The sequence below is a fragment of the Filicampus tigris genome, chromosome 6 (genome assembly GCF_054856515.1).
Source record: "Filicampus tigris isolate MCC_2025a chromosome 6, RoL_Ftig_1.0, whole genome shotgun sequence".
NCBI lineage: Eukaryota > Metazoa > Chordata > Actinopteri > Syngnathiformes > Syngnathidae > Filicampus > Filicampus tigris.
Window position 1 is genome coordinate 6,904,609 of NC_141222.1, and position 128,963 is coordinate 7,033,571.

The 128,963-nt window shown below is 41.4% G+C and overlaps 7 protein-coding genes and 1 pseudogene across 16 annotated transcripts; 5 read left to right on the plus strand and 3 right to left on the minus strand.

The window, feature by feature from the left end:
- Positions 1 to 1,328: 1,328 nt before the first annotated feature.
- On the plus strand, positions 1,329 to 21,579 carry p4hb (prolyl 4-hydroxylase, beta polypeptide). Its single transcript, XM_086033479.1, has 11 exons — positions 1,329 to 1,669; positions 3,982 to 4,188; positions 8,627 to 8,760; positions 10,386 to 10,523; positions 15,366 to 15,470; positions 15,578 to 15,703; positions 15,803 to 16,003; positions 16,250 to 16,370; positions 16,911 to 17,092; positions 17,580 to 17,702; positions 20,229 to 21,579. Exons 1-11 carry the CDS (start codon positions 1,531 to 1,533, stop codon positions 20,298 to 20,300), a joined length of 1,548 nt encoding a protein of 515 aa, XP_085889605.1. The 5' UTR covers positions 1,329 to 1,530; the 3' UTR covers positions 20,301 to 21,579.
- A 2,725-nt stretch (positions 21,580 to 24,304) lies between these two features.
- Positions 24,305 to 26,200, plus strand: ppp1r27b (protein phosphatase 1, regulatory subunit 27b). The gene is made up of 3 exons (XM_086033939.1): positions 24,305 to 24,578; positions 25,440 to 25,590; positions 25,801 to 26,200. The coding sequence occupies exons 1-3, from the start codon at positions 24,365 to 24,367 to the stop codon at positions 25,922 to 25,924; spliced, it is 489 nt and encodes a 162-aa protein (XP_085890065.1). The 5' UTR covers positions 24,305 to 24,364; the 3' UTR covers positions 25,925 to 26,200.
- A 417-nt stretch (positions 26,201 to 26,617) lies between these two features.
- On the minus strand, positions 26,618 to 28,044 carry anapc11 (APC11 anaphase promoting complex subunit 11 homolog (yeast)). Of its 3 annotated transcripts, none has more exons than XM_086033684.1 (3): positions 27,877 to 28,044; positions 27,636 to 27,745; positions 26,618 to 26,884 (listed from the first exon to the last, which is right to left on the minus strand). In XM_086033684.1, exons 2-3 carry the CDS (start codon positions 27,742 to 27,744, stop codon positions 26,739 to 26,741), a joined length of 255 nt encoding a protein of 84 aa, XP_085889810.1. In that variant the 5' UTR covers position 27,745; positions 27,877 to 28,044; the 3' UTR covers positions 26,618 to 26,738. The 3 variants fall into 3 exon arrangements, with proteins under 3 accessions (XP_085889810.1, XP_085889812.1, XP_085889811.1); XM_086033686.1 differs by having other exon boundaries at positions 27,636 to 27,748; positions 27,868 to 28,042; XM_086033685.1 differs by having other exon boundaries at positions 27,868 to 28,041.
- A 1,144-nt stretch (positions 28,045 to 29,188) lies between these two features.
- Positions 29,189 to 41,251, plus strand: mgarpb (mitochondria localized glutamic acid rich protein b). 2 transcript variants are annotated; one of them, XM_086034339.1, is made up of 6 exons: positions 29,189 to 29,393; positions 32,539 to 32,636; positions 33,357 to 33,429; positions 36,149 to 36,466; positions 39,034 to 39,828; positions 40,135 to 41,251. In XM_086034339.1, exons 1-6 carry the CDS (start codon positions 29,312 to 29,314, stop codon positions 40,170 to 40,172), a joined length of 1,404 nt encoding a protein of 467 aa, XP_085890465.1. In that variant the 5' UTR covers positions 29,189 to 29,311; the 3' UTR covers positions 40,173 to 41,251. The 2 variants fall into 2 exon arrangements, with proteins under 2 accessions (XP_085890465.1, XP_085890466.1); XM_086034340.1 differs by having other exon boundaries at positions 29,193 to 29,384.
- A 6,035-nt stretch (positions 41,252 to 47,286) lies between these two features.
- Positions 47,287 to 76,190, plus strand: LOC147145588 (ETS-related transcription factor Elf-2-like). 4 transcript variants are annotated; one of them, XM_086032875.1, is made up of 12 exons: positions 47,287 to 47,593; positions 49,508 to 49,556; positions 51,816 to 51,975; positions 59,191 to 59,361; positions 59,473 to 59,713; positions 69,622 to 69,735; positions 69,958 to 70,197; positions 72,576 to 72,659; positions 72,736 to 72,928; positions 72,998 to 73,375; positions 73,544 to 73,718; positions 74,236 to 76,190. In XM_086032875.1, the coding sequence occupies exons 4-12, from the start codon at positions 59,287 to 59,289 to the stop codon at positions 74,764 to 74,766; spliced, it is 2,031 nt and encodes a 676-aa protein (XP_085889001.1). In that variant the 5' UTR covers positions 47,287 to 47,593; positions 49,508 to 49,556; positions 51,816 to 51,975; positions 59,191 to 59,286; the 3' UTR covers positions 74,767 to 76,190. The 4 variants fall into 4 exon arrangements, with proteins under 4 accessions (XP_085889001.1, XP_085888999.1, XP_085889003.1 ...); XM_086032873.1 differs by lacking the exons at positions 49,508 to 49,556; positions 51,816 to 51,975; XM_086032877.1 differs by lacking the exons at positions 47,287 to 47,593; positions 49,508 to 49,556; positions 51,816 to 51,975; positions 59,191 to 59,361 and adding an exon at positions 60,451 to 60,644 and having other exon boundaries at positions 59,568 to 59,713.
- A 492-nt stretch (positions 76,191 to 76,682) lies between these two features.
- On the minus strand, positions 76,683 to 91,254 carry noctb (nocturnin b). Of its 3 annotated transcripts, none has more exons than XM_086032879.1 (7): positions 91,193 to 91,254; positions 90,371 to 90,517; positions 85,332 to 85,493; positions 80,206 to 80,363; positions 79,961 to 80,126; positions 78,134 to 78,465; positions 76,683 to 77,495 (listed from the first exon to the last, which is right to left on the minus strand). In XM_086032879.1, the coding sequence occupies exons 3-7, from the start codon at positions 85,390 to 85,392 to the stop codon at positions 76,974 to 76,976; spliced, it is 1,239 nt and encodes a 412-aa protein (XP_085889005.1). In that variant the 5' UTR covers positions 85,393 to 85,493; positions 90,371 to 90,517; positions 91,193 to 91,254; the 3' UTR covers positions 76,683 to 76,973. The 3 variants fall into 3 exon arrangements, with proteins under 3 accessions (XP_085889005.1, XP_085889004.1, XP_085889006.1); XM_086032878.1 differs by lacking the exon at positions 91,193 to 91,254 and adding an exon at positions 90,677 to 90,867; XM_086032880.1 differs by lacking the exons at positions 85,332 to 85,493; positions 90,371 to 90,517; positions 91,193 to 91,254 and adding an exon at positions 81,778 to 83,188.
- LOC147145590 (uncharacterized) lies at positions 90,658 to 94,263 on the plus strand (annotated as a pseudogene).
- A 347-nt stretch (positions 94,264 to 94,610) lies between these two features.
- On the minus strand, positions 94,611 to 116,243 carry slc43a3a (solute carrier family 43 member 3a). Of its 2 annotated transcripts, XM_086034354.1 has the most exons (13): positions 116,076 to 116,243; positions 112,701 to 113,047; positions 109,614 to 109,743; positions 109,086 to 109,132; positions 106,644 to 106,720; positions 105,882 to 105,974; positions 104,534 to 104,673; positions 104,333 to 104,466; positions 103,751 to 103,894; positions 103,563 to 103,670; positions 97,411 to 97,597; positions 97,145 to 97,268; positions 94,611 to 96,026 (listed from the first exon to the last, which is right to left on the minus strand). In XM_086034354.1, exons 2-13 carry the CDS (start codon positions 112,888 to 112,890, stop codon positions 95,883 to 95,885), a joined length of 1,518 nt encoding a protein of 505 aa, XP_085890480.1. In that variant the 5' UTR covers positions 112,891 to 113,047; positions 116,076 to 116,243; the 3' UTR covers positions 94,611 to 95,882. The 2 variants fall into 2 exon arrangements, with proteins under 2 accessions (XP_085890480.1, XP_085890481.1); XM_086034355.1 differs by lacking the exons at positions 112,701 to 113,047; positions 116,076 to 116,243 and adding an exon at positions 111,754 to 111,794.
- Between the last annotated feature and the right edge of the window lie 12,720 nt (positions 116,244 to 128,963).

Here is a 128,963-nt window from a genome sequence, read left to right on the forward strand (position 1 = left end):
TTTTCCGTCCCTTCATGACATTTCAAATAATCCATGCACAAAATACAAAATTCAAAATGCCTTTTTTTTTTTTTTTTTTTTTTTTTAGTGACATTTGGATTTCACACCAAAATATGAATATGAGACAAAAATTGAGAATCCCAGCTTTTATTTCATGATAACTCTACACATATCTAAATATCGATATGTTTAAGAACTCAGGACAGTGCACCTTTTATTTGAAGCCACACACTTTTCAAGACAGCACAAGTATTGGAACAGAATTGAGACGTACGAAGCTTTTATTCATTAAATTTACTTAAAGGGAATAATAATAATAATGATAATAATTGGTGGTGTAACCCTTACTTGCAATAACTGCATGAAGCTTGTGATCCCTTGACTTCCCGAGTTGCATTCTTCATTTGAAATGCTTTTCCAGGCCTTTACTGGAGCCTTTTTAAGTGTTTGTTTGTTTGTTTGTTTGTTTGTTTCTGGGGGGTTCTACTTTTAGTCTTATCCTGTTTAATGTACACTTGCCTATAGGTCCCTTTTTTCCCCTTTTAACTATTTATGTCCTCATACTTTAAAATAAACATCAATCTGGATTTTGTAAGCACATTCTATTGTAATTTTTTTTTTTTTTTTGATGAAATGAAATTTGAATAACGTTGGAGGGAATGGCAATCTACTTTATATTGATACACTAAGTGTAAAATTGTGTATCTTCATTAAAACGTGAACTAAAGTGGTTTGGTCTGAGCTCTGAAACTCCAGAGTTGAAGTAGCACTGATGAAAAATTGTGGCCTCCTCCAGGCTCCAACATTTAAATTGCCCATCCCTGAAGTAGACCAATAATGAATAGTCTATTTATTAATCAATGTGCAAACCCGGACTCTTGTTTGCATTCGTTAGCAATACATAGAAATGGAAACTGGTTTCGCTTTGCTCATTGTGCGGATCAGAAACATATTCTACGTTTGATGCAAACACATGCAAGAGGGTGCAAGAGGTGTGTCTTGATATGACTGAACATATTGTACATTTAATTTAAGAAAGCTGCAAACACATGCAAGAGGGTGCAAGAGGTGTGTCTTGATATGACTGACGTTTCCCATTGTGCATAATGCGTCATGCATTAGTGGGTACATCTCATTTCTCAGATAGTCCAGTTATTCCCTCGAAGGGATGTCTAACTGGGAGGCGCTAACACGGAGGAGCGGGTAGTTGCAGATCGAGGACATTAATTTCAGTGAATTGAGACGTACGAAGCTTTCACTTCCAGGTGCGGACAGCTGCGGTCCAGTCACAATTCAACACGAACTGCTTAGGCCCTGATAAATACGCATGCGCACTACAGCTGACCCCTTTGGTTTCTGCTTGCACTGCCACGTTAGTAGCGGTAGACACAAAATTCCAAGATACTAATCCCAAACCCGAGCCAGAAACTAACCAACAAATTGGAAGACTCAACTTTTCAGTTCAACGTTGTCCTGCCGCTTCTCCCGTCCTCTTTTGTTTTCTGCGAAAGAACACCCTTGAAGGCAAAAATGCTCAAGTTGTTCATCTTGTGCACGTTAGCTGTAGCCAGTCGGGCTGAAATCGCCGAGGAAGACGACGTTTTGGTCCTGAAGAAGAGTAACTTCGAAGAGGCTCTCAAAGCACACCCCGACATCCTGGTAGAATTCTGTAAGTATGACAAACGCTACCAAAATCGCGCAAGCTAATATTGGGTTGCTTCATCACACTTGTCGTTTTGTCAGTTAGCGTGCTAGCAAACTAGCCAGTCGTAATTAGCTGTAAACTTAACCACGTTCGACAGGTTGTCCCGCAAGTGGCTAATTGGCTGACTCTGATTCATTGAACATTGCCGTTCGCCCATGCGTGCACTTTTGATTTCACGCACTGCCGGTGAACTTTTTGAAAATGTCAGGACTTTGTGAACAGACTCGCGAGGTAGAAAATAACGATGCCCAGTGTCGTGACACAAAAGCAACTATCTCATGCCGAGAATGGTCAAACCACTTAAAACATGTTACATACTGCCTATTACTACAATGAAAATATTTCATGGCCATTGATTTGCTTAAGTGAACCACTGAGTATGTTGTTTTATGCAATAAAAACGAGCATTGTTGGGGAACGAGTCGCACTTTATAGCGTTCAGGTTCATCCCGTTGTCCTGGAGTCAGATAGTTGACCCGCTACTAAACGACGTGACTTGTCGTGGACCAGTCACAACTGGACGCGGGTCAGGTCAGACAAGCCAATGGTCGAGGATGGGAAGGATGAAGCTTTAGACGCTCACGATGGGCGGGATCTCAGTGGAGGTGTAGAGCTAAGTTGACGTGTACTTAGCAAAAGTTCATGAGCGTGTTTTAACTGATTGCACTGCAAATAAAGATTTTAATGTGATGCAATGCTGGAATTTTTCTGTCACACATGGATGGTTTGTTTTTTCAATCAATGAAAGTGGCCTTTTACAAACTTGTATCACATCGTTGAGACATACAGTAGTAGTTATTATCCCACAGTCCACAGGGTTCTTAGTAACGTTTCTATGACATGCTATTGTCAAAATATAAACATAATCAAGAATTTCTTACACTTTATGCGCCATATTTTTTTTTACTTTTTTGAAAGAGCCAGTTTGGGACGGCCTGTATCCTGTATAATGCAAGTGAGCCAATCCCCCTTTACCTTCATGTAGCAGCTATGCCAATGGCAAATAGGAATTTTCATTTATATTTTTCTTAACTTGAAGCACTGTTTTTATAGAACACATTGCGAACTGCACAACAGGCCATGAAAGGCAAAACATAATTTAAAATATCTGTTAATTACATTAAGTTATTTGACATAACTTCACGTAACGCAACGTAATTTGCACAGACTGCAGGACGATGTGCTGTTGTCGCACTGCATGAAGTTATTTGGTGAAACAAATTCAATGCTTTGAAGATAAGATATTCTTGATTTATATAAATGAGAGATATTATGAAGGTTTTCTGGAGGTCAAAATGTGAACAACAATTTATCAGAATCAGCCGGCTAATTTAACCATAACCAATCATTTGTTTCATCCTTACTCTGTATCAAGAATTCCTGCTTTGTGAAACAATTTACAGTATTACCCAGCGTGTTGTCACCGTACCAGAATTCTGACTTTAATACTATACAGTACATGCATAAAGCACCTACCTCAGTTCTGGTACTAAAACAATATCATGGCCAAAATGTAAACTAATAAACTGGCAAAACAATTAGAAATTCTTTGTATTTTTTATCATTAAAGATAATAATGATCAGGATAATATTTAAGATACAGTTGATGAAATAAAAATTACATTTTGAGTATATTTAAACACTTGAACATTAGAACAAAAATGTTGGACATTTATCATTTTGTAGTTGTAATATTTTAACGGTTAAACGCAGTGTATTAGAAACGTTGTACATTAATAAATTTGTCTGGTTCTCAAGGGGTTCAAAGAGTATCTTGCTCACCTTGTCTATTTGATGTTAGCTTTGAATTTTGAGATCTGTTGCGTGTTTACTTAGACAATGTGAACATTTTTAAGAGGTGGATGAGGTAGGAAATGTGTTCTGTCATCAGTATTGGTGTGAAGGAAAATAATTCTACAAATGCAGTGAAACACTGAACAATGTATGGAAAGATATAGTTGTAGCCTTTTTAACCCTTTAGCAAATGGTAAAAATATGAGGAATTGATGCCTCCCTCCTAAAGTGTTTTTTTTTTTTTTAATAAAGGTTTTTACCACATGATGGTGGCAAAGCACTACTTTTGTCTAACTATAGCACAATTCACTTCAACATGGCTTATTTCCACAAGATGGTGCTAAAGTATTTTTAATACTCTAGTCCCCTCAGTCTTTTGCGTGCATGCGTGAACAGCCTCTATTATCAAACTTTTGTAGCCGCAGTTATGCAGGCTGTAGTTGTTCCAAATCTTAAATGTCTTGCTGTGTTGCATCCTTCAGATGCCCCATGGTGTGGTCACTGCAAGGCCCTGGCTCCAGAGTATGCCAAGGCCGCTGGCATGCTGAAGGCGGAGGGTTCCGAGATCCGTCTGGCTAAGGTTGACGCAACTGAAGAGACTGAACTGGCTCAAGAGTTTGGTGTCCGTGGATACCCCACCATCAAGTTCTTCAAGGGAGGAGACAAGGAATCCCCCAAAGAGTACTCAGGTAAACTCCTCCTGGATTAGTCTCTTCTGTGCTAATGACTGTTCAGACCCTTTCAGTCATGTTTTGAAGAACCTAAGCATATGGACACTTAACACAATGAATTTTCTGGCGTCGGGCAGAGTACGGAATACTGCTATTGGGATACAGGATCGATGACCGCTCACAAATCCAGAAAAATCCATGACTTTTTGCTTCATCACCTACTCGATCTGGGATTTTTTCCCATCCATTATCTCAGCTAGGGTTGTCACAATACTAAAATTCAAATCTCTTATCGATACAGAGGAAAATACTTAATACTATATACCATTTCGATACCGCGGCGAGAAAAACGTGCAAATACTTTAAAAAACCATTAAAAGAAATGTTTTTAAACATGAACAAGACTGGCTGGTTGGCCCTCCTGCCGCTACCTCACTCTCCATACTTGGCAGCAGCAAACTGTAGAACTGCAAGCAGGGTCCCCAACATTTCTTTTCTCTGGCAATTGACCAGACCTGAAATCTTTGGCTCTTTTCCGGTGTCAATTGTATATAGTGTTTTGTCAATTTATTGGCTTTATTTATTTATATTTAATATATTATTTATCCATCCACCCATTATCGATACCGCTTATCCTCACAAGGGTCGCGGGGCATGCTGGAGCCTATCCCAGCTGTCTTCGGGCAATAGGCGGGGGACACCCTGAATTGGTTGCCAGCCAATCGCAGGGCACACAGAGACAAACAAACATCCGCACTCACAATCACACCTTGGGGCAATTTAGACAGTCCAATCAACTTACCATGCATATTTTTGGAATCTGGGAGGAAACCGGAGTACCCGGAGAAAACCCACGCAGGCACGGAGAGAACATGCAAACTCCACACAGGGAGGCCGGAGCCGGGATCGAACCCACGACCTCTGAACTGTGAGGCCGACGTGCTAACCAGTCCAAATATGTCATGTCATCTTCTACACCGCTTATCCTGTTCAGGGTCGCGGGGAGGTGCTGGAGCCTATCCCATCTATCAATCTATCTATCTATCTATCTATCTATCTATCTATCTATCTATGAATGAGGTGGACGTGCTAACCAGTCGACCACCGTGCCGCCTATATTATTTATATCTATATTTATTCATACATGTATCACAACTTTTATTGTTTTTCTATTTATTGTATTGTTTGTAAAGTGCTTTGTTACAGCTCTAGCTGTTATGAATTGCGCTATATAAATAAAATTGTGTTGTATTATAATAACAGGAGAAAAAATGTTAAAAAAAAAATATATATATATATATATATATATATATATATATATCATCAGTACTGGCGAGGGTTAATTTGAAACATGGCATATGGTTGAAAATTTTCGATTTTTAAACAGGGAAATAAGTCTCCTTGCAAAAGAGGGCAGACACAGTTGTTGCATATTTCAGTGAAAAAATACACCAATTTTCGTTTAGTTAAATTGTCGGCACTCGCTCTCAACTTTTTTTATTCATTGCTGCTGAAAAGGTGAAATTGCATTTAGAATGTATTTTATGCACTTGTCAATGAGGCTCTGGGCCAGACATTATTATTTTTATGACAGAAGCTGCGGGCCGGATAAAATTTGAACGCGGGCTGCATTTGGACCCCCGGGCTGGACTTTGGACATGTCTGCTAAACCTGCATAAAATACCTCAATACGGGTGTACCGAAACGTAAATCTGCACTTGCTTCACAGAACAATTATGGACATACAACATTTGTAAACAGTTCTTGTTTATATTTTAAAATGCGGCATACATGCCCGATGCCAGTGAATTTATTTCATACTGCTAATCCCACCAAGTACAACATCTAAATGTCCCAGATGGGCCATCGATGGTGTCATGAGATTCATTTGTCAGCACCTTTACTTTACACGTGCACACACAGATTCTTGGTCTCGCTGAATTTTTTTTTTTTTTTTACTTTTTGTGGGCAGGAAAAGATACACCCAATGCCTGCAAGCTATGAACTGTCAGCAGTCACTCATTGCAAACCTTTTAAGGAGGCAAGCGAGGCGTTGTTCTAGCAGCTCGCTGTTCTTAAACGAACAAAGGCAGCGGCAATAAGGCATTTGAGTCTACTTAGCTCAAGGTGCCAGTAGAACACGTTTGAGCCACTTTGTAGTCTTTGGTGATATGTGCAGTTAGTCACGTCTACTATGTGGCCTGGGTGTTCTTCTGGAGGAGTTTTTCTTTTTTTTTTTTTTTTTTTTTTTTTTAAACTACCGCTCATGACTTCAGACCAATTTCTGGCAACGTGTTCAAAAGTATCACCACCTCGCCCTGTCCTCGTAGCGCAAATCTCTTTCTGGGTCAAATCTCTTGTTAGTTCAAAGAAGAGGGAATGCCTTCACACCAGACTTGCGGAGCCCTTTGCAGGGTTCCCCCAAACTTGCTAAGCCTGGTGGTAGACAAGCTGACCGGCTTCATAATGGGTACTTCATATTAGTCTGTGTAATGTATTTACATTAGTTATTGGTAGGCCTGTCACGATAACATTTTCCTGTCGATTATATTTACCCAGAAACAATCACAAACGATTGTATCTTTTATTTCAATTTTTTTTTCTTAAATGCCACTGATGTTCGAACCAAAATAAATACACATCCTTTTTAAGTGCAGTTATCTTTCAATTCTCAAGGATGTGGAACATTTGCATTGAAATAAAATATTGATAATTTTTTTTAAAAAAAAAGACTCGGGCTCTGCTAATTTTTGAAAAACATTTATAGATATTATCAATGTGTACAGTATCTGTAGTGGCAGAATACAATTGTCTTATTTCCTTCGTTTCCTCCTTCCTTCCAGAACAATTTATCTTAATTTTCCTATTTTTAAAATTCTGTTAGGAACGTTACAGCAGGACTGCGCGCGGGAGTGTTTACTGTATACTGTATTTAATATTAATGCTTCAAAGAATAAATCACTCACTGAGTTATTTGCTTAGCAGTGACCTGTCAATATTGCACTCATACATGCCCCACCACATTTTTAAAGAAATGCAGTTGACAGAATTTTAGCGTTTACTAGGGGTGGGCGATATGGGCAAAAAAAAAGTATTTTTTCCCCATAACTCTTAACGATAATTTGACGATATTCTACAAAAAATATTTTAAATCTGCACTTGCTTCACAGATCAATTGTGGATAGACAAGCATTTGTGAACATCTCTTTTAAATTGCCAAATACAGCTACTGCAAAACATAATGATATTCTATGACAATATTTAACAATAAAGAACAAAAAATTATGTATAGACTTACATTGAGTTTGGGGAATAGTTATGTCATTTAAATGTCTCTGCTGTTATTCCATAATGATGTGACATTTTGAGCTGCAGTAAGTACTGGTGTACCACTGCCAACTATTAGAGCAATAGGAATGAGGAAAGGGTGTCAACTACAGCAATCAAAATGAGAAAAATGTATTTGTGTGACGAAGTGTCACCAGCGACAGAAAAAAAAGACGTCATGACAACACCCATTCTCGTACATTGGCCAAGGTATTCAGAATAAAGTTGAATAACAAAACTGCAATTTACCGAAAAGTGCATTTTCCCACTATTTCATCGCTGTGACATGTATACTTGTGACTTTATTCATGGTTGGGTGTATGCTGGAGTCACACTAATATCACACAACATGCCACAGGAATACATGCTAGTTATGAATGAAGCGGACTAAAAGCGTGTAAACTGAATGTGAACCGGTCATCCAGGATGTCACGTTTGACTTGCTCGCAAAAGTTTTGTGTGTGTGTGTGCGTGAGTGCATGCATTTATATTTGTTGGTTCAACTCAGCAACTGTTTTCTAAGTGTGTGTGTTTAAGCTTTTGTTGAGCGTGCTTGTGCGGTCGCCAAGTTTTCCCCGTAATCCATATGGCTCGTGGTGCAACAGAGTTGCTTTTCACGGTGACCGTTTTGGCACATCTAACAATGTTGTTCCCACCGACGTCAGTCAACTCCAAACCATTTACAGACTACGGACGACGCGGACTTGCGCCTCACTAAGAAGCCCCGCTAGACACTCCTTCACGAAATGAGGAGGAAACAGCTCGGCTGCAGTGCGGACAGTGTCACGTGACCGGATTCGGCCCGCTGATTCGGCAAATGATTCCAATTTCCTCCTCCTCTGCCGTCAATGCACACTGATTTTTCAGCATTTCCTCATACTTTGCGCCCGTCGACTGACTCGAGTCAGAGGCAGTATTAGAACTCGATAATGTGAAGTTAATGTAAAGTTACACATCGTAAACGCAAGATTCACGATGATAACGATATATATCGCCCACCTCTAGCGTTTACTTAAGTTATTTACTGTTAAGGTACTCTACTTTTAATCAAGTATCACTTTGAGGTACTTTATACAGGACTGACTGGCACATTGTAATTTTGTGAACTTAATGTGGTTTCTTGTTTCAGCTGGAAGGCAAGCAGATGACTTTATCAACTGGCTAAAGAAGCGCACAGGTCCCGCTGTCGCCACCATGGCTGACGTCACTGCTGCACAGGCTCTGATAGCCGACCATGAGGTGGTGGTCATTGGATTCTTTAAGGTGAGAGAATATTTTGTGTGAATGGTTCACATTTTAGGGCTGGACGATTGATCGAAATTGAAATTGTCACTTATATTTTGTCTTCAGTCGATCTTTAAAACGTTATAATCGAAGAAAACCGATTCATGTGCAGAACGGCACGGTGCTTATACAAGTTCGATGTTGTGGAAGTACCCTGAATGCACCATCTGTCTTGCATAGCAGGCACCTGCCGTATGTGATTGAATGGCACCCTAGTTACTAGGGGTGTAACGGTACACGTGGGTGTATTAATACGTTTCGGTATGGCATGCTCGGTTCGGTCCATTTATCAGCGCGAGCTTACGCACGGGCACTATTGACTGTTGCATGCGGGAGAGGAGACTGGCGGCACAACAGTGAGAGCCAGAAAAGAGCCAGAGCTCGAAGGTTCCACCGCACACTGCGGTCTCCTGTTTGGGAACATTCTGGCTGTCCTGTTAAAATCACCGATGGGGAAAGGTACGTGGTTAAGTCCCAAAGTTGTGCCGACATTGCTACATTAGATGGGCGGCAGGTCTCACGGCATCATCCGACTGCAAATGTTTCTTGTACGAGGGAGCAAAAACGTCAAACTTAAATAGCGATATTTATCATATTGCAGCGTCTTCCAGGAACACGCCGTCAGACGTAGTTTAATGATCACGTTTTTATTAATCCAAGTACAACTGCTCGCGCTCTAGTTTCTCCGCTGCTCCACTCGCTTGCCGTACGATGCATTCATGAACCTCGGAAACATCACAACTCAGCAACACACAAATCCGTCCACGACACAGACAACCCAATTCGTTACAATATGCTGTTGAACATTCTGAGATTTCAATGCCTAAAATGTGTATACAATTTCATAAAGCCTTCTTAAAATTACATGTCAGATGACATGCAGCTCAGATGACAAGTCTGTATTTTTTTCATTATATAGTTTTAATATAGTTAGCAATAATTGTAACTGTTATTGTATGTATTTTTTTCATCACAAAAAGTGTATATCTGTACTCCAATGACAACTTGTCTTTAACTTGAATACTTAGATGTGTCATAGGCTGTTGCTGCTGAGTGCTTAAAATTAAGGTGTCTTAATAATTTACAAAATTAAGAGATCTTTTAGTCTCTTGTTAGTGTTAGTATTTTTTATTCTGTTGTAATTTCTTAGAATATCACCCGAATGGTTTGCTTTTATTCATTTTTTTAAAAAAAAAAGTACAGTTTACTTGTCATCTTTTCAAAATAAAAAAAAATATATATATTTGTTTTTGTACAGAAAATATACCAAACCAAAGTTTCCAAAAAAAACTAACCGAAACGTGATTTAGAGTTCCTACTAGTTACTGTAAAACCAAACACACAACAAAAATAATTACACACATGTAGATTTAAATACGAAACATGCTTCGTTTTTAAAACGTTACTAGCGCTAATGCTAACGTCAATGGCTTTAACCATTCAAATGCTAACGGGAAATTATCCAGCTCATCATCGTCCAACCCTAGTTCACATGCACTAGACCTGAGATGTTTCACACAAAGCATGCATCAAAGATGTGAGACTATCAACTTGCGTCCAAGTTATTTGAATATCTTTTTGTCAATATACAACTGTGACCATAGAATGTGGATTCTGCTGGGGCCAAGGCCTTCGAAAAAGCAGCGGAAGCAGTAGAAGACATTCCCTTTGGCATTACCTCAGATGATGCCGTTTTCACAAAGTTTGAGGTCTCCCAAGATGGTGTTGTTCTCTTCAAGAAGGTGAGAGCAATTTCTTTCTCCTGTAATGCACCATATTTTTCCGACCCTATAGTACACTTAGTCCTTTAATTTTCTAGAAAATCATCTTTGTGTCTTGTAATGCGGTGCAGCCTTTGTTTGCATGAATGGATTTTCAGTTGATCGTTTTTAATTCAAATGACTATCTATTACATTCGCGTTGTCATTCTCATCCGTATCCAAACGCTAGCAGGCATCTGTTTTCGTCATGCCAGAGCTAGGGCTACCTCCTGCTTCTGTGTCTAAGAATCATGGGGAAAAGTAGTCCTACTAGCTTAATGTGAGCAATTCTGGCGGTGCCTTTCCAATCTTACAATGTGGGACAACAAGACACAGAAGTAAACTAGTTAAATTCCTTCCTATTTACTTTAACGTTCATGATTGCGTTCTGATTTTCCTCCGCATCTGATTGCTACCAGCTGTCTGTTTTTTATTTTTATTTTTTTAAAGAAACTACTTTATTTTGAATTAGAGAGAGGCTGATAACCGATACCTCGAGCCGATATTCCTTTTCAGTGAAAAAAAAAAAATATTCGCATCAAAATCTAAAAAATGTAGTCTTAACTTTGTAACGTCTTTGAGCATTTTTATTGAACGTTTCAGGTTTGCATAATGTTTTTTTTATTTTATTTTTTTACTATAAGAAATTTTGACAGTATACATCTGTCATAAAAGTATAACAAATAGTTCAGGGACTACCCAGGATTGTCAGCATCTCTTAAAAACGATGGGAAACTTAAAACAATAGCTCCATGTAGTTTTCTACAGTAAATTTCAAAATGACAAATGTTAAAATTTCACATATCTTTGTTTTGATTTCCACAGTTTTAAATTGGTTTATCGGCCAGCAGAGTTTTAAAAAAAAAAAGGGCCGATGCCGACATTTGTCGTGCCGATAATCGGCTCGGCCAAGAAGCGGTCCGTCCCTATTTTGAATGGCTTATCCTAAACTTAAGCCATTCATTGCATAACAAGATAGAGTAAATGTCAAATGGCGTTTGTGTACAGAGACATAGACCTTTGACTGAACATGCTGGTACATGCAATCATAGAACATCTGGCATCAACGTTGTTTTGATTTACTGAAATAACTACTCCTTGTCACTCTGCTGATTGCACATGGGAAATAAAACATTCAAAAATAAAGGATTGTAGGAGTTCCCAAACTTTTGGGTAAGGGTTCATAAAGTGCACTAACAGGTACTGCAAACTGAGGAAAAAAATTTTTTTTTTAAATCTATGTCTGGATAGATATAAAACAAACTAAAAATAAATATGTACTGTAAATGCACAACTGAGCACTGCATACAGCATAGCGTTCTGTAGTTTGAAGTTCTCATCCGGCCATAGCAAGCTGGCAGGGCTTACATCACATGCACAAGCTTACATCCTTACATCAGCGTAGGCAAGAATGTCATTTCATATTTTGCTGGCAAACATACATCAGACAAATACAGTAGTCGTGGCTCTGAAGTACAAAACGCAGTGCAAAGATGTTCATTAGCCGACAAACGCCAGTGTCCTCAGCGAGGGTAAAGGCTTGGTCGTCAAGTGGTCCATGATGAACTCGCAAATCGTTTTAGCTCTCGTGTCATCTCTGGCAAAATGTTTGCACTTTTGTAATGCAGCAGCGATTGGAACAAGCTCCGGGTCTTCGTTAACCGGCTTGACTGGCAGTGACAATGCTTGAATTATCCCCCTCCCTTTTTTTGCCTTTTATCTTCTCCTGTCTCATGAAATGTTTGCAGAGCAGGTGCAACTGGCATGCAAAAAGTCTTCCTTTAAAACAGTGACGCAATCCCACGCGATGGATGCCGTGTGTGTTTTTGTGATCTGAATGCTTGTTTACGTCAGGCCATATTCATTTGAGGGAGCACTTGATTTGCTTACTGAAGTGCCACACGACCCACTTATGACTGACAGCGAGGGAGCTCAAAGGAGGAGAGTTTACGACGGGCCTATTCAATAGAAAAGAGCACACCGATAGCTAGGTACAGCTTTACTGGATGTAAATCTTCATTGTTGGAGTATTTTATTTTTTAATCTGAGCTTTTTATTGAATTTGATAATTAATCTACCCAATAATGATCGTGCATCTCTAATTTGAGTATTTTTCCTCTGACCCCATCAGAGGCAAAAATCCTGAATTAAATTTAAGTAGTTTAGTAATAGTTCACGGGTTTAAAAGTAATGCATCTTAAATGGGTCATTTGTGGCCGCCCGTGAGCCATACTTGTCAGTTGCAGTCGCTTTGATTTACAGGTTTGTAATGTGATGCTGTTGACCCTAGGGAGGGAATCCACTCTGTGCTGCTAATTTCAGACCATCAGTCTCTCCCACATTTCTCCTCACAATACTATCTTGCAACATCTGCTCTTGGCATGCCATAAGTATGTGAAGCCAATGATATTGAAAGGTTCTTTCTATCTGAAGCACATTGGCCATGAGCAGATGAATGTAAGCATAATTATGCGGGTAATGGTCTTGTTGAAGCAGAAATTGAGCATGAGTGGGCCAGCATGAAAACAAATGATTAAGAATTTCACTCGCCATTGGTTACACTCCAAGATCAGTCGTATTCCGACAATTAAGACGGTAACAACACAGCGCTGTAAAGTGTCTTGGTGTTGTCCTAAAACTTCTGTCAGAGCTGGGCATTTGACTAAAAATTCACGGTCCGTTTATCGCATACAGCCAGGGTACCCTTGCGCCGTCAGTCTATCTGCCTTTTTGTCCATCTGGAAAAAAAAGGTAATCGCCTATAGGCTGGACCGCCTATGATTTTATATGGGCTTCCCTTAGCGTTTCCGACTATCAACTTCAACAAACTACCCTCGCGCAACCCTCTGGCGATATTTGAAACGAAAAATGGACTCAATGCGTCTAATTTTAGTACCTTCCAGGAGCTTTTTGGAGCCTTATGTACCTTTAAGGAGGTCTGAAGCCTTGCCGCATTTAAAGGAGACTCATTTAGTCTGGCTGTCACATAGGGAAAATGTCCCTTCCGCTCGCCTGTTCCCTCACTCAAATCTGTCCTCCAAGCAACAAAAGCTCAATCTAACAATTCTATTGTTACCTCACCGCAAAAATAGACAATTACATAGAAAAATGGGCTTCCGACTGCTTAGTGAGACTTTTTTTTTTTTTTTTTTTTTTTTTTTTTTTTTGTAAGTTTCTCATTTATCGAATAAAGTCCCCATTAGTCTGGTGATGAAGCATCCGCTTGCGTCGATGCCCCTTGTTGCTCGATTGCCTGGTCCCGCTGAGACGCTGGCATGCATCTATTAAAACTAGCAGCAATCAAGCTAGCCAAACATGGCCACACGAGGCTAACGGTGATTCGTGACCCATGAACAAGTCAAGCGTGTGCCTGGCGCTTTTTCTTTCTTTTCTTTTTTTCTTCTTCCCCCTTGTCTTCACAGCATCGTGTTATGCCTGGTTGTTTCGGCGGTAAAAGTAATTTGGTCCTGAACAAAAAAATGAAATGCACTTTTGGGCCATTTTCGGTGACCGCGACTTCGAAATTCTTACTGGCCTGGTCAAGCCAGCGTCTGAAGGCAGGTAGTGGCCCGACACAGCGGGCCATATGTGAACCTTGTTCTACAACAGCATATTTTATGCAAAAATGTAAAAAATGCTTGGACTGTACATATCTGAGAGCTCTAACGGGTCTCTTATCAGACACTATAATCTTATATCATCTTAGTTGATGTGTCTCTTGAACTGGTTCAAGGTCCAAAACATCACTGGGAGCAGGATATCTTAACCTTTCATGACTGGACAGTAAGTCATGCTGTCACATTTTGGTTCTCATGTTTGGCCTATTGTACTTACTTTCTATGTATTAGTTCTCATTGTCATTGCCATGCCATACATGAGTTTTCACAATATTTTACAGTGACTGCTCCTCATTTGAGTTAGAGTACTTTTGGTTGTGCCTAATTAAACATTTCCAACTGGTAGAACAGGTTAGGTATTTTATTTTTGAAGGTCTTTTTTTTTTTTTTTTTTTTCAACCGAATTAATTTACTGCAGCACAGTCTTTGAAGTTCTCTGTTTGGCTCAATATAACAATCACTTGTGCCGCCAACGCATGTTCAGTTGTACCTGTATTTGACAACCTGTTTGACCTGAATGGTGGTAGATTAAAATGAGATATGCGCTTGTGTATGAGAAGAGCAAATACCAAAATAGTGATAGCTGAGTTGCCTCTGGGGCTGCATTTATCCCAAAAGTCTATTTCTCTGGTAGAATGGTAAATAACGGCGTATAGATACATATATAAATGGCTCAGAGCTGAGATGAAATAACTTGGTGTTTAATTTGATTATTAGTGACTCAGTGTCAGCCGCTCAAGGTGCTTTGCTCTAAACTGTCAGTGCAAGCCAATCCCTTCCTGTTGACGACCATGTGGTCGCGTGATGTCAAAATGGTGTTGTCACGTGAGCGCTTTGCCTGCAGTTAAGCAAGCTCTCCCAAAGGAGCAAATCTGTTAATAAGCATCTGGGAACTTTCACTTATCACAACAGGGTCTTAAATTTCACAGCCAATCACTGCCTGCAAGGCTGCCAGCATGGCATCACCCAAACGCCACTTTGCTCTTGTGTGCCCGTAAGAGCTGCTCGGCCAATTTGAGCGTAGCTATTCTTAACACGCAATAAAAATCTATTTACTCTTGTGGCCCTCTCGTTGCCCGGAAGATCAGGGCATTTGGAAGCAGTGTCTGGTAAATGTGTTCTTGGCGTTCCCCTGCAGACAAGATGGGAACACCGGGCCTTTGGATGATCTTTGTGACTGACTGTTTCTATCTGGTCTGTTTTCAAGTTTGATGAGGGGCGCAACACCTTTGATGGTGACCTTACTAAAGAAAGTATCCTGTCTTTCGTCAAAGCCAACCAGCTGCCGCTCGTCATTGAGTTCACCGAGCAGGTAATTAGTGGGGTCCTGAACGTCAATCAGTTCATTTTTAAATACTCCTGTCCAAAGTAACCAGCGGTGCAGCAAGCAGTCGGTTTCATATCTTTTATCATCCACAGACTGCCCCTAAAATCTTTGGGGGTGAGATCAAGTCCCACATACTGATGTTTCTGCCAAAAGCAGCCTCAGACTTCCAGGACAAAATGGACCAGTTTAAGAAAGCCGCAGAGTCATTTAAAGGGCAGGTAAGTCAAGTCTTCAAAATTCCCAATGTCCTTCATCCAGCCAAGTGTATGCATGTAAGCTTATTTTCCGCTGTCCAATCCCCCTCACCCCCCGTCCAGATCTTGTTCATTTTCATCGACAGCAGTCTGGATGACAACCAGCGCATCCTGGAGTTCTTTGGCCTGAAGAAAGAGGAGTGCCCCGCTATCCGCCTCATTACCCTGGAGGATGAGATGACAAAGTACAAGCCAGAGAGCAGCGCTATCACTGCAGAGGGCATCGTTGAATTCTGCACGCAATTTACAGAAGGAAAGCTGAAGGTAACATAACCGACAATGCTGTTTTGATATAATTTCCCTTTGAATAGTTGCAGACGGGAGATTCAGCATAAAGCACACGCACAATGACGAATTAAGTGTAAACCAAGGGGATAGAATTTAAGAACCCTCTAAATGATCACGGGGGCTGCTGAATCACTACCAAGATGGCTGAGCCAGGATAAGCCGTCTTTTACCGAAATATCCAAAGAGACATGGAGTGACTGTTGTACTGTCTCCTCCCCACAGCCTCACCTGATGAGCCAAGATATCCCCGAAGACTGGGACAAAAACCCCGTCAAGGTCCTGGTTGGCAAGAACTTTGAGGATGTTGCCTTTGATCCCAAGAAGAACGTCTTTGTGGAATTCTGTAAGATTTGTCTGTCTTGCTTGTTTACTACAAAAACATGAGTAAATTCTGGAACATGATCACCAAAGGGTTCACCTGTTGGAGGGGTATTATTGTCACAGTTGTAACTCAAGTCATAAATCGTGACCCTTTCTCTATATTCCTGCTAGGCCTTTTTCATATCCAAGAGTTAGATGGTCATGCTTCACACATACCATCTCATGGATGCTCCTGCTGTGTGAATTGTTACCCGACACTGATGCAGCAAAGATCCACATAAATATAGCTTCTGGACTATTAGTCAGTGATTCCCAGCCAAATGTGTGCTATTTTCGTTTTTTTTTTTTTTTAAATCAGCTGTTTAGCTTCTGACCAACAGGTGATGGGGTGTTGCTCTGCCACACAACAGACATTTCTCTCTGGCTGCATGTGACTTAACAGTAGTCAGTTTCTACCAATGGAGGCCATTTGTGTAAAATGGCGTCTTTTCAACATGCCTGTGTTCTAGTCTGTTGTTCACAGACACTTGGAAATGCTCATTTCATACGTATGTTGTTGCAGATGCCCCTTGGTGTGGCCACTGCAAGCAGCTGAATCCCATCTGGGAAAAGCTGGCAGAGAAGTACAAGGACAGCGATGACATCATTGTCGCCAAGATGGATTCCACGGCCAATGAGATTGAGGCCGTCAAAGTCCACAGTTTCCCTACTCTGAAATTCTTCCCTGCGGGAGAAGAACGCAAGGTATTTCACTCATTCTTATGGGAGAAATGAAAACATTTTGCAAGCTCTGTAGTGACCTTTCATCACACCCACTGAAATCTGGTGTATTGTGTAACTGCAAGCTCTATTGATGTAGGTGGTTCCTTGCATCCCAACTGTCATTTGTGCCTTTTGATTTAGCATCACTAACTGTTAGGAACACAAGACTGCTGACTCAAGCCTCTGCACATGGATCTTGGTTTAGTTCATTACTTTCCTGCTTGTGAGACATCCTGCACTGGCCTTAATCTTGAGTTGGCATTTTCACCTCTGCCCTCACTTTATCACTAAAGGAATGAAATGACTCCATCTCATATGAAGTCAGATAGCGGTAGCTGTTTTGTGACTCATTTATCCTTCTCACATGCAGCCCCACCAATCACATCTGAACAGATAATTGTCACAGTAATCTTTCACAGTTATGAGAATTGCTGTTATATGATACTTACTATACTTATCATATATACAGGTGATTGACTACAATGGGGAGAGAACACTGGAAGGCCTCACAAAGTTCCTGGAGAGCGGTGGTAAGGAAGGAGGTGCCCCCGCTGGAGATGACGACGACGACGATGATGACTTTGATGCTGAGGTGAGTGTCGCCGCTTGGTAGCATCGATAAATCTTAGACCAAAAGCACTCGGTAAGAATGTCCAATGCTGCAGAGTTGTTCACATCATGTAGAGTGCCTTGCAAAAGTACAGTGACTCCTTTTACCCTTGCCTTTTTTTTTAAGCGTTGTGTCCTGTGCGCAAAGATCCACATAAATATAGCCTTAGCACTAAAGCTAATGCGTCAAGCCAAATGCATGGAAATATTGGTACAGAACAAGACACGCCATCTAGTTGATGCACGCAAACACTTCTGATGTAGCAGAATTATCGTTAAAGCACAGTACAATGTCAATTTTTTATTTTTTTTATCGATTTGTTAATGTTGAGGGCTGTCAGTAAGTTCTAATATTTAAAAAAAAAAAAAAAAAATGCACTTGCCACGTCCTTTTGGATTATTTTGCTTTCTCTTTAAAAAAAAAAAAAGCGTAGTTTTCAATCAATCTATAGTAATATGATTAGCGAGGTCTGGAAAAAAAATCAGGATATGAAAATTTGTCCATATTGCACAACTCTACCTGGTATATGCACACCTTTTCTGAGAAGCACCTGTGGCTGCAACAGAAAGAAAGACGCTGCTAATGAAGCTCAAGGAACTCTCCAAACAAGTTGGGGACAAAGTTGGTCAAGTAAAAGTCAGGATTGTGATTTCCCAGGAGCACCATCAAATCAATTATAATCAATTGTGAATAATTAAAACATCACAACAATCCTGCCAAAAGAGGGCTGTCCACGAAAACTCGGCCGGGCATTAGTCAGTGGCAGCACAGAGATCAAAGGTAACACTTGGATTTTTGGGATATTTGATTTCTGCCACATCACCCTAGAATACGGGTATGTAATTTGTGGAGGGTCCTTAACAGAGAAGACAGAAACGTCTAGCGCTGTTATTGCATATACGTTTGTAATGACATTCAGCCGCAATCTTTTCACAGTTACCGGAATTTTCCTACGCATGAGCGGGCGCAAATGTCGTTATGATGCAAATTACAAGCGCGTAAACGGACTGTTTAGAGAATATCGAACACCCTGTCAAGTTTAACATGCTCACTTCAAGTAATGTTATTTCGCCAACCTTTACTTGCTTTGACAATGGTACGGTGTATTTGTTTGCTCAACTCAGTCAAGGTTTTCTGAGTGTATATGTTTACTGGGCTTTTCTTTATCTACAGCTCCTCTTAGATTTAATTTGATTTTGCTACGTCAATTTAAAAGTGTTTCTTGAAATCCTCGTCTTGAGCTGCCTGAAACATGAGCAACATTAGTCTTGACGCAAACGTCCTCTGTTGGATCATCTTTTATGATTTTTGGAGGCATAGGTGGTGTCATCCCCAAAAAGATTGAATGGGCTACTCAGGATTTTAGGTTGTAACATTAGAAGCGACCCACTTCGTTGCCTTCCAAATGGCTGTGCTTTAGAGTCAAATTTATCCTCACTAGACACGATCGTGGGTGTGCTGGTGCCTTTCCCAGCTGACTTTGGCTGGGAGGTGGGGTACAACCTGAACTAGTCACCAGCCAATCACAGGGCACAAATGGACAACCATTCACACACTCATTCGCACCTGTGGATGATTTAGTGGGAGGAAAATGGAGTACATGGAGAACATGCATGCAAACCACGCTGGAAGACCGGCGCCCATGTTGAGAAATTTAAACTTAAATATCGGCATTTAAAGTGGAAGTGCAAAAAGCATTTCAGTGATCCTGCCGAAGGTGTTAATGTGTGAGGATAATGAGCATTACAGGTGCTTTGTGACCAGAGTGAATGTTTACTTTTTTTTTTTTTTTTTTTAAGCACACCTTCTCAGAAGTCTAATAACAGTGCAACCCATCAACGTCCACAAATATATTCTACAGCTGTTATAGTTATTTACTGGGCTTTGCCTGTGTAGACCTAAGCCCGCGGTGGCACACGTGCAGTGCCCGCTAACATTAGCATCTTTGTTTGCCCAAGCAACTCTAAAGGCCCAACCGTCCCTCTTCAGCTGTCCTAAGGCCAGACTGGGCATGGCTATGCAAGTACGCGATGTCATGTCTCGGGACTCTAGACTAAAGCCTGGCTCACACAGCAACATTTTAATATTGTCTGCAGACTTCCAAACTTGCGTCATGACTGTTTTGATGTTGGATTCCTCCCTGTGCTTCCTCGTCACCTCGCTTTCTGATTCCCGTTTGTCCTCGGGGCAAACCACACGCGGCAATTCCAAATGTTGGAGATCAGAGCGGCCCAAACCTCTTCCTGAGTGGTCTGGAATAGTCTAAACATACCACACGCTGCAGGAATAGCTGTTAATATTCTTTTGTAACCATTACACTAATCAGAGCGTCCTTACCAACAGGTCAAGGCTAAGATCAGGCTCATTATCCCGCTGTGTGACCCAGGCTAAACTTTTCCACTGGTGTACCCAACTCTTCCTTCCCTTCATCATTAGAGTATCAATTTGAAGTTTCCGCAGATGGGTTATTAGATTAAATGTTCAACATGCGTGTCAACTGCTTTCCAGGATTTGGACGATTTGGATGAAGGTCAAGACGAGGACTCTGACGGCGAAGAACACGGACACACCGAGCTGTAAAGAGTTGTTGGAAGAGAGAGTCCTGCTCTGCCCCCTCCTACCAGTCACCTACACTACCTTCACTCTTTATATAGACTCCATCCCTCTCCTGAGACCATTATGTCCTACCTTGTCTAGCTGTCTGTCAGTCCACCAGCCGGCCCACTAGTTGGTCATTCTCTCTCGCTTCATGCTTTCTTTCACGGACAGGTCTTGTTCTATTTGGGGGAGGGGGACACACGGAACAACACGCCACCTCCATGAAGGTGCCGTGATGCCTCTGCAAAGCTCCATGCCAACTCTTGGCCTGTTTTTTTTATGTAAAACGTTGGCATTGAGATCCTCTTTACAAAAATATTTTTGCACCCCCACCACCACCACCAAAAAAAAATACACCTGAGCATCCACCGGGAGTCTGTGTGCACTCATGGTGTTTGATCTAAGGCTTTTGTAAGGATTGATCTCTCAGGGGACAAATGGCCTGCCTGTTATTTTTCACTAAAGGGATCCCTCACAGTGTAGCAAGAAGCCCCTAATCACATGTAGCTCAAACTATATTGGAACAATCTGCCTTCTATGTGTAAGTGGTGGCGGAGTCTACTTTCTTTCATCCTTGTCCCCCCCCCAAAAAAATAACTCTACTTTGCTTGGGGACTACTGACCATTTTCTAAACAGAACAAATGCTAACTTTTTATTTAGGGGTGGGGCAGAAAAACTGTTTTATTTAATTGCTTTAACTGAGTTTTGTTTTTTAATTTAGGACTTTTTTGTTTTTTATTGACCATTGTGCCCAGTTGTAGCCAGTTGGCCTTGTTGGGGCAGAGTTGGTACTTGGACACGCACTCAGGCCATGGAGGTTTTTCATTTGGGGGCCAGTTCTGAAAAGTCGCACTGTGTTCATGCCTCTTGCGAGATTCTTTTTGGTTACTAAAGCAGACAGATGTGCTACATTTAACGCTGGTCCGAGGCAAGAGTTTGTTCATCTGATAGGTGGCGAAAGCAGTTGCACAGCACCACCCCTCGCCCATACTGTACCCTCTATCACTCTTGGCTCTACTTATGTGTCGTATGAGTGTGGTGTTTGAGGGCTTTGAATGGCTAGTTTTGCCTAGTCAGGACGGTGACATTTGTGTGCGCGCATGCGTTTGTGTAAGTGTACTGTGGTAGGTGGCGGCATGAGTAGAGTGAGGTGATGCGATTGACACCTGTACAGCAGTGAGGGATACTGAAAGCATTCCATCATATCAAGATCGATGTGGAAAATGTGAAATGGTGGCCAATAAACAATGTTCAAAAACACCTTTGCTTGCAGTCATTGATTCAACTGTAACATGGCACATTTACCAAGATTCCTTCATGGACCAAAAATGGTGTTCTGCGTGTCCGAATTATAGTTCATTCAGTTTGTACATTATTGTGAATTAAGTAAAAAAAAATGTAAAAAGACTATGTACGGGTGAGTGGTGTAATTCGAGCCAGGGGGCAAGTAGTGCCACCCCTGTTTAGAAAACCAAAAATATGTGGTCACATGACCAACTTCTCTGAAGAGGCATCCATTTCGCTCATCCTGCAAAGGGATACACATGGCATGTTTTTTTTTTTTTTTTTTTTTGCTGTTTGAACAATTACAGAGAACTTTGAAAACTGTTGAAACATGTTTGAGTGGTTTAGTAAGCGACATCACCACCACCCACAGCTATTCAAACACCATATTACCAACATCTGCTAAATTTGTCACCGTAAAAAACGTTTTTTTACTGTTATGTATCAGTCACAGAACGTGCATGTTAGTATGAGTCTGGGGGTGAAGCGAATTTCTCTTTTCCACAAGATAACAAAATGGTCATGTAGAAAAGTTTAAACAACTTCATGACCCTACCAAATCTACTTTACCTCACCAGATGAAGTTATCTATATCCAGCTAGCATGGTGTACAAGTGGTTATAGTCCCTCTCACAATTCTTGTGCTTTTAATTTGAATTGTGGGTGCTTAGGCTTCCTCCACAGCATTCCAAAACCATGCATATTATACGACAAAAAAGACCAGAGAAATGTATAAAAATAAACATCTTGAGTTTTATTTGATTTGATTTTTTTTCAACTAGTATTGGAGTAATCCAAACTTAATTAAACATAGTCAAGTTATATTACTTTAGTATATGGCACTTGGATTACATCACCAACTACATTTTTAACAGGTAACTAGTAACTGTACCCGTCAGCCGCACCCCCCACACACGCACACAAAAATTTTCAGGCCACAAAAAATTGTTATATCGGGTTGGGGTGGAGGGCACCTAAAGGGACAGCAACGACCCTGTCCTGAACTATATGTACTGTACATATTTTAGGTGGAGGCTTTCCTGTGATCCCCTTGCGTAAAAGGCACTTTAAGTAAAAATCGGCACTACTTACCTGACTCTCTCCTTCAGTAGTGAAAAAATTTACATTTGTTCTAAAAAAGTCTACAAACTAGAATGCCATTTAGGAGAGAGTGCAGACCTTCAACTAGGGTGAACTATTAAATGATCTTTGCATTTGGGTTTGTTGTTCTGTTTGCTAGTAAGCAGGCGACTCCCTGGTTAATAGAGGAAGGCGAATGTGCAAATTTGATTGAGGGTTTGGACTGTTCCAGTGGGAGATTGTCTCATGCGGTATAGACCATGATGCATCTTTTATCCAGATAATTCCCCAAAAGTATGTCATAAAACCCAATTGGTTGTTGTAAAGATATTGGTAGTTAACACATCATTCGTCTACAATTTTTTGTGTATTCAGTAGTGTAAACCTGCTGTGTCAAATTGGCTAACATTTTAAAATTTTACTGTGGTTAATTAGATTGCTGTGGGAAAAGCTTTTTTTGGGGGGGGGGCATTTTTAACAAGATGATATAGCTGTCAGATTGTTGATGCATCGTAATACCCTAATACAGCTCTAAGAATCTATATTGGATCTGCAAATAACGCACACCCAAAAGGTTGACGGAGTTTAGTTTAACATTTTGCCAACAAATCAAGTTGCTGCTGTCGGCAATGTTCTGAGTGTATCGTAGCCTACTGTGATGAATACTGTAATTTAGGTTTTACATAAACAGTTGAGGCATGAAGCCTTTCTCTAATTGGTTAATAAATTATGGAAGTAAATCTGTGCCATCTGAGTTTGAATTCGAATTTCTCACTGAATATTTTTGCCATCGACTTTCTAACTGAATTTTTTTAACATCAAAATTCCTAACACTGACATTTTTCAGCACTGAAATTCAACATGTAAAAAAATTTGCCTGCAAAAATTCAGCTGAACAAAATTCAGCCGCAAAATATTCACCAGCAAAAAAAATTCAGCTGCAAAAAATTTGCCTTTTTTTTTTATTGCAGTTGAATTTTTTTATGGGGCGATTTTTTTTTTTTTTTTTTTTTGCAGGCAAATTTTTTTTGCAGCTGAATTTCAGTGCTGAAAAATTTCAGTGTTAGGAGTTTTGATGGAAAAAAAATTCAGTGTTAGAAATTCGAATTCAAACTCCGATGGCACAGATTTACTTCCATAATAAATCCTCAGATACAGCATTCCATGCGACGACACTAATGTGCAGCAGTACATATAGATAGATGGATAGATATAGATAAAGCCTGTTGGTCTTTATCACTTAGAACACTTGAAGAGTGCTAGACTGTGTCCTAATTTAATATAGTCTGATATTATAGTATATCTATAGTCTGGTACGTGTGCCACATGAGAAGAATGACAAATAGAGCCATGATGTTGCATCTCCCCTCGCTGTGCCCTCCTTATGTTGCCTCCTTCACTAAACTTACCGCTGATGTGATGTTTGTGTCACCACTACCATTCGTGGGCAACATGTTAGTTTGCTCGGGGTCAAAGTTTTGCCACTGCGATCTGTGGCGTGTCCTAAAATAACCTGACAGCCAGTATAAAGGGCGAGGTCTGACCTTCAGAGGGGCAGCTCCACACAGTTGAGTCACACAGAGGAAGACTGACTTTTCAGCCAAAAGACCATCAAGGACCTCACACCTTCTTCTTGCAACTTGAATTTTTTTCCCCTCCCGACGCAACCTCTAACAGGAGAATGAAGTACTACCAGTTCCCCACGTCTCAGACCGTCTCACTTCGGGCTTATGCCCAGGACAAATACAAGAGCTCGGCGTCTCAAAAGCCCCTCCGCAGTGTGCATTTCCCCAATGACATCGTATTCCAGGACTTTGTGCGGCATGGTGAGCTGGAGAGGATTGGACTATTCATCCGAGCCAGAAGGGTCACCCTGGACACAGTCTACCCCTCTGGTGAGTCTCATTACCTCTGACTGGGCCTATGTGAAAAAACATTTGAGCATTTATTTCATATCCTACTTCTATCTTGACGTTAATGTACTAGTACTCTCTAGTTAACATCTGGTGATAGCCTTAACTAGTAGTACTAGTTAGTATGCAGATCAGTGAACGAATGCAGTTTTGCATCAGTCTACACCAAATGGCAAAGTTGTCCTAGTGAGGACAAAGAGCATTTCTAGTACAAAGGGATGGGCAACTTAAATGCTGGAGGGGGCCATCATTTTTCACCGGTCCTATTGGGGGCGCGCACTTCTTAACCAGATGTATGACGAAAATGCCACTCTAAATATGGAAAAACATGCTTTTAATATAATAATTTAATAAACAAAAAAAAACACATGATCCCCCCTCCCAGCGCAAAGGGCAGTCTAGCACAAAAAATAGCATTCAAGCACAGGACAAAACTGCTGAACAGCAAACCAACATTCAAGTGCAAAAACTAATTTTTTACATTTTATTTCAAAATTTATTGAAAATGTTATTGCGTCACATGGTTGTTCTGCATATCATTCCAAATCCACAAAAACTATTACCCTACTCACTTTGTAATATAGGGAAGTGTAAGCCCAACTAAGATATATCTCCCATCTTGTGGGAAATGGTGATACAGTATTAATTTTTTTCATATGTTGGACTTTTCACCATTTCGCATGTTTCTTGAAATGTTTTTTTTTTTAATTAACCAAGGGGCCACTCAAAGTGACGTTGCGGGGCACATGACATGGACCGTTAAGCTGGTTCTCAAACGGCTTTCTTGGCGCTAGTCTGCCACACTTCGGGTGACTTTAACTTTGTGATGCCGTGTGTGTGAAGGCATGGCTGCCATCCATGAGGCTGTGCTATCTGGGAACCTTGAGTGTGTGGAGCTGCTGGTCCACTACGGAGCAAGCATCCACCAGAGGGATGACGAGGGGTGGACCCCGCTGCACATGGCCTGCAGCGACAGCTTCCCTCACATTGCACGGTGAGTGTCTAAGCAACAAAGTCGGTCACCATAACACAATATGACGCCTGCCCAGTGAGGCTATGACATTCCGCGTTGACAAGCACGTCCTAGACATTGCGCTGTAAGAGAAACCGGGGAGGGGGGGGGATCGGCTGCATTCTTGCCCCTCATTGCCCTCCCTGAATCTGACACTAAGGCACGACGGTGACGTGTTTGTGTTACTTTCAGGTATCTTCTCTCACTGGGCGCCGATCCAAATCTGGAAAACGACTGCGGCGAGAAGCCGTGTGACCTCATCGACCCGGAGAACAAGGAACTGCTGGAACTGTTTGGTCTAGCCGACAATGACTGAGTGCCTCTGAGCGTTACGTGGGACGGAAGACCGTTGCGGTCGCTCCAATTTTTCTGACGAGGCAGAGAGAAAAGGCCTTGTGGGTTCAGCACCCTGAACCAGAAAGCAATCTCAACTGTGGAGGTCTGGTGGAAGGAAGCCTGACACAGCAGGCTTCTTCGACATGGACTTGCAGCAGCTAGCACATTTGCATCGTTTTATCCTGCTGTGAGTTTGAATGAAAAATGTCAGCTTAAAAAGTACATTTATTTATTTTTATCCTGGAAGGTAGATGCATCAATTTGACCATGGATGTGTTTGCTGCTCATTTGCAGGCGTTCGCCTCTGACAAAAATAAATCCATAATTTTCAATGGATTCTAGATATCTGCTAATAGAGAGATAGTAGTAGTTAGTTGATTTCATTATCTGAAAATGTATTCTGACCAATAGAAGCACATTTGGCTAACTGTATAACTGTGTTGATAACTGTATAGTCTTATTTTTGTTACGTTTTGTACTTCTAAAATAAAGAGTTCATCAGATTACCCTGACTGATTCATTTTATAGAACTTTTAAGTTCCAGACCAGCACACCCGCCAGGTCACAAGGAACTAAAAATCCAGTATGCATCAGGGTTTTGATTTTGCTCTGTCGCCCTCCGGTGGATAATATCTGTAGTGACGGCAACATGAAAAACGGAAGACAATGCAAATGAATTTGTATTTTTATTAACAATTGGAACCAGGATTTTTTCTTTGATGCACTGTACAGTTTAAAAAATATATACATTTACAGGCAAGACCAAAAATCCTCAAATAGTTTCCACATCGAGCTCATTCTTTAAACTTCCACTCCTGTCTACACATGGGGCACTGCTGCTGGACCTGCTGGGAGTTGAGCCACTTCAAGATGCAGTGCATGTGGAAACAGTGGGAGCACTGACCCCAGACCAGTGGGCAGTCATCCCCGGGCACCTTACCTGCCAAACGGGTTGCAACATTAACTCACTCCTAAATTGTCAGAGATAAACTAGGACATGATCACAAAGTCAGACCAGACACTTAAAATCAGAGTGGGCTTGAGAAATGTAGAAAGACTACCACCATACCCACGGCCATCTTGCTCATAGGCGAGATAGAAAGATGCTTTAGGGCGCCATGGACTCTTGGGGGCTGCCAAAAATCTGTTGAAAATTAACCTTCAATCCATGTATAATTTCATCAAATTGTTACCATTAACTCTTAATTTTAAGTCAAAACAAACTAAGAGTACATTGAAATTAATAAACAAATAAGGGAAGAGGAGCAAGGTGAATTAGTTTGAAATCAGGCAGAGCAGAAGCTGACTCGCTGTGTCACCTACGAGTTGCTTCATGTTTCTAAATTTATAATGGTAGTTAGCGACACTTAAAGGGTAAGCCAACTCAATAATTGTCTTTACAATATGTTCTATGTAGCCCCGCTAGTCTAAACACGGCATTCTGATTAATATTGTGTTTGCATCTTTGAGTTAAGCAGTAAAATCCACCCCTTGTTGTCCATATCAGGGATGGCGATTTTGACACTTTCTGTCGACTGAAAATGACATCTCAGTTGCTCAGGGCTCAGGTAACAACCAATCACGGCTCAGCTTCAGAAAACAGGTCCCAGGGATGGAATGCCCGTTTTCTGAACCGCTGGTCCACCTTGAACTGGTCGCCAGCATAGACGAACCACATCGATTGTACTTACAGTCCGGGCAGCAACCATTGAAAGCCAGCCTGCAGATCCCACAGTTCTCATCATTGGCTACCCACAACCACGACGCCACTCCGTTCCACTTCTTGATCTTGACCTTCATCCTGCTCGTGTATGAAAGCAGCAGACAATTAACATCACACGTCCACTGCCATTGCGAGCTGACGTTTAGCAAGACAGCTACGTCAGGAGCTGAACTTGCACAGATACTAGTAAAGGAACTTACTTTACTCACCTGTCAGCGGCTCACTTCTCCTTTAAAATATCTAACGCCAGTTTAACGTTTATGCTACGATCATTGCAGAAAGGGGTTTATGTTCAAATATGTCAATCTTCCTCTTGTTTCCCCCCAAACCCTCCAGTCGGCTGTCTTCTACTTCTTGCGCTTTAAAAAGCAGCTGCTCGGTAACATTATGGCTCATTACCGCCATCTAATGGACCAGCGGGATAATGTTATGTATTATTACCCCGTCAACAGCTAATTTTAATCAAATGCCTTTTTTTATGTATCCCTCTAAACGTATTTTTGACTCTGATGAAAAAAGGCTTTCATTTTTTTGTAGCATATCCAATTTTCGACATATTTCCTTTTTTTTTTGACCCATGAAAGCGTGCGCAATACATGTTTTACCATGTGTTGCTGAACCTAACCCTTAATTCATAAATATGTCTTACTATATGATTATTATTATCATTATTGTTATTATTATTATTATTATTATTATTATTATTATTATTATTATTATTATTATTATTATTATTATTATTACTATTATTATAATACCTTTATAAATAACTTGTACTTGGATTTATGTGTGCGTGCGTGTGTGTGGGGGTGCGTGGGCGTGTGTGGGTGGGTGTGCGTGGGTGTGTGTGTGCCCTACGACTGGCTGGCGACCAGTTCAGAGTGGAGTCTGCCTTTCGCCCATGGTCAGCCATGGGAAAGGCTCCAGCACCTCCCCGCGACCTTGTACAAGTTAAGCGGTTTGGAAGATGACACAAGACACAAAACTGTAATAATTACATGTTATTGTACATCAATTAAATATGCAAGTGTTAATACACTACTAATTATTATTATTATTATTATGAGTATAAGCCGTTCGGAAATGGATGGATGAATGGATTGATGGATGATATCAAAATGAATGTCGCTATTTATTTTATATGATATACTATACAGTTATGATTGTGAATAGTATTACGTCATATATAATATATGATATATTAATACAAATAATAACAACATCAGCTATCATTATTATTTTATTTTAAATAAATAACTATTATAATATTAATAAGTTGCCCATCCATTTCCTGTACTGTTTATGCTCACCATAAAAACAGCAATAATACTGCTTTTTATTTTTAATTAGTTGAGTTCATTAGTTATTTATATTAAATTAAATTCACCCTACAGTACAGCAAAAATTAGGTTTTGATCCGTTTCAAAAGCACAATTGTTTCTGTTGCGTCGACTGGCCACTAGGGTGCATTCAAGTGAGCCTTTTTTTTTTTTTTTTTTTTTTTTTTTAACGGGGTGTTGTGACGTCTTCTCCATCAACGGTGAGTGAGCAGGGACTGTGTGGTTGAGAGAGGCAGGCTCAAAAGAAGTTCGAAAAAGCCTCAGACTCAGGCGTTTAGCTGTCCGTCGCTGCTTATCGAGCAAAATGTTCTGTAGACGGGTTTGCCAAAGACTCGGCCCGGTGGCTCAGAGGGTGTTCACACCGACATTTAGAAAAGGTGAGTCAGGTTCGTGTGTTTTTACTTTTAAGTGACTTTTTACGTCATCTAAAATGTGAGGTCAGATTGTTGCATTCTCACGCGTTCAACGTGTGGGGAATTGTTTGACCTATTTTGATGTTTTCTTTGGCAGGTAATGTCATGTCTTTTTAACACATTTGATCAGGTTGTGCACTTTGTGTGGATATGTGTGAGTGAGTGCTGATGTACTAGTCGATATATTTCTTCGGATTTGTTGGGAGGGAGGGCGTGAACGGATCTTTTCATGTTGTGTTTTGGGTGTTTTAGAGCACTTTGAGTTGCATTTTTATGTATGAAAAGTGCTATATAAATAAAATGTGATTGCTTGATTGATTGATTGATTGATTGATAATGATCCATGAGCAAATGTATAGATAATCCTCAATTTAATGATCGACTCAATGAAATAAACGTTATGCCTAGTAGAAATACAGTATGCCGTTTTGAAAGTGTCCTGTACAAGGAACACTGTCCTGTGCATTGGATTTGCAATCTCAATGCAAATAGAGTACAACTCTTGACTCAGGGTTTTAAAGAAGTTGCATTTGGGTTTGGTTTGTCATTTGAAATGCAAGAATTCGACATTTGAAGATTAATTAGAATTTTGATCAAGTTACCATTACAACATATTGTAGCAAGACTCACACATTCACTGGCTTGCACACGGAATGAGTCCCAACACAATAGCTCCATCAAAAGTTTGTTCTTTCCTATATTTTCATTCACACTCTTTGTTATTGTAGTTTTTCAGTAGTCAATCATTGTAAATGTTGCTTTGTATTGGCTCTTGTTAGGTTATGCAGGTGTACCAAAGGACAAAAGTGCATATATTAGCTTGTAACATAATTATGTTGGAATGATTGCATGTAAACGCCCGCTGTGCATGCGAAGTGACGAGGATTTAGGGCTTTTATTTTCACAGTGCTTTGTCTTTTCACGCGTCCTTGCCTGGATCATCATTTACTCTGGGGTTTGAGCATGTGGAATTCAGCCGAAGGGAAAACTGCTTCGACTGCTTCGTGTTTGCAATTTCCTGAATAAAGCCTTCCTGCGACTGTCTGGCGACCAGTCCAGGGTGCTTCCCGCCTTTGGCCCAAAGTCAGCTGTGATAGGCCCCAGCTGTCCATGACCACAAAAGGATAAGAGCTAGAAAATGGATGGATGGATGAGGTCCTGATTTTGGCACCAGAAAATCTTCCAAAGTTGACCGATGGTTGCATCATTATTCGGACAAAAATCGGCATGGGTGGGGGGTGCACGACTGCATCATATGCAGCTGTGCACCTTCGACACGGTGACATCTGGCACACGTGTCCAGAGAGCACATGGTGACGTGTCCCTTCTGCCTCAGGTGCCATCTTGTCTGCTTTCATCTGGCATGCATGTTCATTTTAACAGGCTTGGACCTTGCGAGTGAGCTTAACCGATTACCTTTATAAATAACTTGTACTTGGGCTTTCAAGGTGTTGCAGCGTCATGGTGTTGTTAGAGGGGGAGGACGATACTGCATTAGCCGCTCAGCATTCAAAACAGGACGCTTTGTTTTGGTTTTCTGCACCCAACCTTTGGGAATATTTAGCCGTGTCCACACTGACATTTTGCCAGGGCGGAACAGAGAAAAACACGCATGATGATCATTTATAAAGTAACATGGAATAGTAGAATTTAATGCTTTCTACCCAAGTTACAAACATTGACTTGTTTCAGAAGAGAAAAATGTGCTCATCTAACCTGCTTTCCAGGTTATATGAGCACATTTATTCATGAGCTTTATGGGTTGTATTTATACCCTTTTTTCAAATCTCATTACTCCTGATGGTAATTATAACGTATTTGATTGTTTTTTAACATTGTCTAGTAACCCCAAGAAGCAGGATAGAGTGCCATGCACTTTTATTTGGATTTCAGTATAAACTCGTGGCATGCAAGACTTGAACAAATATAGAAGATACTGAATTTAAGGCCTGGTGGCACTGCTAAATTGAGTGACGCAATAATAATACTGTCATATCACACGAGCTGTGTGCCAACCTTCGATACCGAGCCAATTGTTAAGGTTGCCAATCAAGCACGTTTCTTATGCAAGAAGGAGGTCAATAACACACACAAACGTCAATCTTCTGCATACTGCTTTCTTTTCCAAAAGGGTTTTTAAAAAGATGTATGCCAAGGCAAATTGGTACCGTCCATACATCCCACACAAAATTGGATTTATGTCTAACAGCAGACAATGCATGCGCAATGTACTGACAATTACTATAATATGATGGGTAGCTTGAACCATACTATAGATGACTAAACTTCAATCACTAGATTGAATTTGAATTTTAGTCAAAATGTATTATTGTTATTGCCATTGCTTTCTAACCAGTGACTGGTGACACAATTGCACGGGATGTCGAGCCCTCCCTCCCTACCATGCAAGAGTTTAACTGTTTGCTTCTTTACTGTCTGATATTGTTGTCTGAGAATCTGCTGGACCTGGCGTTTTGATTATACATTGAGTTGTCCAGTATGTGTTTGAATGCACGTATCTGTGCTTGTAGAAGAATGTTTGTGTGTGAGCTGCAGATGAGATTAAAGTGGTTTGGGTACAGGGTGGTTTTATTTATGGCCTCCTCTGCATGCACCCCTGACAATCCTCTAAACACCGGCAAATCTTCACAAGAGACAGAAAGCCACGCTCACCTGTCTTCCGCTGCAACAATAGCCCATTAAGAAGCTTTTCACAGCTCCTCCTTCGGTGTTGTCTTGGGGGACAATTTGATTGCATGAAGTCAAATCCCATGACAATGTTGGTTTTGATACCAATCTGAAACGAGCTTGAATTGCTTGTGTGGTCTGCCGGATATTTAATTTAGCAGATTGTTTGGTGTTTACCTTGGCTGTTGCAAAATCTTTCCATCTCCTTGGCTCCAAATGAGCAGGGCCACATTGTGTAACAGGATTAAAGAATGGGGACACACGTCGAGGCGATCGTAGTGCAATTGACGTTTGCATCAAGTCGCCCTTCACTCAAGATTTTTTTTCCAAAATACTTTATCATCACTCCTCTGTGTGTGACACCCACACTTGTAATATAGCAGAATGGTGCATAGAATTAACGACTTTGCTCCCTTTTGTCAATCGGCAGCACCAGTGCGGCACATGGCTTTCGGGGTTCCTGGTGGTTCCACAAACATGACATATTTTGTTTTGTGTGGAGGAGGCCTCACTGCTGCAGTTGTCTATGTAAGTATTGGCGCTTTTCAGCGTATGCAACAATTTCCAACATGTCATTTCTAGGACAATGGTAAGAAACTGGATGATGAGTGAGGCACTGTATTACATTTGAATTGAACTATATATATTTTTTAGACATACCTCCCGAATCTAATTGAAGTCTGTATGTATGTATTAATCTCTATAGTAAAAAAAAATGCTGAAACAGATGTAATGACCAAGTAGTGCTATAATAAACACTTTATTTAGCTACAAAAGCTATCAATTCCCATAATACACATACAGTATACGTAACCGAATTTCATTTATAAAAATATTTTCCTCAAAATGATTTCTGTTTCTACTAATTATAACACATTTCCTGCAACATCCTACCAAACATTGTCAGCTGACATTTTTGTTAACTCCACCTCTGGTTACTCAAGATCATGTAAATTACTTTGGAATGGGACGTTGGGACGACAAGTCTGCAACTCTTTTCTTGATAGCACATTTTGCTTCGTGACAAGTCCCATCCATCTATTGTTTTTTTGTTGATCCTTTTTGGACTGGGGTGACAAGTGTGATACACTCTGAACTGACGGCGTGTCAATCACAATGCACATTCACAAGCATTCACACTCACGCCTACGGCCAATTTAGAGGCTTCTATGAACCTAACACATGTTTATGATCATTTTGTTGTCTGCCATAATGCAACATGTGCACCGTATTTGCTCTGTCTCTCAGGCCTACAAGACGGTCATTGGTGATAGTGAGCGCTATGAGGACAGACTCGCCAACATGGGCTCCACAGCGAAGGGTCAGCTCCCATTCCAATAACATGCACTACCCACCGAACCCCCCCCCATACACAAAGCGAGTACAGAGAGTAATAGATCAGTTGATGCTGTTTTGGCTGCACCACCTAAATAAACATGCTTGAATAATCATCCTCAATAGCATGTCCCTCCCAATTACTGTCTTCAAAAAAATGATGCCTGATTTGGCCTCAGAGCAGCTGAACAACCTGTAACAGGAAAGAAGCAGTCGTGAGCACTTAGGCAGGATGTATTTTATTTTTTTAAATTACAAATATAGCTCATAGCGCTTATCCTTGGAATAATCAGTCAGCCAGAATTTTGCAAGCATTTTTTATGATTGTTGATTTTGATTTTATGATTGTCTAAAATGCCTGAATTCACGGGCAATTTTCCTAAATATTTGGGGGGGGATCAAAATCTCATTTGTTTACAATCAAGCAAATGTTTTGTACAAATTTGAAGCGGATATTTACAAAAGATGTTTGAAAAATCAACAGATATTTACAAATGTGTATATTCTTTATTGAAAAGGGATATTGAGCACACATCTCCTCTCAGCATCTGGAGTTGAATCAAATATGACGGCAACAGTCTTTTTCTCAACGTGGCTCCTTCGTGCTTCTTCTTTCTGGTAGACTGCAGACAAATGTTTTTTTTTTTTAAGATGATGATCAGACAGAATGACTCCTCCATTGATGACTTTCTCTCTCGGGGATCTTCTCATAGCTGGGTGGTCACTAACAGACAGTGGGATGTTGATAGTTTAATAAAGTTTAATAGATAAAATGTAATATCACATCATCAGCCTGTACTGTTAAAATAACTACAGGTGGGCAAAATATCAAATTTTCTAAGCAATTTGTGAATGTTGCTAGGAACGCATGAAATGAAAATATGTAGTACGACATTTACAATCATTTTAGTGTGATTATAATAAAGTATGGTTTTGTACACAAGTAACATTTAGTACACAAGGGAGTAAGTGACACTTCACGTGATAATTTTGCACATGTCAAATTTGTCTGATGTTTTAACGTCAACTAACACATTTAAAGGTTTAATGATTGATTTACGTCAGCATATTGCCCAACTCTAGGCTTAACACACGTTATTCTCATACACGTTTTATATAACTAAGTTTCTCACTTTAATTCGTTCTGTTCTCCCGACAGACCTTGAGTGTATCGCCTCCTTGAGGATCTGTAGTGCACGTGTCTTTTCCAAACGTTTCGCTTGTAATTAGAACAATACAGACTTTCTTTTATAAACTATTATTACACTGCATGTAGAACAAAATAGTTTACCCCTGCTTTCATGCAGGAGGTCCAGATATTGGTATGCACGGTCTATATGGCGTGTTTTTAGTTGGTAAATGCTTTGCGTTTTCTCTACTGTACTTCTCTCTGCCGTCAACGTTCGTCATTGTCAAAAATAGGAAGTGACGTGGGGATTTTCTTCTTCGTGGATTCAGCTATCGCTGCTTTTTCCACTAGCGTGCTCACGGAGCCGTTTTAGACAAGCTAACCCCCAAACTTGTGTGAAATATTCATTTTTAAAACATAGTTGTTGCGGGAAAGTGCGATTTCGCGATTTTCTCAATTTTGCGTTAATAGTTGCGATCTCAACTTTGCAAAACCCTGCAGGGACTGAATAATGTAGACAGCAGCATGTAGTCAAGCAAAATCATACTGGATATAAAGTACACGTAAACAACCTGTCTGTCAAGCTCTGTTAGTGTGGTAATTATATAGTCATAAAGTTGATGATTGATTCGAATTCCAAGAAGATCAGCATCTTCAAAATGTGACATGAAGAGGTTAAAAGTTATCTTTTTGAAGTGAAAAACGGTACGATATGTTGATAGCAACAACATTTATTGTATCTTTCAAAGAGCTCTAACACCCAGATTTCTCAAATTTCACTTCAAGTTGTCTTATCGGGTGTTAAGGGTACCTTTGATACTTCAATACTGTACAATACATTATACTAAACAATAATTATTGGGACTACTGGTCATCCTATGTGTGGTTAATTGGTGTCAGAATTCATTTTTTTGTGATGTTTGTGTCACAGGTCACCATTTTTGTGAATATGTTTTAAATTAACACTCAAGCTGTAGCCGAGTGTCATGAACATTACTAACTGGGTGCAAATATAATGAGGACTCTCATCAATGTTGGCATTGTTGTTTAAAGTATTAAATAACGAGGAATGACAAATACATATACAATGCATTATATGAATAAATAGAAACTAATGATAAAGGTTAAATGATTTTTGAAAATGAATAAAAATATCAAACGAATAAGATATAAAAATATGTTCCAAATTAGTCGTCATTTCTGTTTTCCTTTTTCGTCTTTAATTGCAAAAGTCAAGTATTTAAGGGTGGAAAGTGGGTTGGCAAAATGACTCAAAATACAGTTACAGTACAATTATTATGCACAACAGTTAAATTAACAAATATGTTGAAAGGAACTCTGCGGACAGAAATCTGCTTTCTTTCTGACATTATCATAATCTCGAATGGAGATAAAACAGTAATGGCCAGAATGACGAGAAACTGGCACAGTGATGTGATCAAGCAAAGGGAAGTGTTTGAGTGGTGGCATTTTGCAAGAGACAGTTACGTGACATTACAGAATAAAATATTCTTCTCCCAAGTTCACTAATGCAAAAGAGATTGTTCTTATTCTGTTCTATTCTTCATTTTTGAAGCTGAAATTTCCACAACTGAGGCAGTGATTGCGGCAGCTGAACCCGCCCCGGTCGAGGATCTGGAGGTGCCTGCTGAAGTGGTCACAGAGTCTGTCGCTGCACCTGCAGAGCCCGTGGCAGATAGCACCGGCGAGCCCGTTGTTGAGAGCGCAACACCCGAAGAAGATGTCGTTGTGGTTTCCGAGGTCATTGCCACTGAGGATGAAGCTAAGCCAATTGCTGAGGAAGAAGCTCCCCCCGTCGCGGCTGAAGCTACTCCTACCGCTGTGGAGGCCACGGAGGAGACACCAGCAGAGGCAGAGGCGCCTGCCAGTGCTGGTACAACAGTAGCCAATGAGGCCCTCCTCCCTAGTCCCCCCGCTGAGGCAGAGACTGTTCCTTGTGTGGATATGGCAGCATAAAACTATGATGCCTTAAGTGTTTGCTTAGAGTGAATGGCTACAAGTTCAGTGTGCACGCTTCCACCTCTTGATTCCACAAAAAGAACCCATGAACCCCAGCATAGATTAAGGGAAGAAAAAGAAGCATTTCCTATCACTACCTTTTATTATGAATGAAAGCCAGTTTGGGGTCCCTCGGTCAAATTCTTTGGAGACTTGAGATGTTGGTTTATATTTACACACTGCTCTAAACTTAAGAGTGTTCAGAATGCATGGTTTTTGGGTCGGTACAGAAATTTAGCTTGGGAGACTAGAAAAGAACAAAACTGGAGTAGTTCTGGTTCCTGCTAATTATTTCAGTGGCCTTAAAGAGATGTCAGTCCTCCACCAACTTGTTACTTAAAGGGGAAGTCAACCCCAAAAATTGATTTACTATGTTCTATGCAGCCTCACTAGTCAACACTTGATAATCTGATTAATATTGGGTTTGTGGAATACGAATTAAGCAGCAAAATCCACCTGTTTTCATCGATTTCAAGGGGCGGCCATTCCGTCACTTCCTGTCGACTGAAAATGACATCACGGTTACTCAGGGCTCAGGTAACAACCAATCACGGCAAAGCTTCACAAAACAGGTGAGCCGTGATTGGTCATTACCTGAGCCCTGAGCAGTTGTGCTGTCATTTTCAGTCGACAGCAAGTGACAAAATGGCTGCCCCCTGAGATGGCCAAAAATGGGTGGATTTTGCTTCTTAACTCATATTCCACAAAGGCAACTGTATTCAGAATGTCGTGTTTAGACTAGTGATGGCACATAAAACATATTATTGTCAAGACACATTTGGGGTTGTCTACTGTAAGACCCTCATTTCATTATTTTGATCAGCAGTCTTGTGTTTGTCTACCAAATTTGATCACTTTTTGCTCAATAAATTCTTATTGAGTCCCTTTACATCCCACTAGTGTGTGTTTGTGTTTAGGTTTTATTAGGTCAAATTTGTCAATATGGTCCAAGTGGTAGTCTGTGTGCTTCCTTTTCCAGCAACTTTATCTCACTATAAGAGTGTGACGATCAGTCATCATCTCCTTTGAGTGGCCTTCCCATTCTATTGTGTTTACTCAAATGCATATATTTTACAGTCTTAACTGTGAGACAAAGTTGAAAGCATGCATTCATGTTTTGCTTTTTTCCCCTGAAAATCTATCAATTTGTCTTCCAGATTCAGGCAATTTGTTATGCAACGATGACCACAAAAAACATTTTGCTGCATCATTCAGGCAGCAAACACAAAGCCGTAATCTTAGACGTGTCTACTCCTCTTTAAAATTCAGAGTAGTTTTAAGAGTACCTCTTTTGTGTGTTCATCCTCAGTGCGGTGAAGTCCATGAAGAAATTCCTTTATTTGTATTAGTATAGTTTCAGTTGAGACCTCAACCTTTTCCAGTGAGTGTTTGTCATCGACTATGGACAGCTGGTAGAAACAATAACTTGTAGCCCACATGTTGAAACAACACATTTACAATAGTGCCTTTCAATGGAATCAGTCCCATGTTCATGCTACTACGCAATGAACCTAAGTAATATTCAAATCTTCAATTTTTAAAGCAGAAATCAACCCAAACAAATTTTCTTCAAGAATATGTTCCCTGCAGGTCCACTAGTTGATACAATGCATTCTGATTAATATTACGTTTATGGAACATGAATTAAGCAGCAAAATCCCTCCCTTTTTAGCCATCTCAGGGGGCGGCCATTTTGTCACTTCTTTCGACCAAAAATGACATCACAACTGCTCAGGTAATGACCAATCACGGCGCAGCTTCAGAAAACAGGTCAGCCTGTGATTGGTCGTTACCTGAGCCCTGAACAGTTGTATTGTCATTTTCAGTCGACAGATGTGACAAAATGGCCGCCCCCCAGAGATGGCTAAAAACGGGTGGATTAAGTCTTATTCCACAAACGCAATATTTACCAGAATGCCTTGTTTCAACTACATTCTTGAAAAAAATATGTTTGGGTTGACTTCCACTTTAAAGTGAACACATTTTCTGTAAAAATTTTCAGCATAACCCAAGAAATCAAATCTTAAATATATTTATATAACGGAATAGCAACAATGTAAAATTACAGAACATTCACACACAAATCTCAGCAGTATGAATTGACTTTGGTTCTTAGATGGCATTGCACACCTCAAAACATCTGCTCTCTTGGTTAAAATAATTGTTGATGGTTTGAGGCTAACACGTTCTGACATTACAATTAGAACAAGGTTTGCCAATATGGAGTATCAAACAGACTGGATCTTGTTAGTGTGGCATCAAACCATTTAGATGGCAAAAAGAAGGAGCATGAAGATGAGTTCCACCCTATTTCCGCTTAGTGACATAGTTAAATATGCACAAGTAAGAACAACTGCCTGAAAAGTGACTGTATGTAAAAACGCATCGTGTGACTCAGTGTTTAACTTAAAAGTTTGAAGTGGTTCACTTTCTCTCCTTCAGAGGCTCTGCCAGATCTTCTTACAGCGGTAAAAATACTGGCCGGCTCCACAGTTGAAATTGCAGCAGCTTCCGTTGGGGAATCCAGTCTGGTGAGAGCTGTCCGTCAAATAGAAGACGATGGAAAGGGGCTGGACTCTGTGTTGCAAGTGACGCAACCTGAAGCCCTTCAGGGAACCGAAAATCTTGCGGCTGAAGAATCTTCGCGTGAAACAGTTGTTGTCACTAATGAAGAGGAGCTGGACCCTGCAGAGGTGGTCAGTTGTGATGAAGAGGCTGTTACGGAAGTCAAAGTGTCTGCAGAAGAGATAACAGAGGAAGCCTCTTCTCCAGCAAGTGAAGAAGAGGAGGAAGTGCCTTCTGAGGAAGCTACAACTTCAGGCCCCACAGAAGAGAATGCGGGAGGTGTGCATGCTGCGGATCAGAATCCAGATCCAGTGGAGAACGTCACACCCGAGGAGGTCTCACCTGAAGAAGCTGCACCATCCGCAGAGGCAAGCATCACTGACGAAGAGCCGCCTGTAGCGGAGACAATTGCAGAGGATGCTGGCAAAGCTGAAGCTCCAGAAGAGGAGACAGTGGCCGCCTCAGAAGAGGAAGGTGACGCTCAGCCTCCAGAAGCTGACACTGGGTCAGAACTGGAGGTGCTCTCAGCTGCTGAACCAGAGTCCAACTGCCACCATGATTCCCTGGCACAGGTGATGGTGCCCGCTGCTGATCAGCCATCGGAAATCCTTGAGGATGCTGGAGATAAGATGAATGAAGGCAGGGAAGCAGCGTCACCTGTACAAACAGCAAGTAAGCAAATGCTTTTGGACAGCCAGTTTGCTTTTTTTAGTAGCTCAATATTCCAAATTGGTTACTCTATAGGCCTAAGTGGAAAAAAACAATATTATTCAATATAAACTAATTCTACCATTTAAAAGTCCTTAGACTGTTTTAAAAAGAAGTGATCCACTCTTGACTGATTGACTGTTTTTGTTATTTAGCTAAATTACATATGAATTAAAATGAGTAAATTGCATGTAGTTTGACCTTTGTATTCGTGTTTTCTCTGAAGATAATGACAGTAGAATATATCATAAATTGATGTATTTGTTCCAGGTCCAGAGGCAGCAGTGGTGATGATGAGCCAGTCATGAACTGACAGTGTGCCTTTCACATCACTCGTCAAACTGTCAGTGGAACCTGTGCGACCAAGAAAATAGAAACGACTAAATTTTGATTTTTACCATTCAAATGTGTCCTTTTGAGTTGTATCCCACCGTCTATAATCAATACTGTCAGTTGGTGTTTGACCTGTTAATTTTCTTTTAGGGTTGTCTTCTGTCCACTAGATGTCACCATTATGAAGATTTTAAATTGGCAGGTTGTCATTATCATTTATGACTCGAAATGTGTACCAGATTTGAGATCTCTGTCTAACTAAATGCATTGATGTTCTTTTTTATATATTAAAAAAAGCAGAATTACAGACAGTATTATATATTTTTAATATCCTTTAGTCATTAATATATTAATTTGAGTGTTGTACAGAGAAATTCACTTTTATTAGAAAAGTTACATACATACTGTACATGAAACTAAACTAATAATGTTCTTTTTAAAGGTGATACAGGTGATCTGCTCATGAATACATGCAGTATCTACATGCAAATGACGGTTATTGCATTTAGACAATAGACATATTTCAATAACTATTATTATGTATTGAGTAGAGCAGGGGTGTCAAACTCATTTCACATTGTGGGCCACATACGGCCACGGTAGATGTCAAGTGGGCCGGACCATTAAAACAATACCATCCTCAGCTATAAATAACCAAAATATCATGCATTTCCTCGGTTTTGCTGTAAAGAAGCACAAGAACATAAGGAAAATGTTGAAATTTAATGAACATTCCTTTTACAAAATATTTCAAGAAACACCCTAGACAAATGTGCAATTTACTTTTATCAAAATCATTTTTTCACATTTAAATGATCCTGCGGGCCAGATCAAAACTCCTTGGGGGGGGCGGTTCCGGCCCGCGGGTCATACGTTTGACACCCCTGGCGTAGAGTAAAGCATAAATCCAATTGAGATGAAGATGAAAACATTTGTTGTTGATTGTACTAACTGTTGTGAGGACCTACAAAAACAAGTTGAATCATTGTGATGAGCAAATAAAATGTCATGGAATGCTAACACAGAAACTGGACAAATAAACCATTAGAAATCATTCCATCCGTTTAATTTCTTTTGTCACTCAATATAAAGATGAGTTGTGCTTAGAGAAACACTGGCTTGACAGAAAAAAAGGTTGTTTGACAAATTGATCTAGTTGTAAAGTACCTATTTAAATGAATTATGCCTCCACCACACACAAATCCCTCCACCATCTTATTGTGGTGGAGGGGTTTGTGTGTAGCCTCGGGCTATATGCTTCTGGCAGGGTCACAGACGGTAACCAGGTATGGGTGAGGGATTCCCAGAAGGGTTTGCAGACGCCCTATGATGATGGACATCGTTTTCCTGTCTGCATGGAGCAAGGCCTGGAGGTGGGGATTGGTGCCGAACGCCTGGTGGCCGAGACTGCACCCATGGCACCCGCCACCCGGCCGGGGCTCAGCTCGAAAGGACAACATGGGTCCCCCTTCCCATGGGCTCACCAGCTGTGGGAGGGGCCAAGAGGGTTGGGTGCAATGTGAGCAGGGCAGCGGCCAAAGGCAGGGACCTTGGCAGTCAGATCCTGGGCTCCAGAAGCTGTGGATGTGGAATGTCAACTTTCTGGCAAGGAAGGAGACTGAGCTGGTGTGCGAGGTCGAAATGTTCTTGCCTGGCTCGCCTCCACACACAACTTGGGCCTGGTACCAGTCCTCTCAATTAATTACCTGTCTGTTCAATGTACTTGTTTATTCCGCCCCCAAATTATTATGTTTGTTATTAGTAAGCATGTTTGTTTGGGTCAGTCAGTCCACCATGGACTATGGAAAAAGTGCAGTGCACTTGATAGATATTTTCTCTCACTTTTTCGACCCAAGTGTTTTCTGCTTTCGAGTCCTCTGTATTTTTTCATCTATTATTTATTATCATTTCTGCAGAGGACTAGTGTATCTGCCGGTCGCATTGCTGCTCGAAGGAGTGTCGACGTGTGATTCACGCTGCTTTGTTTGTCTTCCGCTATCGAGTTTGGCAAGCAGCATTACCTCGACCAATAAGATAAGCGGATTCGGTATCGTCATGCCCGTGTAAAAATATGCTGTCAGCTCATTGGTCATAGAGCAGAAAGGGCCTAGGACCATTACCGTAAGTTGTGATATAAAGGCAACTGTTGTTCATTAATTCCATAGACATTATACGGACTATTTTTGACTGTCACGATATTACGGTACAAAGTGCGTCCCTTTACAACTCAATACTGGACGCGTACTTATATTTCTAAATACGGGACAATTCCGTTTTTCAAGGGACGATTGGCAACCCAAATTGTAACCCTCAAAAGTTGTACCTTTTCTGGAGGCCGTGGTATGGCGGGTTACAATTCAAGGTCGAGTTCATGCAGTTTTTCTGGCGTCTTACCTACTAAAACAACCGACGCGGCAGGACAGCAACAAATGCTTAAGCAGGAGAAAAAATAAATATATACTCACAACACAACATTGCAGCATGTTAGAAAAACAATAAATACAAAATAATATAAGCAATCCCAAAATTAATATACAAAAATGAAAATATCAATTGGCAACTAACTCATATGTTACACTTGCATTGGTAGGCAGCTGGCGTATGACGGTGGGAAATTTGAAACCTGAATGCCGCACATCGCAGAGGGAGAGCTTTGCTAAGTAGAAGACAACGACTGGCAAAAAAAATTAAAAAAGGTTTCGACATCGCAATCAAGTGGCCGACACTCCCTTCCGTGCAGACAGAACGTGTGCAGTGCACAGCGTTCGTTCCCGCCGGGGCTCCCAATGGAAATAAGTATGAGCAGTTGGGTAACTACTGTACTAGTGGCGCGTTTGAGTAGTACATTAGCCAGCTAATGAGCTTTAAAGAAACCTCTGCCGTTAGCAGCATCCCTCCCGCAGCGCTTTTCTTTAGGTGGATGGAGGCGGAACCGCTTTAAAAGGATGGGGTCAGGGGGCGATCATTTTTATGAATGAGGACAGACGGACGAGGGTGGAAGGGTGCCCTGGTCACGGATGGAGGAGGGAGGACGCACCGAAAAAAAAGGGTCAAGTGCCCAGCTCTGCTTATTGCCCCCGTGCTTGGCGCCTGTACGTTAGGGTGGTGGACGAGAAAGTCGCCTCCCTCAGCCTTCGGGTGGGGCGATGGGTCCTGACCAGGGGCGTTACCTGGGGGGGAGGGGGCAGTACCGACCCACGGACACACTCTGCCCACCCAAAGATAACTGGATGTAGTTCTGATGGCAGAACCCAAAACAAAAAAACATTGTCACCAGAGCTGGGCACTTGACCCTTTTTTGCCAGTCCAGCCGCGACCCTCCACCCTTGACCTGGGTACCCTTCTGGCCGCGACCCTCCGGCCATATTCATAAACATTGTCGGCCCCTGCCCCGTTCCGCCCCCCAACCCAAAAAAGAAAAAAAAAAAAGCTTCCGCGATTGACATTGGAGCCCACTGTGGACACGCTTCAAATGCATGTGCTTACTTGCATTGCTAGCCCCGGGGTTGGATTTGTCGTATTGTATGTATAATTATTTGGGTCCAACAGACGGCCAGAAGTCGCAGTCAACAAGTTACTTATTTTCCACACTTCCCCTCCTTCACACTTCCCGGCCTTCAAAATAAAAGCATACCAGCAAACCACTATGCACAGTAGGTTTGCTACGGCGTATTTCCGGAAGTAGGGAAGACAAGACAGAAGAAGCGTACGAACTCCACCTTGATGTGCCGGCGTCATCCTTGAGTGCGACTATACTCGTGGACAGAAGTTGTTATGAAACAGTTACGTTCCAAGTCGGGGGGGGCGTCGCTTCAAAAAGACAGCAACAACAATGGATATCGTGCCTGCTACAACCATAAAGGGACCGAGATGACTAGACTTAATTTTATTGCGAAAACGATCTGGAAGGTGGCGGCAAAGGTGGAACGTGGGTGAGTAGCTTCTTTTTACACATACGCCGCTGCCAAACTAGTTTGCTTTGCAGCAGCAACGAGCAGCGTGCTGCATTCTCTTTTCCGTGGGTGCATTCTCTTTTCCGTGTGGGAAACTGCATGTCATCGCAACATGTGACATAATGGACCGATCAGAGCAACAAAATTCCTGATGTCTGCGTGGCATGTGTTGCAGACCTGTCGCCAACCGCACAATGCGTCGGTCTTGTGAATCAATGCGGCAGTTGTCGATCTCACCATTGCGGGAGTATAAAGAAGCCTCAAAAGAAGCCTTTCACCGAGTAGGCTGAGATGAAATTTGGCCGCCTCGTGAGCACGTCACATGCATGAGGGACGATTATTGGGCCGGACTAAAATCCACTTCCGACCATGCTTAGTCCAGCCCTTTTTTAAAATTTGGCAGCCCACACCCCCGCCCCAAAAATGGGCATCCGGCCGGGCCGGCGGGTCCGACCGGCCCGACCCAGGGACGGACTGCCCAGCTCTGATTGTCACCTGCATGTCCATACTGTTCAGTTAAGTCAAATAAAATCAAATCAACTTTTATTTGTTCAGCCCAAATACAACAACAGTTATCTCAAGGTGCAGTAGCCCTATGCTGGATTTCGACCTACTTCAGCATTGTAGCACTTTTTTGACCCCCCAAGTAAGACTAATGCCCACCCACACCTGGCATCCTGGTAACACCACTGGTCATGACTGTTGTTTTAGCTCAGATCTAGGCAAAGTACAGCCCGGGGACCACACCCGGCCCGCCCACAGTCTCTGACCCGCCCTCACAGTGACCATGAAGTCAACATAAAACAGTAAATATGCTGTGCTTTTATTTTGAAAGTTGTGCATCTATTGTATGTGCACACTGCAAGGGCAGAGCCATGGGTGGCCCTGGGTGTGCACAGGCCCACCCAGACTGACAGACTGCCCACTCAGTGATATTCCATCCATCCTTCCATTATCGAATCCGCTTATTCTCACAAGGGTCGAGGGCGTGCTGGAGCCTATCCCAGCTGTCTTCGGGCAGTAGGCGGGGGACACCCTGAACTGGTTGCCAGCCAATCGCAGGGCACACAGAGACAAACATCCGCACTCACAATCACACCTAGGGTCAATTTAGAGTATCCAATCAACTTACCATGCATGTTTTTGGAATGTGGGAGGAAACCGGAGTGCCCGGAGAAAACCCACGCAGGCACGGGGAGAACATGCAAACTCCACACAGGGAGGCCGGAGCCGGGATCGAACCCACGACCTCTGAACTGTGAGGCGGACGTGCTAACCAGTCTACCACCGTGCCGCCCTCAACTAGAAGATGACACAGTTATTTTTTTACGAGATAAACATCAGGTTGATAATGCTTTGTTTTTGATTCAACAATTTTCTAAGGCGTCTGGTTTACAATTAAATAAATCGAAATGTGAAATTGTGGCTTTAACTCAGATTAAGGAAGCAAGTCTATGTAGTATTTCTATAAACAAAGAAGTGAAATATCTTGGTATTCGTATTTGTAAGAATGTTAAAGAATGCCAACATAATAATTTTTTTACAAAACTGAAAAAGACAATGACTATTTGGGATTTATGGCTTCAAAGGGATATTTCCATATTGGGTAGAGAGTGCTCTTAACCAAAGCTGAAGGGGTGTCACAGTTTGTTTATCCTGCTCTATCTCTTGATGTGCAAGACTCTGTAGCTAAAGATGTTTATGGCATATTTGACAAACTTTGTGTGGAAGAACAAGCATCACCACTTGAAAAAGGGACTTCTTTCTGGCTCTAGAGCTGAAGATGGACTTGAATTATTATCTTTCATGGACTTGAATCGTAGTTTAAAGTGAAATGGCTGAAGGAATGTTTAAAAGCTCCATCATCACTATGGTACTTTATTCTGCATAATATTTTCAAAAATGTTGGTGGGTTGAATTTTCTGTTAAAATGTGACTATAATATTACAAAGTTACCTCTTAAACTTTCCATTTTTCATCAGCAAGCCCTATTAGCATGGAAATTATGTTACTCCCACAACGTCTCTCCTCACAAATCTATTATATGGAACAATACGTATGTTGTTAGAAGGAACAAGTCTTTATATTTACAGCATTGGGTTGACAAAGGTATTATTTTTGTAAAAGATCTGTTTAACTCAAACGGGCAGTTAATTAACTATGAAAAATTTTTGAGAGGGAAGGAATTCCATATTAAAGCACAAGAATTCAATTTGGTTGTGAAAAGCATATCTAGTGGTATATTAGAACTGATGAAAAGCTATAGTGGTGAAGAAGTAAATACAATTCCAGATTCAACGTTTTAGATAAATGGTATTGATCTGGTGAGTAAACATTGTAATAACAGCCATATTAGATTGTGCTTCCATAATCATAGGAAAATAATCCCTCGTGGGAAATTCTTCTGGATCTCTCAATTTACAAAAATAGATTGGCATAAAATATGGCTTGTTCCTTATAATTTTTTGTAACAGATTAAGTGAGAGAAATACATATATATGTAAAAATATTACATAACATATATCTAGCTAATTTATATATTTCAACATTTGCTGAACTGGACCATAAATGTACATTTTGTGGAACTGTTCAAGAATGTGTAACTCATCTTTTCTATAAATGTCCCTTTAGTGTCAAATTCTGGAAAGATGTACAGACGTACGTTTCTCATAAAACTTCTCACAATGTAAAGATTGAAGGTAAAAATATTATTACTTATTTTGTTTTCAAAGATACAGAAATTTGCAATATTTTTGGTCATTTTATTTTGTTAGGAACATTTCATATTCACAAGGCCAAATTACGCAATGTTTTAGTTTTTTTTTAAATTGATATTGATTGTTACATTGAGTAATAAGTAAGGTAAAACATTTCGTGAAATTTATTCAAATTTTTTTTAGTTGAAGTCTGTCGACATTTTGTTTATAGTGGAATTGTACTGCGACGTCTGATTGTTTTGTACATACATACATACAGACAGACATACAAACATACATACATATATATACATATATTTTTTAATTTTGTTCCCTTTTATTGTTCATTGTTAAATTGACAAAGAAAATGTTATGGAATTGTTAAATTGAATATTATGTCAATTAAGAAAATGTAAAAAACGCAGTCGAAGAACTATCACAGAGAGGTTCTGCATCGGCTGAAATAGCCACGCAAGCGGATTCATTGCTCATTTATTTGTTACGCTTTTTTTCACACTGGCCGTGTGTTACATGGAGCTTCTTCCCTTCCTCTTGTTCTTGGCTAAGGACAGCCAAGGCTAAGCGGGACTCCGTCTAGTCAACTAACAAACAAACGACCCCCTCAACACACACGAACTCACTACCTGAGCAACCTCGATCCCAAACGCTGACCGGTGAACGTGTTTCGCTGTGTGGAAATCAAGTTCTCTACCCACAGAAGAGAGGCGAAAAGGGGAGAAATTGACAGTAAGTGGGCTGCCGTATTATTCGACACTTTTAACCACGTGATTTATTTGTGTGTTCTTTTGACAGCTCAGTGTTATTAGGAAGCTAACATTGCTAGCTAACGTTGGCCAGCCATTTTTACATCAATTTTCAGGTTCTGCTTTTTCACGACATATTCAGTACGTCGGTGTGTCTATTTACCGTTCAGCGTCAATTTAATCACCGACTGAGCAGACACAAGTAAATAAAATTGGAAGAAGAACTGGTTAGCACAGTTATTTAACATCTGTGATGAGCAACGGTATCATCCCACCACGACTCCTTTACATGTTCTACTTTCGTTGTGACAAATGACAAGCAGTGCCCCACTAGATCAGAAGCTTAGTCGACTTTAAAGTCTTTCCTAGGCTATTCACTGAAATCAGGGAGATGATGTCACCTTCCCAAAATATCAAAGAAAGTGTACTGAATAACAAAACCAAGCAAATCCTACACGTCATAGCTCAACAATCCTAAATAATCCTGCCCCAAGTACCTTGAAATTGAAATCAAAGCAATCTTAGATGTTTGGTGAATGCTATGATCTTTGGGTGATTCAAGACAGTGGCCTTTTGTTATACCTTAAGATCTTGGTGTCATTATGTTATTCTTGTGTGTGGCTGCTGTCCAATTGGTTGCTGTAAAATTCATCCATCCAGCCATTGTCTGAACCGTTTATCGTCACGAGAGTTGCAAGTGTTTTCTTTCTTTTTTCTTTTTTAATATGATTTGCAACATTAAATAGATTACTGTATGTTGAGGGTGAACCCTACCTTCCCCTGTCATTATGATCTTCAGCAGGATAAGGGGGATATAAATACGGTATATGGAGCAAAATCAGTGAAAGTAAATGGATTGACATCTTTTTTTTGCTGGATAGATTGTTTGAGGTGTGGATTGAAGTTATTAGTTTTCATTGTGTGTGGGGAAAAGGGGGTTTCTATATTGTGTAGGGGCAAAGGCGCCGTCTGACTTGTAGTAAATGATGGACTTATCTTTTACACAGCCGGTCTATCGTGCTACACTGTTCAACTATGCCATATAGGCTGATGTTTTGATTGATTTTGTGTAACATTTTTCAGCTATAAAACACTTGAAATTAAAAATTTGCATATAACTTATTTGTGCATCTGGAGTGCAAATGTAAAAAACATGATAACAGCTCTCGACTGAAAAAGTACAGTAAATGTAAATGTAAACTTAATGTATCTTTACTCTCAATGAAATGAGAAGTGACAGTTACGTAGCGGTCAGTCGCTCTGGAAGTCCAACCGTCACATATACCATCACTCTCTGCCAACTCCAACAACTGCAAAACTGCTGTATTCAACTTCGTATACAACTTTGGGATGGTGACTTCTGATGTGTGTTGTTATTGTGTAACGTGGTTTGAGTGTTGTACCATCTTGTTAAACCGCTGTTTTTTCACAACACTGTGAGGTCAAAGGTACTTGCATATGAACATGGACATTCGATTCCGTTAGCGATTCAGAGGATTTCCTGTATCAATATTGAATTAGGTCAAAGGACTGGAATGTTTTGATGGATCAATATTATTAATTCATTAATATATACCCACCTTCACTAAGAAGCTTGTTTTTGGAATATGAGAGGAAGCCAGAGTAGCTGGAAAAAACCTCCACAAGCATGTAATCAACATACAATTTCCACATGGGAGGCCACAACCCAAATTCAAGCCCCCAACTTCAGAATGTGCTAACCACTTGTCCGCCGTGCCGCCTATCATTAAAACAAACATCCTCGCCCCTTTTGTGTACAACTGTATTCTGTGGAAACACACGATTCCAAACTAAACTTCTAAAATTCATTGCCATGTAAAATTCATATACATCATTTTAGGACAACAATTACAAGTTTGTCTTCTGCATTCGGCAGGTCAAAATGAAATAATTCCTTCCGGTTCAGGTCCCTGGTGGAGCCCTCTGTAAGTATGTGTGTCTTGTTTTTAAATCATTTTAAACACTTGGACTTTTGACTTTGGACCAGTGACTGAACCAGAAGTCAAACTTGGCATGGTTCACCTTCACGTTAGAATGTAGGATGTTTCACATTTAACACGATAATTTTTAAATTGTAACATGATAACTTATCAAGTTTTCACGTGATAATTTTCACACTTAATTGTGGTAAGATTCAGCAGTTAACGTGATAAGTTTCACCTTTTAAAATGCTAAATTATCAGGTGAAAACGTGCTAAATTTGACATCCGGTTCAGGTCACTGGCAGAGTCCTTTTTGTGTATTTAAATTAATGTTATTAGCTACGCAGCTATGATGCTCTTCTATAATATTGTAAGTTCTTAAAAAGAAATAATACATGTTTAGAAAGATTTAAAAAGAAGACACACACACCTACATAGGGCTCTGCCAGTGACCAGAACCACAAGGAATTGTTTCATTATTGTTCTGCTGAAAGCGGAGGCCAGACTTGGCATGTTTTAATGTGATAACTTATCTCATTTTAACATATAACTTATCACATTAACATGTGAAATCTATATTAACTTTTTTTTGTCTGGTGTGGCAGCAAGACGCTTCTGTAAACAGTAATTGGAATATTGAATACAGTGATCCCTCGCTACTTTGCACTTCAACTTTCGTGCCCTCGGTGCATCGCGGATTTTTCAGAAGCATTCATAACAAATAAAAAATGAAACACAGCCATATCGGCAGCTATATTGCAGAAAGACGCATTGTTTCAAAGGTATGAGTTGACTCTGAGGCTTTGTATATACACGCAGGCACGCATAAAAGGCGGTGACTCGACCAACAAGGGCACAATTGGATTTACTTTTTCCACTGCGTACGTGAGCTGACTGGGTGCGCATCGTTGCAGCCTCTCGCTTAGTCTCGTCCACTCTTCAAATGTGCCGTTGATTTAATCAGTCAAGCCGGATACTTTCTCCTCCGTTTTTGTAATGATATGTTTGCTCTAATAAGGTTTTGTGAAAATCAGATGGTACAGTACGACAGCTGTGTTTATGTCGTGAGCGCAGCGCAGCGCGCTCCCGGCCGGCCAGCGGCACAGACGACTTATACATTGCCAAATAAAGTATGAAAGTGTTTGTTAGTTTTGTCTTAGGTTGTCTTAAAACAGCTTACCTTAACTACAATCCCGCGTTGCATTTTATCTAAAGGACTTTATTGATTTTACTGTGCAAAAAGAAAGTTAATGCATCCCCCTCCGGTGGCCATGCTCTTCTTCGTTTTTAAATGAAGTAGAAGGCAACAAAGCGAAGAAGAAGAAGCGGCCGTTTTTACTTTCACTTTTCACGACGACGACAAGCGTTTTAAAGTGCAGGATTGGATCAATTACACTATGGCATTCTAGTTAAGGTAAGTCAATTTTATGATAAAAATGAAAACTTTAACGTCGTTTTTAGCGAACGTTCCGTCGTGATCGTCAGCTGCCGTGGTCGAAGCTAAATTCTGATCACAGCCTGCAGCTTGGTATTTTTTATTCATTTTGCATTTTTAAAGTTAAATTGATTGTTTAACAAGTATTTAGAGGTGTGGGAACCATGTCGGGGTTTCTAACAGCGTAACAGAGGCGCAAATCCCCCCCCAAAATAAAACCGTACAGTAAATATATAAAATAATAATAATAATCATAATAATAATAAGTCCGACGCTACTTTGCGGTTTTTCACCTATTGCGCCGGGTTCTGTCCCCCCATTAAACGCGATGAATGAGGGATCACTGTATTCAGTTTCCCCATTGTAGATCAAGCAACCAAAGTCAAATGTCAGATAATGGTATGCTTACAAGGTGGTTTATAGGTGGAGTATAGGTAGTGTTTAGTAGCAGTGTACACACACTGTATGTTAGATTTACTAAAATAATCTATTGGGCTATTCATTCAGACCAGTAGATTATTTTTGAATGAATGAAGGTCCCGGAAAAATGTCTAGTTCGTAAAATTGCTGGATGGTGACATTGGTTTGGGCAATTCCGTATATGTGCAGTACCAGGTAGGTGGCTGAGGTCAAACTTGTATTTGCTTGCTGTGTCATCATTGTATGTCTGAGCATTGGACGAGGGCACTACTCTAGGGCACAGGGCAGGGCGTTGTGCCTTTGCCAGTTGACTGAGTAAAACTCACAACAAAAGGGCTGTTGTTGGAAAATCATGTGACTGTGTTACTGTGTGTGTTGGTCCCACCCCTGTCATGTGATGAGGGCAGGGCTATATGGAGTTGTGAGCTGCTCCTTCCACAACCGCATGCACACAGCATAGGCAAAGTGAGCAGATGGAGGGATGTGTGGTGGACACAGGAAGGTTTGGAAAGTCTGACACATTCTGGGAAGGAGGCAGAGTATACAGAGGATGTTCTCGTCTTTTTTGTAAGTATATATGATGACCTTTCAATTTTTCTTGTAATCATGATGATGTCCAGACTCTTTGAGACTGTAGCTGTCTTGAATGAGAACCAAATGATTCTTCAAGAATTGACATTTCTGTAATGCTATATTTGCATTAATGGTACAGGTAAAGGTAACTGAGGAATGAGAGCATCTCTTGACTGATATAATAATTTATAATGAAAATGTAAAAGACAATGTAAGAATGAATATATTTGTTGCGCTGCAATTGTACAATTGAAGTACTTAAAAATATGACCTCTCTGTTTGAGCTGAGAAATGAAGTTGGAACCATTGTGTTTGCAGTTGTCTAGCAGGTTCTATGATACCTGAATCAATGCAACCTGCAAGTCCAGCCTGAATTACTGGTCTCTTATCCATGTGTTTGTTTTGTTTGTGCCTGTGCTCTGCATGTTTTAATATTCCATATAATAAGGATCTTAGGACCTACTTCTAGATACATAAACCTTGTTTTCACAATGAAGTCACTTTGAAATGTAGCACATGAAAGCCATGCGACCCACCCTACAGTCCCAACTGATTTTTTTTGGGCCAAGACCACAAGTAAACAGGATAGTTTCCATTCATCAAAGTTGAGTGCACATGCTGCGTTTTATCCAGAGGTTGTCTTTGAAGGGGTTGAGGGTCAGCCTGTCAAAAAAAGGACATAGATTATTGGAACCACGTCCTGTGGTCTGATGAGACAAAGTTGAATTTCATCTTTGGCTCAGGTGGTGTTAAGTGTGTGTGGCGGCAAACAGGCGACTGGCAGGGTGGGGGGATTGTCATGGTCTTTGGCCACATGAGTGCAGCCGGCACTCGGGGAAACTACAGTGCACTGAGGAAACCATGACTGCCAACATGCACTGTGATACACTGAAGCAGAGCATGAACTCCCTTTGAGAACTGGGCTTTGCATTCCAACATACAGTGGATACAAAACATCTGCACACCCCTGTTAAAAAGCCAGTTTTTGTGATACAAAAAAATGAGACGAAGATAAATTATTTCAAAACGTTTTCCACCATTAATGTGACCTATAACCTGTACAACTCAATTGAATTTTTACAAATCTTTTCGAGAGGGGAACAAAGCAAACTACATAAAGACACATTGCAAAGCAAAATTGTGAGCGGACGTAACACGCTTAGGTCACACACACACGCAGGTAATCGGAGAACATGCGCACTCGCAAGCTTTCGTCGCTCAGCGAGATGCCACTTTCAGGAGGTGTAATGCATGCTCCGTTAGGTTAAGGTCCGGCGATTGACTTGACCTGTCTAGGACCTCCCACTTTTCCCCCTGATGAAGTCCTCTGTTGTGTTATCAGAGCGTTTTGAGTCATTGTCTTGTTGCATGATGAAGATTAGTTTGAATGCATTTTTCTATAAATTGCGAGACACAATGGTCTCGTAGACTTCAGAATTCATCCTACTCCTACCATCATGAGTTACATCAATGAAGACTTGTGAGCCTGTTCCAGAAGCAGCCATGCATGCCCAAGCCATGACATTAACTCCACCATGCTTCACAGATGAGCTTGTGTCTTTTGGATTAGTGGTGGGAGATATTTATCATCCTCGATTATTATTATTATTATTGTTGAAGTTGCTTTCACAATATGCAGTATTGAGTATTAATAATGTCTCCACGGGGGTGACCATTTTGTCACTTCAGATGGCGTGAAACATTTTTACTGGAATTAATGACAACATTAATTAAGATTTAATATAGTTTACCTTTTTAACTGTTGCCTCTCAGAGGATTTTTTTTTTGCGGTGGGCTCCGTTGCGGGGCATCTCGGACTTGGTGCAGAGCTGACGGGGAAGCGGGCGATGTGCTCGGGCACACGCTTGCGGTTTCCCCTGGTGCTGGAGAATGACCCGGGGTACTCAGGAGCCGTCCACTTGAAGACCGTCGTGATGCCGGGTTCCCTAGAATGGTGTGTCGTGGCTGCTGGTTGGTGTGGTGGCGGTGGGGGTGGCGACTGGGATGTCCGGCTGACCGGTGCATCACGCTGGTTTGTCCGCGCAGGGAGCTTCACAGGCCGGCTGAAGGATGGAATGTGGAGCAGCAATTTCGGGCCATTGATTAAAAGATTTTTCTTGGTTATCAGTGGTCCCTTCCTCTTCCAACATGACTGTGCACCAGTGCACAAAGCAAGGTCCATAAAGACATGGATGACAGAGTCTGGTGTGGATGAACTTGACTGGCCTGCACAGAGTCCTGACCTGAACCCGATAGAACACGTTTTGGATGAATTAGAGCAGAGACTGAGAGTCAGACCTTCTCGACCAACATCAGTGTGTGACCTCACCAATGCGCTTTGGAAGAATGGTCAAAAATTCCTATAAACACTCTCCTCAACCTTGTGGACAGTCTTCCCAGAAGAGTTGAAGCTGTAATAGCTGCAAAAGGTGGACTGACATCATTTTGAACTCTATGGGTTAGGAATGGGATGGCACTTCAGTTCATAGTATGAATACTTTTGGTAATATGGTGTATGTATGTATATATGTAAGTATGTATGTATATATATGTATATATAAATGTCATAGTGATGTCATTTTCAGTCGACAGAAGTGACAAAATGGCTGCCCCCTGAGATGGCTAAAAACGGGTGGATTTTGCTATTTAACTCATATTGCACAAACGCACGAATAATCGGAATGCCGTGTTTCAACTTGTGGGCCTGCTGGGAACATATTCTTGAAAAAAAAATGTTTGGGTTGATTTCCAAGTTAAGGTCAAAATTCAGATTTCTGAAACATTCTGAATAACCCGTTTACATGATTGAGCGGACAGAGTTGCTCCGGCATTTGAATAACCCACTGTGTCGGCAACTTACGGCATCATGACTCAAATGGACGTCATTGTCAATAAAACACTTGATATTCATATCACTCACCACAGGAATGGAGCAGCCGGTTTCGTCCTCGCTCCAAAAGTGTGCTTTTGTGCTGCGTCTCTGAGCTTGTTTACCTCTGCTTGTGTATTTGCGGTGGGTTGTGCGGCAAACACCGCACATCCGCATACAAGCACTTCCTGTACTACAAAGACCAGCATTGATTGCGGTTGAGCATGCGCAGTGTGTCTCGATCGTGTCTGTTTGTGCGCCGGCAGTATCTTTGCCTTTTTCGCCCTCCTCTCCTTCTTCTCCATCCACCAATCAGCAGTAATGCTAAGTACAGCATCTTATGCTTTTTACTTTAATGTATTTGTTTTTTTTTACACAAAGTATTTTGACATAAATTTTGACTTTAACGGTGAAATCCGACATACACGGAAATTTGTGTTAACATCGCCAGTGTAAGAATGGAACTTGTTCGTAAATTGAGGACTTATAACATTTCCCAAATGCTGTCATTTCCTATGATATTTTTGTTCTGGTCATCAAATCGCTGTCATTTAATGATCATTACTGCACAACCAAATAAATATTGACTGTATATTTGGATCGTAGGTGTCATTTGTTGTCGTATCCCACATGATGGTGCATACTAGGGGTGTAACGGTACGCTAAATCACTAGCGATAGACCGATATGTTTTTTTAGGGCCTATACCGATGCCAATTATTAATGATCAAGGAGGCCGATAACCGATATTTGAAGCCGATATTCATAGAAAAAAGGGATAAAATGGTGTCGAAATTTTGAAAAATAAAAACTCCAGCACTTGACTTACCGTATTTTCCTGACTATAAGTCGCGTTTTTTTTTTCATAGTATGGCCAGGGGTGCAACTTATACTCTGGAGCGACTTATGTGTGAAATTATTAACACATGAGGAGAAGCGGTATAGATAATGGATGGATGGATATTACTGTCATGGCTTGGTAGTGCTGACTTTTATTTATGATGTTTTGTCTCCCTCTGCAGGCGCTTCAGTGTAATTGACTAACAAGCCATGACAATTACCTCTATTATCATTTCACATGTTATTGTAACCCACGTAAAGAAACATAAGATAAATCCTAAAAGCTAGTAAAATGCATGAATAATTTAAACGGTTAAAATCTAATGTTTTGTTAAATAAGTAATTAAAGTAGTATGATAAAAAGACAATTTGACCGTTAAGGCCTTGCTAGTCGAGGAAGCTAGCATATCCAAACAGCTAAACATTCACAAAAAAACTCCACAGACTCCAGGAGTGCCGCGAAGTTGCCTGTTTATATTGTGAAACTGCACAAGAAACAGAAAATATTGTACAATCAATCTATGCATTACATACACATGTATTTTCATAGACATGAACAAGATGAGCCTATGCCAACAATTAGCAATCGTGATTAGCATTAGCGATAGTGATTAGTATGTTCAGTCAACAACCTACAATCATCCACAATTCAACTCCTATATAAATGTTGCATGCTCATTACACACAATTATCTAAGTTACTTACAGACGATGGTTGAACAAGAATGAACCACAAACAGGCAGTTGCCTGCCTCTGACTGGGGTATTGCATCATGCAGCCACACATGTAAGGAGCCAAGCACGGATGAGACGAAGACATATTTACGACCGAATACATAAATACTTTTGGAGACTTGGAAACATTCTACATGGGCGGGGATAAATAAAAGACTTATTTAATTGGTCTACAACCGTTTTGGTGAGTTTAAAGTTATTTTACCGTAACTTTCTTGTATGCTACATGTGTGAATGTTAGCTAAATGTTACCATCGTAGCTCGGTAGAAATTATGTGTACTAAGCGCACAATTTCCTCCAAAAATACGACTTATACTCCAGTGCGATTTATGTTTATTTCTCCTTTATTATGCATTTTATGGCTGGTGCGACTTGTACTCCGGAAAATACAGTAGTTTAAATACAATTACGCACATGTATATTAAAAAACCTAAGTGATTTACAACATTTTAAAGCTTTTTTAGATCTTAGAAAAAAGACAACTTTGTTTAAAAAGTCTAACAAAAAGTTCCCGGAGCTCCCAGGCTCAGATGCATGTCTTATAGTTCAATGAAAACAAACATCTCCTTAACGTTTACTACAGTAAATAGTTTTCTAAAAATCCACTAGAACTGAAATGTTTATCTTTCTACACATCTTTGTTTTACAGTTCAAAAACAGAAAAGTGCATCCTCAATGCAGCTACTAGCCAGAAAAATAATCTCATCAACACGACTGTGTCCTCTCCATTGCTTTTTGTGGGTGTTCTGTCATTCTTGTGTGTGTGCAGCTGCCGTCTCCACCATACTGACTTTCTGTGGAAGCAGAAAAAGTGACACTTTTTGCTCTAAATGCATGTGACCGGACTTTCACATGCACTACTTTGCCATCAATTTTTGCACCATGCACAGCACTTTGTATGGGGCGGTGGTTGTTTTAAAGTGCTCTATAAATAAAGTGGAGTGGGGTTTAGCTTTTCATGACGTGGGTTACACACAGACACGCACTCATTCACTTCTTATTTTTATCAACATTTCCCGATATTATCAGCAACTTCGCTGCCCTCCGGAGTCATGTCGTTCACAAAGCATTCACCTCTGCATTGTGACAATGACGGAGCGGTTAGCTTCAAGTCAAGGCAGCTTACTTAGAAGAGCTCATAGTAATGTTTAAAGAGGTTGTCAGTTATAGTAGAGTGACATTTATTAACATTTCCTCCAAGTGTGTGTTGCTCGTCCGAGTAGCGAGTGAGAAAGCAAATGAGAGAGAGAGAGAGAGAGAAGTGCGTGTAGCTCGTCCGAGTATATATGTACTCGGAGAGTAGAGAGGGATGTTTGGTACCAAAAAATATATATATATTTTTTAATATGTTTATTTTGAAAAGATGACAAGTACACGGCACTTTTTTTTTTTTAGAAAAAATGAATAAAAGTGGACCATTCGGGTGATATTATAAGGATTTACACCAGAATAAAAAATAAACTAACAATAAAGATCTCTTAATTGTGTAAATTACTAATACACTGAAATCTTTAAACACTCAGCAGCAACAGCCTATGACACATTTAAGTATTCAAGTTGAAGATAAGTTGTCATTACAGTACATATATACACTTTTTGTGAGGAAAAAAAAATAACAGTTCCAATTATTGCTAAATATATTAAAACTCTTTTTAAAATGAAAAAAATACAGTAACTTTAAAAAGTTTTTATGAAATTATATACACTTTTTAGGCATTGAAATCTTGAAACAGCATATTGTAACGGTTAGCTGTGTTGTGGTCGGATTTGTGTTTTTCTGAGTTGTGATGTTTCTGAGGTTCATGAATGCATCGTACAGCGAGCGAGTGGAGCAGCGGAGAAACAAGAAGAGCGACAGCTGTTGTACATTTGAAAGAAACGATTGTTGTACTGTGTTGCCGTTGGCTGCGGCCCACAGTAGCCGGTTGGATTAATAAAAACATGATACTTAAACTACGTCTGGCAACGTGTTCCTGTAAGACGCTACAATATGATGAATTTTGCTATTTAAGTTTGACGAAACATTCAAAGTCGGATGACGCGGTTTTAAGTGCGTTATGTTCGACGTGCTACCTGCAACATAGCCGTCGATCTCATGTAGCAATGTCGGCACACAACTTTGGGACTTATCCACGTACCTTTCCCCATCGGCAATTTTAACAGGAAAGCCAGAATGTTCCCAAACAGGAGACCGCAGTGTACGGGGGACCTCTGGCTTGTTTGCGTATGCCATAATAATGCCATTTATCCATGCATTTATGATTCATCTCGGCTTCTGGCGTACTGGCTCCTCTTTTTTGCCACCACTCTCCCGCGTGCAACAGTCAATAGCCCATGCATATAATAAAAACTCAGAAACGGTACGCAAGGTGGACCGAACCAAACATGCCATACCATAACATATTAGTACAACCAAGTGTACCGTTACACCCCTAGTGCATACTGTAGTAAGATTTTAGGGCCCTGTGGGTCTTTCCACTGTTGCCATGGCTCCAGTTTGCCCTGCGAATGGACACTGTGTCTGTTTTAGGCGATGAATTATTTTTCACGAGCACAGTTTGTCTGTAATAGCACACACAGGCACTTCCTACAGGAAAAAGCAGAAAAAAAGAAAGGAAACTCCCGCATGCCTTGATCTACAAAGAATGCTGCAGCTGGATAATCTTGGCTACTCTAGATAACATTTGTGTTTCGCAAAACTCACTTGATGATTCTCGTTAGTCCATTCTATTGCAGACATATTTGACTTGTGTCTTCTCTTTCCAGGGCCTATCGTTCACTACAGTGGTGGAAGCCACCAAGCAAAGGTGCTGTGGGGTCTAGTCACAGGCTGTGACTGCCAATCACTGAGAAGCATGAGACATGACCTCAGTGGTACTGGTTGACAATAGTGGGTCAGTGGTGGAATACGTCACAGCTGTGGAAGACCCACAGCAGGTTGGTTGCGCGAAAATACACACAAAAAAAAGAAACACAAAACAACAACTTGATCACTGTCTCCCTAAGTGCAGTATTTTTGACCGTCTTGCTTGCTACGTGTCCCGGCAGGAAGGTGAGTTTGATGTGGACCTGGAGATGGAGGGTGAAGAGGAGGGCGAGTGTGAAGTCGAAGAGGTAGAGGGTGGAAGAGAAGCTGAGACCTACTCAACTGTCGTTGTGGAGGAGGTCCCTGGAGCCATCTTATCTGAGGAGCCCGGTTACTCAGCCCAGGTGGTGGTGTATGGCGACGAAACGTACATAATGCAGGAAGTGAGCAATGAGCTGGATGTGGAGTCCGAAAGTGGGGCAGGTGAGACATCGCTTCTTTTCTATTAGTATAATTTGCATTTAAATTCATCTCTGATGGTACTTGCCATACCATTTCAATTTATGTCTCTATATTGATGTGACATAATGTACAGATCTAATAATGCTCACTTTTGATAGACCACATAAATTTAACATCATTATTACATTTCTTTCAACTGAACTCCATTCTTACTAATATGGATTTAGACTGCAAAGTTCAAGTGACACAGTTACGATTATTTGCTCTCCAATAGCAAAAATCAGTCAACACCCCCCCTTCTCACCCGCATGGAATCAGATATCATCAGATTGGAAGTTAAGTATAACGCCCCAGACTCACCGCCCCCGCTTTGTTGTGTTGAAGTCACGCCTCTTCCAAGCGTGGATAAACATCTAATCTGTGTCAAATCTCTGCCAATTTGAGCGCATCGTAAATGCCCATGTTGGATGTATCATCATGTCAATGCAAGCATGACAGCATCAAACTACATCACTGGTGACTCACAGTATATACACCCGCATCTACTCAAACAGTCCACATAAACATGAAAAACACAAGCTGTAAATCAAAACTCCAGCAAACCATTGAGATTATGTTCTCAGTATGGCACCGTAGAAGTACTGTATGCTGTTTATTGATTAAGAAAAACACAATAATTGCCTATAGCGGATTGTGGAGTACACTAAGGCTCAATCCCAATACCACCCTTTACGTCTCGTCTTGTCCCTTCCCCCTAGAAATGCGCACTCACGAGAGCCGAGGTGTCCGTAATCTTTATGGGTAGGGTTGTAGACAAGGGTTGTATGGCCCTGCAGCACGAAGACAGACCCCGACCTCCCTAGATTCTACACACGCCCCCTCGACAACAAATAAAAAATGGCTGCGGAAACGAGGACATCAACGAACGAGCAGATGCGGGAAACACATAAATGTAAGTCATATTTATTGCGTTCTAATAGTAGTGACACGCGTGGTTTTGCATGCGAAATTGGACGATGGTATGGTGGAAATGAATGAACAAATGTCGTGTCTGCTTACGACACAACCAGCACGCGACTCGAAGTTGTGACGTAGGGATCTAGTGTGATTTATTAAATAGACCAAAATAATTTGGTTTTGTAGAAAAATGAACATGCAAAAATATTATTTCTGGATAACAAACACAAAGCTATACTTTTCACCTTCATCTGTTTTCTCAAATTCCTTTCACACACATGCACCCACGCATGTACACGCCATCTTAATCTATCGCTGTCAAAAACTTGTTGCTAGTTAGTGCTGTGTTTGTGGTCAAATAACAAGTTTCACTACTGAGAAGCTATTTTAAATGTAGTTAAACTTGTGAGGAAATGGCTAATTTGGTCCAATTAGGACTTTTTCTTTCATGGGTGTACTCACTTTAGTTGCCAGCGGTTTAGACAAACATGGCGATGTGAGGAGTTATTTTGAGGGGACAGCAAATTGACACTGCTATACAAGCTGTACACTGACCACTGCACAAAGTGCTATTTCTCAGTGTTGTCCTATGAAGAGATGCAACAAAAAAAGATACTAAAGTACAAGTTTCCATTTGCTTAATGGATATAGCCTCTTACTGTACTTGAACTCAGCAAATGGTATTTTAAGCATTTGATCAGATTACTCCCATTCATCACAGATGCGCACTGCCATCTTGTGGACAAGGTGCCCGATAATGCTTTCTGAAAGAAAGCATTGTATTTTTCATATTAAGTTCAGTGTAGGGTGGCACGGTGGTCGACTGGTTAGCACGTCTGCCTCACAGTTCAGAGGTTGTGGGTTCGATCCCGGCTCCGGCCTCACATTGGAGTTTGCATGTTCTCCCCGTGCCTACGTGGGTTTTCTCCGGGTGCTCCGGTTTCCTCCCACATTCCAAAAACATGCAAGGTAGGTTAATTGGACACTCTTAAGTTGCCCATAGGTGTGATTGTGAGTGCGGATGTTTGTTTGTCTCTGTGCCCTGCGATTGGCTGGCAACCAATTCGGGGTGTCGCCTGCCTACTGCACGAAGACAGCTCGGATAGGCTCCAGCACTCCCCGTGAGGATAAGCGGTATAGATAATGGATGGATGGAAGTTCAGTGTAGTTGTCATGAGTATGTTTGGTTGTAGCAGTGTACTTTTACAAAGTTGTACCAGTTACTCCTCATCATCGTAAAAGAGTCACTCTGTTCGGGCCTTTTTGTTCGAAACCCGCAGCATGTCTGTGAGCTTTAGTGGCTTCTCTCCTGGTGTTCGAAACTCTGCTGCGGCCTTCCTGTGCAAACTTTGCGTGTCCTCCCTGTGCGTGCATTTGTTTTCTTCGATTACTTTGGCATCCTCCCACATTCCAAAAATACGCATTGGGTTCCTTAAAGACTCTAAATTGTTCATATGGGCTGTGAGCATGAATGGTAATTTGTCTATGTGCCTTTCGACTGGCTGATGACCGGTCCAGTGTGTACCCCACCTATCTCACCCAAAGTCAACGGGGATAGGCGACTGAGGAAAAAGTGGCGTAGAAAATGGACTGATGGATGGACAGCATCTACTACTGGACCATGTGACACTGAATTTAGATTGAAGCTACTTGCTCAGCAGCTGATTCCCTTGACATGAAAAAAAAAAAATGCGTTCCTCACCAAAACTTTGCAGTCCCTTGCAATCATTACGACTTAAAGCAAAGTTTTTTTCCAAGTGAATGAATCTTTTTTTCGTTTATGTACTTTCGGGTCTTCTTCATTTTTTGTATTTTAGAGTAAATTTAAAGACCAGGTGTGAACCATCTTTTGATTAACAATAACCGCTAAAAGTATTCTAAGCATACATTCGTTAGTTTTTATGACACAATCCATACAGATTCATAATTAGACCAATAGCAACACGCGTAACAACAAAAATGCATAATTCGGTAATAGAAGGGATCGAGTCACCAATCACCCATTGTGCTACATTGTTGATTGTCCCGTTAACTGCTCTTTTCCTTTGTCTTCACGTTTTTTGGTGAAATGCCTTGGCGCTGCGTGACGATGCATTGTTCACATTAAGGCCAACAGTTATTTGAGCGGCCAAAAGATAAAATAGGGCACATAAATGGACCAGTTTCTTTTTCGCAAAGCAAATTAATTTTGCGCCGGTGTTACAGTACAACTACCTTCCACATTAACTGGCTCCCATGTCCAGCTGGGGCTGTGTTAGACTTGCTACCTGCCGCCCATCTCATGTAGCAATGTCGGACTTAACCACGTACCTTTCCCCATCTGCGATTTTAACAGGACAGCTAGAATGTTCCCAAACAGGAGACCGCAGTGTACGGGAGGAGCTTCGAGCTCTGGCTCTTTTCTGGCTCTCACTGTTGTGCCTCCACTCTCCTCTCCCGCATGCAACAGTCAATAGCGCCCGTGCGTAAGCTCGCGCTAATAAGTGGACCGAACCGAACGTGCCATACGAAACGTATTAATACACCCACCTGTACCGTTACACCCCTAATGAGCTGGCATAACTGTTGACGAATGAACATGCCACGTGCTCTTGGAAAATTGCCAATCAACTCAGTCTTACTATGGATTCACTTGCATTTTACGATTTGTTAAATATACCTTTGTTGTGTCTACTAGTACTATCACAATGTGACAAGAAATAACGCTAATTTGACAATGTGGGACACCAAGACTCTGACGTGTCCTCTCAGTGCTAGCAGAATAAAGAGACCAAGTAAATTATCTCATCATGTGTAATTTACAGCACAGCACAACATCAAATTTCAAACAATCACGCTAGGCTAATAACCGTAGCGGCGAAGCCTATATATCTGACCATTCTTCCAATCTGGTAGTCCGTCTCCATCCCATGTCCAGTCATTCGGGCACAACACTTTCCTCATCCTGAGCATCTGGCTCGTACATGTATGGTCCAGCATACATCATGCCCAGGGGTGCACATACTTTTTTTCATGGGGTACTCACATGAGTACCAGGAGATTGACTTTGGTACTCACTAATGGTTCTACGGATCACATAAGTCACGGTTCAGATGGGTCATGGATTTTGAGTCACGGATCGGATTGTGTTTCGGATCACAGCAAAGAAAAAAAAAGAAAAATCCATCATTAGAACTTTGACTTCATTTATTGTACAAAACACTTTTGCCCATTTAAAAAAACAAAACAAAACAAAAAAGAAAACCTAATGTCTAATATGGCCATTTAAGATTTAAGAACACAATATATGGCTAGGTTCACACCGCAGGCAAATGCGACCCAGATCGGATTTTTTTGCCCATATGCGACCTGTATCTGATTTTTTTTTTTTTATTATGGTCTGAACGGCTCAATTCCGATTTATTCAAATGCAACCTGGGTCGCTTTCATATGTGGTCCTATCCAATGTGTTCGCGGTCTGAATGGCCAGGTCGTATATATCCGAATTTTGACGTCATCTGGAGCCCAAAATGTGCTCCGCGCAGGCAGAGGGAAAGTGCTGGCAGCACGGGATCGAATCTACAAAGTTGTTTTGAGTAACACTATTGACTTTAGCTTTTACTTTAATTTAATCCACCTTGAAACACGAAGCATAAAGTGGACATTTATGGCGATCGTAGTAATTCAGCCACGGCTCAGATAGATTCATTTTTATGCACGGTTAAGGTGTGATGTCATCGTTAGTGATGTCGCCATGAAATGAGATATTAAAGCCTCGCCTCATAATTTCCCCCAAATACTGTATTTATTTCTACCTGCTACCTAATCGCTTGACTGTATAAATGCCCCGACACGCTGGACCACATTTACTTCCGCAAACACAACGTCGGGTGTGACGTTGTCTCTTCTTCTGCGCATGCGGGACAACTTTGACGACGCATGTGTTCATACAGCAGACAAGACCAAGGTCACATTCATAATGTAATATGAACGCTTACACAAAAAATCGGATTTTTTCAAAAAATCCGAATTTAGCATTAAGACCTGCGGTGTGAATCTAGCCTAAGGCAGGATATCTAATTTTATACACTGTACCACATATAAAATAAGACTGTTCTTATTTTATATGTGGTACAGTGTAGAAAATAACAAGGTATTCTGCCAGACATTTTGAGCTGAAAGTTTTAAAATGATTTATTGAGCAAAAGTGTTTTTATAAAATAAATGAAGACAAGGTTTTATTTATTTTTTCATAATGAAAAAGACCTTGAAGTGCAATTTAAGGCACCTTTCTTTACACATGGACAGCGCATTACAAAATAATCTCCACAATATTGAAAAAGAAGTTTAAAAAAAAGTACGCCAAGGAAAAGCTGTTGAACTACCAGCCAGGCACTTGTTGCTCATGATTACAGCTGCTAGCCACTAACGCCGGAGACTTGTGCCGTATCATACAATGACAGTGTAATTAACTAGCGGTTTGTTAGCGTCCTAAATTATCGACTGAATATGACTTCGGGATGGCGTTGCGTTGATGTAGGTGGCAAGCTGAGACGTCGAAAACGGAAGTCAAGTTAACTGTTACGCCACCATGGAGGTTAACTTCAAAGTAAAAGTCTACTAAGGCTATTGCATTGGCATTAATGACGCAATGTATTATTTGGTAAGCTTTATTTTGAAGTTAGCCTTTGCGCAGGTGGTGTGTTCGTTGAGTATGTTTGCAAAGCGTTCCCATCCCATATGCGACTTATGTGAGCCATGAGGGTTTTCAACTTTCTCTGCTGCTATTACCGTGAATGCGGACTAATTACGTTGACTTAATGTGAACGTGCACATTTTTTTTTCACCAACCATTCTGCGGATTGTGCCCGGCCTGAACCGTGATGCTTGATCTGTACCGCTCACGGATAAAAGGTGATCCGTTACACCACTGTACAGGTACGCAAAGGCGTGTCGTGACTCACATGACGTTACGCATCAGTGATTTCTGTTGCGCATGCGTACCTGCGTACCAGTTTTGCGCACCCCTGATCATGCCAACAACCTCCTCTTCCTCCAACTCATCAAACAGCTGGATCGCCTTAAATAAGTTTAAAATATAGCTTTCCTAGTCGATTTCTGTCTGGGTTTTTTAAACACTTTCCACGTTGCACGCTGCCGTCGTGTTTTTGACGTGACGTTTCACTTCCGGGTTGTCGCTCGCCAGGATCTCTCTTCAGAAAAACGATTACTTTGTCGAATATACGAATAAGAATTGTATTTTTTTTTCATGCTATATTTTTGTATGATGCTTAATTACTTTACTTAGGTCTCATTTGGCATTTTCAGAAACTACTTAACACTTGAGCTTTAAACCCAACCGTTCCAAATCATTCTCCATGACTCTATCCGACTTCGATGTCAGAGGTGGTGGGCATTTTACAAAATTTCGTTTCATTCCGGTCCGTCATTCATCATCCGTCAGCGGCTTATGTACCTGACCGTCAGTCGTCAGTTCATTTTTTCAAGCCGAACCGAATTGTAATCGACAGTTGGTCAGTCCATCAGAGGTCCGTCGGTCCATCCCCCTACCCCACACAGAAAAAAAATACGTTAGCAAAACAGGCATCCGTCGGACTGAGAGGTCCGTCTGTACTTGACCCAGTTACTGATGATTACGAAAATCCACTTCAGTCTGTGCTTAGTCTGTCATTTTTTTAAAAGTGTCCTGTCATTTTTTTAAAAGTGTCCCATCAATCGTCATCAAAATGGGTCGCAAACTGGTCTGTCAGTGTGACGGAATGCTCACCTCTGTTCGGCGTACTGCTATTTGTCAAACAGATGCACAGAGAGTCTACAGTCGCCAAACTGACACAGAAATACATAAAAAAGATAACTAGTTGTATGAGAGATGCCAGTTTCCTTCCTGACTACTGTCAAAGTTCCCTTGAGCAAAGCACCCCCGCCCAGCTCCAGCGGTGTATATAATATAATATATAATACGTATAATATAGGGGCGGCACGGTGGTCGACTGGTTAGCATGTCCGCTTCAGAGGTGTCGTGGGTTCGATTCCGGCTCCGGCCTTCCTGTGTGGAGTTTGCATTTTCTCCATGCGCCTGCGTGGGTTTTCTACGGGTACTCCGGTTTCCTCCCACATTCCAAAAACATGCATGGTAGGTTACTTGAACACTCTAAATTGGCCCTAAGTGTGATTGTGAGTGTGTATGTTTGTTTGTCTCTGTGTGCCCTGCGATTGGCTGGCAACCAGTTCAGGGTGTCCCCCGCCTACTGCCCGAAGACAGCTGGTTGAGGCTCCAGCACCCCCGCGACCCTTGTGAGGATAAAGCAGTATAGATAATGGATGGATGGATAATATAATATAGAATAGAATATAATGTAGAATATAATATAGAATATACTTTGTAAGAATGCAGCCAGACCTAAAACCTTGCTTAAGATGTTGTGTTATTTGTTTATAAAGTGTTATTTGTTATGCAGAAAAGTTGTTTTTGAAATTGCGCTTTTGGATGGATGGATGGACGTTTGTACGGTGGAGTTAAGTGTCCTCACTGCAGTTTGAGTTGACGTCTTCACGCGAGTAGCGAGAGCAACGAAAGGATTTCCTGTGTCGGACGCGGAAGAATACATCACCGGTGTCGTTACGTGTCCATTTGAATTCGACGATTTCCTACAAGCGGCGGAGTGATTTGAGATAGTTGCTTCCCGTACAATTCAGTGAGAAGTCAATGTGAATCTTCAGCAAGGGGAAACATGGCGACTTCGCAACGTGACGGGCACGCAAACCAGCTTGATCTACTCATCAGAGCCGGTAATATATTGCAATGTACCGTTAACCTAGTCGGAGAGTTGCCGTAACGCAAGACCCGCGTTAACCTAGACCGCGGTCGCTCACTCGGCAGAGTAGGCTGCTGGAGTAATGGAGGACTATCAGGAAGTGATCACCTTGGTAGCAACCTGCGCTGCTTTGCTAACGTTCCGCGAGTTGTTTAAGCCAGTTTAGAGGGTGGAACGGACACAGAGCACACCGGTCTGCATGTTTAGCCTTTAGTCTGCAAGATGGCTATTTTGCATGAGGCACTGTCCATTTCAGACACAGTGTGTTGTAGATTAACGGGTGTCGGAACGGCGCTGGAAAACCAGGAAGTGCAAAACTGTTGTCTTTCCTACGTCTTTGCCACGCTGTCTGGCTGGAAGGACATGTGGCTTTAGTTTTACTAGTTGAAATTCGCCACATTCACGCATATGTTGCCTTTTCAACACTGATGACCAATAATCTTTTGGTTTTTCACTGCACATGACTGTTCAGGAGTACATTTGTTGCGGTAATGCGATGTAAATGTCTTTTTTGAACCATTATGTTCAACACTGATTGGAATTTGGTCGTTTGATTGCAGTTCTATGTTTCACGAGACGTGGAACGGCGTTTAGTCCTTTTCGATGTAGATTGTAATATTTCTATTGTTTCCGTTATCGTGTTGTGTAGCCTGTGGTCGCAGCGTGGGGCGGCCTCCCTCTAGCTTTCCTCCCTGTAGTCTGTGTGAAGAGCGCCGCTTCAAGTATTTGATCGCACCGACCAAATATTTTGGTATTATCCCGAGTGTGTGAATTTTTCGTTTAGTATTTTGTTAGAAGGCGACGTCCAAACCGTCTCGTTCATCGAATTTGTCACAGTTTTAATTCCTATTTTGATGGCGGAAGCGTTGTCTGATAGGAGGAGGTGTTCTTATTTTGATGGACATGTCTCCAGCCAAGTGGCATTCGCCTTTGTTGCTAACGTCACTACCCACGCAGATGTGACGTCACCGTGGGCGGATCTCAAGACAAGGTTTTATCCAATGGTTGGAGCTGCGCCTTTTGAGTGACAGCAGGGCTTGTACGCTTATTTGAAGAGAAGTGGAGGGAAAGGTTTCGGAGTGTAAACACGGAAGTCTTTTGCAGCACTACTTTTTGTTCAACTCGGCAAAAAGTAAAAAGGCTGGCGCCCAAACGAGTCGATATAAATATGCAAGTGCTGAAAAGTTTGTTTGATTTCCATCTTGTGACAAACAGATTCAATGTGTAAAGCTTGTTGGTAAATTAATTAGTACAGCAACATTGCGCTAAAACGTTTTGCCCCCTCTCAACCTGTTTTAATTGACAGCATGTGTCCCCTGTACATGTGGTATACTGTGGACACCTCCCATCATGTCCTGTGTGTTTTGGAGCTGGGCGAATAAATGCGTCAATCTAAAGATAGCCCTATGCAGTACCTATTGCTTCAGTGCAATTGCCAAACATGGAGCGCGGACAGTGACAGGGTCTCGTGTTTCTCACCATTGATTGACAACAGCAGGTGCTCGTGATTTCTTCTCAGTAGCCCAGATACGCTCACAGCAAATGTTATTTCTTGAGACAATTGTTTATCCTAATGACCTGTCCTAACTACTGTCGTATAAAATCAATTTCTCGAATTTGGGTTTCTGTAGCTTTTTTTTTTTTTTTTTTTTTTTTTCTTGGGTGGATAACTCAATGTTGGAATGCAGCATGCGTGTTCGTTCTTTTTTGGTTTTTTTTTTATCCCTCTTGTCATTCTCTATTATTTCACAAATGCGTGCATTTGTTGCTTGCATTCCCCCGTTAATCCTAAAATACAAGCAATTTAATGCGAATGAAGGAGCAAACACGTTTACATGCACACATTTAAAATTTGAAGGCTGAAACTCCAAAATTAAACTGATTTAATATATATATATATATATATATATATATATATATATATATATATATATATATATATATAAATAAATAAATAAAGTTGTTGCTCTTAAGGTAGTAAGGCATCAAGCCACATCACATTTGCCTAGAGAAGCTGCAAACCTATCTCTAGGGGGCGCCATTTAATAATTGATGATTTTTTTACGTATTCTAGTCCAACTATATCTTTCACACAATCTCACGCATGTGAATATTTCCCAATATTTTCATTGATGAATTGGGATTTTGTTTTTCCAGTCGAGGCGTCTGTCCATGGCACCAATGTGCACTGCTCTGACAAGACCATCGAGGCTGCAGAGGCTCTGCTTCACATGGATTCACCATCCAGTATCAGAGAAGACTGCAGTCCAGGTAAGTTAACAATTGTATTGAGACCTGATATTGGGGCTCTAATCCTGTTTTTTTTTTTTTTGCCAACTTGATGCAGCTAAGTTAGTAGTTTAATTTTCTCTAATATTCTTAGCTATCATGTCAAACCTCTTCAATCTAATTGCATTTCCAAGCATGAGGTCACACTGGCCAGCTTTCACATCTCTCATATATTTATTCCGTTTTCCCTTCGTCGCTGTCTAGAAGCTTTCATTCCTCCATGTGTAGCAACACCAGAGTTCCTCCATGCCGCCATGCGTCCAGACATCGCAGGGACAGAGGTTGAAATATCGACGGAAGACTGCTGCGAAGAAGAAGAAGACGACGATGATGATGATGATGAAGACGACAATGATGATGATGATGATGATGACGAAAATATAGGCACCTTGATAGAGGAGCCAGAGGCGGAACAGGACCATGAGCCTGTCAGGAAGAGGAGAGGTAGATGAAAACCATTCTGTTCACATTACCAATCATAGCACTGAAAAAAATTATCTCAAACATCCTCTTAGAGGTGTGTTGTCTTAACCTTAAAAAAAAAACACTAAAGTGCACAACAATCATTTTGTTCACTGTGATCTAAAAGTACCCTTATAGCACCGCCTAGTGGCCAACTTTTATTCATAGCATGAGCTGGATTTAAACTGCAAGGCTAAAGTTGCACCAGTCTTGAGATAAACGCAATTTGCAAGTCAGAATCTGCATTTTGTGTCTCATTCAAACACTTTGAAAAGTGAAACTGCGGACAGGTGTTTATGTGGCAAAACACGCTTTCGTCACATACACATAAGAAGTGGAAGCAAAGTTAATTGGTTGACGGAGCGGAAAGATGGCGATGTTTACAGAAGAAAAAATGTGAGGGAGAAAAAGACTAAATGGCAAAAGTTTGAGAGCATTTCAGACTGAAATGCAAGGCAAGCACAGACTTTGCACTACATCTTGAATTTGATTTGGGAGTCGGGGGCAGGAGGAAGTAGCGTCTTTTAGTCCAGAAATTACGGCAGTCTGAGAGAGAAAATTTCATATCAATAAAATAAATGTTAATGTTGTGTTAAGTCTTCTGGTTGCGCGTTTGTTGTTTTGGCTGAAGTGCAAATGTTCCTGACAAAATATCCAGAAAAAGTTTCTGAGAGGTGATGATGGTGGTTGGCATCTCTGAATAAAAAAAAATAAGATATACGCCGACAGCCAATAGAGGAATGCAGAGGTTATCCTCATTTAAACCCCTCGCAGTGTGTGTGTGTTTGTATTTGGTGAGGGATGAGTTAGACCAGGCCAACTAAACTGTAACGTTATTATTAGGGGTGTAACGGTATGTTAAATCACGGTTCGGTATATTTTGAAAAAATGACAAGATGAAATGGTGCATTTTTTTAGAAGAAAAAAAAATAAAAGCGAACCATTCGTGTGATGTTCTAAGAAATTACACTAGAATAAAAAATACACTAACAATAAAGATCTCTTAATTTTGTAAATTAAGACACTGAAATCTTAAGCACTCAGCAGCAACAGCCTATGACACATCTAAGTATTCAAGTTGAAGATAAGTTGTCGTTACAGTACATTTATACACTTTTTGTGATGAAAAAAAAATACATACAATAACAGTTACAATTATTGCTAACTATATTAAAACTATTTTTATAATGAAAAAATACGGTAACTTTGAGAAGTCTTTATGAAATTGTATACCCTTTTTAGGCATTGAAATCTCGGAATGTTCAACAGCATATTGTAACGAATTGGGTTATCTGTGTTGTGGTGGGATTTGTGTGTTGCTGAGTTGTGATGTTTCCGAGGTTCATGAATGCATCGTATGGCAAGCGAGTGGATCAGCGGAGAAACTAGAGCGCGAGCAGTTGCACTTAGATGAATAAAAACGTTATAATTAAACTACGTCGGGCGGCGTGTTCCTGGAAGACGCTACAATATGATAAATCTCACTGTTTAAGTTTGACGTTTTGGGCTAAAAAGACTGCTTGCTTCCGTCAGGGATTGTGGCATAATTTATATAGCATTTGTCAAAGAAAAGATGAGTGGTCAGGATCAGGCTTTGTTGCAGAGAAGGCTAAATTACTGCTAAGGTTGTTTCTTTGCATATCCTGATCAACCGTCTTGGCAGTTGAGGCTGACATCTTTATCAGTCGATTTGACCGTGGCTTGCTAACAATAGAAGCACTCATTTTTCACTTGTTCGAACTTCTATTGAACACCACTGATTGGCATTATCAAACCTTAAATGTCTTTTTCTGAAGTTGAATTAGCTTTTCTCGCAGGTCCTTGCGCCGTTGTTTTGCTTCCCTCGCTGTTCAGCAAAGACAGTGCAGTCTTTGATGAAATGTGCACGGGTCTCTAAAGCGCTTAGAAAGTCGCTGGATGTTTGTTTATACTTGGACATTAAATTCAAAATTAAAAAATTCACGGTTGTGTAAACTTACCCGTACCAGGAATTTCAAACTTTTTGTATTATCTTTGAAGGGGATGTTAACTTTTGATCCGGGCCCATTTGGTGGTTTCGGTTAGTTGTCCACACGATCAGTCCTGTTTTCCCTAAAGTTGTCAATATTTCACATATCCTGCCAAAGTTTGTAACCACAAGAGCACTATTGTAAGATGTTGTCGACTCTGACGTTGTCACTACTCGTTGCGTAATTACATGCAATTACGACAGCTGCGCGTGCGAGCTGTTGCATGAGTCTTGCGACCGTAAACACGATCGGTGTCATTTAAAGTGTCCACAGCATTGGGCACATGAACCTGTAGCAAAGTTAAGCTTTAAACTCTTGAAGTAATTAGGGCAATTTCTTTCTACTTTGTAGCCGGACGGAAACTAAAAACGCATCAGTCCTATTCCAATGGCTCAGTCGATCTCGGTCTGAGGAAGAAATCGAGAGAGGGCAAAGGTAACGTATCGTCGCTGGAAGTAACTTGAAGCCGAGGCCCGGATGAACATTTGACTGACTTGCTGTCGTCCGGCAGGAAGCACCATCTACTTGTGGGAGTTCCTGTTGGACCTCCTGCAGGACAAGAACACGTGTCCGAGGTACATTAAGTGGACGCAGAGGGAGAAGGGCATCTTCAAGCTGGTGGACTCCAAGGCCGTGTCAAAGCTCTGGGGAAAACACAAGAACAAGCCAGACATGAACTATGAGACCATGGGACGGGCGCTCAGGTGAGGAAGCCGTTTGATGCAAGCTTTGCCAACATATTTCCAGCCCTCACAAATGCTGCGCTTTTCTAGATATTACTACCAGCGTGGCATCCTCGCCAAAGTGGAGGGCCAGCGTCTGGTGTACCAGTTTAAAGAAATGCCCAAAAACCTTGTGATCATTGACGACGACAAGACGGACATGTCTGCGGCCGACGCGTCCATGCGCTCCGAGACGACGGCGTCCTACCAGCGCATGCTGCAGCCGCCAGACGTCATGCTGAAGGGCTCCCCGCTGGCCTTCCGGAAGAGCTCCGAGATGTCCTACAGAAAGCCCAACATCCTGCGTGGCGGCAACAGAGCCAACGTGGGTCAGGCTCCTGTCGCCACGGGCAACAAGGCGCCGACCGCCTCGGCGGACGGGAGCCAGATTGCGCAGACGGCTGTCCTTTCAAGCCCTTCCGGGCCCAGGTGAGAACTGGAGTGCAGGAACGACAGCCCGACTTTAGTTCCTGTTAACAACCAGCCTTCGCTTTTGCCACGGCCTTGTTTATTCCCATGAAATGTTTCCCACATTGAAAACCCCCCCGAATTTTGCAGTCGAAGCGTCACCGGTACTCTCCTATGAATATTTTTCAGGACGGTGCGAGTCGCCATGCAGGTGCCGGTCGTGATGACATCGTTGGGCCAGAAGATCTCGACAGTTGCCATGCAGCAGCCGGCGGTCAGGACGGTAACGGCCGGCCATACCACCCTCCTGTCCACTGCTTCCGCGATCGGGGCTGCTGCCGGAGCCGCCAACTCGCAACAGAAGGTGGGGAATTTTCTCCTACCTCAGAAATGTCCTTGACGTGAGACGCCTGCGTTTCCCCCCACAAATGAACGCCGTTCCCGGGCATTAAATTGTACGGGACGCGACCGATACTTACCGACAGCTTGTCTGAAGACAACGGCCCTGGCTGGGCCAGTGACGTCGCGCACGCAACCGGGCCCGACGGCCAGTGGGCGGACCCAGCTCATGAAAATACTGAGTTTTTCTGCATCATTTTTTAGGCCTTTTTCGTGACCTTTTGACCTACACACTGTAGAAACCTCTGGGAAAAAAAACTACAAGTTCGGTAAATGGCACAGGGCTTGTTATTTTTTCGAGTCTTCGAGCTTATTGTGAACGTAAATGAGAAACACGGTAGCCCCGTTAACTGCACGCAAGCTCCGGTAATCACAAACCCCGCCCGCACTCCAGAGAGGCAACTCTTTGTGTAGAAGCGATTTCACTGTCAAATTTCCCTCCAAATTTCCCTTTGCGTAAAGGTTTCGTTTGTTGGCCGTAGGTCGTGATCCAGACCATCCCCACCATGGTGCCAGCCACCGCAGAGAATGGCGAGAAGATCACCGTCCAGCTGGCCAAGATCATCACCATCCCGGCTCACCAGTTAGCTCAATGTCAGCTGCAGACGCCCTCGGGCGCCGCCAAGCCCGGTGTCGGCGCTCCGACGACCGGCATCAGCCTCCTGGGAAGCCCCCTGACGGTGCAGACCCTGTCCCCGGTGGGCGTGGCCCCGGGAGCGCAGGTGATGAGACTGTCGGTGCCCGCGCAGGCGCAACAACAGTCCGCGGCGGGCGCCCTCGCCAACGGGGCCGCCGCGACGCAGCCCCGCGTGATCAGCGGCCTTTTCAACGGCTCAGAGCTGGTGGTGGGAGGGGACGAGCTCAAGGCTGCCGGCGTCCAAGTGCGAGCAGTGCAGGTGCCCGTGACGGTCGCCGTCCCGCAGAGTGAAGGGAACGTCAAAAGCGTCCCGTCGGACGTGCTAATCAAACTGGAGCCCCTCGAGGCGGTGAAGACGGAAGAGCCTGAGTGTTGAGATCCACCGAATGTTCCCCCCCCCCCTTTGTCCACTCGAGTGAATCACTTTGTACATGAAACCGTTTTTATTACTCTTGTGATAACCAGCAGCAGTTTGATAGACTTTTAATGGCTCCTGAAAGCCCCCCCCCTCCCCTTTTTTTTGTGTGTTTTTTGGGGCGGGGGCGGCGTGAGACCTTCCTCTTCCAGTACTGCTGCATGAAGCGTTTCAGCCAAGCCTGTAAAGTGAAACTCTCCTGTGGAGCCCAACATACAAATAGGAACACACAAACTTGAAAGGGACCAAGTAGCCAGATCCACTACCGCTACGCCCGCTCACAATGAACCGGTCGTCACGAGCAACCAGTCTCAACAAGGAAAATGAACTCAAAACTGAAACACTACACAAGCGATTTGAACATAAGTCCAATATCATCTAATTGGTTGAAAAAAAAAAAAAAAAGTGTGAACGGAGAAGCCTGATTGATTCTTTTTTTTTTTTTTTTTCTGCAGTTGTTTGCAACCAGCAATTTGTACTTCAGTCACTGTGCAAATCAAATGTATGTCTGCCGTGTGTGTGGTGCGACATGGGTCGGTCCTGATAGCGTATGTGTAACAATATATATGTAAATGGCTACTATACATAGTTTACAGAGCTAATAACAAAGGCAGCCTTTGATTTTAATTTTGACCTCCATCATGTACTATATGAACTGTAAGCTGAGCTTAGTTTTTTTTGTTGTTTTTTTGTCGTCCTTTCATAACTTGTACCAAGCACAGTATTACAGAAACAAGAGGATCTAACATTTGCAAAGAAAATAGCAAAGCTGTGAGTTTTGGGATAAAAAGCACTGGTTTATTTCTCAATTTAATGACTAATCCATTTTGATTTGATTTTGAAGAGACAATTGAACCAACAAGGAGTCACCAAATTGTCATCAAATATGTAAAGAAGGCTTTATCTTCTTACTAGTGGAGAAGTTGGCTGTAAGCAATAGAACCAAATCATGCAAACTGTACAGTTCATGAAATCATCAGAAATGTAAACATTTGAGTGCTTTTGTATCAACAATCTGTTTTGCAGAACATTCATTGAGGTTTTTTTTTTAACTCATGGTTGACTTTGAGCCAGTGCACACTGCCATGTCTCAAATAAAAGAATCAATAGGAATATGTATATAACCTAATTCTTTAATTGCTAAGTGTACTGTATGTGATGTCAGTCTTCAAGTCCCAGAGGTCACTTAAAAAGGTCATTTATTTTTTTTTTCCTGACACATTGGCCGCTCACCTACATTTCATTTTTTTTAATCTAAAGAGGGAAAATACTGAAGTTTTGTGTTCAGACTGAACTGTTTGTATATTCAACATTTGAAGTATATTCTATTTTGTTGTACTCTTGTTTCAAAGTGTATTAAAGTAGATTTTACTGAAGCATTTCAACCTGCTTGTTTGTTGTTTTTGTTTAAAGATTGTTTTGGTATGTTTGGTTTGGGGAGGCACAATGCTTGAATAACCCACACATGGACAAAACTGTTAGTACCCAAAAATATGTGGTCACATGACCAATTTCTATGGGTTTCTAAATTACAGAGATGGCACTACTTGCCCCACTCTCGCCTGTGACCACTTGGGGGCACTGTGAATAGTGGTCACAATTCTGACTTTTATGGTTGAATTAGCGAGTAAGGACTTTACAGCTGCTGCCGTTAATAGGCATTTTTACAATAGCATTTATTTGTCTTTATGTTCCACTAGTGAATTGTATGCTCTAGAAACATAGTTTTCTTCTAAATTAGCACTATACAGTTATTTAATGTGAAAACAATATCCTGCTGCAAGTGCATGTGTAAACAACGGAATTGGGGGGCAAAAGTAGCAACTTTTAACAGAGTCCGATTATATTATTGGGTCAAATATAAGTAATGCTAGAAATAGCAACAATCACAAAATTATGTTTATTCCAGTCAGTGTGCTAGCAGCATGTTAGTTTGTCAAATTTAGTCTGGATTTAATATCAGAGGTATTACAGTCATACAGTATGCACGTTTGTTCATCAGAGCACACTTGAAGTAGAGATGTGGAAACATCGAAACACTGTCAAAGTTCAGGAGGTAGACAAGGTTTCAGTTCATTTGAATATTTGCTCTCTTTCCTTCCTCATTGTTGTTGCAGCACAAGGTCACAGGCCAAGTGTTGTATGTCCACAGAATTTGTGTTTCCCAGTCACTCGTCCTCCTTAAAGCTGAAGTCACAAACCAGAGAGAGGTGGTCTGAAGGATAGCTGAAGGACGGAAGCCTGTTAGGGCCAATCTCCTTCTCCGACGGCAAGTCCAAGACGGCGTCCACCCTCAGCGTGTCCTGACTGTACCAAATGTAGTCCAGAGTGGTGCAGCATTCCCCCGTCGGGCGAATTTTCCACGTTGTGTACTGCGGCTCCGTCAAACAATCTTGGCTGAGTTTCTTATATGCCGAGTCCAAACCAAGAGGGGAAGCCAAAAAACGACAGTAGACCTCCTCTGTCGGGACTGCGTTGAAATCGCCGCATATGATCAGAGGGATGTGCAAATTGGAGCCCGCCGATGTTTCCGCCGCATGATTCTGGACCACATTTTGAACTTGACGCAGGAGGTCCGATCCTTGGGCACTGCGCAGCCACTCCCAGCCGGATCGGGCCTTCAGGTGAGTCACGGCTACGCACACGCACCTCCTTGTGCTTCGGCAACGCAGTATCATCACCAAAGCGACCTGAGACAACAGAGCGGCATGTCAGAGATGCTTCATAACAATAACAATAGTCAGAACATTCCCGGTTGTCATAGTGACGAAAGTCAGACTCGCCTTTGGGCCAGCCTCTCAAAATGGGCTAATTTAATGACACATGTTATTACATCACCTAGGAACCCTTTTAAACTGTGTACACATTTCACAACAGCTTCTTAAAAACATTACATTGTGCTATACAGTACTGCATATGATTTCACCCATTCCCGGGTTTTCTTTTGAACCTACCGATCTTCCACTGTTTGCTGAAAAACCCATCTACTTGCTGTTTTTGGCAATAAAATTATTTTAGTCACCATCGCGTGGCATTTAGACAAAATCAGTGTGTTGCTGCCATTTTGCGGCATCTTGCTGTCAAGGAACTATGTTGGAATTGAGGAGTTTCATTAATACACAAATAGTGGTTTTCCACCATCTTGTGGCATATTGGTGTCAGGGGAACTGTGTTGAAGTGAGTTGAGGAGTTTCCCTTCGACAAAATGAGTGCTTTGCCACCATCTTGTGGCAATTATAAACCTTTTGAGGGAGTATCAATTACAGATTTTCACAACTTGAGGCAGGGCCCGCGGCGTTAATTGTGACATCAAGAAGGTTGTAAGCACCTGATTGGTTGGAATCATCATGGCAGAGAGCTGTAAACTGACGCAATCCAAAAAGTCGAAGCGCGACTCATCAAAGAAGAGCGCACAGCCATCAGGGCCGTTGTTGCCCTCTACATCCAGACACGGCGACCAGGGCTTAGGGCAGAACCTGCTGCTGTAACCCAGGCGGGCCAGAACCGGCTGCAAGGTGTCAAAGTAGTGGTCCACTTCCTGCAGACACAGGACGTGAGGTCGGTAGGTGAGGATCTCGTCTAAGATGAGGTACTTCCTTCGGGACCAGCTGAGGGCCTCCGGAGGACACAGCACAAAACTGTCAAGTCCTTCGCCGAGAGCTGATGAGAGAGAGAGAGAGAGATGGGACTTTAAGACTCGGGTTTGCTTTCACACTGTGTGAGTTCTTCAGTTTAGAGTCCGCAGATGGACTAGCAGCGGGTGTGCTTAAAATCGTCATTCCTGTGCCTCACTTCATTAAAACATTGGATCCGCATTCCCAATGAGTTGAACAACAGCCGTCTAGCGACAAATATAGCAAGTCAATCATGTACATCAGTGGTGCCGTTCTTTCATCTGGCCCACTGAGCATTAACATTAATGCAAAAGTTGCATTCCATCAGCACTTTCTTTTTTTTTATTCAATTGTCTACTGAAAAATCATTTGAAATCATATCATTATTATTAGTTTAAAAAAATATTTGACAAATATGTTTATGCATTATTTCATTAAATGATTACTTAAGTTATAGATCTTAATAGCATAAAAAACTAAAATTACAAAAAAAAGTTCAACATTTACATTTATCTAGTAAAATAAGTGGTTAGTTCATTTGAATGAAATGTATTAAAAATAATTAAATACTTGTGATTTCAGAATCACTGATTCTCAAAGTGTGCGAGTGCGCTGGCGCTACTCGGGCTGTCATGTACTATTGGTGACATGACACAATCACTGAATTAAATGTTTAAACATGTGCATGTTACAATGGCTTCAACTTTTTTTTTTAAAGCCCAGTACAGTACTTTTTTTTTTTTAATTACAGTTCAGTTATATGTCATTTTTAAATAGATGCTAATTTAATCTTTTAGAACAGTTTGTTTTCATACATGTAGGTACTTAAAAAAAAAAAAATCTGCCACATTTAAGATGAGTGGTAATGTTCAAACTGTTGCATCGTGTCACAGTGGCTTACAAAAATGCTAAATATACTTTTTAGGAACACACGGCAATTGACACGGTCATGATAGCGGTACTTGGTGAGCCGTACAATTTGTGTATAATACGCCACTGAGAACTGAAGGATTTGTCCAATATTAGCATCAGGCTGGTAATTACTGACTCTAGATGGATGGGATTAAACGAGCACGCATTGGAAAATGGTTTGTGAACTAACAATTGAGCTTACATCCCAAGTGAGTGACCTGATGACATTTTCCAACAGAACCACTGATTTAAATAAATACATTTCCGTATTTGATGTACACATTTTAACTTGACCTTTTTCCTTCTCTCTACTAATGGCCTGGCCAATCTGTTTGTTTTAAAAAATCAATTCATCATTTGCACTTTTGAGTCCTCTTACTGGTCGTTCCCACGGGAACACGGCCATAGTTCTGACATACAACAGGCACATGAGGAATAGTTGAAGACCAGTTTTGTTTTTGTGAAGCTTCCAATCTTGGAATGAAAAAGAAAGAATCTGTCTGGTATAAGCCTTCCGTAATTGTGAGAGGCACTCATATCATTACCACCAAAACGTGTCTGAAGTACAAACGCGCGGGCGGCCATGCAGGGAATTTGTGTAAACATGGCGTCCGACAGCTGTCTCCTACCTTGGGCCAGAATGTTCCACTGCATCACCCGGACGGTGCCGGCGTTGCCATCGGAGCGTCCAATGAAAGCCCTGTGGAAGCGTGGCGGTCCATCACCCAGGGCCACCTCGCACTGCCTCAGAACCTGGGCTGGATCCAGGGGACTCAACGGGGAGCCCTTTTGCTCCTGGGAGTCAAACCAAACGGACGCGGTCACTCCCAGTGCGACTTATTCAACAAGTGCCATTTCGCAGCCGCTCCCTCACCTGGCAGAAATCAGGATCCAGAATCGTGTCCGCTGGCTGGTAAAGGTCCAAGTGGGTCAGAGGGAGGGGGGCGCGCTGGCTGCTGGCGCCGCCGCTGCTGCTGAGGGTGTGAGCCAAGGCGGCGTGCAGCCTGGTGGCCCCGACACCCATTGGGTAACCTGCGAAGAACAACGCCCACGCGCTGAAATGTTAGTTACACGTTAGGCACAAGAGGCAGAAAAAAAATCCATTTAGGAAAGACTGTAAATTGCCCAAAGATGTCAATGTGAGTGCGAAGTTTTTTTGTTTTGTTTGTGATTGGCTTGTGATCAGTCCAGAGTGTACCCTAGGATCCCGCTCGCCACAAGTTCAGCCGTGATAGGCTCCAGTTCAACTCGGAGAGAAATTTGTTCCATCCCAAATTACTGGAAAGAGTGGCTTAGTGGTCATTTCCACTTAGACATTTTTCCATGACTCAAAAGTTAGCAGCTATGCAGTGGTGTGGTTGACAAAATGCTCGACAAATTGAGTTTATGTTTTAACAGAAATTGCATTTGTATGTGTTGGGGTGCGCAGAAGCATATGCTATCAATTAACTAGTGGATTTAACTCTTCGCCTTTGACACTGCAACTGGTCTGTGACACAAAGCCACTTAGTGGAAAATCACTGTTAGTTGATCAGTCCGACATTCCCCGCTGAAACTGCGCCTCGATTGTAACGTGGTGGAATAAGGTACGATAACATTGCTTTTCAAAGGGAACTAAAGTATCCACACGTTTATGTCGCAAGCTCTTGCCAAATCGACTAAACCAATCTGGGTCATATTGATTTGCAGTTGACCTGCCAAAACATGTTTTTGTCAATAGCCCTAGCAAACGTGCAACACGAGAATCAATTCATACACACATCACAATGAGGTATTTTGTACACTGAGATTCAATTCAAAAATCTGTATTCAAAATGGAAGAATGATCCATCCGTAGCACTTCTTGGATTTAAGAATGTGTAGTACAATTGATATTGTTGAAGTTTCCAGCGGTGTAAAAATACACTCATATATTGGACATATCGCTTGCGTCGGGCCAAAACCTTTTACCTCCAAATTGGTCACTTTTCAGGAGACTCCAAAAATGGCAAGTTTGTTCAACCATTAGCATGGCATCATGACCGAGAGCAAGCCATTTTCAACACTTTAGATTGGTCAGTAATATCTAACAATAACACTGACCAAAACAATAAATTTGGGAAAAAAAATATGAAATTCACCAAAATGTGAATTATGAGGTTATGGCCCGACGCCAGTGATATAAAAAAATATGGGAACAATCGTATGACAAATACGCATACATGTATTTTTTTGTTGAAATTTGCAAATTGTGGCGCATGCTTGCTATCAAAGTACCAATATTGAGACTTTGCACATCGCTGCCACATCTAGTTGAACACATGCAGCCCGCTATAGATTCCAATAATGACGTGCAAGCGGCAGTTGCCGCTCAATTTAAAACCTCCCACATTGCCTCCTTAAACGTGGAGAAGAAATCACATTAAACGCAGCTTCAAGACAAACACAGCAACGACAAGCGTCTTACTCATTGTCTCCATCAGTGTTCTCGACTACGTCCGCTGTACGCTCAGGATTGTTGCATTCACTGCGCCGCCAGGAGATGAAGTTGAAAGCGTTACGATCCGTGAGCTGAGTGTAAGCAGAGATCTCACTTGGCTCTGCTTACTGCAGCCTATAAACCTTCGGGGGCGGGACTTAGATTAGGAAGCTGAGAGACGTCATCCCACCCATTAAAAGGGCTATGCGAGGTCATGCGCTGGTGAGGCAGCGTGTGAGCACACTGCTGCTCTCTCACAACACCTTGACGCAAACACACACAATGGCGCGCGCAAATTGTGTGGCGCTTGTCGTCACGGTACCTCAGTAAATATAAACACGGTGTAAACCAGGGGTCACCACTGTGGTGCCCGTGGGCACCAGATAGCCCCTGATGATCCCCTGCACGAGGAGCCCGGGGCCTGTTCTAAAAATAGCTCATCAGTGATGGTGACATTCGTAATTGTTGTGAGAGTGAATAATAACATAATCAGTGTCACGTTAATGAAGAACATTCATTATTGATAGTAGGGCTGCTCGATTATGAAAAAAATAATCACGATAACTTTGGTAATAATCACGATTATTCTTTTTTTTTTTTGGTACAAAACAAGAACGTGTTTAAAAGTAAAAAAAATCTAAAGACAAATACATTTCTTTGAAACACCATAATTATGTAGGTTCCTTTTTGGTCCAAACAAAATTTCCAAAAATGTGGTATTATAAGTTTTTTTTTAAAAAGGTGCAAATGTATAAATTCAAGTATGATTTCCTTGTGCAAACAAACATATTTGTTGGATATAAATGCATATAATCGTTTTTTTACGATTATACCAATTTTGTAATCGTGGAGTGTAATAATGGTAATTGGAATTGAATTTCAATTAATTGCACAGCCCTAATTGATAGCATACAATAATAACATTATAAAAAGTAATTTGAGCAAATTTGTCATTTCAGAAGTGCTTAGGAAACTGGTAGCCCTTCACATTAATCAGTACCCAAGAAGTAGCTCTCAGTTATATTATAAACAGATACACCAAAAGATGACTGATCTCTACAATGGTTCAGCTGTCACATCATGGCAACAATTGTCTAAACTAGGGTGTGTGTGGGTGTGTGTGTGTGTGTGTGAGTGTGCGCGCGTGTGCGCATGCCTCTTAGGGATTAAGCAATGACTTCCGCTGTAAGCGTGTGGCAACGCCTCCTAGTTGCGGTTTTACAAGCGTCATTTCTCCCATTGTACTTTTCCACCACAAGATGACAAGTATAGTATTCTGTGGAGGCAGAACACCACCAAAATAGAACATACACACTTCTGCAGAACTGCCAAAATAAAATGATCGGACATGTATTACACATCAACAGTATGGTTCATAGATTTTTCCTGTAAATCACATTTAAGTCAACCCAAACATATTATTTCAAGAATATGTTCCCAGCAGGCCCACTAGTTGAAACAAGGCAATATGATTAATATGAAATATGAGTTAAGCAGCAAAATCCACCCGTTTTTAGCCATGTCAGGGGGCGGCCATTTTGTCACTTCTGTCGACAGTAAATGACATCACAACTGCTCAGGGCTCAGGTAACGGCCAATCACGGCTGACCTGTTTTCTGAAGCTGAGCAGTGATTGGTCGTTACCTGAGCCTTGAGTAGATGTGATGTCATTTTCAGTTGACAGAAATGACAAAATGGCCGCCCCCTGAGATGGCTAAAAACAGGTGGATTTTGCTGCTTAACTCATATTCCACAAATGCAATATTAATCAGAATGCCGTGTTTCAACTAGTGGGCCTGCTGGGAACATATTCTTGAAAAAAATGCGTTTCGGTTGATCTCCTCTTTAAGGACCACAGCTAGCTCGTGTTGTTACGGTGGACAAAATTGCCAGATCAAATAATGAAATCAGATCAATCCAATTAGATTTGAACTGTAGCATAAGCAAATTCAGAATCTCTCTCTTATATTTTGGCTTTACCTTGTATGAAAGTCGGTGACTTTGGAGCTCTTGCTGCTGTGTGACCCAAATTAAGCTGTAAAATGCTTCCAAAGATAGCACGTGGGGAAATGTGGTTTGAAAGTACACTGCACAGTGCACTATGCCCATTGCGCGTTTACAGTTAGCACTTCAGAATGAGCGCGTATCGGCACTACAGCTGACATTGCTCAATTCTGATAACAGAAGGCTGCTTTTAGTATATGGATTCCCAGTAGGTCTATAGCGTTGCAAGAGTTGGAAATGGACAGCAAATCTGGTTAATTTGCCATATTTTGCTCTGCCACCCGGCACTGGATGAATTCTCCTTGAGAGGACATCCTCTCATGGCTATACTATGACGTGACAGCAGCATGGTAAGACAGAACATAAGGTTCTCGTGGCCTAGAAGCGATGACTCATGTTTGTGTGTGCACAAGGCTCACGTCTGTACACACCGGCTATTCAGCAACCACAAGTCACGACATGCAAGCGCAGTGTGTTAGTGTGGGATGTGTGGCAAACCTTACACGTAGCACATTGGGGGTGAGCTTATTTAGGCACATCAAGTGCTAAGTTGAGAAAACATGAGCAGGCTTAGGGTGTATCAAAAGAGCGAGAGCAAGAGAGAGCGATCGAGAGTGAGAGCTGTATACTTTCGGAGGACATTGACATTTCCATATTGGGAAAGGCCAATTGCACCATGACATTACAGTACAGTGCACTGTTCAATATGCAGGACATTTTACATTCCGATTTCAGCTAGTTGTAAAATCAAACGCTCGTGTTATTTAAAGAACTCAATCACACTTCATGCAGCAAAGCAACTTTAAAGACAATGTCACCTTAAAGGGGAAGTCAATCGCAACATTTTCTTTACAATAAACAATAATATGTTCTATGCAGCTCCACTAGTCTAAACACAGCATTCTGATTAATATTGTGCTTGTGCACTGTTAGTTAAGCAGCAAAATCTAGCCATCTCAGGAGGCGGCCATTTCGCCACTTCACATCACGCTTGCTCAGTGCTCAGGTAACGTCCAATCATGGCTCGGTTTCAGAAAGCCGGTGAGCCGTGATTGGTCGTTACCTGAGCACTGAGCAAGTGTGATGTCATCTTCAGTTGACAGTAAGTGACGAAATGGCTGCCTCCTGCCATGGCTAAAAACAGGTGAAAAGGGATTTTCACAAATGATGATCAATTTATTTGAAACTGAATTAGTTGGTGATTAATTGCTGCACCTCTAGTGAGACTACAACTACAGGATGTGAAAGCTGCCAAACTCCACAAGGTTGGAAATAGATTCAACTTGTCAAGTGTGCCAACCATGTGTCAAAACATGTGTCATTTAAAGGAACATTGTTTCCACATGAAATATAAATAATGAGATATAATAAAACTGCAGATTACCAACAGTAATAGTAATCTAAGCACGTTTCAGAATGTGAAATACTTTTTCAGACAACAACAACAACAACAACAACAACATCAACAGAAAAAAAAAGTTACAACTCCATGCCAAGTAAAAACACAAACTAGGGCAAAAACCATTCTGACAGCTTACCTGTTTTCTTGTGTTCTTTTTTGGGCAGCCTTATTGTCCACTCAAATTGCGTTGCCAGCATGAGGGTCTGAAAGCAGCCACTGGCGTTACAGAAGTTCCACTGTGAGGTGCCAGCTGTCAGCCTGTGTTGTTGCCAGTATCGGTGCTTGCTTGATCCCGTAACTGCAAGAGCGGGAAGGAGAGAGAGACAGAGAGACAGAGAGAGAGAGACAGAGAGAGAGAGAGAGAGAGAGACAGAGAGAGAGACAGAGAGTTAATTCTGCCCCCTGCTGGGTACGTGACAGTTTGCAATCATACGCACATTTATTCATATTTCTAAAAGGCTTCAGCATAAATAAATAAATAAATGTTCTTTATATTCATGTTAGAGACTTTCCCTCGTAGCCCACTAGTCAAAGCAAAAATGACCTGGAATTGCAAGCCTGTAAATTACCAAAATGATGAGAAAACTGAAATGTGCTGTACAGGTATGTGTACAGTTAAGATGAAGATATGTTCTGTAAAGTGTGTCTCACACCTGAATTATTCATGACGGAAAAGTATTGCGTACACGGCTAACATCACAAAGTGGTTTTCGGAAATGACGAAACACAACATGAAAGTTTTTTTTTCCCATCTGTTGCATATTAAAGACAAATCAAAATCGATAGACCGGTGCTTCCCAATCAGTGGTGCATTATAACTTTTCAAGAACTATGAGAAGTTTGCTTTGTAATTAATATACAGTAGTTTTTTAAGTAGACTACTTTGTAAGATAGTGAACCATCCAGTAGGCACTGAAACATGAGGTAGACATCTTAAGTACAGACCTCGACACTATTGAATCTCGAAACATCACCTGTTCCACTAACATTTTAGAATGCAACATTTTTGTCAACCTTTGTGATGTACTTTTGATTACATTGGAAGACACAATATACAGTAAATAAAACACAGTAATATTGTTATTTTTCTTGTTGTTGGGAAATTTCTGGAAAAGAGCAATCATTCCTTGAGCTCACTGAGTGTCTTTTGTTGTCTTTATTGAAGGGGAAAAGCGCAACATAATTAAGTTTCGAACCGAATGCCACACAGTGACTCCTCGCCAGTGTGGTCATCCCGTTCTAGTTACTCAGAACAACATGTATACAGGCATTCATGTGTTTGTATCGGACCGATACCAGCCACTGATTAAAAAAAAAAAAATTAAAAATCTGACAGAACTAAGTCCTCCTCTGCAGTAGTTGCGGCAGGTTAACATATTGGCAAATCATCATCTGTGTCAGACAGAAAGAAACGTATTTGTTCAAATTTTTTTCATTGTGTTAAAGGGGAAGGCTACTCAAAACTGTTCTTGACATTAATATGTTCTATACGCCCCCACGAGTCCGAACACAACATTCTGAGTAATATTGCGTTTTTGGAATATAAGTTAAGCAGCAAAATTCCCCTGTTTTTAGCCATTTCAGTGGGGTGGCCATTTTGTCACTTGCTGTCTGCTAACAATAAACATAGTTGCTCAAGGTTCAGGTAACAACCAATCATGGCTCAGCTTCAGAAAACAGGGGAACTGTGATTGGTCGTTACCTGAGCAACTGTGATGTCATTTTCAGTCGACCGAATTGACAAAATGGCTGCCCCCTGAGAAGGATAAAAGCGGATGGATTCACTCATATTCCACAACCACAATATCAATCAGAATGCTGTTTTAGACTGTTTTGAACATATTATTGTAAATACAATTTTTGGATTGGCTTCCTCTTTTAGTGAAATTTGATACATCAAAAGTACGAGAAGTATCAGTTCTCTAGATCGGTGAGTACTCAGAGGCAATACTCGTACTGGATCAATCGGAAAAAAGTGGTCTCGAACAGCCCTACTTGTGAGGCTTAAAACCTGAACACATGAGCATACTAATATAGTGACCAAAACAATTCCCATGACAAATATTGTTCAACTCCGATTTGCTTTAAGCGGAAGGCAACCCAAACTTTTTTTTTTCAAGAATAGGTTCCCGGCAGGCCCACTAGTTGAAACACGGCATTCTGATTAATATTGCGTTTGTGGAATATAAATTAAGCAGCAAATTGCAATCGTTTTTAGCCATCTCTGGGGGCGGCCATTTTGTCTTCTGACGACTGAAAATGACATCACAAGTGCTCACAATGACCAATCACGGCTGACCTGTTTTCTGAGTCTGAGCCGTGATTGGTCGTTGTGAGCTCTTGCGATGTAATTTTCAGTCGACAGAAGACAAAATGGCTGCCCCCAGAGAGCTAAAAACGAGTACATTAACACTTATTCCACAAATGCAATACTTACCAGAATGCCCTGTTTCAACTAGTGGTCTTGCATAGAACATATTCTTGGAAAAAAAAAGAGTTTGCGTTGACTTCCCTTTCAAGGCTCCAATCTTTTCCTCAAATGGAACATTTGTTGCTGCTGGAGTGTAGCGACGCTTTCCAAGTGTCGTTTCCTGGTCTCCAGATGTTTCAACAGGTCAGTCATGGACGCCAGCAGAGCGTCATCTCTTCTCTGACAGCTCTCAGTTAACATCAAATCTTCCATCCAGGCTTGGCGTGTGCTACCCACTAAGGCCTCACTTGCCTTGTCGAACTGGTCAATGTCCTGCCGGTAGGAATCTCTGCTCTCGCCGGTTCTGCTCACATCATCTGCGGTGCGTCTGATGGCGAGACGCAATCTGCCGTTCTCTAGTCTCACCTGTCCCAATGTCACCTCATACTCATAGATGTCTTTCTCCACATGCCTCAGCTCCGACGCTTGTGTATCAAGACACGAAACTAAAGTTGCTCTCAGCTTCTCCAGCTCAGCCTTCAGCTCCTCTTTGGGCTCAAGCAGAGTCTCGGTACTCGTCATCAGTTCCTCAATCGCCAGCTCCAGATCGTTTGTCCTCCTCCTCAGCTCCAAGGCGAGCGTTTCCAAATCCCCATGTCTTGACTGCTCCTCATCACACTTGAGCTCCAGCTGCCTCAGAAGCGCCTCTTTCTCCCCGAGCTGCCGCCGCTTCTCCCGGTTGCTTCTCGTGAGCGTCTCCAAATCGGCGGTGAAGCTGCCGATTTCTTGAATGTACTTGTTCTCCGTCTCTCTGCGACCCCTCTCCCACTGAGAGACGCATACCGGCTGGCGCCGCAGGTGGTCGGCTTGCTCTCGCCGCAGCTCCTCATATGTGCTCTGCATGCCGTTGATGTCAGAGGTCATGTTAGTCACATGCTCTTCCTGCTCCCTCTTGGCCTCCTTCAAGAGGCTGCTTAGCCGCCTCACCTCCACTTCAAGATGAGCAATGTTCTTCCTTCCAGCGTCCACCTGAGCGCACAGGTCTCGCTGACTCCTCTTCAGTATTTGCTTGTTGACGGTGTCCGCTTCTATGAGTTCCGAGGTGTTTTGCTGCATTTCTTGAATCTCCTTGCCTTGTTTGGCCAAGAACGCCACGCATATTTCCAGCAGCAGCTTTGAGCGCACCAGCCGCTGTGAGATGTGGAAATGCTGCGCCCTGACTTCATCTTCTTCATCTTGTTGTCGCTTGAACACCTCGTACATCTTGGTGAGGGAGTCCTGACAGGAATTTCCCGATCCTCTGCTGTCTGCTATCTTCTCATCCACGCTGACGATTTCCTGTTTAAGAAACTGTAGAGTTGCGCTGATTCCATTCCTTAACTCATGCGAAGTCTCCTTTAACATTTGCTTCTGTTTGGCCAATTCTCGCTGCATTTGGATCTCCCCTTGCAGCTCTTTCTCGCACTGGCAACGAGATGTGGTTAGTTTTTGCAGGTTTCTCTCCATCTCTGAAATGTCTACTTGGAGTGTAGCCAAACAGTCGCATACGGCTTTTTTCTCGTCAGTAACGCTTTTCAAATCTCTTCTGCACTTTGTGATCACTTGCTTCTGCCGCTTGTTTGTTTCCTCAGCGCGGCACATATCTCTTGCCAGGTTGTCTTGTTGCAGTAAGAACGCCTCTCTCTCGAGGGCCATGTTTGTTTGCAACGTAACTGTTTTCCCTTCCACAGCGGTAATGCCATTCCTCAGCTTCTCTATCTCTAGCTGTGTGTGGTCAAGCTGACTCTGCAAGCTGTCCTTGAGGGCGATACTATCACTCACAGTAGCAATGGTGCCATCATGCTCTTCTTTAATATGTTCCCGCTCTCGCCGCAGAGCTTCGGTTTGACTGAGAAGTACTTGCAATTTCCTCTCTGTGGCTTCTTGGAGTTGAGCGATCATCTTGAGATCTTGGTGTAGCTGCTTTACCTCCTGAGAAGCATCCATATTGGACTTCACTCGCTCGCGTGTTTGTTGCTTTGTGTTGCTAATTTGGTGTCTCAGCTTACTGTTTTCGATGAGCTGAACTTCTAAATATTCATGGGCGGCATGTCTCTCTGCCTTCAGTTCAGTGATGGCGTTGGATAACTCAGCCAGGTGAAGGCTGGCCTCAGCAGAGAACGGAATGCTTGCTTCCCGAAGCTGTTTATCCAGATCCTTGATATGTACAAGAGCCCTCAAAACAGCCGGCAACTCGGGAACAAGGGAATTTGCCATTTTTCAACACGCTGGATGTCTTTGTCTGTATCTAGGAAGTGTGTACTGCTAATATGAACAGTTTCGGAGCTACGTCGTCATGGTAACACAAACACTTCCTTGAGGGAGCTACGCTACGGCAAGCTGTTGCAGCCATAACATATTTAATTACGGCTTAATTAGCAACTGTTTACTTCAAGAACTATCTAGCTCGTCAACAACTTCATTACTGTTTGTGGATTCTTTTAAATGTTCAAATTCCTGGATGTTTCAAGAGCTCAGATTTGCGTGAACCAACGATAAAAATGTGAAAAGTAATAAACGGAGTAGACTAAATAAACAAGCACCGCATTCTTTATTCAATTTACTCTATTGACATTTAGTACACACGACGCCGAAGTTGGTCAATGCTAGTTTTTTTCTGTGTGGGATAAAAGTTCACACCATCAGAGACATTGCCAAGAAATAATGTAAGTGTTGATATTTTGTTGATTGTTTTTATGCGCGGTATTATATCTAATATATCTTACCTTGGCAATGAAGTCTTCAACGTAGTCATTCTATTTGTTCTGCAGCTTTGTGCGGAGATTTATTGACATGAGCTTCTGGCAACCCTGGCTGTCGCAGAATGTTGTCGTCATTCTCACGCGCAGCAAATCGTGACATGATATGATAGCCTAAAAAACATGCACATTGCAGTGTCAAAAATGTCAGAGAAAATCTCTAATGCGGGGCCCAAAATTTACACATATTAACTTTATGTGATATTTCGTATCACAGTGCCCAAAGGACCCGTCTTCAACGGCTTCTCGGTAACATGGCCTTCCACCCCTCACCTCAGTCGGTATCTCGTACTCCATATCTAAACTGTGCTGGACAGCGATCAAAAACAGAACGACACATCGTCACTTGGAAACACACGTTACAGAACAACCATGAGTTTTAGATTTAAAGGAACAACGCGCCAGACAGCCAGAAGTGGGTTAAAAGTTGTCCAATACAAATCATCAGTTATTGTTGCCTCGTTGTTGGGGGCTGAGAAAATAATTTATAAATGTTATTATTTTTGCGTTAGTCCCACCCAGTGGTCGCCCAGAGTTTGATAGGACAGAATGACAGATAGCCTACATTATTTCATGACGCACAGGGAAACAAGAGTACCAAAATAAAAATAAATAAATAAATACATGAATAAATAAATAGTACAGAACAGCGTACGCGTACAAAGTCCACCACAAAAACGAGAAAATATTTCATGAATTGACTGCAGCAGGTATTTTGTTGTAAGCCTTTTTAGATTTTAACCGTGTATATTGAGAACTAACAAAAACAAGTCGTTTATAAACACATACGAACAAAAAGAAGCCGTTCAGAAAAAAGTTTGATGCCACGGAATGAGAAAAGGCAGCGGCAGCAGGTCGAATGGAGTTGCGACATCTCCCGACAGAAGGAGGAAATGCAAAGGCAGGTGCCTCGATTGGGGCATAAATGAGGCAGCGGTCGTTTTTTTTTTTTTTTTTTGGTAAACATTACGACGCAAAGGTGACACGGATCATGTGATTGTATCTTCGCATTAAAACTGCCAATGCATTGTGAGCCTACATTTATCTATATTATATAGATAGACTATATATGGCAATTCGACACCTAGCGTTATTATGTCGTGAATCGTGCGAGAACTTGGTCGAGAGAGTTACTTACGCACTAACATGTACAAACATCTTGGTAGTCAGTATCAGTTGATATAAGTGCAGTTCACAAGGCAGTGGCAAAAGATTAACAGAAAAAAACGTGCACACCTATCTCCGATATACATTAGATTTCATCAGGGATGTCATGTGTTTCAAGGCCTTGACATAATTATCTTGCATTTGTCTCTCAAGAGCTCTGAATATGGGCTTCACCTTGCACAATGTATGTGTGTATGATTTTTTTTGCCAGCAATAATATATTATATATCATAACTTTCAGAATGTTCGGGAAAAAAAAACACGTGTATTGTGTCATTCACAAATTTTCTGTAGCTAGATTTTTGAAGACTATGGAGGACCCCAAACTGCCAAAATAAAAAAAAGATGAAAGTGAAAATAAAAACAAATATGAAAAAATATAATTGAAAAAAATAAAATGAACTATAAATAAATGGATATTTAATTGTATCTATTTGTGTATTTATTGCCACATTTATTTTGAAATTGAGATTATATTTAATTTTTAAATATTTTTTTGTTTTTATGTATTTTTACTTTTGTCATTATATGTTGTTGTTATCCTTTCCACTCAGGATTTCCACAGCGAATCAAGTGCACGCACGATTCACATAATTGATTTTACATTGTATGTATGTATTCATGTATGTATGTATGTATGTATGTATGTATGTATGTATGTATGTATGCATGCATGCACCCATGCTTGTATGTATGTATGCATGTTTGCTAGGGATGTCATGATATCCAAATGTAGCGATACGATAGCGTCATGATATGAACTAAAATATACGATAATTAATACGATATTGTGGGGAGGTTGGCGATATACTGTATAAAAAGCTCACGATACTGTATAAAAGCTCACGATATTGTAGAAAAGAAAAAAAGGAATCTCATTGTTAAAAACAAAACATCAATGTCGTGTAATCAATCATCATTCTCTTTTTGTACATAATAACAGCATTCACAAAGAAATAGGCTTGGCCAGTCATAAGCTCCTGTTGGCAATTAGCATGGGTCTTAAAGACAACCCAAACATGTATTTTTTAAGAATATGTTCTATGCAGGCCTTTTAGTTGAAACACAGCATTCTGATTCATATTGTGTGTGTGGAATATGAGTTAAGCAACAAAATCCACCCATTTTTAGCCATTTTCGGGGGCGGCCATTTTGTCACTTCTGTCGACTGAAAATTACATCACACACCCGCAGGGCTCAGATAACGACCAATCATAGCTCAGCTTCAGAAAACAGATGTGATTGGTTTTGACATCGATCTCTTCGTCATGGCTGACGTCACCCGTTAGCGTCTTCCAGTATTCGAGCGAATGCTAAATTGCTAATGTAGCCGTCGTCTTATTTTATGTCTAGATAAGTAGTATCTAATGTCATTTTCTGTTCATAGCTGCTGACAATGCTTTCTGGAGGAAACGTAGTTCGACTTCTGTGAAAAGTCTATTGTCCTCATTTGGGTCATGGCTGAGCTGGCGTCTTATCCCAGCTGACTTCAGGTGAAAGGTAGTGCTACGGAGACAAACAACCATTCATGCTCACAATCACGCACTAACCACTTGGGCACCGTGCTGCCCTGTATCTCATAATACATCTAGATTTTTAAATTGCACCTTGAACTTTGAAAATGTTTAGTTTTACATTTGGTCAGTGATAGCTAACACCACCTTGGTCTGGACGCTTTCTCTAGACTCAAGTGACCAAAGCCATTGCCAATTTTCTCATCAGAGATCTCAGCCCCCCGTGCTGGTAGGCGGTAAAGGCTTCATCAACCTCATCCACTCCCATTTTCCTTCGTACAATGAACTTCCATCACATTTTCTAATTGAGAAGCTCCTAAAAGAAGATCACAGTAAAATATTGCTGATATGCTAAGGATGTCGAGTAGTTGAGAAAATGGAGAGACACGTGATCACGCGGCTCCAATAGAGTATGAGTGCAGGAGACGAAGGCGACCTCCCAGACAATAGCGCAAGGTTGCTTACTTGCAGATGTTTGGGTCCACAACTGGGAAGGCAATAATGAGAGCTTTGTCACACTCTGGGCGCATTACATAGACACAAACTTTAACTGTCACAAAGTCATGCTGGCCACCTAATGACTTTTCCAGAGCGTCACGCCGGACAACAGCCTTCAAAGTTTAGAAGTCCAAGTGAAGATGATGGCCCAAGAGTGGGGACCCTCCCATCGTAATCTGCTTTTACTGGGAGGGCAAGATGAGACTCCAGCCAATAACCAGAGAGAAATGTGCAGGAAGTGTCCCTCACCCAAAGTCAACAACCTTTTCAACAACCTTTCTGGAGAAAGGCAATATGTATGTTACTCAAGGAATCACTGAATCTAGAATGCGGTCCTGCAAGTGAAGCCCTACTACTTGTTCCATGTTTCTTTAGTGTTGTGCAGGGCTGCATTGAGGAAGTGATGTCACACCCTGCCATCTCCAAGAGACTCTCCCAATTCCAGGGTGTTCTTTTAACCTGACTCCAGCCACCATTCCAGCCCCTTTATACATCCCCACGGCGTGTTGCAAATACGAGCAGACACGAGAGTTGAACCCATGGGCCAGTCACTGTCGACCCACCTGGTATGGACTCTATCCTCTGCTCTGCACACACCTCAAGCATAAAAGCCTTTTTAAGTGGAAATTCACCCAAACATATTTTTTTCAAGAATATGTTCTATGCAAACCCACTAGTTGAAATATGGCATTGTGATTAATATTGCGTTTGTGGAATAAGAGTTAAGCAGCAAAATCCACCCCTTGTTAGCCATCTCAGGGGGCGGCCATTTTGTCACTTCTGTCGACTGAAAATGACATCACAACTGCTCAGGGCTCATTTGAGTTCCTTGCTAAAACTGAACTAAAATTGAATGTTGAGGAAAGTCATGTTTTTTTGTTTGTTTTGAAGGGGCGGGCGTTGTGTTGGGTGAGTTTTGTATTCAAATATACACATTTTCAACAGATTCTCAAACATCAGTCTTTTCTCTTTTCCTTTGGGGTTGTCCTGTTAAGGGTCGCCACAGTGCGTCATCTTTTTAAATCAAGTCAAGTCAAAGTTATTTTTATTACCCTTAATCACAGATAAGTCTCAAAGGGCTTCACATGCCCACAGTTGACAAATATAAACGACATCCCCTGATCTTAAAAAAATAAAATGACACATCTGGGGAAAATGACAAACCTTGAGAAGGGGCCGCAGATGGGGGAATCCCCCTGCAATGGATGTCGAGTGGGTAACATTGCACACAATATAGTGCCATACAATGTTAGTTCCAATAATGTGAGTCCATTTAATCAGATGAAGCGCTGCAGGAAGACGCCTTTGGAGAAGCCTAAGCCCATCTCCTGCATCCTCCTCTCAAACACTAACTGCCGTCGTGTCTTTCCGCACTACATCTTTCGACCTTTTCGTGCATCTTGCTCGAGCTCACTCGCCTGGCAGCTCCCTCCTCAATATACTCACGACCTCTCCTCTGGATGTGTCCAAAGCATCTTTGTCCCCAAACATCTCACCTTGGCTGTCCTTCTGAATAGCTCATTTCTAATCCTATCCAACCTGGTTACCCCCTACAGAAATCCTCCCCATCTTCATTTCCGCCACCTCCAAATCTGCTTCCTGTTGTCTCTTCAGTGCCACTGTCTCGAAGCCATACAGCAGGGCCATCTTCACTGTTCTCTTTCATCAGCAGAGATTTTCTCACATAACACACAGGACACTTTCCAAACGTCAAACACCAACACTGTACATGCTTAAAAGTCTTCTATTGCTGTAAATATTTTTTTATTATACATGCATCACAAATGACTTGTCAGCAGGTTGTTACTTGTGATGGGCCGTATTGTGCCAAGTTTTGAAGAGAGTTTCAAGAAACCAGGAAGTCATTTTTGAAGTTGTTTGTTTTGAAGCATGTTTCTTCACAGATTGATTGTACTGAAGGAGTTTCTCCACTACAATAAGCAATTATCAAAAAGCAAAACCTACTGGCTCCAAGCGATTTCGACAAAATACAATTTCCCAATGAAAGAGAATAAAGTCCCCATCACCCATTATTCCAAATTGCCACCAGTGCTGAATCTTTTGACAACTCTGCTTTCAATGCTTTTAACAGAAACACGTTTTTCATGCGCCATTAGCCAAACATTAATCAAGAGCAGATTCAATACATCAATCACACAAAATCAAATCATGGCATTATGTCAGTGATTATTTCCATGGTAACACTTGCAAAACAGGGGGAAAAAAAGCCCATCCCCTTTTATTTAAATAAAATAAATTTTAATTTAATTTATTTAACATTACAAGTACACGTTTTTGTGTTATTCTGACTCATCAGGCGATTTGGCACTACATGTGACAGACTGTCTGCTCCTCCTGAGTTTGGCTGATTTCTTACAGTGGATAAAGACGTACAAAGGATGGATGAACACCAGCAGAGTGAACAGAGTGAGGGCAGTGTCCACCTGCAACACACAACAGTTGAGTCAAGACTAAGGTGACTAAGGTGCACTTTGAGACTTGCACATTTCACCGCAAGACGTTGAAATTTTCCATTGAACTTCAGATTTGTTACACGCACCTGTATTAAGTAATAGCTAGGCTGTTAGAAAAGCAAACCGCCCACACTTTTTTTCGATTATTATTATTATTTTTTTTTTTTCAATAAATGTGCTGCAAGCAGACAAGGCAGCCTACATGCAAAGAGCAAAATGTGTGAGCTTGCAGGGTGGACATTTTTGGCTAATGCTAGGATTTGATAGGTGCATGGCGAACCTTCACTGAGCAACTTGATTTAGTTTGAAAGCTGACTGTTTACTGTTAAACAAATATAATGCACTTGACAACATCCAACTATACACACACACGTATAATTACAAAACAAATGTACTGTAAATATTTATACGGTAACCATCCCGCTGTTTAAAGAACGACAAAATGTTGTTTGTTATGTCACTGAAAACATAAGAGGGTTTGTTGAAGGTGCGGTTACGCCATATGACAAGGAGGGCAGCAATTTTAGGGACACATGCAAAATATTCAACTTGGTTATGAAAATAGAATAGACAGTGGTGCCTTGAGATGCAAGTGCCGAGTCTGATGATACTTGTAACTCAAAACATGCTCTAATCGTCTTTCCATTGAAATTAATGAATGGAAATATTAATCCAATTCAGCACCCCCTGAAAAATAAGACACCTCTCCCTGTGTGGCTGCCGCACCCATTTCATCGTCCGAAAGCCGGTGCTGCTGCTAATATTGGTCCTATTTAGAAAAATGAATAATTTATTAGGAGCTAAAGAACACATCTTAACCAGGGGTGCCTCTACGTGCCTTTTCTGATAAATTGATATTGACTATACTAAAACTGATCCGACATCAGTTTGAGAAATATTTGATGCACATGTAGAAATGTTAGCCCAAACAAGATGAGGGTGGAATTTCAGGGTAGGATGACCAAGAAAGCACAAATTGCTGGGCCCAAATAGTCAGGGTATTGCTGTCTATGCGTAACAACTAACATTGATACGTTGTGTCCACTAACATGGTGCCAATAAACTTTAACAACAGTGCAGCTACTTACATAAAAAGGATCTCCACCAAGAGGTCCTTTGACCAGCGCAAAGCAGGGGTACTGAAGTAGTGAGATTATTGCCGATACAGACATGATAACGCCATACAGCTTCCCAAAGTGACAAGCTGGAAAACTGAGGAAACACACGCACACACAAACAATCACAAAAACATTAACTAGTAGTCAGTAACTAAACTGTATCCTATGTGCAGATGACCGTTTTGGCACCTGAACAATCAGCCTGAGAATGTGTCCGATTTTTTTGTTTCACTCACACAATGTTAATGAAGGCTGCATTTCCCCCGTAGATGAAGGAGCGATTAATGACTTGCAGAACAAAGGTGAAGTACTGCAACGGCAGAGAGGGAATGGAGACACACAAGGAAAAGAGCAGGCACTGCAGGGCGGTCAGAAACAGAGACAGCAAGGAAGAGCGCAGGTCGGCCTCCTGCTCTGTTTCTCCTACACACAAACAACAAGTGGTTAGGCGGGCCCGAGTGATGCACACATCGCCGCTTACAACATGTTACAATTAGTTCATTTGGACAAATTTAATTAAAGTTTTGTTTTGCTGGGGAAGTTTTTACATATAATGCTTCCCCTGTCTATTTAGATCACTGACAACAATCTTGGGCAGGTTTGGGCGTTAGTTTTCCTAATTTAAGGAAAATGACAGCCAAATAATCAAAGAGAAAGTCAACCCCCCCGAAAATTCTTTAAAGTAATATGTTCTATGCAGCCCCACTAGTCTAAACACGGCATTTTGATAAATATTGCATATGTGGAATGAGCTAAGCAGCAAAATCCACCCGGTTTTAGCCATCGCAGGGGGCCCATACAAAAAAGTCTTATAAAAACAGCATATGAAAATGATCAGTTTCAACTGAATTACGGTAAATGTGGATCTTATGTGCCGAAAAACATCCATGTACAAATGCATGAAATTAAATTTTTTTATAATCATGTATGCCATATATGTGTTACTCAATACCATCACTCTTATAAATTTTGTATAAAAAAAGTAGCTGCCATCAAGCCCCTTGTAAAAAAGAGAACGCTGGATGAGTCCTTGTTAGTAAATTATAGACCTTATATAGAAAATGTTCATAGTGTCAAAATGACAACTTTACAGAAGGTAAAAAAAACACCAGCTTGTTTGAGTTCGCAGGCACCGCTTCGCTCAAGTTGTATTACGTATACCTTATATTGTTATTGCACACTCAATCTACATCAATATACTACTACCTGCAAAATACATTCAAATGCTAAGATAACACTGTCATTGATTTAGAGAGTACAAACACGAAGTCTGCGGCAGCCGAGTACTTCAAAATCCGCGATCATGAGAAGTTCCCATCGTGGAAATAGCTTTTGAAAAAGCGAACGTCTGCACTCGACAACACAGTACAATACATCATTTTGCCTACAACGCCTTCACAAAACACCTTCTCAAAGATTAAAAGCCATGAGTGACGTAATAAATTTAAAAAATGAGCCAATTAACCACATCTATAAATTGGATATTAATATGAAACGGAGTCCTAACTCCCTGACACATGATCGAGGGTCCTTCTGCAACGAAGCATCATATCGATCCATATTAAACAAACAGGCCTACTTAATCCGGCAAACTTGACCATTTTCAATCGTTATTAAATTCTGGAAAGAGTGGTGCACTCACAGTTAAGATATTTCTTGGATTAACATAATGTCATGGAGGTTTTCCAGTCAGGCTTCAAGAAGATGCATAGCACAGAGTCAGCCCTGTTACGTGTTTTTAATGATATCCTCCTGTCAAATGACACTGGCGACTATGTATGTTCTGTTTTGTTGGATTTATCTGCAGCATTCAATATGGTGGACCGCTGTATTCTTTTGGCTCGTTTACAGCACCAAGTGGGCATTAGTGGAAGTGCTCTAGAGCGGTTTAGATCCTGTTTGGCTGGCAGGACTTTTTCTGTTAGCCTAGGTTCCTCTGAGTCCCGCTCTGCCCCTCTATCTTATGGTGTTCCACAGGGTTCTATTTTGGGGCCCCTGCTATTTTCGTATTTGCTGCCCCTGGGTTCCATCTTTTGAAAACACAGTATTTCCTTCAACTGCTATGTGGAGGTTTTCCAGGTTGTTGACAGAATGTTGACCTCGTTCGCTCACACTTGCAGCGTGCTGTATTACTTTTTTGAATACTGCTTTCCCTAATGCGTGAATATAAAGTTGTATTTGGTGTGCATCTTTGCCATGCGTCCTTCTCGAAGGTTTGAATTGGCGAAGCGTGTGGGTGTTCGAACGATCAGCGACGAAGCTAGTTAGCAATTAGCAACAGATAAACACATTTGAGTTGACAGGAAAGCATTGTTCTTTCCTCGCATCTCGCTAACATCACTTTGTCAAAATTAAGAGCTAAATTGCTCATTATTGTACTTAGCTGTGACGATAGTAGGCATTTAGACTCTGGTGGAAGCTAACGTAACCCGTGGCGCAATAGCATAATTTAACTTAACGGCTATTTGAGACAAAACTTGCCTGTGTACATTCTGATTTTTCTTGCACCTTTAGGACATTTCGGAGTCGGACACAGTTCAGCCAGTCACCTTCGTGTAAGACTGGTGGCCTGCATTACTCACTGAGGCTCACAAAGAAACAATCCTTTGTTTACTTAAACTTTGTGATCTGTTGGTCCTCTTAAAAGTGTTGTTTAAACAGTGTGGAGCTGCTGTTTTCAAGATGCGTCATCATTTGAACACTATAAATTAGGTATGTTTTTTATGTGCTATTTATGATTTAAGTGACTTCAACGTGAAATACTTTGTATACAACTGCTTTGTAATGCACACTTCTTTTAACAGTATTAGATGAAGTCTAAAAGTGTAAGTCAACCCAAACATTTTTTTCAAGAGTGTGTTCTATGCATGCCCGCTAGTTGGAAAAAAAAGACATTCTGATTAATATTGCATTTGTGGAATATGACTTAAGCAGCAAAAGCAGCCCGTTTTTAGCCATCTCAAGGGCAGAAAATGGCACCACAGTTGCTGTGATTAGTCGTTATCGGAGCCCCAAGCATTTATGTCATTTTCAGTCAACAGAAGTGACAAAATAGCTGCCCCCTGAGATGGCTAAAAATGGGTGTATTAACTGATTCCACAAACGCAATATTAATCAGAATGCCTTGTTTTTACTACTGGGCCTGCATAAACAAATGTTTGGGTTGAATTCCCCTTTTAGTGTTTCAAAAAGCTTCAATGATACATGTAAATCTCTGACTTCCAATGTGTTTTTTTGACTAATATGTCTCCCAGCAGTCACCAAGCATTGATGGGAAAAAGGGATGCCATCATCTGTTGTTTCATTTACCTTCGGCAAAGGCAAGACGAGCTTTTCCTGTTAAATGACATGATTGATACTCTCTTATACTCTTTCATCTCCTCTCTATTCAGTTAGATCATGCTAAATGTAGATGCAAGAATTATGTAATTGCTGTAACAACTGACTGACGAGATGAACTGAAACATATAGGACCACCTTCCTCACACTCAACTTAAACTGTAAAATCTCTATGCATTTGTTTGTTTCTTTTAAATGGAGGAGGAATGTGAGGATCATTCAGACCAAACCATGAAGGTGCTTGTGATCCAGTGAGGGGGTTTAGAACTGACTGGGTTTGCAATACAAACCAAGGCATGCATTCTGTTGATGGGGTTATTATTTGCTATCATCTGCTTGTAGCCCATAACACTCATGAACACCTGTACCCAAAAAGAAAAAAAAAATCCAAGAACGGTGTAGTATAAACCTGTAATAACATTAGAAGCCCTAACCAACACCACATTTTGCCCATTTTTAGGCTCTGTCCGAATGTGCATAAATGTAGGGCACTCAGTTACCCATAATACACTTGGAAAAGTAGTGAACATCTTTGATCACTCAACAGGTAAACATAGACCAAAATGCATTCCAAGCGGAAAAACAACATGGCGCAAGCACGAATGTCAAAGCGATCAAGTCGTTATACACCGCGGAAATAATTAATTCATTTTACTTAACTGAAAATATGAAGGCTACAACAAAGGAAAATAAGATACAGTTTAAAATTAATATTTTGCATTCACAATAAATGGTCGGCGATCTTAATGCGCTGGTGCTTCATGACAGGCACAGTGCTCACATAATACGCGACGAGTTAGTGAGCTGGCTGTACGAATCGACAAACTGAAGGAACTACTTTTTAGTGCTGTATATAGTTTCTGACTTTACAGTGATGGAGGGGTTATGGGATAAAGCTCGCACTAAAAAATGTTATTTTGTGTTGATGTGATTTTCTATATAAACTTTAACACACTCTTAGAAAATGTATGTATGTGTTTTATTGAATACTTATTTGTATCATAAATGAAACATTTTAGATTGCATATATAAAATGTGTAGAACATATTAAAATGGCCTAAAATACTTATAAGTAATTTACTAGATGAATATATGAAATGAAGTGATTTCCTTTATAAACCTTAATATGTTCTTATGAAATTCATGTATGTGTTTTATTGAATACTTATTTGTATCATGTATTAAACATTTCCGTTTGCATGTCTAAAACACATGTAGAACATATTAAAATTGCCTAAAATACTTATAAATAATATACTAGATGAATATATTAAATGATGTGAATTTTTATATAAACTTTAATATGTTCTTATAAAATTAATATGTTTTTTATTGAATACTTATTTGTATCATAAATGAAACATTTTAGATTGCATATATAAAACGTGTAGAACATATTAAAATTGCCTAAAATACTTATAAGTAATTTACTAGATGAATATATGAGAAGAAGTGATTTCCTTTATAAACTTTACTATGTTCTTAAGAAATTCAGGTATGTGTTTTGTTGAATACTCATTTGTATATTATATGAAACGTATACTGAACTATAATAATATACACATAAGATTTTCTAAAATCCTCTATATGATTTATGGGTTCTTTCTGGTAAGAAATGGGCCATAATCACATAGATATTGAATGTGACATATACTGCCAATCCTACTCAATTTATATATGGATGATATGATGCTTGCCATATAAACCATATAGGACTTTTTTGTATGGGGGCAGCCATTTTGTCACTTCTGTCAACTGAAAATAGCATCACAGTTGCTCAGGGCTCAGTATCATGACTCACCTGTTTTCTGAAGCTGAGCCATGAGCAATTGTGATGTCATTTTCAGCCGACAGCAAGTGTCAAAATGGCCGCCGCCTTAGATGGACAAAAACGGATGGGGTGGATTTTGCTGCTAAACTCATATTCCACAAACGCAATATTAATCAGAATGCCATTGGTGTCGCTAACATAAGGTTGGTGGGTTTTGTAAACCATGGGCCCTCTTGTGGTCAAGCATTTTTTTTTTAATGTTGCCGCAGTTGACCCTCACAGAGGCAGGTAGCACGGACGTCAGACTGGGTCACTGCATTGTGTTGGGGGGGTGTGAGCCCTTGCTGTCAACGTTCCTTTGTTGATTCATCGTCGCCATTTTAGAAACTGCCTGGAAAGGGTCACACAGGGTTATGGAGGTGGACAGAGTGCTGCTACCCTCTTGTGTGTTAATGTGAAATTGCATTTAGAGTGTATTTCATACGCTTGTCAATGAGGCTAGACGTCATGAATTTTATGACGGGTCGGATACAATTTGACTACGGGCCGCATTTGGCCCCCGGGCCGGACTTTGGACATGCTGGTTATTGAATGTCATTGGCTCAGCCGCCCAGACGGCAACTGTTATTTTTCTGGACAAAAAAAGCAAGGTAGAAAACATTTTCAATTGCAAAGATGCTGTTTGTACAGTCTGGGGAAAGGGTGGGAATGGATGGCAATAAAACAAAGGTAGCTACTGTGATTCTAATCACTGCTATGGTCTATTCATGGCTTACTTATTCCTTACTTTTTTCTGTCCTCCATTCGTGTGTGCAATGTTGGGCCCCTTTGACCTCCAAACCCATGTGGAATACAGCCCAGCAACGAAACTGCAGAATGCCATGTTTCGACTAGTGGGCCTGCGTAGAACATATTCTTGTAAAGAAAATTTTGGGATTGACTTCCTCTTTAAGTATTCTTGTAAAACCCAATATATGTGTACAGTAGTGTATTTCTATGACATGGCGACTGTCTCGCTCTCTTAAAACCAGGAAATGGGTGTGCACAGTGGAGTTCCTGGCCAAATTGCTACATCTGTGCCAATCAGATGACAGTAACGTCACGGCCCTCCTCATCTTGCGTTCTAGAACCAGGTTGGAAGAGGTTCTGAAAAGCGGTTTCATTGTACCGCACGGCCCCCCAAAAAAATGTTAATAGAGAAGTAACCACACAGGGCGGAACCAGGCTGTTTCCAGGTAGAACTGGTACAGTGGAAAAGAGGCTTTAAACCCTGATTACCAGGAGCACGAGGCTTTCCCTTGTGCCTGTCCAGTATGAGTCCATTCCAGGGTGCGCACAACACCCCACACAGCTGTGTCATGGCAAAGGCATTGGTGTACCGACTCACTGTGGGAGGGAGGACGCACAAAAAATCAGCCAAATACAGAACGCCGTGTAATGTTAATCTGTGTAACAAGCATCTTTACCCAGGTTGGCGTCATTTTGGGCCAGGCGGATGAGCATTGAATTGAGGGTGCCGATGAAGAGGTAATGTCTCAGCTGCATGATGGACAACCATAACAGGTGGCACGCGAAAAACCAGGACAGCACGCAACTCCTGAAACTTGGCACTAAATCAGGGATACAGTCCTTATGCTCAAACAGTGTTCTGAAGTAACGTACTGTTTTAAGAGCTATCGCAAGGTAATATCCATTCATCCATTTTCTATACCACTTGTCTTCATAAAGGATGCGGATTAGCTGGAGCCTAAATCCCATCTGATTTTGGGTGAGGCAGAGTACGGCCGGGAGTCTGAACTAGTCGCCTAGTGTCATCCACGAGAGCATCTGTAATCCTAAATTATACCTTTACTAAAACTAATGTCCAAATGGTATTATATATTGTGTGAATAAAATAAAACAGCCCATGGTGTTCATTTATTATTAGTATGTTTACTATTGTGGTTGTAATTTACTGTGATTCAAAACGGCATTACACCATACTGCGCTGTTTTGCTGTATTTTGACCTAGTGAAATCCTGCACTCAAATATTGTCATCGATGTTTACCTTTTCCAGACCTACTGAGTTCCGTCTCATCCTCGGATGTGTTCATCCTGCAACTTGACTCGGTTGAAACTGGCGCAGCTTCATCCCTCGTCCTCTGCTCCAAGTTGGACGACTTGCTTTTTCCACATTTCACTCTGTGAAATCAGTAACGTAAGGTCTTAAGTGCATAGTGTGCTGGAAATTCGGAGTTCATGTTCTTACCCATAGGTGTAGCACTGTGGCACAGGGTAGGGGATATGTGTCCTAGGCATCAGAAGGAATGTGCGCACAACGTGCATAATGGAGCACAAGGACAGAATGAGGAAGGAAGTGCGCAATGAGATGCCTTCCTCATGTAGAACCTGCACAGTAGACAAGAACTAATGGTGAAAAACAGAACAGGGACTTTTTGCTTTATTTCAACCATTATGCTAAAATGATCTGATACTAATATTTCTATATTAAAAAACATTTGAGTTATTTTTGTGTATTCTAATCTCTTGAGCTGGTGAGTTTTGGGGGTTGGCTAGCTAACATGTTCCATGTTCTTTTTCTGAAATGCTGTGTTACTCTTACGCAAGATGTAACGGGACACACACCTTCCGAAAAGTTCAACATTTATCTCGTCATTCCATAGAGTGTTTTCCCAAAGGTCTTGGGGATCATCAAGATATCTTTGGACAAAATTGAGACGAGTCTTAATGTTCTTTCTGCTCAGCAGTGGTTTTCGTCTTGGAACTCTGCCATGCAGGCCATTTTTTGCCCAGTCTCTCTCTTATGTTGTAGTCATGAACACTGATCTTAACTGAGACAAGTGAGGTCTGCAGTTCTTTGGATGTTGTTGTGGGGTCTTTTGGGACCTCTTGGATTAGTCGTCGCTGCGCTCTTTGGGTCATTTTGGTCGGTCAGCCACTCCTGGGAAGATTCACCACTGTTCCATGTTTTCGCCATTTGTGGATAATGGCTCTCACTGTGGTTTGCTGTACTCCCAAAGCTTTAGAAATGGCTTTATAACCTATAAGCTTTATCGACCAGACCCATAGAGATCAATTATTTTCTTTCTCATTTGTTCCTGAATTTCTTTTGATTTCGGCGTGATGCTTTTGAAGATCTTTTGGTCTACTTCACTTTGTCGGGCAGGTCCTATTTAAGTGGTTTCTTGATTGGGAACAGGTGTGACAGTAATCAAGCCTGGGTGTGTCTGGAGAAATTGAACTCAGTTATTATAAAGCACAGTTATGTTTTATAACAGAGGGGCGGACACCTTTTCACACATAGCCATGTAGGTTTGGATTTTTTTTCTCCTTTAATAATAAAGAGCTTCCTTGAAAAACTGCATTTTGTGTTCATTTGTGTTATCTTTGACTAATATTTCAATTTGTTTGATGATCTGAAACATTAAAGTGTTTCAAACAGAAAAAATATAAGAAATCAGGAAGGGGGCAAAACAATATATATATATATATATATATATATATATATATATATATATATATATATATATATATGCACCCATACATACCGGTATATATATATATATATATATATATATACATATATACCAGTTTACCTTAATGATGAGAAACACCGCTGAGGAGGAGTCAAAGGCACCACTGTAGATGGTAATGATGGTGGAGCGGTGAGCTGCAAACAGGTTGCCCACCTTTAATGATGCACAAAAACACAAATCATAGCGTATTTCCTCATACTGTAGATTATTTCTGTCATTACAAACACATCTGCGTCAACCATAATTCATTTTCATTCAGGAGATTTTGAATTCCGTTTATATCGGTTAATAATCATTGAAGCTCGCTGTAAGCTAATTTTGCTCTGACCGACCAATCAAAGGAGGGGAAAATGCTGATGTCATCAAGGGGCAGCTCGCTGTCCCCATGTGAATGAATTTGAACTCTGATTGGTGAAAGAAACAGTCTCATTGCTAATGGGTTAAGTTATACCTGCCAAGTTATGTCGGCCAGCACTACTGATTGAAGGTCCTGCACAGAATAGCCCATGACATGACATCACATCTGAAATTTGATTGGAATTTTTTTTTTAAATCAACATACACTGCTGGAAGTCGTGAAGCCAAGACAAATGTTAGGAAATCAAGAAACTAAATTGTTGGGAATGAATGAATGCATTCCTGGAACAACATGGATTTTAATTTAGGTTGCATATTTCATATTATAATTTAGGTTGTACATGTAGTTCAGTATAGGCCAGCAGAGGAGGCCTTGGTGGCTCTGACGACCAGTCACTGCCACATTGTAAATGAGTTTTGGACTGATGTATTATACAAGTTGTAAATTAAGGACTGTCTTTCTACCTGCAAGTTGGTCATAAAGAGCAGAATCCCCCCCACAGCAATGCAGGACAGAGCAGGATAAAGCAGGATTGAAAGTGCTGAAAAAAAGGAAAGAAAAAAAAGCAATGGAATTATGCTTAAGGATTTGTTAGGATGATCGATACATTTTTTTCCCATTTTTTTGCTTTAGGTTTAGGTGTCAATTCGCAGCATTCTGGTCACATGTTGATCTCCACTTCGCTCCAGAAGTATAGGGCCTTCCACCTTTGTGGCAGACCGGTCCATCTATCCGCCTATGACGGCCACCCATTTCGTAGCCGGACTAAGCATAGTCGGAAGCCCATTTTTTTTCATCTATGTTCTTGTCTATCGTCTATTTCCACGGTGAGGCTTAAATGGCCACGGCGAGGTTTCCTTTTTCTCGTTGGCCGAGGCTTCTGGGTCCTAAAAGGAGACGAATTTCGTCCGGCCGTGGGGTTGGGGGGGGGGGGGGGGCCTAAGAGGATTTGGGGGGGTGCTATTGGTAGTTGGACAAAGTTGATAGACGGAAACGCTAATGGAAGCCCGTTTCAAATGCTAGGCAGACCGTCCTATCGTCGATTACTATTAGGTCCAGCTGGACAAAAAGGCGGATTATCGGAAAGGGTACCGCAGGCGGAAGGCGATAAACGGACCAAGAATTTTTGGTAAAATGCCCAGCTCTGGCCAAAGTATTGGAACAGATAGAATAAAAGTGAATAAGACTTAAAGCGTAAGTCAACCCAAACATATTTTTTTCGAGAATATGTTCTATGCAGGCCCCGATCTAGTTGAAACATGGCAATATGAGTTAAGCAGCAAAATACGTACACCCGTTTTTAGCCATCTGTGTGGGCGGCCATTTTGTCACTTCTGTCAACTGAAAATGACATTACAGTGGCTTAAGTAACGACCAATCACAGCTCACCTGTTTTCAGAAGCTGAGCTATGATTGGTCGTTATCTGAGTCCCGAGGGGGTGCGATGTCATTTTGCAGTCGACAGAAGTGACAAAATAGCCGCCCCAAGAGATGGGATGGGTTAACTCGTATTGCACAAACAATATTTATCAGAATGCCTTGTTTAAACTAGTGGGCCTGCATAGAACATATTCTTGAAAAAAATATGTTCGGTTGAGTTCCGCTTTAATTTTTTTTTTTTTTGAGTCGGATGTCTCTGTTGGTGGGCATTTCACAATAACAGCCGAGTCACTCCACATTAGTGATGATAATTCAGCTGTCAAAAATTGTCTACATTATCAACATGTAACAGTTTGACTCAATTTACATAGCTTGTTTGTTGAACATAAACATTGAATGCTGAACATTGTTTATTTGTTTTAATCCACGTGAGAGGTTTTTTTTTTTCAAATGTTTTGTCTTATTTCTGAAAAACAGGCACTGACCACCTGTTCCTTAGGACCTAGTTGCACTCTCCACACTATAAAAAAATGAGATGTTGGCTCAATGTTAAAAGAAAGACAGAAAGAAACGATATAACTTTTTCCACTGATATCTCTCAGGTATTTTCATTGAGCTAGTGTTGAGTGCATGCCACAAGAATGTTCTAGCTAATCAGAAGTCAACTTAGAAATATCTTTGGAAACTGTTACTTTTTTATTTTTACGTTGCGCAAATACCTCCTGTTTTAGAGCGTGATGAGTGATATTCGCGCCCATTGTGCATAGAACATATTCTTGAAAAAAATATGTTCGGTAGAGTTCCGCTTTAATTTTTTTTGGGGGATTTAGTGGCAAATCATTTCTGACAGTTCATATACTGTAACTACATCAAGTCTGTGACCCATTGACTTAACCAAACATTTCTTCTTTTGTGGTGCTTTTCCAGGCTTTCAATGCAGCTTCTTTCCATTGTTGTTTGTTTTATAGAGTTACTCCTTTCAGTCTCCTCTTTGGCAAGTGAAATGCTTACTCTATTTTAATTAAGCATGCGGTTGAATTGGCCAGTCTGAAATATTCCACTTCTTTCCCCTGATAAACTCATTTCTTATTTTCTCCTTTGTGTCTGTTTGTCAGACAATATTGCTCCGTAGACTTTGCCAGTTTACTTTCTGTCTTAGTAAATGTCACAAAACTTTGTCAATGAACCTCTTTAAAGGCGATGTCACAGGATTTGGATCCCGAGGTCTCACGGACAAACCAGTTCTCTCTGAGAATCGGTCTCATAATCATCCTTTGACATCAAACTCAAATGTTTCTAGTCTATGGCAGAAGCAATTCCCCTCACTGGTGCATTTTTTGGGGGGAGGGGAGTGTATGTCTATATGGTCTGATTAGCTGGATTCCAATAGAACACAGAAAAGTCAGTAGCATAGTATTTCACACATCTTTCTCATAATGGTCCTCACAAGATTACCACATTGCACGTTTACAGTAGGTTATCTATTGTGCGTGCGTGCATGTGTGTGCGTGTGTGTTGGCACCTACTCGCATTAGAAAAGGTCACAAGAAGGGTTCCAGTGGTGTAAAGAGATCTGGAGATCAATGAAAAACATGATGAAATGCAACATAAGCCTTGCTTTTTTTTTTGTCTAGACAAAGTAGAAGAGGAAACATTTCATCCAAATTAGCCATACAAACATTTTAACATCAGAAGCACACATTGTATTTCAGTTAGTTGTTGTTTACAGTGAAACATTCACTGACCAAAGGTTCTGTGTGAACCTCTTGCTCTTTTTATGCTAACTAGTTTGCAATTGACTAGCGACCGTTCCAGGGTGTATCCCTCGTCTTGTGCAAAGTCAGCTGGGATAGCCCTAATGGCTAGGATAAGTAGAGTAGAAAATGGATGGCATACAGTGAACCGAAATATGCAAATGAAATTAATTTGTCTGTGGATTTATTTTTGTTTTAGGTAAGGCAACGAGGCTCATTCTGTAAACTGTAAGGCCAACCTGGTCTCAATAGAATATGGTCCCAAAAGCGACCATTGTAATGTAGAGAGGAAAAACTCACATTGCCAACAGCCTGGATACCATCGTGCCAAAGTGATCAAAGAGGAAGCCGCTAAATAGATTAATAAAGTTGTTGAGGAAAGATGCAATGGTGAAGACCAGCGCAAACTTCTCATCCTGACCACTGCAGTCTGTGAAGAAGAGACACAGAACAATCGCAGACGTTACGTAGGAGGCAGTTGTGGAAAAAAACAGATTCAATGCTGCATTTGAGGAAAGTGCAAAGTCTGACTTTTCCGACTTCCGACTATGATAAGTGCACTAGAAAGTTCTTTTGAACTGGTCCGAGTTGCAAAGTTAGAAGAAAAAAAAAAGGATTTCGAGTTCACCGATCGACTTCATTTTTGGAAATCATGGACGCCATGTCGTCTGGGACAAAGAGGAAAAGAGACCATTCGCATTGTTATGGGCCCAAAGCTCAAAAGACAGTATTTTCTTCAGATATGGTCTTGTTTTGTGTGTGATTTTTTTTTTGGTTTGTTTAGTTGGGCCTAGTTTTTTGTGTCCTTGTAATTTGATAAAAATGTGAATAAAAATATGAATTCAAAAAAGGTCAAAAGCCAGCACCTGTGATGATATTGGAGTGTGTTAGTGCGCATAGTATGGAGCACTGAGTCGGATGTCTCCGTTGGTGGGCATTTCACAATAACAGCCGAGCCACTCCACATTAGTGATGATAATTCAGCTGTCAAAAATTGTCTACATTATCAACATGTAACAGTTTGACTCAATTTACATGGCTTGTTTGTTGAACATTAACATTGAACGCTGGACATTGTTTATTTGTTTTAATCAATGTGAGAGTTTTTTTTTCAAATGTTTTGTCTTATTTCTGAAAAACAGGCACTTTTTAACAAGAAAGTGCTACAATTTTAGGACCCTAGGTGCACTCTCCACACTATAAAAAAATGAGATGCTGGCTCAATGTTAAAAGAAACATAGAAAGAAACGATATAACTTTTTCGACTGATATCTCTCAGGTATTTTCATTGAGCTAGTGTTGAGTGCATGCCACAAGAATGTTCTAGCTAATCAGAAGTCAACTTTGAAATATCTTTGGAAACTGTTACTTTTTTATTTTTACGTTGCGCAAATACCTCCTGTTTTATAGCGTGATGACGCCCATTGTGACGGTGTGTTTAAATTCCATTGAGAATTTCTAGGACACAAGATTGTAAGGCCAGCGCTTCTCAGCCTTTACAAACGTACAACAAAACATGTAACTAAAGTGTTTACTGTACGTGAGCCGCCCTCAGGTGGTCCCCCTCCTCCATTCATCTGACTGCACCCTGGGGAGCAGAGCTTTCAGCCGCTGTCCTCCCCAGCTCTGGAACTCTCTACCACCCGACCTCTGGAACTCAGACTCTCTCATTACCGCTACATTCAAATCCAAATTCAAAACATATCTGTTCAGTATCGCGTATTCTCCTTAACTTCATTGCCCTGTGTCTGATTGATGGACAGTGTCCATGAGGCCTTGAAAGGTGCTTACGGACAACATTTATTATTATTATTCCACCATATTGCATGTGACCATTGTATTAGCTATAAAAACAAAAAAACATGGTTCGGTATCAATCCCATGAGTTCTGGCTTGATTATACTGAATATCTCCAAGGAGCAAGAGAATGAGGCGTCTTCACAGATCACTTTACTTTACCACATCCAAAACAGCTGCAATGTCAATGTATGATTCAGCCCTCAGGCAAGCGGATGTTGCAATAAGACCACTGACTGTGTGCGGCAGCACTGTGCGAACAGAGTACAACAGTGGTGTTACCAGGAAGCCAGGTGTGGGTGGGCATTAGTCTTTCCTTGGGGGGGCAAAAAAGTGCTACAATGCTCAAGTAGTTCAAAATCCAGCATAGGGCTACTGCACCTTAAAACGTGTTTTGTTTTCTCCTAAATTGAGGTAACTGTTGTTGTGATTTGGGCTGAACAAATAAAAGTTGATTTGGTTTTTTATTTCCCATTCATCAGAACTACATCCAGTTTTCTTTGGGTGGGCAGAGTGTGTCCGTGGGTGGGCACTGCCCACCCTGTCCCCCCTCTGGTAACGCCCCTGGAGTACGATAGTACATTATAGAATCATCAAAAATATGAAGCAAAGTAAGTACTTTCCTTGCATTTCATGTGCCCACCTTAACAATGACGTCTGGCGACGAGTCTGCCTGCACTTCAGGGCTTGAGCTTTCAAAAAGTTCAAGAACAAACGTGGATTTGCACATAAAAGCATTGTTGGTATTGCCAACTCAAAATAAAATGCATCTTGGAGTCATATTTTCATAATTGCACTTGGTTACAAATGACAATCTATTTTTCTATGTATTAGCCTGATTTCTTTTGGAAAAGACTGAGTTTTATGTTCACATACAGTGAGCAAAATCAGATTAAATTTAAAAACAGCTTACTGTTTCAAATATTTGAATTAGATTGGTGTGGCTATAGTTATAAATTAATTACAAAGCTTCTAAATATATTTTTTGGAATGACGTTTGACCACTACTTAAAACAGAATCGATCTCTTGAAATGCGACTCATGAAGTAAGACAATACTTCAACGTGTTCTAATTTTACACTCATTTTATAGGCCCTTCAGCAATGCCTCATACATTCCAGACACTTGAGCAGCATCTACTTCAATTACAGAGGAGAATTTATGTCCTCAAGTCATATGATGCATGTTTTTCACAATGTAGAACAGTTCCCACGTGCCCTGTCCCTGACATCACAATACAAATTTACAGTATAGTAATTATCCACCGTTCAGATCACTTGACGATGCCAATGACGATGGGGCATAGCTACGGCATGTACCGAAGTGAGCGGTTGCCAATTTAGCAAATCAGTCACAATATTTAATGATCCGATTCCTCTAATGACTTAAATAAATAAAATAGAAATAATGAGCAACAAATCTCGCGGCTTTTTGTGGTTAGCGGATATTGGTGATGTTGGACACTACTAAAGACTCTCAGACTCTCTTACGAGCAGGAAATGTATACCCCTTCATGTCCAGACTGCAAATGAATGTCACTTGTGCTAGAGCTCGGCTGGCTTTTTTAACAATATATATTGGGTCTCTTACCTTTAACAGCTGTTGTTCCATTGCTGTCTCGAGCACTGACACACAGCTGACTGAAGTATCCATCCTTCTTCAACACAAACACCAGGGAGGCATACCCAAACACGACACCAGCAAAGCAGAGACACTCAAGCATCCCAGACATCAAGGTCAGCCTGTAGAGCAGCCTCGTACCAGTCTTGTGACTCGGCATGCTTCAATTTCTTGTGCTTCCAAGAGTCCCAATGATCAGTCAAGGTTGAGGTTTTTCCTCTCTGGACGGCTTCTTAAGTTTTCATTTGTTCCCCCGCTTTCTTCTGAAAACTGTTTATACTTCTCCTGTTTTGGATTCCTCACATAAGCCCAAATTTCTACAAGATAGACAGGAGAAAAAGATATTGACATTACAGCACAAACAGCACAGATTTTTTGACCTCTCTTGAAATGTGCAGTCCTATCAAAAGAAAATGTGTCATCTTCCACACCGCTTATCCTGTACAGGGTCACAGGGAGGTGCTGGAGCCTATCCCAGCTGGCTATGGGCGAAAGGCGGACTACACCCTGAACTGGTCACCAGCCAGTCGCAGGGCACACACACAGACATTGTCACTGAGCAGGAACCAATCCCACGCTACCAGCACACAACTCAGGCGAGTGTACCACTACACTGTGTATCCAAAATCTAAATACTGTCTTTTTTTGGTCGAAGGAAGCGCTAACAGAAGCGCGTTTAAAATGATAAACGGACCGACCGATAGACTATTTTTTGATCCGGCTTGACAAAAAGGCGGATAGCCGGACAGTGGAAGGCTACACAGGCTGCAGACGCGCAGTGATAAACGGACCGACAAATTTTACTAAAATGCCCACCTTTGGAAAACAGTATGTCCAATGGGGACAGTACATATCCATGTGTGGTAGTATTGCATGTGGAGTCCCTCAGGAATCTGTACTGGACCCAAATCTTTTTCAGCGTCGACCTATACTTGGTGTCTGAAAAATTTTACTTTGTCCTGTTTGTGGATGACACTACAATTCTGTATTCAGGTGTAAATATTATGATTGAAAAATTAAACGTGTAAGCTACAAAACTGGTTTGCAAGAAATAAATTGTGACTAAATAAACAAAAGACTAAGATCGTGTTCTTTGGAAAATGTGGTGTATGCATACAGACAAATATTAGGATTGATACCATGGAAATCAAAAGAGATTATAAGCACACGTTCTTGGGTGTAACTCTTGATCATAACATTTCTTGGAAACCGCACATTAGAAAATCAAAACCGAAAGTGCAAAGATTGTGGCCTTAAAGTGGAATAAATATGTTCCCAGCAGGCCCACTATGGCATTCTGATTAATATTGTGTTTGTGGAATATGAGTTAATCCACCCGATTTTAGCCATTTCAGGGGGCGGCCATTTTGCCACTTCTGTTGACTGAAAATGACATCACAGTTGCTCAGATCTCAGATAACGACCAATCACGGCTCAGCTTCAGAAAACAGGTCAGCAGTGATTGGTCGTTACTTGAGCCCTGAGCAACTGGTGTGTTTTCAGTCGACAGAAGTGACAAAATGGCTGCCCCCAGAGATGGCTAAAAACGGGGGATTCACTCTTATTCCACAAACGCAATTTTTATCAGAATGCCTTGTTTCAACTAGTGGGTTTGCATAGAACATGTCATGTCATGTCATCTTCCAAACCGCTTATCCTATATAGGGTCACGGGGAGTTGCTGGAGCCTATCCCAGCCGTCAATGGGCGAAGGCAGACTACACCCCGAACTGGTCGCCAGCCAGTCGCAGGGCACACATAGACACTGTCACTGAGCGGGAATCGATCCCACGCTGCCCGCACACAACTCAGGCGTGTGTACCACTACACTATCAGCGGACTTGCATAGAACATATTTTTGACAAAAATATGTTCGGGTTGACTTCCACTTTAATGAATAAATCCAAATATTATCTTGACAAGAAAGCTTTATATATAATATATTGTTCTCTTATTTTACCCGATTTAAGCTATTGTGAAGAGACCTGGTCAAATTCATATAAGTGTAATATTGAAGCATTATATGAAATACAAAAAAGGAATAGGAATTATCATCTTTACAGGATATTGTGATCATACTAATGCCCTTTTTCTTCAGTTAAAAATTATGAAGTTTAAGGACGTTGTAGAATTTAAAACAAATTAAGTGATGTTCAAGATACACAAACATTTCCTCCCAGCAAATATCCCCAAAAGTTGATCTTACGAGAAGAAATGTACACAACTTGAAGGAAAAAAATTATTTTAAAAAACATATTCCCGAACTACTCAGTGTGTATGTGAGAGTTACGAGATGTTTTGTAAATCTATGGAATTGTCTTGATGGAGAAATCAAAGCCTGCAAAAATAGTGCAATTCAAAAAGCATTATAAAAATCACTTTCTGCATAAATATACAGAAGAAGAATTTATTTTTTTTTTCAAACCCTGAGGTAACATCCAATGCAAGCTTGCTCAACACAACAGCGTGTAGTAACCCGCTTTTCACTTTTGGTCTTGTTTCCTCAATAACATTATTTGTATCACCGTAAACGGCGAAAAAAAATGTGTCAGCCTGCTTTTCACTTTTAGTCTTGTTTCCTTAATTATTATTTGTATGACCATGAACGCAAAAAAACAACAACAAAACAACAACAAAAAACATGTTGCAACCTGCTTCTCAGTTGTGTTTTGTTTCACCATTTATAGTCCGACCATAATGAAAGATGCATGTAGCAACCTGCTTCTCAGTTTCATTCAGGAACTGTATGAACAAGATAGAAAATCAACATGACTGACGTAAACACTGGTTGTGTTATTATTCGTGTAAAACATATGCAACACAGCATTGTCCTTAATTTAGTGAATGAGGGGTAGGATAAGTTCTTTGACCTTCAACCTACTCACTTTGAGTATCAATTGTAACTTTATTTTGAAATGTGTCTATTCTGATTGAAACATGATGCTCAAATAAAGCCAGTCAATCAATTAATCAATCGATAATTTTAACAATATTCTCAATACATTCGATGTATATAATACACACACACACACACACACGCGTACACAAAAAGCGCTGACTTCTGGATTACTTCTCACTCACTCCGACGCTGTACAACGATGTGAAAATCGCATTGCCTCTATAGCCTCTATAGCATCGGTTTTCTGTATCAAACGTGACAGGTTTCGTCAGGTGGTGTTTACACTTATTCCAATTAGGCCCCATGAATCTACTTTGACACGAATGTAGTGTAGTCGTCGTCAGCATCTTTTACCGGTTCCCACTTGACGCTCGTGAAACGCACTACTTCCACAAGCCACCACAGAATTTAGCGAAGATATTAGACGTTGACTTGACTCACAATTACCTTATAGTGTCCGGGACGTCCAAACATTGTTCTAGTAGCTCAGTGACGCGATCCGCGCCTTTGGAGGAGCTGCAACTGTGCGCAATCGGGTTCAGTTCAGTATGCGGAACGGCGCGCGAAAGAACATGACTAATTAAGTGCTGTCATTCGAGTCTTACGTGTGTGACGTCTGAGCACAATAATGATAAACGAGCAATCTCTGTCAAGTGACTGTGTTCACACCGCAAAAGCGAAACAGAAGAGCTTACTGTACACAATGTAAACTATACTACATTCTTTGGATCACATGAACGTGTCGCATGAGCTTTTAACGTTTTATTGTTTGCCTTTCTTTTTTCAAAGAAACTGACTTTTTTTTTTTTTTACCATTAGCACAATTTAATTAGACCTGTTGTAATTCATCTCTAATTAGAAAATGTGTTACTGTAATGCTATTTTTTAATGTGATGTGTTGTATTCTATATAATTTTTTAGAATGTTGGTAAACCAGCCAGGATACTTCCAGGTGGCAGAAGAGTGAATGCTGACCTGATGTGATAAATCTGTTTGTACTGTATTTAGGGTTGCCCCCACCACACACCCAAGTTTTGGTTTGTTAGTTTTTACTTTTCTTTCACTCAACTCACAGTAAGGGATTCATGAAATAAAATGATGTATGTTCTCCCCGTGCCTGAGTGGGTTTTCACCGGGTAATCCAGTTTCCTCCCACATACCAAGAACATGCATGGTAGGTTAATTGGACACTCTAAATTGTCCCTAGGTGTGACTGTGAGTGTGGATGTTTGTTTTCCTCTGTGTCCCCTGTGATTGGCTGGCAACTAGTTCAGGGTGTACCCCGCCTACTGCCTGAAGACAGCTGGGAAAGGCTCCAGCACGCCTACGACCTTAGTGAGAATAAGCAGTTAGGATAATGGATAGATGGACGGATTTTTATGATATGCTGTGTGCGGGGCTCAATAGTAACAACACTTATTTAGATAGATGGTCAATCTGAAGGTATAGTGGGAGAGCATCCAAGTGTGTCAGTGCAATGTGTTACAGTTAACACTTGTGACGTATTATGCCTCGGACCGGTCTGTGACGGACGCCATTTGCTGACGACTGACGAATGATGGGACATTTTTTAAAAATGACAGACAAAGCACTGACGGAAGAGGATTCTCGTCTGTCAGAGTAATCGTCATTTACCAGGTAAATTACTGATGGACCTCCCAGTCCGACACTGACGGATGCCCATTTTGCTGACGGGGTTTTATGTGGTGGGGTGGGGGCTGATGAACGGGCTGATGGACCGACAGCCTACTGACAGATTTAACTGAGGACCAACTAACGATTACATTTGGGTTTGGCTTAAAAAAATGACAAATGACGGAAGGGTACCCGTGCAGGCCACTGACGGACTCTGAATAACAGACCGGCAAAACTGAGTAAAATGCTCAGATCTGCTCTTATATGTGTTATTTTTTACAGACAGGATGTAATGGTTGTGTTGTTTCTAGTCATGTATTGAATAACTGCTACTTTTGGTTCCATCATTAGTAACAAAGGTAGTGCAGTCAGTGCATTTATAATACGATGACTTTTAAGTTTAGTTGTAACAAAGTGGTTGTCAGTGTCACTGTGGGCAGCAAAAACAATCTGCTGATGCCCGCTGTGCAGGCCAAGTCCATGCTTCAAATGGTCCCGTGGGTCGGAGGAAATTGCCGCGTGGGCCAGAAGTGTACATGGAATAGCGGCCCTAGCAGCTCATAAAGCAGCCTGACAGACTGAATTCTGCTCCAGATTAGCTACTATTAAAGGGACAGACTGGGAACCAAACCTCCATCACAGAGTGTGTGGAAAGCATTTTCTCACAGGTATGTCTGTACATTGATTATGTTGACTTTCAGTAATTTGGGAAAACATCAGGCTACAGCGTTCTTTCCATTTCACGGTCAAAACAACACATTTGTGCCATTAATCCTATCAACAGAAAAGTCAATTAAACCAAAGATCATACATGTCAGAATTTCCACCGCTTACCTTCTGTGGCATTGGGTCTTACCTCCAAGCAATTTAGCTCATGCATACGTCTTCTTTCCAACTAACCCTTGACACATTATCCCGCGGTTGAGAAGAAGGCTAAAATCATTCATTCAATCCATTTTCCACATTTTCTCATTCTCTCTACCTTGGTCAAATGACATAGGAGAATTTGTTTACTAGTAGAGCCATCGGACAACATTTGGGATCCTGCCACGCACGTGTACAGGTGACTTGATGGTGAAATGTCCTTTGTGCTTGTAGTGTGTAAATAAGCAAGTAAGACTTCTAAGAAATACAAAATGATTGCATTCTATAGTGCATTCAAAAAGTAAAAGGAAGAGGGTCAGCATATAACATCAGCTCCAATAGCTATTACATGGTTCCGCCAAGTCAGATCAATTAGATATGAATCATATTGTGACCTTCATTTTGCAAAGGTTAGTGTGATAGATGTTATTACGTGTTTCAGATATTGGATCCTGACATGTCACATGCCTACAATGAATTCAAAGAATTTCATTCTGATTTCAATTCATCACGAGCTACAATGTGATATATTTTCTTCCTTCTTCATCATTTATATACGTTTATTGAGGTCAGTTGTTTTAATTAAATTGTATTTTAATTGTTTTATTGTGTTTACTACATCTTCCCTTAATGGCATGGAAAATTATATTTGTGCCAAACAGTATTCTATAAAGGAATTTTTCCCTGTATTTTTTATTTATTTATGCCTTATATCAAAGTACTGAGCATGAATGTTCCCACTGAAAGTTTGCAGGCCTCGTGGCATATGGTGATGAGGCCATTCTGGGCACAAGTTGAAGTTCTGTCTGAATCAAATGTAGAATGACGAAACGTAATACAGTAACTGTTGACTACAAGTGTTGTGTGGATGACACCAACTTTTGTTTACTGTAAATGTATTATTAGAAGCAGACACATGCACTGCAGACAAGTAAAGATCTGTGCCGTGGATGCAATAAGATTCATCTTCAAACGGGTACCTCACGATTCCTCCATCAGAACTCACAACTGTTATTATGTCTGAGGAGTCTTGCAATGGTACATGTTATATACTAGTGTTTAAACACTCAAAGCCAGTCTCAAAACCACATTTTGATGGTCTCACACTCAACTCCCAAAGGTAGTGTCTTGTCTCCGACTTGGAGTGGCCGGACTCTGGATTTTCCACTGAGATGGGTTGACACCAGCACTGATCTGATACTCTTCTTCACTGATGTTATTCAACTTCATCAAAGTAAGATTAAAGACATATTTTTTCAATAATATAATCTATGCAGGCTCACTAGTTGAAACAAGGCATTCTGATTAATATTGTGTTTGTGGATTATGAGTTAAGCAGCAAAATCCACCTGATTTTAGCCATCTCAGGGGGGCGGCCATTTTGCCACTTCTGTTGACTGAAAATGACATCACAGTTGCTCAGATAACGACCAATCACGGCTCAGCTTCAGAGAACAGGTGAGCTGTGATTGGTCGTTACCTGAGCCCTGAGCAACTGTGATGTCATTTTCAGTCGACAGAAGTGACAAAATGGCTGTCCCCAGGAGATGGCTGAAAACAGGTGGATTAAGTCTTATTCCACAAACCAATATTTATCAGAATGCCTTGTTTCAACTCGTGGGCCTGCATAGAACATATTCTTGAAAAAAGTGTTTGGGTTGACTTCCACTTTAAGGAGAGTCACTGGGTAAAACAACAAAAACCAAATACGGGATTCCTCGGACCCACGGGATTCACAAAAAAATGTCAGCTTCTAGTGTATATCATTGTGCAGTCTAGTCCAACGTTGACACGTGACGGTTATCTAGTGACATGATTAATGAACATAACTGCCAGCTATGTGAAGTGTACCTTTAAATTCATGTGTTATATTATCAGCCCATCATCCCCATATTGACTGCAACCAGGGGCGTGTGGCCTATTACAGGCTGACATGGCCTAGCAATGTTTTTAATATTAATTCCTTCTATATCATTTTCAATACACATAGCCATCTTTTGACAAAATACAATTACAGGCTACTATTCAACAAATATAGGATGACTAATAGGGTAGATCCAGATAATTCAGATCCACATTAATAATAGTCCAAGGAATTGAGATAAGCGGCACGGTGGTCGACTGGTTAGCACGTCCGCCTCACAGTTCAGAGGTCGCGGGTTCGATCCCGGCTCCGGCCTCCCTGTGTGGAGTTTGCATGTTCTCCCCGTGCCTGCGTGGGTTTTCTCCGGGCACTCCGGTTTCCTCCCACATTCCAAAAACATGCATGGTAAGTTGATTGGATACTCTAAATTGCCCCTAGGTGTGATTGTGAGTGCGGATGTTTGTCTCTGTGTGCCCTGCGATTGGCTGGCAACCAGTTCAGGGTGTCCCCCGCCTACTGCCCAAAGACAGCTGGGATAGGCTCCAGCACGCCCCGCGACCCTTGTGAGGAGAAGCGGTAAAGATAATGGATGGATGGATGGAATTGAGATAATTAGCAGAAGACCAGGGCACAGCTGGATGCTTGAATATTTTGACATTTGATTTCAAGTTATGACTTAATTCTGATACAATTCACAATTTTTTTTTTGTTGTCAGATTGTTCATGAAATATTGTGAAGAGCAATCCATGTAATATAAAAAGATGATTATTTGTGTACAATTTGCTCCAGTATAGTATAAAGCAAGAAAAATAGGCTACTGTTAAAAATAAAGTTCGCATACTTTGGCTTGCACTTGAGGGAATTAACCTCACTTCTAAAAATTTCGGTTCCAAATTTAGTCACTAGAGGTCGCCAATACTTCGACACATTTGCACAATTCAGGCAGAGAGACAGGCTCAATGCAACATTGTTTAAACGATAGTGCAGCATTAATTAAGCATGGGTTAAGCACGAGGGTGAAGTCATTGTATCTTGTTGGGTACAATGAATTGAATAAATGTTTCACAATGGGAGAACAAGCACAAGCCCCAAGGTGGTTATAATATACAGCAATGGTACTAATACTGTATTGGAAAAGGTATTTCATGATATTAAAAACAACCCTTGTGATGATGTGATGCTATGCAGTATTAATTGATGAAATATGCACTAGTAGCTTTGCATAATTTTGTGTGTACTTGTTGTACCTTGAATTGCAGTGATATGTGATTTCCATTTACTGTTTTAGATGTTCGACTGGTTAGCACGTCCGCCTCACAGTTCAGAGGTCGTGGGTTCGATCCCGGCTCCGGCCTCCCTGTGTGGAGTTTGCATGTTCTTCCCGTGCCTGCATGGGTTTCCTCCGGGTACTCCGGTTTTCTCCCTCATTCCAAAAACATGCATGGTAAGTTGATTGGACTCTCTAAATTGCCCCTAGGTGTGATTGTGAGTGCGGATGTTTGTCTTTGTGTGCCCTGCGATTGGCTGGCAACCAATTCAGGGTGTCCCCCGCCTATTGCCCGAAGACAGCTGGGATAGGCTCCAGCACGCCCCGCGACCCTTGTGAGGATAAGCGGTATCGCTAATGGATGGATGGATGTTTTAGATGTGGTTGTGATGGTCAAAACCTTTGTTTTATTAAGATTGCCGTGCATTTTCAGTTAATGATGATGTATATATTCAGCAATAATGTTAGGTTTGTGGTTGTGAAATAATATATATGATATATGTGTGGTGTCATTAGTAAAGGTTCAGGTGGGGAAAAACCCACTCACACACACAAACACAGGTGCACACACAAATACAGACATACATACGCACACACATTGATATGCTTGGATGGAGACACACACCTACGCTCCGAGACGCTTGGTTGGGCACAGGCCGGGGGCCGAGGGAGGAGTCTCAAGGGGTTCTTCAGAGGTGAAGTAAGGTGGAATCAGAGTGATGAGGTAATGCACGTGATTACTGGTGGAGTTATCCATGACCTTATCCTGAAGGATAGAGGCTATAAAAGCCAGGAATGTGGGAATGCCGGACAAAGGGTGAGTTTCGGCCCTTCCGACTCCGGGGTTAGATGCATATCGGGAAGGGGTTATTCATCCTCAATTGGACTTAATCAAATTTCATCTACGATAAGGTCAAATAGAAGACACACATTATTGCGAGTATGAGAGAAAGCCAGTCGGCATTCCAAATCTTCGAATCCCAAAATTACCTTGTCGACAATTAGACTTTGTGTAATTGAGGATTGATCACTCTAAATTCCACCCAGAACATATTGATATTTAACCACATTTAACCCTTTATTACCAATTCATTCAAAACTTTTACTATGTTTTAAGGTGTACCATGTTTTGCAATTGTTAACATCGGGATGGGAATGGTTCTCGCTTAGAAGGAATCATCTCTCATTGCATTGAAAAATCAATGTCGTACTTACCCCTTTGATTATTGTCTTTTATTAATTCGTATATTGCATGATGTCGATAACTGTTTGGATACAATTTTTAATTTTACAATGTTTCTGGATTATTGACTGTATTACATGTCTTGTGTGATCCAGAATTATTGTGTTTTGATTAAATTCTTGTTAAACTAAATATCAAATTCCGTTTCGTCATTTAATATCATTTTAGTTTTGATTCATCCATCCAAGAATAAGAATAAGAATAAGAATAAGAATGCCTTTATTGATCCCACAGTGGGGAAATTTTCATTGTTACAGTAGCAAAGATATAGGTCACACAGGGGCGGCGGCATAATGTGGCCATTAATGTATAACATTGACGGCAAACATTTAGAATCAAACCTATGTAGATATACGCAGTAACATGTGTATATACACATGTGTATACACACCAACCTACATCTACATAAAAAATATGAGGAACACTCATTTCGGCCTGTACATAGTACAGAGGAAAAAATACTCTAAGTGACAGTGCTGCAGTGCTGTAGTGAAATGTAAGGAACAGCATTGGATAAAAATAAAACTAGACTAACAGTAGTGGGGAATGTTGAGTATTGCACGGTATTACAGTAGTGGGGAATATTGGGTATTGCACGATACGAGCTCAGGTGCAGGACTGCACAATTGCACTAATGACCGCCAGTTTGTAGAGACTACACAATGTTCTTGTTAAAGAGTCTGACAGCAGCAGGCAAGAAGGAACGGCGGAATCTCTCCTTTGCACAGCGAGGGTGTAACAGTCTGTCACTGAAGGTGCTGTGGAGTGCTGTTAGGGTGCCCTGGAGGGGGTGGTCCGGGTTGCCCAGCATTGATGACAGCTTGGCCAACATCCTCCTGTCCCCCACCGAGTCCACAGAGTCCAGGGAGCAGCCCAGGACAGAGCCGGCCCTCTTGACCAGTTTGTCCAGCCGCTTCTTGTCCCGGGCCGAGACGCCGCCTGCCCAGGTGACCACTCCCTGGAAGATGACCGATGCAACCACCGAGTCATAAAAGTTCCTGAGGAGTGTCCCCTGAACCCCAAAAGACCTCAGTCTCCTGAGTAGGAAGAGTCTGCTCTGACTCTTCCTATAGAGGGCGTCTGTGTTGTCGCACCAGTCCAGTTTATTGTTCAGATGAACACCCAGGTACTTGTAAGTTGAGACTCTCTCAACATCTGTTCCCCGGATGTTCACTGGTGCAGGTGAAGAGTGCTGGCGCCTACCGAAATCCACCACCATTTCTTTGGATTTCCCCGCATTGATCAGGAGGCGGTTCTGCTGGCACCAGTCCACAAAACCCTGAGTAAGTTCTCTGTACTCCCGATCATCTCCGCCTGTGATGAGGCCGACAATCGCAGAGTCGTCAGAGAACTTCTGCAGGTGACAGGTAGGGGTGTTGTAGTTGAAGTCCGAGGTGTAGAGGGTGAACAGGAAGGGAGCCAAGACAGTTCCCTGTGGGGCCCCCGTGCTGCAGAGGAGCACGTCAGACACACAGTCCTGTGTCCTCACATACTGTGGCCGGTTTGTGAGGTAGTCCTGGATCCATGTGGTGAGGTGGTGCGCCACCCCCGCCCGCTCCAGCTTGTCTCCCAGTAGGGTGGGCTGGATGGTGTTGAAAGCACTGGAGAAATCAAAGAACATGATCCTCACAGTGCTCCCCGCCTTCTCCAGGTGGGAGAGTGAAGTGTGGAGGAGGTAGATGATGGCATCATCCACACTGATGCCAGGCTGGTATGCTGGTATACCTCTTTAATGAATGAACGACTACACACGTAACAGCGGACTATGCCTTACATAAATTCAAATAGTTACTCCGCCTAAATGTAAACAAGCCCGAGCCATCCTACCAAGGATAGCTACATTTTCTAGGTCGTAACAAGGTCGTGCAAACGATTCTTGAGGTAGAGCTGCCTAAAAAACGAGAGTGGTCGGATCATTCACCATAGTTCTAAAGTGGTCACTCAATAAGAGCGCGTGGGCGACGGAAGACGAGTTGACCTCATAATACTACAGCAATTAGGACCAAGACGTGTCTACCTCGACACCGGCTTAAGAGAGCTTCTGTCCCCCCATGAGGCCGCGTTACTGCGGGCGGGGGAAAAGGGAAAGTTCAAACCCACTAGATGGAGAGCTGGCGAGGACTATAGTCCTCCGGTAAATGGAATCTGACAGGGGGCGGCCACTGTGCCACTTTCTGTATACTGAAAATCACATCACAGTTGCTCATGGCTCAGGTAATGACCAATCATGGCTCAACTTCAGAAAACAGGTGTACTGTGATTGGTGGTTACTTAAGCCCTGAGCAACTTTGATGTCATTTTCAGTAGGCAGAAATGACAAAATGGTTACTCCCTGAGATGGCTAAAAACTGGTGTATTTTGCTTAACTGTTATTCCACAAACACAATATTAATTAAAATGCCTTGTTTCAACTAGTGAGCCTGCATGGAACACATTATGGAAAATAAATATGTTTGGGTTGACTTCCTCTTTATGTTCTAATGGGACAATAGACAATTCATACTTTAAGTTCATAGTCTCTCTCTCTCTCTTTTTTTTTTTTTTTTTGCCTTTTGGGAGCAGGGAACAAACGCACATGCACATAATGCCTCCATTGAAATGACAACACAGCTGCTTGTCCTGCCTCCCCGACAGACCCACGCCAATGGACAGAATGTTGACAGAACTACGCAACGACCGGGCGGGGTCGAGTCGGTGACGTATTTCTAGTGTGAGGTCTCGCCCGGTCCAGGACACAGAACAATATTATCTGGTAGTCTGACAGCGCGACCAATGTGAATGACAAAGAAGTCGTGTAGTCTCAGTAGGCCATAATGTAGCAGGTTCACGACCTACTGTGTCATACTATGAAGGCCTCTTGTGGCCAAACAAAGAACAGCAGTTGAAAATATTAAAGCGTCATAGACAAAATATTTGCATTGAATTCGCGTCTATAAGTTCTCTGCACGACTGTTGTTGACCACATAAGATTTCTACTATCAAAAATGAATTTTATATTCCTTCAACAGTAAACACAAATCCCAGCAAAAAAATATAAAAATATTATCTAAGTAGAATCCATAATCAATCATCAATATATGTTACTGTACACATCCTTAACTGTTGAAATTCTTCTATCTCTCAATTCTACTCTAGTCTACGTAGTCAAGCGTAGATTAATCAAGTCTCATGCGGTTTGGTGCAAATTAGGTTCAGTGCAACAGTATCAAATATTCAGTTCCACAATCATGTTTATGATAGTGTATACAATCATCCATCCATCCATTATCCAAACTACTTATCCTCACGAGGGTTGCGGGAATGCTGGAGCCTACCCCAGACAATCAGTGAGTTAGAGGTAAGATCAGGCCTAAAAACTCCAGCCCGAGGCCTGCGGGTATTAAAGCCCGACCCAGCCTGAGCCCGACCAATTAACTTGATTTGCAAGCCCGAGCCAGAAGCAAACCCAAAATTTCATATTTTATTTGTGAGGACTCGGGAGGAGGAGGGGTGATTTATGATAATAAATTAAAGCCTGTCTTTTGTAACGAAATCTAAGTTAAACAAGACTGTATCATGTGTCATCTTCCAAACCGACCTGTACAGGGTCGCGGGGAGGTGCGGGAGCCTACCCCAGCTGACAATGGGCGAAAGGCAGACTACACCCTGAACTGGTCGCCCGCCAGTCGCGGGGCACACACACACAGACACCGTCACTGAGCGGGAACCGATCCCACGCTGCCCGCACACAACTCAGGCGTGTGTACCACTACACCATCAGTGACCTAAACAAGACTGTATAAACATTTACATCTTTTATATTTCTGTATCTGCAGAGGTTACATTAACCCACAATTTACCAACATTGACGGATTTTTGACGGGAAATATTTAAGGCCGTCCGTCATTTTGACGAGTTGAAAATTGGGCCGTAAACCATAGCAGCAGTACGTCCTTAAGAATCTAGCGCGGCACTTTAAGAGCGGGAGAGAAGCAGAGAGACAAAGAAGAACAATGACGGGTGGATAATAGACAAGACAGGAAGGAGTTCTTTGAATTGTCATTGCAAGGGTTTAGTACAGTACGTTAGAGGTAAAATCTTAAACCCAAGCCTGAGTCCAATTCGGGTCGGCCCTAAAATGTCAATCATTACGTTCGGGTCGGGTCGGGCCAGGCTTCTCTCTCGCTGACTTTTTTTTTTTTAATAAATATATGTTTATAAAAATGTATACTAAAACGATGTGTGGATACTAAACTAAGGAAACTAAGGTCCGCAAAAAAACAGGTCGCCTCATTACAACACGTATTGTACTAAACTCCTTCCTGTCGGCCCGACCCGAACGTAGTGATTGACATTTTAGGCCCGAAATTCGGGCTTGGGCTTAAGATCTTACCTCTGCAGTGAGTAAGTAAGTAAGTGAGTGAGTGAGTAAGTAAATAAGTAAGTTAGTCCTAAAGTAAATTAGAGTAAGTAAGGCCCGAAGTAAAGCAAGTAAAGTAGGCCTGTAGTCAAGTAGTTAGTAAGTCATTCATTCTCCAATCAGCTTATCCTCAATTTTGTTTGAATAGCACTTGGCAGAATACAACGATTTGCAAATCCTTTTCAGCCTACAATACAGATAAATTCAACTGAGTACACTACAAAGACAATATATTTAATGTTCAAAATGATTAAACTGTATTGTATTTTTTAAATATTCACTCATTTTGAAAATATATGTCACATGGGAAGGGGGTGGCGATTATGAAAAAGGTAAATAAGTAGATCTACCTGTATATACTTACTTTAAAAGGTAGGTTTTCTCATTAACTCGGGGAGAGCAACGCTCTATGATCAAGGAGTCACAGGAGGCTTGTACACAAGTTACAACATTCATTGTGCAATTTGCTTGTGACAAATTATGCAAAAAAAAATTGGTGTCGTGACCATTCCACAATAACTATATCATAGGTAAATATGAATGAGACTCGATTGCCTGAGACAAAAATAACAAGGATAAATCAGGGTTAAAATAAAGGAAGAGAGGATTGTCATCAAAGTCAACAAGTGCAAAGGTTGGGGTATCATGCTAAAAACCAGCATAGACCAGCATGGTTTTGTTGTGTTTTCGTGCTGGTCTTGCCGGTGTCACCTGCAAGAAAAAACAGCAGCAGCAAAATCAAAACAAAACAAAATAGCCAAGATTCAAACAGCTGAAACGTTTGGTCACTGGGCAACATGCGCTATGCATTGAGCCATAGCCACCCACAGGACCACCATGTTGCTGGGGTCCAACCAAGAGCTGGGGATTACTAGTATTTTGCTTGTTTTGCTGGTGTTACCAGATACCAGCAGGGCAACAACAGCATGCTGGTCCTGCTGGGTGGCTGTGGCTCAGTTGCGAGAGCAGGTTGCTCATTGAACAAAGGTTTGAATGCTGGCTGTTTTGTTTTGCTACTGCTGCTGTTTTGGTCTTGCTGGTCATCAGCAAGCCCAGCATGAAAATACAATTAAACCATTCTGATGTATACTGTTTTTTTGTTTGTTTTGTTTTTAAATGGGAATGCAACACAAACATTTTTTTTCAAGAATATGTTCTATGCAGGTCCACTATTTGGATCAAGGCATTCGGATAAATATTACGTTTGTGCAATACGAGTTGAACCATCAGATTTTCGCCATCTCTGGGGGCAGCCATTTTGTCACTTCTGTCGACCGAAAATGACATCACAGTTGCTCAGGGCTCGGGTAACGACCAATCACAGCTCACCTGTTTTATGAAGGTGAGCCATAATTGGTCATTACCTGAGCCCTGAGCATTTGTGATGTCATTTTCAGTCGACAGAAGTGACAAAATGGCCGCCCCCTTAGATGGTGAAAAACGGGTGGATTTTGCTGCTTAACTCATATTCCACAAATGCAATATTAATCAGAAAGCCATGTTTCAACTACTGGGCCTGCATAAAACAAACTCTTGAAAAAAAATACGTTTGGGTTGACTTCCACTTTAAGCAGGATTCACAGTAAGAGCAGCCTCCATAGTTTGGCATCACACACACTACACTCATAATGCCAAGGCAATTATAACCATTTTTTATTCACACACAAAGTAACTTCCATTAATACATTACCGTAGAGCGGTGTTTTTCAAACGTTTTTGAGTCAAGGCACATTTCTTTCATTGAAAAAATCCCGCGGCACACCACCATCTGAAATTGTGGGGAAAAAAAGCTTAACATCAGGGACCTCTGGTCCTTAACTCAATGTTCATAGAAGTTTGCAGTCAGAATCGCTGACGAAGCCCGTTTAAAATCAGAGGCGGACCCCGGAAAAAAAGGCGAATGACGACGAATGGACGACGGAAGAACGGATGCTCAATTATTTACTAAAATGCCCAGTTCTGAGTATTTGTAATAATTTGATAATTAATGGTAAATGGTAAATGATCTGTCACTTGTATAGTGCTTTTCTACCTTTGGTACTCAAAGCGCTTCACACTGTAC

Excerpts from the sequence above, each read along its gene's own strand:
- LOC147145588 (XM_086032875.1), top strand. The coding sequence starts at position 59,287 with ATGACCTCAGTGGTACTGGTTGACAATAGTGGGTCAGTGGTGGAATAC. Across the intron at positions 59,362-59,472 it reads CTGTGGAAGACCCACAGCAG|GAAGGTGAGTTTGATGTGGA; the intron begins GTTGGTTGCGCG and ends GTGTCCCGGCAG. Across the intron at positions 59,714-69,621 it reads GGAGTCCGAAAGTGGGGCAG|TCGAGGCGTCTGTCCATGGC; the intron begins GTGAGACATCGC and ends TTGTTTTTCCAG.
- noctb (XM_086032879.1), bottom strand. The coding sequence starts at position 85,392 with ATGCTGGCAACGCAATTTGAGTGGACAATAAGGCTGCCCAAAAAAGAA. Across the intron at positions 78,466-79,960 it reads GTGGAACATTCTGGCCCAAG|CTCTCGGCGAAGGACTTGAC; the intron begins GTAGGAGACAGC and ends CTCTCTCATCAG. Across the intron at positions 77,496-78,133 it reads TGATGATTCCAACCAATCAG|GTCGCTTTGGTGATGATACT; the intron begins GTGCTTACAACC and ends CTGTTGTCTCAG.
- ppp1r27b (XM_086033939.1), top strand. The coding sequence starts at position 24,365 with ATGAAGTACTACCAGTTCCCCACGTCTCAGACCGTCTCACTTCGGGCT. Across the intron at positions 24,579-25,439 it reads GGACACAGTCTACCCCTCTG|GCATGGCTGCCATCCATGAG; the intron begins GTGAGTCTCATT and ends GTGTGTGTGAAG. Across the intron at positions 25,591-25,800 it reads AGCTTCCCTCACATTGCACG|GTATCTTCTCTCACTGGGCG; the intron begins GTGAGTGTCTAA and ends TGTTACTTTCAG.
- p4hb (XM_086033479.1), top strand. The coding sequence starts at position 1,531 with ATGCTCAAGTTGTTCATCTTGTGCACGTTAGCTGTAGCCAGTCGGGCT. Across the intron at positions 4,189-8,626 it reads ATCCCCCAAAGAGTACTCAG|CTGGAAGGCAAGCAGATGAC; the intron begins GTAAACTCCTCC and ends TTCTTGTTTCAG. Across the intron at positions 8,761-10,385 it reads TGGTCATTGGATTCTTTAAG|AATGTGGATTCTGCTGGGGC; the intron begins GTGAGAGAATAT and ends CTGTGACCATAG.
- anapc11 (XM_086033684.1), bottom strand. The coding sequence starts at position 27,744 with ATGAAGGTCAAGATCAAGAAGTGGAACGGAGTGGCGTCGTGGTTGTGG. Across the intron at positions 26,885-27,635 it reads CAATGGTTGCTGCCCGGACT|GTAAGGTGCCCGGGGATGAC; the intron begins GTAAGTACAATC and ends CCCGTTTGGCAG.
- mgarpb (XM_086034339.1), top strand. The coding sequence starts at position 29,312 with ATGTTCTGTAGACGGGTTTGCCAAAGACTCGGCCCGGTGGCTCAGAGG. Across the intron at positions 33,430-36,148 it reads CATGGGCTCCACAGCGAAGG|CTGAAATTTCCACAACTGAG; the intron begins GTCAGCTCCCAT and ends TCATTTTTGAAG. Across the intron at positions 36,467-39,033 it reads AGAGGCGCCTGCCAGTGCTG|AGGCTCTGCCAGATCTTCTT; the intron begins GTACAACAGTAG and ends TCTCTCCTTCAG.
- slc43a3a (XM_086034354.1), bottom strand. The coding sequence starts at position 112,890 with ATGCCGAGTCACAAGACTGGTACGAGGCTGCTCTACAGGCTGACCTTG. Across the intron at positions 106,721-109,085 it reads TGTGACCTTTTCTAATGCGA|CACTTTCAATCCTGCTTTAT; the intron begins GTAGGTGCCAAC and ends CCTTTTTTTCAG. Across the intron at positions 104,467-104,533 it reads CCACAGTGCTACACCTATGG|AGTGAAATGTGGAAAAAGCA; the intron begins GTAAGAACATGA and ends CTGATTTCACAG.